General features: G+C 51.2%; 5 protein-coding genes, 1 long non-coding RNA gene and 1 pseudogene across 14 annotated transcripts; 1 reads left to right on the top strand and 6 right to left on the bottom strand.

Annotated features, from left to right (window-relative positions):
• Positions 1 to 36,771: 36,771 nt before the first annotated feature.
• On the bottom strand, positions 36,772 to 39,684 carry LOC125319225 (sushi, nidogen and EGF-like domain-containing protein 1). Its single transcript, XM_048290339.1, has 6 exons — positions 39,477 to 39,684; positions 39,039 to 39,142; positions 38,578 to 38,708; positions 37,849 to 38,136; positions 37,576 to 37,713; positions 36,772 to 37,185 (listed from the first exon to the last, which is right to left on the bottom strand). The coding sequence occupies exons 1-6, from the start codon at positions 39,566 to 39,568 to the stop codon at positions 36,904 to 36,906; spliced, it is 1,035 nt and encodes a 344-aa protein (XP_048146296.1). The 5' UTR covers positions 39,569 to 39,684; the 3' UTR covers positions 36,772 to 36,903.
• An 819-nt stretch (positions 39,685 to 40,503) lies between these two features.
• Positions 40,504 to 46,349, bottom strand: LOC125319222 (IgGFc-binding protein-like). Its single transcript, XM_048290331.1, has 6 exons — positions 45,427 to 46,349; positions 44,338 to 44,830; positions 43,624 to 43,823; positions 42,289 to 42,663; positions 41,539 to 41,820; positions 40,504 to 40,649 (listed from the first exon to the last, which is right to left on the bottom strand). The coding sequence occupies exons 1-6, from the start codon at positions 45,913 to 45,915 to the stop codon at positions 40,647 to 40,649; spliced, it is 1,842 nt and encodes a 613-aa protein (XP_048146288.1). The 5' UTR covers positions 45,916 to 46,349; the 3' UTR covers positions 40,504 to 40,646.
• Positions 46,350 to 48,070: 1,721 nt separating this feature from the next.
• LOC125319219 (IgGFc-binding protein-like) lies at positions 48,071 to 61,605 on the bottom strand. The gene is made up of 11 exons (XM_048290324.1): positions 61,563 to 61,605; positions 57,038 to 58,266; positions 56,022 to 56,592; positions 55,080 to 55,684; positions 54,142 to 54,712; positions 52,908 to 53,488; positions 51,962 to 52,529; positions 51,541 to 51,734; positions 50,689 to 50,830; positions 49,834 to 50,165; positions 48,071 to 49,151 (listed from the first exon to the last, which is right to left on the bottom strand). Exons 1-11 carry the CDS (start codon positions 61,603 to 61,605, stop codon positions 48,201 to 48,203), a joined length of 5,787 nt encoding a protein of 1,928 aa, XP_048146281.1. The 3' UTR covers positions 48,071 to 48,200.
• A 928-nt stretch (positions 61,606 to 62,533) lies between these two features.
• On the bottom strand, positions 62,534 to 67,310 carry LOC125319227. The gene is made up of 4 exons (XR_007200623.1): positions 67,020 to 67,310; positions 65,561 to 65,636; positions 63,706 to 63,828; positions 62,534 to 62,810 (listed from the first exon to the last, which is right to left on the bottom strand). It is a non-coding gene; the product is annotated as an uncharacterized LOC125319227 (long non-coding RNA).
• Positions 64,494 to 73,931, top strand: LOC125319223. Of its 6 annotated transcripts, none has more exons than XM_048290334.1 (6): positions 64,494 to 64,567; positions 64,678 to 64,764; positions 65,104 to 65,899; positions 66,398 to 66,446; positions 68,782 to 68,954; positions 72,415 to 73,931. In XM_048290334.1, exons 1-6 carry the CDS (start codon positions 64,559 to 64,561, stop codon positions 72,519 to 72,521), a joined length of 1,221 nt encoding a protein of 406 aa, XP_048146291.1. In that variant the 5' UTR covers positions 64,494 to 64,558; the 3' UTR covers positions 72,522 to 73,931. The 6 variants fall into 6 exon arrangements, with proteins under 6 accessions (XP_048146291.1, XP_048146293.1, XP_048146294.1 ...); XM_048290336.1 differs by lacking the exon at positions 72,415 to 73,931 and adding an exon at positions 72,295 to 72,357; XM_048290337.1 differs by lacking the exon at positions 72,415 to 73,931 and adding an exon at positions 69,018 to 69,144 and having other exon boundaries at positions 68,782 to 68,932.
• A 22,468-nt stretch (positions 73,932 to 96,399) lies between these two features.
• On the bottom strand, positions 96,400 to 97,062 carry LOC125319226 (annotated as a pseudogene).
• Positions 97,063 to 111,301: 14,239 nt separating this feature from the next.
• Positions 111,302 to 120,826, bottom strand: LOC125319221 (toll-like receptor 13). Of its 4 annotated transcripts, XM_048290330.1 has the most exons (3): positions 120,810 to 120,826; positions 118,769 to 118,780; positions 111,302 to 114,436 (listed from the first exon to the last, which is right to left on the bottom strand). In XM_048290330.1, exons 1-3 carry the CDS (start codon positions 120,824 to 120,826, stop codon positions 111,436 to 111,438), a joined length of 3,030 nt encoding a protein of 1,009 aa, XP_048146287.1. In that variant the 3' UTR covers positions 111,302 to 111,435. The 4 variants fall into 4 exon arrangements, with proteins under 4 accessions (XP_048146287.1, XP_048146286.1, XP_048146284.1 ...); XM_048290329.1 differs by lacking the exons at positions 118,769 to 118,780; positions 120,810 to 120,826 and adding an exon at positions 114,957 to 115,021 and having other exon boundaries at positions 111,302 to 114,472; XM_048290327.1 differs by lacking the exons at positions 118,769 to 118,780; positions 120,810 to 120,826 and adding an exon at positions 114,890 to 114,962 and having other exon boundaries at positions 111,302 to 114,472.
• Positions 120,827 to 133,801: the final 12,975 nt, after the last annotated feature.

Here is a 133,801-nt window from a genome sequence, read left to right as displayed (position 1 = left end):
AAACTTTCTTACCAAACTTTCATCCTCCCCAACACATGGCCACTTCATTCTTCTCCAACAGGCACTTATTGCCTAAACAGGACAGGGCGGGTCTATGTAGGAAAAGGCGTTTGTCAATTGACTTTCCCTCTGGCTTTAAACAATTGGCTTTGGACCCACAATTGCCCTCCTTACAATTGTTCCAAATATCAAGACAAATGCAATCAAATAGCTGTTCAGCTCACTAATGGTAGCTGCGTAAGGTGTTCTTACCACACTTACCAAAAACATTTGGAAGCCTGTAAAGCAATGGGGAGGGACAAGGGGTTTTTTTGACCACCTATTTTTAAGCTGTCCCCAGAAAAATTCCACAAGTAGAAGACATGTTGTTCGTGATTATCAGTGGGAATGGCAACACCGGATTGGAACTCAAAGCCTTTTAGTGAGTTCTGCTCCAAATCCAACCAACCAGCTTGCAGATGTAAATGTAGATGGGAACCCTGTGTGGGAGCTTGGAAATGCAAATGCTGTGACCCTTATGGTGGGGCAGCTATTGTTGGAGGACCGTTAGGCCCGGGAATCCTGCTGTATTTTGACCCACCAATTGATGACCAAGGGTAGGAAGGCCCCTTTGCTAATGGAACACGGGCTTTGAAAGGACATTATTGGATTTGTGGCCAACATGCTTAGCTCAGGTTACCTCCAAACTGGTCAGGGATATAGTGTATATCTTAGACCATTGTTCTTTTTGCTACTACAAATTCAGGGAAATCGCTCAGGAATCAAAATCTGTGAGGATTTAATCAGAGAAAAGCAGTCAGCTGAGGCAGCCTTGGCTGCAGGGAGCACCCCAAAACGGGGAAAAGATGAATGGCCACCAGAACAAGTTACGCAACACGATGGACCAGCCCCTTGGAAACCTAAGGAATTAATCCCAGATGCCTGGGAACCCATTTATCATTTCAATGAGATAATTAGGTTACAAGCTGTCTCAGAAATAATTACCAACCAGCCAGCCACAGCTCTTGACCGTCTTGCTGAGCAACCCACTTCAATGAGGAAAGCGGTATTTTCAACATTGGATGGTATTAGATTATCTGTTAGCAGAAGAAGGAGGAGTTTGTGGGAAATTCAATGACTCGAGCTGCTGTTTGCAAGCAGAGGACAGCGGAAATGTGGTCAAACAAATAACAAAGGAAATAACCTCAGCTCATGGACCTGTCCAAGTGTTGAAAGGATGGTAATGGGACATGTTTTCCTGGCTAACTGGCCAGCTATGGGCTAAATTGTTACAGCAAGGATTACTGTAACACGCCTATATCAAACCAGGAATCCCGTGGAAAAGAAGTATATATGGACAGATTGGTGGTAGATGTTTCAGAGGTCTTTATTTCTCCAGCCGCATGGCCGGGGCTCTGCTCAGGAACTCCCCCAGTCACGGGACCCGAGGGTCCTTGGCCACACCGGGGAACACAAACCAACCAATGGGGAATGAAGCTGACCAGGGGCAGGGAAACCCCGTGTCTCTCGCCCAGGGCCCATCTCCCAGGGCTCCATGGCAGGGGGGGAGACCCCAACACTAAATGAATACCGTTTCTCCTCTTATATGCTATAGCAACTCTAATCTTTTGAGCATGCGTGACACCATGCTGGGTGCAGCTCTTTCAGCAGGTGGTCAAGGGGATGCCGCTAGCAGCCATGCCTACCTGATCCAGAAAGGACTACAAAAGGACAGAAAAGGATGTCACTGCAAATAATAGCAAAAGCCAAGAAGACTCAAGAAGAAAAAATTAAATCAATGGTAATTAAGGTTTGTAAAGACAAATACAGATCAAATAAAAAGAGGAGGGATTAAAAGGAAGGAGGTGGATGAGTCTTTACAAACAGACCGTGTGAATTGGCCTGTAGACAAGGCTAGGAACTTATGGGGAGTGAAGTAACAGAAGAAACTATTAGTTCTCTAGAACTGTTACGAATCATCAGAGACTGTTGATTAATCCAGGGCGTGTTAAATTCCTGAACCTAGAGCAAGGCAACAAAGACTTAATAGAATTAGGAATGGTTTCTTTTTCTTCCTTTTCGATGCCAAAAGGGGGGGTGCATATTAGAGGAGGGCATAGAGTAGGCAGTTCCGGAAGTCTGTATCTCCCGAATACCTCAGCCAGTGGGGAAAAGGAAGAGGGCCTTGTGGCCAGGAACTTGGCATTAAAAAGGGGCTGCATCGCGCAACCGTTTGACAGACCCCAGGGGAAAAGCCCCATGGACTCTCCCTGTAGTCGAAGAATGTTGCAGGACTCCTCTGTCTCCTTTTCGGACATAAACCTCAGGCATCGTGGATTAATTTTCCCTAACGGCAGCGACCTGCTGCGTGCTCTCCGTGCTCCTCCCCAGCCCCCCGGGAGGTGTAAAATAGTTCCCGGCGGCTCCCACCGCGCGTTACAGACGGCTGCATGGCCCCGGGGCTGCTCGCAGTGCTCCCCTGCTCCGCAAGGGCTGCCCGCGGGCTGCGGAGCCACCTCGCCACCGGCGCGGCCAGGGCCGGGGCCCTTCTCGACAGCAGCCGAGGGGCTGCGGAGCGGGCGGCTGCGGGACGATCAGCCATTTTATGCCGCGCGGTGCTGCCGCCTCCATCCAGTGCTCCATCGCGCCGCCGGCCGACCCCGCCTGGCGCGTTCACGCTCGGCCGCGCTCGCCGCCCGCCCAGCCTCGCCGGAAGCTCTCCGGCCCGGGCCGTGCCCCGGCTCCGCCTGCGGTTCGGCAGGGCCCGGCCGCACGCGTGCTGCGTGGCTCGGAGCACCCGCGTTGCGCCGCAGGCCACGGGGAAGGCGGGGCGGGGCGGGCCGGCGCCATCGTGGTAGCGCGAGGAGAGGAGCGCCCGGGCGGGGCGGCGAGTGGCGCGGCGGTGAGCGCTTCTGCTTCCTGTCGCTCGGCGGCCGCCCTCGGCAGGTGCCGTGTGACCCCGCGGAGCGGCGGGGCCGGCCGGGCGGTGCGCGGCGAGGCCTTCGGCCAGCGGCGGCCGCAGCGAGAGGCTGCTGGCACTGCCCGTGCCGGTGGAGAGAGCGGGGATCCGAGGCCGGCCTTCCTAGGGTAACGAGGGGCGACCGCCTTTGCCGCGCTGCCCTCCGTGCAGCACGTGGCCGATTCCGGTGAACCCGAGGTCCCCGCAGCGGCGCGGGCGGGAGGGAGTGGAGAGCGCGCTCGGTGCTCTGCCGGCCGCTCCCGCCCAGCGCTGCGCTCCGCCGAGGCGTTTTCCCGCCCGTCCCGGGGAGGACACAAGGGACACCAAAGTTGGAGCTTAGCTGTCAGGGGGAGCAACTTGCCTCCATTGGCGACGTCCTTTTCCCTCTGATTCAGCTACCTTGTAGTAGGTGCGATGGTGCTGAAGAAGGGTGGCGGCTTGGCACAGTTGCTGTCATAGGTGGTGCAAGAGCTCCACGCAAGGAGCTTTGAGTGGCATGTGTGAGGGTAGGAGGGTACGGCACCCACAGCTGAAGGCAAAAAAGGTCAGGGCATGTCATCAGCCGCAATCGTGCTAAGTTGTTCATCTTTGCAAACAGCTTGCCGAGTTGTTCTTTAGGTCATGGGGGTTTGCATCAACCAGAACTGCATATGGTCAGTATTTGCAGAGAAGGTTATTTGGACTGTTGTTGAGGTGAGTGTAGCAGTTTCTATGGCATTTTGCAAAAAAGTGACAGGTCTCTCTGCGTTCCCCAATTCTTAACAAAAATGAAGTTAACAAAGCCCTGAAAAGAGGTTTTACAAAACTTGAGGGATTTTTTCCTACGAGTACTGTAGAGACAACCATAGTCACCTTGTCTTTCCAAAAGTGAAGGTTACATCTTTTTGTCCAAGAGCATCAAGTGCTTTTGGTCAGCGTTTGTGTGCAAGCATTAGCCTTGTTCTTGTTCTTCCCTGGAGAACTTTTACAGTACTCAGATGATCTGTGTAGGCTGCAGAGTGCAGTGGTGAACTTCAAGGCTTCCAGCAGAAGGGAGATGCTGTCCACGTTTTGGATTCTCCTTAGTCTGAACCTTCAGTGTCCAAGGCTTCACTTTTCAAGCAGTTGGAAGAGCTCCAAATTAAGATATGAACAGGTCTTAATTGACCTTGTCACCGCCTCAGTTAGTCAAGTAATGCTGTGCACTGGATTTAATTGCCTAGTGCAACATGTGCTAAAAATATGTAGAGTATCTCCTCGATTACCCTCCCAGAAGGGTTTGAATGGAGAACAAGGAGTTCCGAAGACAGGTATTTGGTGTACGAGAAGTAGAACGTAGTTGCTTGCAGGGCACTGCATGCACAAATGTCTAAGGAGGATCCTTCTTTTTTTGTCCCATCTATGCTTGTTCTCATTTGAAATCCTGAACATTCTGGAGGTTGGTTTTGTTAGGGTTGTGGCTGGGGAAGGGGTGGTGGTGGGGGAGGGGTGGGTGTTGTTTCTGATTTTTTTAATTTCCAGGATAGTGTACAAAGAACTTGTGCCCAAAACCAGCAGTATGAAGCAAGGCAGGTATAAAAGAAGGTCACCGAAATGTCGGCTAATATGAATCTGAAAGCGCTTCAGTATTTTACCCAGGAGTTTCACTCCAGCAAGGTGATTGTCCTTCACAGAAATGTAGTGGCAGGCTTATGCCATGCTAGAAGTGATGACCTTTCTCTGCCCCAAATTGACCAGCAAGATATTTTGGCTCTTGATTTAAACCCCTGAGCCAGCTGTGTTTCAGGCTGCAGAAGCTGCAGGTGTTGTGGCAGACGCGGGGTGCAGCCTTGCCTGCCGGTCCCGACCTGGCGCACGCCGGTGGCAGCCGTCAGCGCCCGGGGTCCCCTGTGCCGCCCACGCCAGGGCTCTGCCTGCCTGCTTGCACCCCCGGTAGCCTCAGGGAAACAGCGGACTACTCCATCTACTTTAAAAACAAAGAAGCAAACAAAAAGCCCACTGTAAAAATATGTAAAAGTCTTGAAACTAATTCTCAGCGCTTGCTCGGAGTTTGTTGATGGCGCAAATGGATTTTGGATAAACTGGTATTGCTAGTACTACTTTTAAATTAGGCTCCTGAACTTCAGAAAGGAGAAGATGGTGGTCACATACCCCTGAGGAATGTTTGAAAAAGTAAGAGTGCTCAGTCATTTAAAGGTGGCCAGAAAATGGGTGTGGCAGTGGAGTGGACACTCTGCGAGTAGGTAGCCTTAAGTCATGCAGCGACTGGCACTTCAGTGGGAATTTTGCATCAACACCAAGAGATCGTTCCATGATGTGTTACATAACAGCAAATTGGGCCAAAATTCTGCTGACTTTGATCAAGGTGGACGGGCCACCTTCACTTAACCCAGCATAGGGACATAAATCAATGATGTTTGATAAAACAGCCATGAAACATAGCCCCTTTAGTTTATTGGACTGTTGCAAGTCTGCAAAGCTCTGTTGCCAGGTCATTGGAAGTAGCTGTTGGAATCTAACTGCATTTGGACACTTTGTCAGTCAGCATCACCAGGAGGCTTAACGGTTTAGGTTGAGAGGTGGTGCATGTTTTTTTTCAGAGGAATGGCCCAGTGAAGAGCAGTGTTCACTGCCATGACTGCCGTTGTCGCCTTCTAGAGAAATCTTGGTTCATTCAGAGAGAACTTCCTTGGTTCTGCTGGTTTGGTTTCGCAGCTGGAGCAAAGGTACAGCACTGGAAGCAATTCCTAGGGCAGAAGCGGGAGCTATCCAAAGCTCTGGACTTTGTTGTCCTCAGCACAGTGTAAGTGGGCGTAGTCTAATTGGAGGAGTGGTGAGCATCAGTGATATCAGATTTTTTACAAGTTCTTAATTCCGTCAAAACAAGAAAGAAGGAGAGTGATGAAGATGAAATCCTTTCCTCTTAAATCTGCCTACAGAGCAACTTCAGGGGTAGTTGTAATGTGTATTCACCTATTTTGAATTGCCCAAAACCAGGCCTAGAGATGCTTCAGAGACAGAGTCAGAGAAGCGGGTATTTGCTTTATTTGGCGCTGGGTGCGTGGGGGATCGCTCCTCCTAACACACCCACGCAGAGCACTCCATACAGTCCAGCATTATGTGTAAAATTCTTGAATATTCATCACATTCCTTGGGATAGGAGTAGTTCTAGAAATTACTTCTCGGAAGTCATTGATATCATTAGCAGACTTGCCACGCATGCGCTGTGTAGCCAGGTGGTCGCACTGAGGAAGGCTGCCCTTCTTCCTCGGGGGTCTTTCTGATAAAGATCAGTAGTCTCCGTCACAATGCACTTTTTACCTTTCTTTCTGGAGCATGCACAGTTCTTCACTGGATGATTCAGCGATCTCTGTGCTGGTTTTCAAAAGATCCTCTTATCTTGACAAGATTAAGGCAAGTCCTGCTGCTTAGGTTTTGTGATTAACATTTGCTGTCTCTTAGTAGTTCACTCGTGTTTACATGAGTAAACTATGGATCAACCCCCTTCTCAATTTTAGCACTGAAAGGATATCAGAGTCATTTAAAGAGCTGTCTCCTATGGAGTACTATAAAACTGCCATCATGGTAACACGTTTTCATACAGTAGTTTTAGCACAGAAGTAATAGATGTACAATCTTGGATGTTTCAACCTGCTGACTCAAGAGCCAGTGTTGAGCTTTTCTCTTTTAAATCCAGTCTTAGAGCTCTGCAGGGATCACTACAGCATGACGTTGTGACAAGGGGATGCTGATTCATGCATAAACCTTTGATGCTTTCCTTATATCTTCAAGCAGCTTTGAAAAACAATGATGATCTGGCATGTTGCGACTTGAGAGTCATGGTAAAGGTTTCACCAAACACTTTGTAATATCATGCTGCAGCTTTCATTCCTAAGGAAATAGCATTGAGCATATGGCTGGCAAAATGCCAAAAGAATGAGCCAAAACCAATATCCTTTAATGGGAAAGATGGAAAACATTGAGATGTGTTTATTTGAACTAAAATTCCTGTGGACCAAGCCTAAATGTATTTCACACTAAATTCTTAGAACTGATTTTAAGGGAAGATGTGAGAAAGATGAATTCACAAGCGGAATTTTCAGCAGCATAATATTGAACATTTGTTAGTAGAACAAAGGCATATCACAGCGCGGGAGCACTTAGCAATATTGCTAGAGGCGTGGCTCCATTCATGTTACTGTGAACTTAAGTACTTCTTTAAACATAGTCCTTAAGCCCAGAAAGTAATTTACACTTCACTCAACTTTTCCCCCCCTCCTGTCTCTGCCCCCTTGTGCCAGCGCACGCCAGCACGCTGCCGCCTCGGTCCTCTGGATAGCTCCAGAATTGAAGGCAGGCACCCCGCTCCGGTGCCTCCTCAGTCTCCAACCTAATTTGTAGTCGACAGATTCTTTGGAAGGTGTGAGTTTTGATGAGATAACAGACTTCCTGGGATGCATGCGGTTCATCTTCTTTGTTTCTTTAAGATGTCTTGGTTTCTACCTCTGTCATTTCTCAACTTAAAGGACATTTATTATCACGTGTTTATTACCACGTTTCCCAACATGTTACCACTCTTTCGAAGTTACAATTTACTCTAGTCTTGTTTTTACTTAACTATATTTTACCTGTTTCTACATAGTACATGATCACTTCTAAATGTTAAAATCATATATGGGAAAGACAAGATTTATCGTTCACTCATTTATCACAGGAGGAATGTGTTAGCTGCTCGTGTTGCAGTTCACTTGTAATGCTGGTCTATTACCGCAGGCCTGGGCCCTAGGCTATATCACCATGTCGCGCAGCCATAGGGAGGAGGAGGAGAGAAGATCCAGCAGGCAGGAATTGTGCAGCAAGATTTATTCATTTAATTATTTTACAAACTCTTTTACAGACTTTCTTCTTCATAATCTATTTGGACAAAGGATCAGCCACCCCTTGGGGTGATTGGCTAAAATCCTAAAAGATCCATTGTCAAAATATTTTTCTACTATACCATAAACAAGACTTTTCAAGGTTGCAGGTGGCTTGGTCGTTTCCATACTCTGCTACCTCTTCTGTGAGAGAGAAAAGTCTCTCACGGACTTAGAAAATAGCAAGAAAATCCTCGCTAGCAGCATTTTTGTATCTACACTGGTCCTTCTCATTTCCTTTTCTCTAGAACACATTTCTCAGGCTCAGTGAGCAGATGTGCGTGCAAGTGGTTTGGTGTGTCCTTGGAATTCAACTAGTCAGGATCAGATGGGTTTCTGCAGTGAAAGGATACAAGGAAACGGGGATATAGCCTACAGTGGGAACTCCTGTGATTTTGCTCCTCTCCAAACATTTCTCCTCTCCAAATGGATCTCTGTAGGAAACTTGACACATTCTTCTACTCCTGGGAGTCATTAATAAAGAAACCTGGGGTGTTTATTAGGTGACAGTGCTGTTCCTGCTGTGCACCTTTGCACCTGGCTCACAGACCATTTTCACACAGCCGTGGTCCAGAATGCGGGCAGACAAAATCCCAGCAGTTTTCTCTTGCCTACTTGACTTTTCAAATTCTTATTATGTGATGATTATCGCATCGTTTTGTCCATAATATCTGAAATAATTTGCCATGCAGTTTTGAATACAGTGCAAATACGTATTTTACTCTTAGAAATTTGAAAGTGAGTTACATTTAATAGTAGTTTGTGAGTAGTATGGCAATCAGGCCTTAAATGCGCCAATCAGGCTTGTAAATAAACCCATATTATCAGTCAATCTCTTCAATCTATTCATGTGTTTATATGGGATTTTATTCCTATAGAATAAAATCGCCCGCTCCGCAGCCCCTCGGCTGCTGTCGAGAAGGGCCCCGGCCCTGGCCGCGCCGGTGGCGAGGTGGCTCCGCAGCCCGCGGGCAGCCCTTGCGGAGCAGGGGAGCACTGCGAGCAGCCCCGGGGCCGCGCAGCCGTCTGTAACGCGCGGTGGGAGCCGCCGGGAACTATTTTACACCTCCCGGGGGGCTGGGGAGGAGCACGGAGAGCACGCAGCAGGTCGCTGCCGTTAGGGAAAATTAATCCACGATGCCTGAGGTTTATGTCCGAAAAGGAGACAGAGGAGTCCTGCAACATTCTTCGACTACAGGGAGAGTCCATGGGGCTTTTCCCCTGGGGTCTGTCAAACGGTTGCGGGATGCAGCCCCTTTTTAATGCCAAGTTCCTGGCCACAAGGCCCTCTTCCTTTTCCCCACTGGCTGAGGTATTCGGCAGATACAGCCTGCCGGAACTGCCTACTCGATGCCCTCCTCTAATATGCACCCCCCCTTTTGGCATCGAAAAGGAAGAAAAAGAAACCATTCCTAATTCTATTAAGTCTTTGTTGCCTTGCTCTAGGTTCAGGAATTTAACACGCCCTGGATTAATCAACAGTCTCTGATGATTCGTAACAGTTCTAGAGAGCTAATAGTTTCTTCTGTTACTTCACTCCCCATAAGTTCCTAGCCTTGTCTACAGGCCAATTCACACGGTCTGTTTGTAAAGACTCATCCACCTCCTTCCTTTTAATCCCTCCTCTTTTTATTTGATCTGTATTTGTCTTTACAAACCTTAATTACCATTGATTTAATTTTTTCTTCTTGAGTCTTCTTGGCTTTTGCTATTATTTGCAGTGACATCCTTTTCTGTCCTTTTGTAGTCATTTCTGGATCAGGTAGGCATGGCTGCTAGCGGCATCCCCTTGACCACCTGCTGAAAGAGCTGCACCCAGCATGGTGTCACGCATGCTCAAAAGATTAGAGTTGCTATAGCATATAAGAGGAGAAATGGTATTCATTTAGCCCATAGCTGGCCAGTTAACCATGAAAACATGTCCCATTACCATCCTTTCAACACTTGGACAGGTCCAGAGCTGAGGTTATTTCCTTTGTTATTTGTTTGGCCACATTTCCACTGTCCTCTGCTTGCAAACAGCAGCTCGAGTCATTGAATTTCCCACAAACTCCTCCTTCTTCTGCTAACAGATAATCTAATACCATCCAATGTTGAAAATACCGCTTTCCTCATTGAAGTGGGTTGCTCAGCAAGACGGTCAAGAGCTGTGGCTGGCTGGTTGGTAATTATTTCTGAGATGGCTTGTAACCTAATTATGTCATTGAAATGATAAATGGGTTCCCAGGCATCTGGGATTAATTCCTTAGGTTTCCAAGGGGCTGGTCCATCGTGTTGCGTAACTTGTTCTGGTGGCCATTCATCTTTTCCCCGTTTTGGGGTGCTCCCTGCAGCCAAGGCTGCATCAGCTGACTGCTTTTCTCTGATTAAATCCTCACAGATTCCTAAGCGATTTCCCTGAATTTGTAGTAGCAAAAAGAACAATGATCTAATATACCCCAGGGATATACCATATCCCTGACCAGTTTGGAGGTAACCTGAGCTAAGCACGTTGGCCACAAATCCAATAATGTCCTTTCAAAGCCCGTGTTCCATTAGCAAAGGGGCCTTCCTACCCTTGGTCATCAATTGGTGGGTCAAAATACCGCGGGTTTCCCGGGCCTAACGGTCCTCCAACAATAGCTGCCCCACCATAAGGGTCACAGCATTTGCATTTCCAAGCCCCCACACAGGGTTCCCATCTACATTTACATCTGCAAGCTGTTTGGTTGGATTTGGAGCAGAACTCACTAAAGGCTTTGAGTTCCAATCCGGTGTTGCCATTCCCACTGATAATCACGAACAACATGTCTTCTACTTGTGGAATTTTTGTGGGGACAGCTTAAAAATAGATGGTCAAAAAAACCCCTTGTCCCTCCCCATTGCTTTACAGGCTTCCAAATATTTTTCGTAAGAACACCTTACGCAGCTACCATTAGTGAGCTGAACAGCTATTTGATTGCATTTGTCTTGATATTTGGAACAATTGTAAGGAGGGCAATTGGAGGGCCAAACCCAATTGCTCAAAGCCAGAGGGAAAGTCAATTGACAAACGCCTTTTCCTACATAGACCCGCCCTGTCCTGTTTAGGCAATAAGTGCCTGTTGGAGAAGAATGAAGTGGCCATGGACTTCCTTCTTTGGCCCCAAATCCCATGCCATTGTGGCCCTCCCATTGACCCACCATTTAGGTTCAGCTGGGCTAGCCAACCATGGCCACTCTTCAGATCCTCCCGGCCCTCCACAGAGCCAGCAATTGCTAAGGTTAAAAACTTTTGCTACTTCTTCTCCTAAGGCTGCCAATTGATTCTCCCACTCCTGGCCTAAACTTAGCTGACCATATAAAAGTAGAACTAGTAAGGAAAATGTTTTAATAGTGTGATCTAATTAGCTAGTCTAATTTTCCCGTTGTCTTCTGCAGCACCTGTGGCAATTGAAGACACAGAAACTACTTAACGTGAAACAATGGCAGCAAGTATTAGCGCCCCAGTGAGTGGAGATTCTAGAGGAGGGATGCCCATAGAGACTATTTCAGCAGATGGTCTGTGGGTAGGCACGCAGGGCTTCCTCTGATGTCGAAGCACTGGCTACTGCTCCGGCCCACTCCTGCAGAGTGTCAGTCACGGCCTCCCGGCCTTCTCCTCCAGCTGAGATGTGCAAATCTCTGAGGCTTCAGAGACCTTGACCCGAGAGTGACGGGTCCACCTGTGTTCAGCTGTCTTGATGGCTGTTTCTGTCGTCAGTGACACTTGGAATGGGCCACGCCATTTCAGAACCACTGGCGCTTCTTTCTACTCCTTAACTAGGACTCAATCTCCTGGTTGGATGTTACAAGCAGCAAAGTCCAAAGGTGGGGCTTGTGCCAGCTGAGCTTCCTGTTGAAGGGGTTTCACAAGAAGCAGTATCCTGGCCACAGATGGTTTTAAATATACATCACTTACCTCTACTCCCCCACTAGGTTGAGACTTAGCCGGGTAATTCATAACAACGACGGAAAGGGGGATAACGGAATCTCTCTTCTGGGTCGGGCTCTCATTCTCGCCAAAGCCAATGTCCAAAGCCCTAGCCATGGCATCTTGGTTTCTATTAGCAGCTTCCAAAGGTGTTTCTTTCTCTATTCATGGTTTTCTACCCGAGCCGAGCTCTGGGGGTGCCAGGGCCTATGGAGGTTCCATTGTGTTCCTAAAGAAGCCAAAACCCCTTGAAGGATCTTTCCTGTAAAATGAGTTCCCCTATCTGAGTCTATTGCTTCTACAATGCTGTATCTTGGAATGATTTGTTCCAAAGATGCCTTAATAACTGATCCTGTCGTTGCTGAAGCAGTTGGAAATGCCTCTGGCCACCTTGCTAGCTGACATACCATTAGCAGAAGATATGAAGCCTTCCCACTTGGGGCATCTCAGGAAAATCCACCCGGCATCTTTGGAAGGGACATGCAGCCCAAGGCCTCTCTCCCCTGGCAAGTTACTTTGTAACTTGGCTGTTTGCTTTAGCACAGATCAAGCAACCTTCAACAGCTCGTTTTGCCAGTCTAAAAAGACCCCCAGCAACATACAGCATGAGGAAGGCTTCTGCCAATCCTCAGGAAGTGCAAGGACTCTCTTCACGGAGTTCTTTTAATATTGGTAGGGCCAAAGCTTCTGGTATCTCTTGTTTGCCATCCCTTGTAAACCAAGTATTGTCTTTTTTCTCTGCCACACGACTTTTAACCGTATCTCGAACTCCTCTGTTAGAAAAGACAGCTTCCCGGGCAGTGATGGAGTCGCTGGGAGCAAAAGGGGCATCTTGGAGAGTTCTGGCAGAAGTGTTGCTTTCTGAATTTCTTCATCCACCAAAAAGGAGACAGAGGAGTGCTGGAACATTCTTCAACTACAGGGAGAGGCCATGGGGCTTTTGCCATGGAGTCTCTCAACTGATTGCGGGACGCAGCCCCCTTTTTATGCTAAGTTCCTGGCAACAGCACCCTCTGAGGTACTCGGGAATTACAGACTTCCGGAACCGCCTACTCTATGCTCCCCTCTAATAGGCACCCCCCTCTTGGTATGGAAAAGGAAGAAAACGAAACTATTCCTAATGCTATTAAGTCTTTGTTGCCTTGCTCTAGGTTCAGGAATTTAACACGGCCTTGGCTGAGCAACAGTCTCTGTCGATTAGTAACAGTTTCTAGAACTAACACTTTCTTCTGTTACTCCCCTACCAGTAAATTCCTAGCCTTGTCTAAGGACGGATTCACACGGTCTCTTTGTAAAGACACATCCATGTTACTCCTTTCACTCCCACACCTTCTTGGAGGTGGGACGGCTCCCCCTGGCACAGCACCTGGCACAAAACCCCCCTATGCGCACACGCACACCTGCACTTACCCTGCACTCCGCTGCGCACACACACACACACCTCCCGCACACTAACACCCCCCTCCACATCCCCACCATGCTACTTGCAGTGGCCCCGCCCCTGCCATCCCGGCCGGCTGGCAGCACCCACTCCTCACATGCTTCCCCATGCCTTGCGTTTCCTTGCTGCCCCCTCTGTAGCCTTCCCTCAACCTGCCTTTTCTCCACTGCCTTGCATTGGCTTGCTCACCCATCCCCCACCTGACTTCCTTTCACATTCGTCTACGTCTGGCCTCACCTTTCCTTTTCCTTCTAGGACCCTCATTGCCCTGCCTCGCCTCGCCAAGCAAGGCCACACAGAGCACTTGGTCCTGGCCACTTTTGTGTACCAGCAGTCCTCGAATGTACTTCTCACCTGCCTTGCCTATCCTTGCCTTGCCTTGGCAACACAACAGTTTCCTTGCCTTGCCCTGCTAGCTCTCTGGAGCCTTGCATTCCTTTGCACGTCCATGCCCCGCCCTTGACCTGCCTACTGCTTTCCTCCAGGGCCTTGGCTTGCCGAGCCCTTCTTGTTTCTGCCTGGCCTACCCATCAGTGGACTTTCCTTCCTACGGCCAGCCTTGCCTCTAACTTCTGGGCCTTCTCTTGCCTACCACTCCATTTGCCTTCCCCTCACTGCTCTGGCCTTGCTTAGCTCTCCCTTGACTTGCCCACAATTGCCTGCACTTGCTTTGCAGTGCCTTGCCTGCATGGAAGGCAAGGCCAAGAGTGGTAAGCAGGGCAAAGCAAAGCCAGCAAGTTGTAGGTAGTGCGAGGCAAGGCAGACGTAGGCAAAGGAAGCAGAGCAAGGGTAGCTTAAGAAGAACTCGACAAGGTACTGAAGGCAAGGCAAGGCCAAGAGACTCGGAGTGCCAGTGTTGCTGGAGCAGATGTTAAGGTAGCATGGGGAGGAATAGTCCAGCAAGACATTTCTCTTCTGGCCCCTGGGCGTGTAGGGGCAATTGTTGGATCTATTCAATCCTGGAGGTGGATCAGTGGCTGGATGTGTTGTATTTTGGAGGAGGGGATGCCGTTTCTTTGGAGATGGGCTTGTAGTTGCTCTCTTTGGCAAGGAAAGCAGGTTTGGATGTGCACATCAGGTGCTCTTAGGGATTTTAAGGGCTTTTCCCAAGAGGCAGAGCTCTCTCTGGGTTAGAGCTGTTGAGCTGTCCGTGGGAATGCAAAGGCCAAGCTTGTGAGCCTTTTGTCCTGATGCCTTTAGTGTGTGAGCAGTCCGTGGTGCCGTTGTCTTTGGATTCTGACTCTAGGAGAGGGAAGGCTTAGGATGGTACCTAGAGCTGAGAAGGAAAGTGCTGAGAACAGCGTGTGTGCTGCTAGTTTGAGGGGTGCAGTTGAAGTTGCAGGCAGTAAGATCTTCGTCAGCCGGCACTGTTTTGAGCTCTGTTTTTGCCAGATGGTTTCAAGATGGTAGGCAGAATCTGCGAGAGGGAAAAGATTTGTTTGGGCCAAAGGGGTTTGTCTGGCTCTTGGAGTGTGGTGTAAAGAAGAGTCTGCTCTTGGAAGGGGAAGATGAGGGAAATCTTTTTGTCCTGATGTGCTGTTGATTGGAGTGCAGGGACGTTTGCAACTTGCCTCTGCCCTTGGGGTGGTTTCGAGCAGCGCCAGGTGCTTGGCCTTCTTTTGCAAGTCGTCAGCGCCATCGTGTGGTTGTTTCGATGAGCGCTGACAGTGCCGGGGAAAAAGCCAAGCGCTTCGCTGGCGCGGCCGCAGTCGTGTGCGAGCAGTTGGTGGAAGAGCTCCGCTGTGCATCCTGCCTCTTGGAGACAAAAAAGAATGTGATCCTGCGCGTCGCGGGGAAGCAAGAGGAATCTTTTCATTGTTGGCTGTGCAGTTTCGAAGCGGCAAAAGTCAAGGCAGTTCCAGCACGGCCTCTTTCTTTCAGAACCTTTTCTGTGCCATCTTGAACATGCTCAACATGGAACTCGCACCCACTGGACTGCATCAAAGGTCCTGGAGAGACGCACTTTCCTTCAAGCTCTAGCTACCATCCTACCCTCCACCTCTCGCGGATCCCAAAGCCCTTCCAATCATCCAGCAGCTGCACGCAGAGAACAAGTGCTAGAACAAGGCGTTGGCCTTCCTAGTCCCTCTAAAGTCTGTAAACTAGGCGAAACATTGCAGTGACCAGCACTTTCCTTCGCAACTATCTATAGAGCGTCATCACATTCTCTCAGAGTGGCTAAGTCCACCCTTGCAGCGCAGCGTTTCCGGCCACAGTTGGGACTGAGAGATGGGCCAGGTGAGAAAGCATTTGTTGACTATCCCTCGTCTCTGGAAGACTTGATACTCGCAGCGCAATCACGTCCACACACCTTCAGTGTGGCCAAGTTCAAGCAGCTTGAGCTCACAGAGATGGCAGAGTCAGGAGAGAAGCCGTTCCAAAAGTACCGTGTGGTGACAGCAGCATTAAAACTGTGCACAGCAGTCTGCAGCACTGTAGACTGCGGCTTCTCTGACAGACGTGTCATCCCATTGTTGGCTCTCGCAGCTCGGTTGCTAGCTGCTCTCCTGAAGAAAAGAACTAGAAGAAAAAGCCAATGCTGGGCTGCACCTTCCCCTTGCCTCACGTAAAGCCACCTAAACACCCCGTTGCACTCTCTACTTCCCCTCTCCTTGGCATCGACCACTGTAATCTCAGCATCTCGGAGCCGAAAGGTAAGCGCCAGTGTTCCCAGGGATGGTTGGAAGAGGGATAAGTAGTAGCACAAGTAGCTGTCGTTGAACTTCCTCCTTCTCAATGCTAACGTGAATTCGGCAGGCAGGCGAGTGCCAGCCACGCTCCTTTCTCAGTTTGTACGCGGCGGACACGAGCCCGGAGCTCGGCGCCTTCGTTCGGCCTCTTTAGTAGCCATGTCGCGCTTTCATTCTGCCGGAGTCGAACCGTCGTCTACTTGTCGCACAAAGAGCACTGTGCCGGCAGCGAAATGCTCCACCCGACTGCTTCTGCCGACACACGCCTGGGCTATGCACTTTCCCTCTCAGCGACATACACCAGCACAATCGGTCTTTCTTGTCATCCAAATGTAAACAGAAAGATTCTCAGCTACGTCTGGCACAGAGAAAAGTTTTAGGTCAACAAGCTCACCCAGAGCTTACCCTCGACGCGTGGAAACCTGTGTTTGCACCACATTCCAGTGACAGCCCTCTTTCCTTTACAGCCTACACAGCGCAGTCAGATCGCGGTGCTCTCTGTACTTTGCTTCGCAGTTCCAAGTACCACCGTGAATCTTACAGCCTTGCAAGGGAGCGAGGATGTGGATAGGCGTCTCGCAAAGAAGAACGTGCCAGGACAAAAAGATGTTCTTCCTTTCTCCTCCTCGTTGCTCGAATTGTGGTGCTGTGTTGAAAGTCTTGGCCAGCAAAAAGCTACACCAGCAAGTGCTTCTCTCCTGACGCATTTCGCTGAGCGAGTGCTATACGGACAGTTTAGACTCTGTGAAACAGCAAGAAAACGCTTGTACGTTGAGCTGAGGAGAATCCGTGCACAGCACACTGTGGATGCGTGCAGTGTTCACGCTGACGAGCGGCACAGCTCAAAGGCATCGCTGGGCTTCACTTCTGTCCAGACTGCAGAAGGCGAAGAACGAAGCAGCTGGGCACCGGGTTCATGTACTCAGTGGAGCGAATTTCAAATGTCCAGCCAAGAGCTGCTTCACAAGCAGATTCAGCTGAGAATGCTCCGGCTGCTTCACAAAGTAAGGTGCAGCCGTTGCACTCCATCACACTACCTGGCCAGAAACAGTTTCTTAAACCTTCAATGCTGCAGAGTCCATGCAGCTTGAGCGCACCCAGAAGGACGCGTCCAGAAAGAAGGTGTTCTTCAAGTACCCCCCGCCTCCAAGCAGCCTTGAAACTGAGCACAACACACTGCGGCTCGGGAGCTTCCTTCTCAGATAGACGTGCCATCGCATTATGCACTCTCGCAGCTCCGTTGCCCACTTGCAGCAGCTGCTACCAAAGAAAAAGGCTCCAGAAGTAAAAGCCACTGCTGGGCTGCACTTTCCCCTTGCCTCACGTAAAGCAACAGAAACTGTCCGCTGCACTCTCTATTTCCATTCTCTGCTACATCTACCACTGTAATCTCTGCATCTCCAAGCATAGACCTCGGCACAATTCTTTCCAGGGAAAGCTGGAAGAGAAATAGGTAGCAGCACAAGTAGCTGCAAGTTGAACTTTCTGTTTTCAACCGCTAACGTGAATCTGCAAACAAGCGAGTGACAGCCACGCTTCCTCTTGCAGCCTGTGCGATGCACACACCAGCTCGGTGCTCTGCCCCTTCATTCTTCCGCTCTTCGTACCATGTCGCGCTTTCATTCTGCCGGAGTCGAACCATCGTGTACTTCTCACACGGAGAGCATGGTGTCGGCAGAGATACGCTCCAGACTGCTGCACGCTTGGGCTATGCACTTTCCCTCTCAGCGCTGGGTAGCATGACATTCTGTCTGCCTTGTGGTCTTAATCCTAAGGGAAAGATTCTCGGCTTGTCTCGCCTCGCACAGAGAACTTTGCCAGGACAATACATTTGTTTTATTACCCCTTCTCGCAATAAGACTGTGGTGCTACGTTGGAACTGTTGGCCAGTGAAAGGCTAATCCAGCAAGTGCTTCTCTCCTGACACATTTCTCTGAGTGAGAGCTTGCGCGGACAGTTGGGCTCTGCGAAGCAGAAAGGCTGTGCTTGCACGTGGCACTGTGGAAAATCCGTGCATAGAGCGCTGTGGATGCGTGCAGTACACACACTGAAGAGAGCCAAAGCTGAATGCTTCAGTTCTGTCCAGCGCCGGTAAGGGAGAAGAACGCAGCCCCAGGGATTTGGGCTGGTGTGCGCGATGGCTATGAGCTGTGCCGCTCTTCTGCGTGTATACTGCACGCATCCACAGTGTGCTGTGCACGGATTCTCCTCAGCTCGACGTACAAGCGTTTTCTTGCTGTTTCACAGAGTCTAAACTGTCCGTGTAGCTCTCACTCAGCGAAATGAGTCAGGAGAAAAACACTCGCTCTAGTAGCTTTTCGCTGGCCAAGACTTTCAACACAGCACCACAATTCGGGCAACGAGGAGGAGAAAGGAAGAACATCTTTTCGTCCTGGCACGTTCTTCTGTGGGAGACGCCTATCTAAGTCTTCGCTCCCTGCAAGGCTGTAAGGTTCACGGTGGTACTTGGAACTGAGAAGGAAGGTGCAGAGAGCACCGCGATCTGACGGCACTGTGTAGGCTGTAAAGGAAAGAGGGCTGTCACTGGAATGTGGTGCAGATACAGGTTTCCATGCGTCAAGGGTAAGCTCTGGATGAGCTTGCGGACCTAAAACTTTTCTCTGTGCCAGACGTAGCTGAGAATCTTTCCGTTAAGATTCAGGCTACAACGCAAACAGAATGTGGTGCTACCTAGCGCTGAGAGGGAAAGTGCATAGCCCAGGTGTGTTTCGGCAGAATCAGCAGCCTGGAGCGTTTCACTGCCAACACCGTGCTCTCCGTGTGAGAAGTACACGACGGTTCGACTCTGGCAGAATGAAAGCGCGACATGGTACGAAGAGCGGAAGAATGAAGGGGCAGAGCACTGAGCTGGTGTGTGCATCGCACAGGCTGCAAGAGGAAGCGTGGCTGTCACTCGCTTGTTTGCAGATTCACGTTAGCGGTTGAAAACAGAAAGTTCAACTTGCAGCTACTTGTGCTGCTACCTATTTCTCTTCCAGCTTTCCCTGGAAAGAATTGTGCCGAGGTCTATGCTTGGAGATGCAGAGATTACAGTGGTAGATGCGGCGGAGAATGGAAATAGAGAGTGCAGCGGACAGTTTCTGTTGCTTTACGTGAGGCAAGGGGAAAGTGCAGCCCAGCAGTGGCTTTTACTTCTGGAGCCTTTTTCTTTGGTAGCAGCTGCTGCAAGTGGGCAACGGAGCTGCGAGAGTGCATAATGTGATGGCACGTCTATCTGAGAAGGAAGCTGCCGAGGCGCAGTGTGTTGTGCTCAGTTTCAAGGCTGCTTGGAGGCGGGGGGTACTTGAAGAACACCTTCTTTCTGGACGCGTCCTTCTGGGTGCGCTCAAGCTGCATGGACTCTGCAGCATTGAAGGTTTAAGAAACTGTTTCTGGCCAGGTAGTGTGATGGAGTGCAACGGCTGCACCTTACTTTGTGAAGCAGCCGGAGCATTCTCAGCTGAATCTGCTTGTGAAGCAGCTCTTGGCTGGACATTTGAAATTCGCTCCACTGAGTACATGAACCCGGTGCCCAGCTGCTTCGTTCTTCGCCTTCTGCAGTCTGGACAGAAGTGAAGCCCAGCGATGCCTTTGAGCTGTGCCGCTCGTCAGCGTGAACACTGCACGCATCCACAGTGTGCTGTGCACGGATTCTCCTCAGCTCAACGTACAAGCGTTTTCTTGCTGTTTCACAGAGTCTAAACTGTCCGTATAGCACTCGCTCAGCGAAATGCGTCAGGAGAGAAGCACTTGCTGGTGTAGCTTTTTGCTGGCCAAGACTTTCAACACAGCACCACAATTCGAGCAACGAGGAGGAGAAAGGAAGAACATCTTTTTGTCCTGGCACGTTCTTCTTTGCGAGACGCCTATCCACATCCTCGCTCCCTTGCAAGGCTGTAAGATTCACGGTGGTACTTGGAACTGCGAAGCAAAGTACAGAGAGCACCGCGATCTGACTGCGCTGTGTAGGCTGTAAAGGAAAGAGGGCTGTCACTGGAATGTGGTGCAAACACAGGTTTCCACGCGTCGAGGGTAAGCTCTGGGTGAGCTTGTTGACCTAAAACTTTTCTCTGTGCCAGACGTAGCTGAGAATCTTTCTGTTTACATTTGGATGACAAGAAAGACCGATTGTGCTGGTGTATGTCGCTGAGAGGGAAAGTGCATAGCCCAGGCGTGTGTCGGCAGAAGCAGTCGGGTGGAGCATTTCGCTGCCGGCACAGTGCTCTTTGTGCGACAAGTAGACGACGGTTCGACTCCGGCAGAATGAAAGCGCGACATGGCTACTAAAGAGGCCGAACGAAGGCGCCGAGCTCCGGGCTCGTGTCCGCCGCGTACAAACTGAGAAAGGAGCGTGGCTGGCACTCGCCTGCCTGCCGAATTCACGTTAGCATTGAGAAGGAGGAAGTTCAACGACAGCTACTTGTGCTACTACTTATCCCTCTTCCAACCATCCCTGGACACACTGGCACTTACCTTTCGGCTTCGAGATGCTGAGATTACAGTGGTCGATGCCAAGGAGAGGGGAAGTAGAGAGTGCAACGGGGTGTTTAGGTGGCTTTACGTGAGGCAAGGGGAAGGTGCAGCCCAGCATTGGCTTTTTCTTCTAGTTCTTTTCTTCAGGAGAGCAGCTAGCAACCAAGCTGCGAGAGCCAACAATGGGATGACACGTCTGTCAGAGAAGCCGCAGTCTATAGTGCTGCAGACTGCTGTGCACAGTTTTAATGCTGCTGTCACCACACGGTACTTTTGGAATGTCTTCTCTCCTGACTCTCCCATCTCTGTGATGGCCACACTGAAGGTGTGTGGACGTGATTGCGCTGCGAGTATCAAGTCTTCCAGAGACGAGGGATAGTCAACAAATGCTTTCTCACCTGGCCCATCTCTCAGTCCCAACTGTGGCTGGAAACGCTGCGCTGCAAGGGTGGACTTAGCCACTCTGAGAGAATGTGATGACGCTCTATATATAGTTGCGAAGGAAAGTGCTGGTCACTGCAATGTTTCGCCTAGTTTACAGACTTTAGAGGGACTATGAAGGCCAACGCCTTGTTCTAGCACTTGTTCTCTGCGTGCAGCTGCTGGATGTTCGGAAGGGCTTTGGGATCCGCGAGAGGTGGAGGGTAGGATGGTAGCTAGAGCTTGAAGGAAAGTGCGTATCTCCAGGGCCTTTGATGCAGTTCAGTGGGTGCGAATTCCATGCTGAGCATGTTCATGATGGCACAGAAAAGGTTCTGAAAGAAAGAGGCCTTGCTGGAACTGCCTTTACTTTTGCCGCTTAGAAACTGCACAGCCAACAATGAAAAGATTCCTCTTGCTTCCCCGCGACGCGCAGGATCACATTCTTTTGTGTCTCCAAGAAGCAGGATGCACAGCCGAGCTCTTCCACCAACTGCTCGCACACGACTGGGGCCGCGCCAGCGAAGCGCTTGGCTTTTTCCCCGGCACTGTCAGCGCTCATCGAAACAACCACACGATGGCGCTGACGACTTGCAAAAGAAGGCCAAGCACCTGGCGCTGCTCGAAACCGCCCCAAGGGCAGAGGCAAGTTGCAAACGTCCCTGCACTCCAATCAACAGCACATCAGGACAAAAAGATTTCCCTCATCTTCCCCTTCCAAGAGCAGACTCTTCTTTACACCACAGTCCAAGAGCCAGACAAACCTCTTTGGCCCAAACAAATCTTTCCCTCTTGCAGATTCCGCCCACCAACTTGAAACCATCTGGCAAAAAACAGAGCTCAAAACAGTGCCAGCTGAGGAAGCTCTTGCTGCCTACAAATTCAACTGCACCCCTCAAACTAGCAGCACACACTCTGGTTCTCAGCACTTTCCTTCTCATCTCTAGGTACCATCCTAAGCCTTCCCTGTCCCAGAGTCAGGATCCAAAGACAACGGCACCAGGGACTGCTCACACACTAAAGGCACCAGGACAAAAGGCTCCCGAGCTTGGCCTTTGCATTCCCACGGACAGCTCAACAGCTCTAACCCAGAGAGAGCTCTGCCTCTTGGGAAAAGCCTTTAAAATCCCTGAGAGCACCTGATGTGCACATCCAAACCTGCTTTCCTTGCCAAAGAGAGCAACTACAAGCCCATCTCCAAAGAAACGGCATCCCCTCCTCCAAAATACAACACATCCAGCCACTGATCCACCTCCAGTATTGAATATGTCCAACAACTGCCCCTACACGCCCAGGGGCCAGAAGAGAAATGTCTTGCTGGACTATTCCTCCCCATGCTACCTTAACATCTGCTCCAGCAACACTGGCACTATGTCCTTGCCTCCCCAAGGAAAGGCACTCCGAGTCTCTTGGCCTTGCCTTGCCTTCAGTACCTTGTCGAGTTCTTCTTAAGCTACCCTTGCTCTGCTTCCTTTGCCTACGTCTGCCTTGCCTCGCACTACCTACAACTTGCTGGCTTTGCTTTGCCCTGCCTACCACTCTTGCCTTCCATGCAGGCAAGGCGCTGCAAACCAAGTGCAGGCAATTGTGGGCAAGTTAAGGGAGAGGTAGGCAAGGCCAGAGCAGTGAGGGGAAAGCAAATGCAGTGGTAGGCAAGAGAAGGCCCAGAAGTTAGAGGCAAGGCTGGCCGTAGGAAGGAAAGTCCACTGATGGGAAGGCCAGGCAGAAACAGGAAGGGCTCGGCAAGCCAAGGCCCTGGAGGAAAGCGGTAGGCAGGTCAAGGGCGGGGCATGGCCATGCAAAGGAATGCAAGGCTACAGAGAGCTACAGAGGGCTAGCAGGGCAAGGCAAGGAAACTTTTGTGTTGCCAAGGCAAGGCAAGGCAAGGCAAGGCAGGTGAGAAGTACATTCAAGGACTGCTGGTACACAAAAGTGGCCAGGACCAAGTGCTCTGCGTGGCCTTGATCCCGCGTGGGTCATCTCTCCTCTGCACCTAAAAGACTTGAGCTACCTGCTTTCCTTTGTATGCAAAAGAACTCTCATTCTGCTCCCCGAGCTCAAGGGCAAAATGTGAATTGCCCTTCCAAGATTCAAGACATGCAAGGATTGCTCCCAGACAAAGGCTGCCCATAGAGATGAGTGTGGCAACATGCGTCCTCCCCTGGTCTTCCTCTCCTGTGATCCTGAAACACCGGAGATGCTTGAGAGCTTTGAGATTCCTAGGAGGAGCAGAAAGGGCAGGGCAAGGCCATGAAATGTCATTGAAAAGGGGTCTTGAATTCCAGGTGGGGGAGGGGTGAGCAAGGTCATGCAAGGCAAGGGAGGGGTTCAAGGGCAGGGCAAGGCAAGTGGTGGCTTGGCGAGGCGAGGCGAGGCGAGGCGAGGCAAGGCAATGAGGGTCCTAGAAGGAAAAGGAAAGGTGAGGCCAGACCTAGACGACTGTGAAAGGAAGTCAGGTGGGGGATGGGTGAGCAAGTCAATGCAAGGCAGGGGAGAAAAGGCAGGTTGAGGGAAGGCTACAGAGGGGGCAGCAAGGAAATGCAAGGCATAGGGAAGCATGTGAGGAGTGGGCGCTGCCAGCCGGCCGGGATGGCAGGGGCGGGGCCACTGCAAGTAGCATGGTGGGGATGTGGAGGGGGGTGTTAGTGTGCGGGAGGGGTGTGTGTGTGTGTGTGCAGCGGAGTGCAGGGTAAGTGCAGGTGTGCGTGTGCGCATAGGGGGGTTTTGTGCCAGGTGCTGTGCCCGGGGGAGCCGTCCCACCGCCAAGATGGTGTGGGAGTGAAAGGAGTAACATGGATGTGTCTTTACAAAGAGACCGTGTGAATCCGTCCTTAGACAAGGCTAGGAATTTACAGGGAGGGAAGTAACAGAAGAAAGTATTAGTTCTAGAAACTGTTACTAATCAACAGAGACTGTTGATTAATCAAGGCTGTATGAAATTCCTGAACCTAGAGCAAGGCAACAAAGACTTAATAGCATTAGGAAGAGTTGCGTTTTCTTCCTTATCCATACCAAGAGGGGGGTGCATATTAGAGGGGGGCATAGAGTAGGCAGTTCCGGAAGTCTGTAATTCCCGAGTACCTCAGAGGGTGCTGTTGCCAGGAACTTAGCATAAAAAGGGGGCTGCGTCCCGCAATCAGTTGAGAGACTCCATGGCAAAAGCCCCATGGCCTCTCCCTGTAGTTGAAGAATGTTACAGGACTCCTCTGTCTCCTTTCTGGTGGATGAAGAAATTCAGAAAGCAACACTTCTGCCAGAACTCTCCAAGATGCCCCCTTTGCTCCCAGTGACCTCATCACTGCCCGGGAAGCTGTCTTTTCTACCAGAGGAGTTTGAGATACAGTTAAAAGTCGTGTGGCAGAGAAAAAAGACAATAATTGGTTTACAAGGGATGGCAAACAAGAGGTACCAGAAGCTTTGGCCCTACCAATATTAAAACAACTCCGTGAAGGGAGTCCTTGCACTTCCTGAGGATTGGCAGAAGCCTTCCTCAAGATGTATGTTGCTGTTTTTTAGGAATACAATGGAAACTCCATAGGCCCCGGACACCCCCAGAGCTCGGCTCAGGTAGAAAAAAATGAATAGAGAAATAAACACCTTTTGAAGCTGCTAATAGAAACCAAGATGCCATGGGTAGGGCTTTGGACATTGGCTTTGGTAAGAATGAGGGCGCGACCCAGAAGAAAGATTCAGTTATTTCCCTTTCAGTCGTTGTTATGAATTACCTGTAAGTCTCAACCTGGTGGGGGGGTAGAGGCAAGTGATGCATACTTAAAACCATCTGTGGCCAGGATACTGCTTCTTGTGAAACCCCTTCAACAGGAAGCTCAGCTGGCACAAGCCCCACCTTTGGACTTTGCTGCTTGTAACATCCAACCAGGAGATTGAGTCCTAGTTAAGGAGTAGAAAGAAGCACCAGTGGCAGTGAAATGGCGTGGCCCATTCCAAGTGTCACTGACGACAGAAACAGCCATCAAGACAGCTGAACACAGGTGGACCCGTCACACTTGGGTCAAGGTCTCTGAAGCCTCGGAGATTTGCACATCTCAGCTGGAGGAGAAGGCTGGGAGGCCGTGACTGACACTCTGCAGGAGTGGGCCGGAGCAGTAGCCAGTGCTTCGACATCAGAGGAAGCCCTGAGTGCCGACCCACAGACCATCTGCTGAAATAGTCTGTATAGGCATCCCTCCTCTAGAATCTCCACTCACTGAGGGGCTAATACTTGCTGGATTATTTTATGTTAAGTGGTTTCTGTGTCTTCAATTGCCACAGGTGGTGCAGAAGACAACGGGAAAATTAGACTAGCTAATTAGATCACACTATTAAAATATTTTCCTTACTAGTTCTACTTTTATATGGTCAGCTAAGTTTAGGCCAGGAGTGGGAGAATCAATTTGCAGCCTTAGGAGAAGAAGTAGCAAAAGTTTTTAACCTTAGCAATTGCTGGCTCTGTGGAGGGCCAGGAGGATCTGAAGAGTGGCCGTGGTTGGCTAGCCCAGCTGAACCTAAGTGGTGGGTCAATGTGAGGGCCACAATGGGATGGGATTTGGGGCCAAAGAAGGAAGTCCATGGCCACTTCATTCTTCTCCAACAGGCACTTATTGCCTAAACAGGACAGGGCGTGTCTATGTAGGAAAAGGTGTTTGTCAATTGACTTTCCCTCTGGGTTTAAACAATTGGGTTTGGACCCACAATTGCCCTCCTTACAATTGTCCCAAATATCAAGGCAAATGCAATCAAATACCTGTTCAGCTCACTAGTGGCAGCTGGGTAAGGTGTTCTTACCACACTTACCAAAATTATTTGGAAGCCTATAAAGCAATGGAGTGAGACAAGGGGGTTTTTTTTTGACCACCTATTTTTAAGCTGTCCCCACGAAAATTCCACAAGTAGAAGACATGTTGTTCGTGATTATCAGTGGGAATGGCAACACCGGATTGGAACTCAAAGCCTTTTAGTGAGTTCTGCTCCAAATCCAACCAAACAGCTTGCAGATGTAAATGTAGATGGGAACCCTGTGTGGGAGCTTGGAAATGCAAATACTGTGACCCTTATGGTGGGGCAACTATTGTTGGAGGACCGTTAGGCCTGGGAATCCTGCTGTATTTTGACCCACCAATTGATGACCAAGGGTAGGAAGGCCCCTTTGCTAATGGAACACGGGCTTTGAAAGGACATTATTGGATTTGTGGCCAATATGCTTAGCTCAGGTTACCTCCAAACTGGTCAGGGATATGGTATATTCATTAGACTATTGTTCTTTTTGCTACCACAAGTTCAGGGAAATCGCTTAGGAATCAAAATCTGGGATGATTTAATTAGAGAAAAGCAGTCAGCTGATGCAGCCCTGGCTGCAGGGAGCACCCCAAAACAGGGAAAAGATGAATGGCCACCAGAATGAGTTACGCAACACAATGGACCAGCCCCTTGGAAACCTAAGGAATTAATCCCAGATGCCTGGGAACCCATTTATCATTTGAATGGGATAATTAGGTTACAAGCTGTCTCAGAAATAATTACCAACCAGCCAGCCACAGCTCTTGACCTTCTGCTGACCAACCCACTTCTATGAGGAAAGCGGTATTTCAACATTGGATGGTATTAGATTATCTGTTAGCAGAAGAAGGAGGAGTTTGTGGGAAATTAAATGACTCGAGCTGCTGTTTGCAAGCAGATGACAGCAGAAAAGTGGTCAAACAAATAACAAAGGAAATAAAGTCAGCTCATGGACCTGTCCAAACATGGAAAGGATGGTAATGGGACATGTTTTCATGGTTAACTGGCCAGCTATGGGCTAAACAAATACGATTTCTCCTCTTCTATGCTATAGCAACTCTAATCTTTCTACCATGCGTGACACCATGCTGGGTGCAGCTCTTTCAGCAGGTGGTCAAGGGGATGCCGCTAGCAGCCATGCCTACCTGATCCAGAAATGACTACAAAAGGACAGAAAAGGATGTCACTGCAAATAATAGCAAAGCCAAGAAGACTCCAGAAGAAAAAAATTAAATCAAGTGGTATTAAAATGCCCTAAGGTATATCACCGTGTCCCGCAGCCATAGGGAGGAAGAGAGAAAATCCAGCAGGCAGGAATTGTGCAGCAAGATTGATCTATTTAATTATTTTACAAACTCTTTTATAGACTTTTTTCTTCATAGTCTAATTGGACAAAGGACCAGCCACCCCTTGGGGGTGATTGGCTAAAATCCTAAAACATCCATTGTCAAAATATTTTTCTACTATACCATAAACAAGACTTTTCAAGGTTGCAGGTGGCTTGGTTGTTTACATAACTCTGCTACTATCTCCTGTGAGAGAGAAAAGTCTCTCACGGACTTAGAAAATAGCAAGAAAATCCTTGCTAGCAGCATTTTTGTATCTACAATTCCCCCTTTTTGTTTGATAAGAGAACAACTCTACTATTAATCCTAAATAGAAATTTACATCAGTTATTAATTCTAAATATGTCCTTAAGGCTTTAACTATCTGACTCCATAACAAGAAATTTAAGGTTCAGTCTCTGCTTGTGGAAGGACCATCCCAGTCTCTGCTTGTAGAAGGACCATCTGCCTGATGGTTGACATCTTGGTCATCATCAGAAGAGTCATTAGGCTGATGATCTACATTCTGGTCGCCATTTGGATGGTTGGCATTCTGGTCATCATTTGGAGGTTGCCTGTTCTGCCTCTGGTGCCGTAGGGCAGGGCGAACACATTTTGAAGGTAGGCACCGTACCCCAGTATCTGTGGAAACGCAAGCATACCCACGACCCAGAACGATAAGCTCATGAGGGCCTTCCCACTGGTTAGTGAGTAAATTCCGTACCCAGACTTTTGCCTGGGGCAGTTGTCTCTCGCCTGCAGATTGCAATGAGAGAAAGTGATTCAGAATAACAGGATTTTTTGAATTTTGTGGTACCGTAAGGTGATTAATTGTACACAAAACTTTTCTAGTCGGCTCTGTGGAGTTTCTCCATGCATTCCCCCTTTTTGTTTTTCCAAGACACGCTTCAAGGTACCATGAGCGCGTTCGACAATGGCTTGGCCAGTAGGAGAATGTGGGATACCAAAGGTATGGTCTACACCCCATAGGTGTAAGACCTGCCACGTCTTCTCTGAGGCGTAGGCAGGACCATTATCGGTTTTCACTGAAGCTGGCATGCCCAGGACTGAGAAAGCCAATTTCCAATGGGCAATGGCATCATGGCCCTTCTTTCCAGTGTGAGCAGAAGCCCAAATAGCTGAGGAGAAAGGGTCAATAGACACGTGCACATATTTTAGCCGACCAAATTCAGGGATGTGAGTCACATCCATTTGCCAAATCTGCAAGGCTTTTAGCCCTCTGGGGTTTACCCCCGCTGGCAAAGGTGCAGCGAGTCCGTGACAGTCAGCACAAGCGCTGACAATATCGTGTGCTTCGGTTGGCGTTAAATGAAACTGCTTCTGTAGGGTATGTGCATTTTGATGGAAGAAACCATGCGATGCCTTGGCTTGTGCAATTTTGTCAGGCTGAGGCCCTACCCACACAGGGTTGGCCAGCATGTCAGCCCGGGCATTGCCTTCTGTTAGAAACCCTGGTAAATTGGTGTAGCTTTGAATGTGCAGAATGTAATACAGATGCACTCGAGCCTGAATTGAAGACCACAAGGTTTGCAACAGCGAAAACAGAGCCACATTGTTCACCTCCTTCAGAAGTGAACAATCTAAGCGTTGGGTTATATCTGCTACATAAGCAGAGTCAGTAACCAAATTCAAAGGTTCCTGTGAGAATTGTTGAAAAGCCATGGTAACAGCCCTTAATTCAACTAACTGAGCAGAGCCTGACTCGTGTTCCTTCAGCACCTGCCATTCCGATCCCTCCTTCCAGGTAACAATGGCTTTCCCAGTTTCCCTGAACCATCCGTAAAGACGGTGGGTCCTTGCACTGGCACTCGACTCTTCCTTGGCCTTCCATACAAGGAAAGTATGGTTGATTTTGCCAACTGCAGTAATTTATGGCTGGGCAGATGGTAAGTGATCTGCCCTGAAAAGTTTTGCAGCGCGCTTTGCAAAGGAGCACTATGGATAAGGCTCCACTCAAGGTATTCCTTTGAGATTGGAATGACAATTACTGCAGGATCCGCAGCCATCAGTTGCAAACACCGTTGCGGCATTTGATTATCAGAGAAGCGACCAATTCAAACACTGTGGTCACAGTCTTTTTTGGCTGGTGAGGCAAAAAGACCCATTCTAGGATATGCAAAGGATCAGGCCATTGTGCATTCCACTGGCCAATGATACTTGTAGGGTGGAGGTCTGGAATAGTAATGAAAACAGTGATAGCAATGGAGGGATCCACTCGATAAACCTGACGAGCGGAAACAGCCCGTTGGACCTCCTGCAGCGCTCATCGCGCTTCTGGAGTCAACTCACGAGGTGAATTCAGATTGGGGTCCCCTTTTAATGTATTAAAAAGCGGGGAAAGTTGCTCTGGGGTTAGACCTAGATAAGGTCGTAACCAATTGATGACACCCAACAGCTTCTGAGCATCATTCAAGGTTTTAATCGAATCCGGGAATTGCACCTCTTGGCGTTGGATAGTTTGGTCCAAAATTTTCAATCCTAAATATTTCCAAGGAGGATGCTGTTGAACTTTCTCCGGAGCTACCTCTAATCCATAGGCATGCAGAGCAGCGAGCAGCTGAGGCTGTATTCTCAGCAGCTCGTCCCAAGTGGACACTGCCACCAGGATATCAGCCATGTAATGGTAGCAGCGTGCATCAGGAAACTGCTTGTGAACTCCGGCTAAAGCTTGGGCGACATACCACTGACAGATAATTGGGCTGTTCCTCATCCCTTGAGGGAGGACCTTCCATTGGTATCTCTTAGCAGGTTCAGCATTGTTAATGGCAGGCACAGTAAAGGCAAATTTTGGTTTGTCATCAGGATGCAAAGGAATTGTGAAAAAACAATCCTTCAAATCTATGATCAGGATGTCCCACCTCGTAGGAATCATGGTGGGAGAGGGCATGCCAGGCTGCAATGCCCCCATACCTTCCATTACTGCATTAACTTTTTGGAGATACTGCAACAGTCTCTATTTCCCTGATATCTTCTTAATTACAAAAACAGGAGTGTTCCAGGGGCTAATAGAAGGTTCAAGGTGCCCCTGTTGTGACTGTTCCTGAACCAGCTGATGAAGGGCGTCTAACTTCTCTTTTGGTAGGGGCCACTGCGGCTCAAAGACTGGTGTGTCAGTCAACCACCGCAAAGGCAGCATAGGACACTGTGCACCCTTACACACAGTGACCCCTGCTAAAAATTTGTCCCAATCCGTACGCCCCAAGCTGCCAACACATCCCGCCCCCAAAGGTTAAGGGAAGTGGTAGCAACATAAGGCCTAATTGTAGCTGTGTGCCCCTCTGAGTCCTTCACCATCACAGGCCGTTCGCTTCAATAGCTCTGTGTGGTTCCTCCTAATCCTGCGATGGCCGATCCCACCGGGGCTAAAGGCCATGAGGGAGGCCATGCAGAGAAGGAGATGATAGTTACATCAGCACCCGTATCAATCAAACCTCGAAGCTGAATCCGGGGTGGACGGGCGTTCGGCAGGATGAGGGTACATGTCATCTGTGGCCTTTGGTCAGAGATGTCTGCAGTCCAGAAGGCCTGCGGAAGTCCGGTAGATCCACTGCCGTTATCTTTGTGAGTTTGTTGTTCTATCCTGGGGACACAAGACTTAAAAGGCACTCATTTAGCAAGGCAGGTCTTTTCAGGAATAGTGACGGGGTTTTTGCATGGAGACCATAGCGCAAATCTGACCTTTAAAGTCAGCATCAATAACTCCTGAGTGCACTAAGATTCCTTGATGGGCAACGTCAGGTTTTCCCACCAGCATTGCACTGGATCCCTGGGCTAAGGGTCCATATGCATCCAAGGGAACCTTATAAATACCGCTAGAGTCTAAGACGACTGCGGCTGCGGTGTGGACGTCAAACCCGTCTGATCCGTGGGTGCCGTCTGATCCTTGGGTGCCGTCTCTAGGGTGGCTGGGTAGGCCTGTGCCTGTACCTGTGCCACTCTCTGGGGGAGCGACTGCATCGGAGAGCAATTCCCCCTCTTGCACCCCGGTGGAAGCTTCCCGACAATGGCCGACCATTGGTATGAGTCAGGGATCTACAATAGTCTGAGCAATGCCCTGGTCTGCCACACCTCTTGCACTGGGGGATCAGTGTGTTCTCTTTTTGGCTCAGCTTAGGCCGTTTCTGTTTTTTCGTGTGTTTAGGTTGCTTTGGTTCACAATCAGAAGATGCGTGAACAGGCTGCAGGAATGCAGCCAAAGCAGACTTTTTTTGGTTCCCAGATCCCACCTTAGCGCAGGCCTCGACCATGTCTGTTACCTCAGGATCGCCTGGTAAGGCATCTATGATTTTTCTGCACTCTTCATTTGCGTTATCTCTCACTAACTGCCTTAACAACAACTGTCTTAACCCATCATCCTCAACCTGCTTCTCGTGAGAAGCAGCGACTTTCTCTACAAAAGCGAGGAATGACTCTGATTTCCCTTGAACTATTTCAGTATATCGCTTTCTGGGCGCAGATATCTCTATGGTTTTCAACAGGGCAGCCATGCCGACCTGTTGAGCTTGCTGCAGGACGCTAGAGGACAAGTTACCCTGTAGACTGGGATCAGAGAAGGGACCAGTCCCCATCAAAGCATCCATTCCTGCTGTCCATCTAGGACTGGCAGCAGGGAGCTGCATATTCCCTAATGCAGCCTTGTAGGCCAGCTTTCTCCAGGTATTCTCAAAAACTGTAAATTGTACAGGTTGAAATAGGATTTGACCTAGGTATCTGATATCAAATGGAGCAAGCAAATCTGTATTTATCACCCTTATTATCTGCATAACCTCAGCAGAACCTAGCCCATGTTGTGCCACCTTGGATTGTAGATCCTGTGCAACCTTCCAGGCAATTACCTCATGCTTATCACACTTGCCTGAATTTGGGAGAGCCTTATACACTGGGAAAGCTTGGACCTCCCCTTTCAGGGTGTCACTACCATCCTGAACTTCTGGCACAGCCTGTGGATGGAATGTAACAGCTTCTCGATTACTCTCAGGATCCTCAACTCTGCTTGGCATCCCCAGTGTTTCCAATAAATCCCAATCCCCCTCCTCCAGAGCCTGCATCTTAACTGACTCCCAGAAACAGTTGTAGTGTCTCGGACGCACTGTTGCTGTGCAGTCCGGGAAGGTCCAGGGGCAAGACTGGAGCAGCCTTTTCTTTTGCCTCCTGGCTACAGCCGCTTTATGACCTGGGGACAAAGCCTCCTCTGCCTCACTGCCTGACGATTAATTGTCGGGTAAAGGCAACTTTGAGGAGCCGTGAACGAACAAAGGTGGGCGGGGAAGAATGGACTGACTAGAAGAGAAACTGACAGCACAGGCTGCAGTCGGCTGCACTGTAGTTTGAACTGCAGCCTCTTTCTCAGACGCGACCTCAGCCAGTTCCAACCGAAGTGGTGCTGGAACTGCTGTGGCCATCTCCAGTGCTGCAGCCGCGCCCGGAGCTGCGGCTGTCTCCTGCACTCCAGCAGTGCCCGGCGCCACCGCTGGCTGGGGCACGGCCGCCGCGTCCGCCGCTTCTGTCACTGGTCTCGGCTCTGTTGGCAGCTGGAGTGCTGGCGCTGTGCCAGTGGATAATGCTGGGACCACCACCACCTCCACAGGTTCTGGGTTGGGAGCTGCTGGTTGCGCCACTTCCGTGTTTGCCGTATCTCTTGCAGGGGGCGTGGGCGGTGCGGAAGGCACAGGTGTGGTGCGCCCCACATGGAGGGGCACCTCTGGCTGCTGAAACTGCTGCTTTGGCAAGCTGAGCAGCTCCTCCAGCCACCATGATACGTTCAGCAGCTCTGTCAGCAAAGGCAGATGCGGTATTAGAAGGTCTCTTGCTTGGTTGTGCTTTTCCACAGCACTGTCTGTCACTGCGGAGGGTGACGATCCACATCTGGGCATTCTCAGTGCGGCAGGCACGTGCACAGCCGGGCTAGGAGCTGCCATGGGCATCCAAGATGCCAGCCCACTAGACCATGGCCCCAAAAAAGTGGTGGCCGCTGCTGCAGGGTGGGCTGTGCGCCCCCCCACTGCCCACACACCCTCGCCAGTTGCTCTGCTGGTGTGGTGCCCTCGGGTGGCGTGGGGTCCTCTGGCAGTGCAGGGTGAGCTGGTTCAGGCTCCGGGGCATGCTCCACCCGAGGAGCCGGGGGGGTTTTTCCGGATCTCTCTCCTTCACACTCCTTCACTGAGGCAGGCAAGCCAGCTTTACTGCTACAGTCAAGGTCTATCAGCAAATTAAACAATGACCACCAAGTGCATAATAATACTAGCACTGCCAGGTCCCCAGATGGGATCTCGCGTTGTATAGCACAGCCTATCTCCTGCCACAGCCCAAAATCCAGGGCGATGTCTGCATTCGGGGAGACGCCGTGTAGGGCAGCCCAGTCTAACAACTCACAAAATGAGTTCTCAGGAATAGAGGTGTTCATTGAACTGATAACAGCTTTCCAGACTGATAGCACAGCGTTGGTTTTTAAGCCACTGTTCGCCATTCTTTCATTCCCTTCAGACATCCCAGACCGGGGAGGGGGGGAAGGGAACAGCGTACCTCTAAAGAAATTCAGCTTGGCTCGCAGTGTGCAGGGCACGTCGTAGCGTGCAGATCACATCGGGGTCACCAAATATTACTGTATCCCACAGCCATAGGGAGGAGAGGAGAGAAGATCCAGCAGGCAGGAATTGTGCAGCAAGATTGATCTATTTAATTATTTTACAAACTCTTTTATAGACTTTTTTCTTCATAGTCTAATTGGACAAAGGATCAGCCACCCCCTGGGTTGATTGGCTAGAAATGCTAAACATCCATTGTCAAAATATTTTCCTACTGTACTATAAACATAGTTCTATAAAGTCGCAGGTATTCAAAGTTTATAGAACTCTACGAATATCTTTGTGAGAGAGAAAAGTATCTCACAGGCTTAGGAAGAAGCAGGAAAATTTCTTGCTAACAGCATTTTTGTATCCACATGTTAAAATGTTTAATGTTGTTAAAATACTCTGGTTGTAAAGTTGGTTTTTATAAGGGTTGTATGATTTTGTGTGCTGTAGTGTCAGTTCTGTAAGTTTGCAGTGGGACAAGCTGTTGCTAGCCGAATTTCAAAGACGCAACCATAAAAGGAGTGGGATTCCATCCCATGAGGACCCTGATGACCACAGCAACAGAGCTGCTCCTGCTCCTAAAAGAGTGACAGGGGGTGAGACTATGCAAAACTGTAAATCAATATGCATAAGGCTGATGCAATCATAGGGCTATAAAAGGCAGGACCACCGTTTTGTGATCGAGCCTCTGGCATCATGCCACGCTCCCAGTGCTGTCCCCTTTTGCTTTGATGATTTTTTATAGTTCTCAATAAATTTTTAATAACTCATTTCCATATTGGACCTGGGTTGTTTATAACAAAGAAGCAATGGGAGGAACCATAAATTCCATAGGAATTCCACTAATTGACACAGACTATTACTCACTCAAGACTCTGCTAATCCCTGGATTTAAAGAAAAAGAACAGAGACACAAGGAAAAGCATGGGGGCGGGGGGTACACATTAGAAAGGGGGTTTGTATTAAGCAATTCGGGAAGTCTGTACCTCTCAAGTACCTCAGCCAGTGGGGAAAGAGAGAGGGAAATGCAACTGGGAAATTAGGATAAAAAGGAGGCTGCAACCTCTAACAATTTGAGAGACCCCAGGGGAATGCCCCATGGCCTCTCCCTTTATTCGAATAAAGTAACAGGACTCTTCTGTCTCCTTTTTGGACATAAACCTCTGGTGTTTGTGGATTAATTTTCCTGACATCCTCGACATCGGCCCTGCAGCTCCCGGCTTCCACAGCACACCCAGGGCTGCCCTGCCTGTGCTGGGACTATGCCAGTGCTCCAGGCACCAAGAGGGGCTTAAAACCACTGTGCTCAGGCTGAAAAACCCCAAGAGCCCCTTCCGGCCCTCCTTATGTACCTTCCAAGGGATTCCAACCCCGTGGGAATTCCCCCAGATCGGGACAGAATGCTGCCCCAAGGGAGGGACTTTGAACGCCCACCTGTGGCTCCTCCCTGCCCTAAAGATCCTGGGAGCTGCCCTGGCGGCAAAGGTGGGGTTTTGAGGCAGGGAGGCTCCAAGGGTCAGAGGTCAGAGGGTGCTGATGTTTAGGCTGGGGTTTCTCACTGTTCCTGGCTCCTGCACAGTCCTGGGGTGACCAGACTCCCCCTGCCCAGTGCCACAGGGCCCCGAGCCCTCAGCCAGGCAAAGGGTCAGTGTCCATTCCCGGCCCCTTGGCAGGGGCTCCAGCCATTCCCCACCCTGGCACAACCTGCATCTCCCCCAAGGCAGGCACAGAGGGTTCCGCCATGGGGCATGGGTGCCTCTCACAGGGATGGAAAATAAAAGAGACCAATCCATGTGGATTCCTCTGCAGACATCTTGGTGAAGGTCACCCTGGCTACCTCCTGAGCCACAAGGCCATTTACAAGTTTCAGATACAGAACTCTGTCCAGAGCTGCCAGGGAAGGAGGAAGGGAGGGAGAGAGACAAGAAGGCAGGCAGGAAGGAAAGCGACAGCATAATCACAGTCCTGCAGGCACTGCTTGGGCTTGGTGTTGGTACCATTTTACACAGATAGCTGGTGACTGTCTCTGGACATTAATGCTCATTAATGTCTGAAAGAAAGTCCCTTCTTTCAGATCTTTCTGAAAGTGGATCGGAGGGTTTGGGGGTCTTGAGTGGTCTCTTCTCCCCCCTGCTACATCAATCTTTGGTCAACAGATCCTGCCCTTTCCTGTGCTGATGCTGCCTTTTGTTTGTTGTGTCTCCAGGGTCTGGAACAGGGATGTTTGTGCCAGAAAAGTGGTGCCCTACCTCACATGGCCTCTTCTACAGTCACATCGTGTTCTTGCTTCTTCACCAACAGTCCCTGGATAGCTCTTGGTGTTTGAGACATCTCCATCAGCCCCTTCTCTTCTGGGCTCCTCCCCACACCAACCATAAGTTGCTCCTAAGTGATCTTGGTGTCAGTTAATAAACAGATCATTGAAAGTGTAACTAATTTAGAAAGTAAACCCTGACCCCTTTGTCTTCACCAAAGATCTGTAAGAAAGGACAGTGCTGATGTAAAGCAAAATAAGGCTTAATATTGGATGACTTTACCAGTTCTTCTGCACAATCCTTGCACCCTTTACTGAAAAATATTTCTCACTAAAAAATCTAGCACTACATTAGTCTCTATGACATCCTGCCCCCAAAAGGATAACTACAGATACTAATAATGAAAAACTACGCTGCTCCAATATTACATAAAAGCATATAGCTATTTAATAAAAGCATCCCTAACCCTAACCTCTGATCCTAACCATAACCCCTAACCTGACTCTAACCTACCCTAACTGTAAGTCCCTACTCCTAACCAAATCATAGCCCTAACCACTAACCCCTAACTGTAACCCAAACCCTTTCCCTTACTCTGCCCTTGGTTTCATCACCTGGACACCATCTCAGCTGGGCTGGTGGTGTCCAGGTGATGCTACACCTCTGTGCAACCCAGGAGTTGTCCAGGTGTAGTGCTGTATTGCAGCAGGTGTTATCCAGGTGGATCCACATCTGTGTGGAACTCAGGTGTTGTCCAAGTGTAACACCATGTAGGAGTGTGTGAGCTCCTGTCCAGGTGTAGAGCATCTGGCAACAGATGTTACCCAGGTGTACCTATGTCACACCTATGTGTGCCCCAGGTGTGTGTCTGTCACATCCATGTACAACACAGATGTTGTGACCCCTCACTGACAATTTCCCTCCCCAGCTGATTTCGTCACCTTCATGGGAACAGGCAGGAATGGGTACACATTTCACACATGACACCTGTGTTGCTGCCCACATGCATCTGTGTAAACACACCTGCACGTGAGTGTTGCTCAGCGGGTGTTTATTGCTGTTGCCATTAAAATGTGGCCTCTGTGGGGGCATATCCTTCTGCAGGGGTGGGGTGAGGGCTGTTAGGCAACCCTCCCCCCACCCCAAATGTCCCAAGTGTCATCCACTCATGACCCACAGACATACACCTGCTCCTCTCTGGTCCTGGGGGAGTTGGGGGATACTGAGGGGGTCTTAGGGGGTGCTGAGGGACTCCAGGGGGCCTCAGGGGTCTTTGACAGGCTGCCAGGGGTCTCGGGAGGTCCCTCAGTGGCCTCGAAGTGGTCGACACGGAAAGCCCAGCGCCCTGGGACCCCCAGGTTGCTGCGGTGGCTGAGGGTCTGCACTGCGGGCGTGCGTGACCCCGGCACATTGTAGTAGTGGACATCATCCCCACTGTTGAACCCAGCCTGCAGGGGGGAAGACAGGGGAACAGGGGGGGACATGAAGGGAGGGGAACAGGGGACACGAGAAGGTGGGGGATGAATTCTGTCCAAATTCCCATTGAATTTTACCCAAAATGAGCTTCATTTCACCCCAAATCCACTTCATTCCACCTAAAATTCCCAATTTCACCACAAATCCCCTTAATTCTACCCCAAATTCCCTTAAATCCTACTTAAAATCCCCCTAATTTCACCCCAAATCCCTTTAATTCCACCCAGATTCCCTTAATTCCACCCCAAAAATCTTTATCCCTTCAAGCCCAGAATCCCTCCTATCCCCATCCCTTGGACTGTCCTCATCTGCACAGGGATGTCCCCACACCCAGTGTCCCCTGTCCCTCTCTGTGTCTCCACCTGTGCAGGGATGCCCCCCAGACCAGTGCGGGGGTCCCCCTGGTTAGCAATGCCAGTTGTCCACTGCAGGTCCCCGTAGTTGAGCAGGACAAAGCAGGTGACACCGTCAGAGGCCAGCACAGCCTGGAAGGTGTTCACCTGCAGGAGAACATTGTCACCATGTCACTGTGACCCCCAGTTGTGTCTCCAAACCTTTGGTGCCACCATAGTTAGGGACGTCACGGTTGAAGGTCAAGATATTTGAGGCCCCCCCCACCTTGTCCCATGTCCTACCTTGTCCGAGGCAGCCCCGAAATAGGCCACACGGTCCCAGGTGGCCACGAATGCCCAGGTGGGCTGTGGGGGCGGGTCCCCAGGTGGCACAGCAGGTGCCAGGTCCTGGGCCAGGCGTGCCAGCAGCTGGGGGTCCCGGCTCTGCCGGTAGAAGACGTCCCCTCCCAGACGGGTGTCCACATCGGCCCAGTATGGTGCCACAAAGGGGTGGTGGCCTGGCAGTGGGAAGGGCTGGGGGGTGAACTCTGGGACCATTGTCCCGAAGGACACCACACCATTGTTGTTCACCTACAGGCAAAGGTCACCCATGGGACACACCTGGGGGGCACCAACCATAGTGACCCTCCACAGTGGTCCCAGGTACAGTGTCTTCAGTCATGGGAATCCCAACCATGGTGACTCCTGTCATGGTGGCCCCAACTGTGATGACCCTCAACCTCCAGTCTGTCACCCTAGAACCTCCCAGTATGAGCCTGGGAGCCTCAGTGTCACCCCAGAACCTACCAGTATGCGTCTGGGACCCCAAAACCACTTGAGGGTCCCACAGGTGTCCCCAGGGATCCCCATGGGGTCCCCATTCACTGACATGGTCAAGGAGGAGGAGGAGGAAGAGGTGACACCAATTCTGGTGGCCGCATCCAACTTGCCACCCTCCCCTTGGTGTCACCCTCCACCTGTGTCACCCACCAAATGCCACCTCCCCCCTGTCCTCCCAGTCACAGGACCCACATAGAGTGAGCGGTGGGCACGCCCAAAGAAGGAGAAGTTTTCCTGCAGGAAGATCTCAGGGCTCGTCCCGTCATCCTCGTGGTGCGTGGCCTCATCCCCCACTCCTGGTCCGAAGGGGTACAGGACCCCACCTGGGGACACACACCTGTCACAGACCTTGGACACACACCCAGGGGCACGCAGGACCCCACCTGGGGGACACACTCAGTGGCACCTGGGACCTCCCAGTATGGAGTTAAGACCTTCCAGTATAGGCCTGGGACTTCCCATACGGGTCAGTGACCCCCAGTGTCACCCCAGAACCTCCCAGTGTGGGCATGGGGCCTGCTGGTAGGGGACTGGGATGTCCTAGTATGGAGCTGGGACCTCCCAGTATGGGCCTGAGACCCCCAGTATCACTCCAGAACCTCCGCGTATGGGCCTGGCATGTCCCCAGTATAAGCCTGGGACCCCAAACTCACCCGGGGGTCCCACAGGGGTCCCCAGTGTCCCCAGGGGTCCCCATTCCTCTGCGTGGCTGAGGAGGAGGAGGAGGAGGATGGGGGGGACCTTCGTCTGTCCAGGCCTGGGGAAGTGTGAGGGGGTCCCCCATCAACCATGTCCCCATGTCCCCTATGACCTCTCCATCTTCCCCATGTCCCCAATGTCCCCATATCCCCCCCATGCCCCTCCCTGTCTCCCCCAATGTCCCGCACATCCCCAATGAGCCCCCCATGTGCCCTTGTCCTCCCTATGTCCCCCCCATATCCCTCCTCCCTATCCCCATGTCCCCCACATTCCCCTATGTGCCACATGCCTTCACTGGTCCCCCATATTCCCCAGTGTCCCCCATGTCCCACATGTGCCCCCATGTCCCCAGTGTCCCCACGTCCCCCATGCCCACCAGTGTCCCCACTCACCACACTCCCATGGTCCCAGTCTGTCCCAGTGCTGTGACTGCAGCCACTTTATCCCCAGGGAGGGGACAGGCTGGCGGGGTGGGGGATGACATGGGACACCCCCAGGTGGCACCTCCCAGGGCCCCAGGCAGTTCCGTCTCTGCCCAGACCACAGCTGGGGGGGACTGGAATGGACTGGGATGGACTGGGGTGGGACACTGTGGGGGGGGCTGGGATGTGCTGGGGGACACTGGGAAGGCAGGGGGGACACTGGGGGGGCACTGAGTGTGCCTAGGATGCATTGGGAGGCACTGGGGGTTAGTGGGACATACTGGAAGACACTGGAAATGTTGGGGAGAACACTGGGGGGACACTGGGAGGGACTGGGAGGGACTGGGGGAAGCTGGGACATACTGGGGGACACTGCAAGGCTTAAACGGGCACTGGGGGGGACACTGACTGACACTGGGATGTAGTAGGAGGCACTGGGGGGGGGACTGGGACAAACTGGGAGGGATTTGGGAACACCGTGGGGAAGAGTGGGGGAGGACTGGAATGCACTGGGAGGGACTGGGGACAATGGGGGTATACTGGGGTCAGCTGAGGGAGGCTGGAAGAGACTGGGGTGCGGGGGGGGGGGGGGGGGTGTTGCACTGGGAGAGACTGGGGATACCGGGGGGCACACTGGAGGGGGCTGGGGGATGGGTACTGGCACGTACTGGGAGGAACTGGGGATACTGGTGAGGGGTCCCCTCCAGGTGTGCCGTAGCACCCACCTCCCCTGGGGGACTCGGACGTCCGGGAACCCCCTCCCCGCCCCCTCCCCCGCACCAAACATCCGGGTGCCCCCCCGCCCTTCCCCCCCCCGTGGGACTCAGGCGTTGGGAAATATTGACCGACGGGGGGGCGGGGGAAGGGGGGACACGGAACCGCCCGCGGCAAGACAGGGTGGGAACAGCGCTCCCCGGCCCCAGCTGCCCCCCAGCACATTCCCACGCTCCTGTTTTCCCAGAACTCCCAGGACTGTATCCCCAGATCACCCGCGAACGGCGTTTTCGCACAGGTTTTATTTTGGGGGGGAAAGCACAGTTTTGGGGGTTATAAAAATCCGGGTTTTCCGGATCTGAGGCGGTTTGAGGATGACGTCAGCGATGGGGTGCGGCCACTCAGGTGAAATGTCAATTTTCCACATCACTGCGTGGGAAGAAAGACAAAATCGAGGGGGACTTTGGGACAATTTTCCCCAATTTAGGGTCTTTTCTCCCTTTTTTGGACTTGTTTTCCCCATTTTTGGACTCTTTCCTCCTCTGTTTTTTGTCTCTTTCCCCACTTTGGGGGCTCTTCACCCCTTTTTCATTCACTTTTCCCCTGGTTTGGGCTCTTTTCCCCCTTTTATTTGTGCTTCTCTCCCACCCCCTGCCCCCTTCGTGGGGGGTCCTTTCCCCTATTTCTGGTATCTCTCTTTTTTTGGCCTCTTTCCCCCTATTTTTTAGGCTCTTGCTCCCATTTTAACATTCCTTTCCCCCCTTTTTGGGTCGTTCACCCATTTGTGGTGTCTTTTCCCATCTCTTTGAGCTTTTAATCTCATTTGGAGGGTTCTTTCCACCTTTTTTTCCCCCTCCTTTCTCCTTTTTTGATCTCTTTCCACTTGTTTCAGTTCTTTTGCTCTTTGGGGGGTCTTTTTTCCCTTTCTTTGTGCTCTTCTCCCCCATTTTTGGGTTCCTTTCCTAATTTATGGGTCCCTTTTCCCATCTTTTGGGGTTGCTTCCCCCTCTCTGTGCTCTTCCTCCTTTTTTTTGGTCTCTTTTCCTGTATTTGGGGTCCTTTCCCCAGTTTTGGCTCTTTCCCCTCTTTTTGATCTCCTTTCCCATCTTTTTGGGGCTCTTTTCTCCCTTTTGGGGAACTCTTTTTCCCCCTTTTTGGTCTCTTTTCCATCCTCTGGGGCTTCTTTACCCTTCTTGGGGAACTCTTTCCCTCTTTTTTGGGCCATTCCCCCCTTTTTAGACACTGTTCCCCCTAGTGCCACCCCCAAGACACTCAAGTCCCCCCAGCCCCTCCCCCGGTGTCCCCCGGTGTCACCCACCTGGGTGAAGTCGGGCGCCCGCCAGGCCTTGGCCAGTGCCTGCGCGTCGCTCGTCACCGTCCCGTCGGGCCCTCGCAGGTCGTTGCTGGTGGCACCGTCGTAGTCGCCGCAGAGGCCACAGAGCGTCGCCCGCGCTTCCCTGGGCACCTCCACCGTCACCCCCGCGGCGCCCAGTTCCACCAGAAATCCCGGGATTCGGCTGATCCGGAGGGTCGTGCGTGTCTCTGTGATGGTCAGTGGTCCCGGGAGCTCCGCGGGGAGGGGGGTGCGGACCCCGTTGAGCTGGAGAACACCAAATTACAGGGGAAAAGGGAATTTGGGGTGATACAGAGGTGAAGGGTAGCTGGAGGAATCTGGGTGGAAAAGAGGGATTTTGTGGAAAAATGATGGGATGCGTCCAGGCATGGTGGGGGCAGGATGAGGGACAACCCATGTAGGTGCTTCCCCAGCACAAAACTGGGGGGGAAAAGAGCAATTTTAGTCAAAACGATGGGGTGCATCAATTTATGGGTGTCTCTTAGTGACCATCACCCACACAGGTGCTTTACTTGTAGGAAACTGGGGAGGGAAAGGAGCAATTTGGGGCAAAATTAAGGTAAGAACATCCTGTGGTGCTGGTGGCATGAGACAACCCTCTTACCTGGTGTGAAATACGGGAAAAAAATATTGATTTTTTAATTAAAATGAAAGTCTGGAGGATGTTTAGGGTGACAACATTTATGGGTGCCACCCAGCATGGTGACAACTTACCCAGACCTTCCTGTCCCTCCGCACAGTGATGAAGCTGTGGGGGGTGAAGAGGTGAAGTGCCACCACTGCTGGCTGGTCCCCAATGTCCCTGACGTCGCCCAGCAGCCGGAACCATGCAGGGTCCTGGGGGTCGCACACGCTGGCCACAACGTAGATGCCGGTGGCCAGGGTGGCCCCGGTGACGCCGTCAAAGGTGACGAAGCGGGTGGCAGGGGACAGGGCGCAGCGCCCCGGGCGTGCGATGCAGGCGCGGGTGCCGTCACGGAGGCCGCAGGTGTGGCCAAAGGGACAAGTGAAGGGGCGGCACTGGAGGCCCCCGGGCCCCCGGCAGGTGCAGGACTGGGAGCAGTCGGGGGTCAGGACGGTCTCGGCAATCTGTTTTCCATGGATAAAATGTGGAAAGTGGGGAAAAGTGGCCTAAATGGCCAAAAAATGGGGATGATGATGCTGTGAAGTGTCATGGGAGGGGGAAGGGGGGTCCATGTCCTCCATAACCCCAATGTGTCTCCATATCCCCAATGGGTGCCCATGGGGACCACCAGCATGTCCCCGGTGTCCCCATGCCCCCCCAGATCCCCATGTCCCCCATGCTGGGGGACACTGAGAACACTGGTGGAGACACAGGGGGACACTGGAACATGCTGGGAGACACTGGGAAGGACACTAAGTCCCCACACTAAGAGACTGGGATGCATTGGGAGGCACTGGTGGGGGGAACAGGGACAAACTGGAAAGGATTGGGAACACTATGGGGGAAAGTGTGGAAGGATTAGAACTCCCTGGGAGGGACTGTGGACAATACAGGGAATACTGGGGGAGACTGGAGGGGACTGGAGAGACGCTGGGGTAAAGAGGGACACACTGGGAGATGTGTTTGGGGGAAGTGGGACACACTGGGGAGAAATGGTGACACGGGGGGATGCTGGGGTGTACTGAAAGGAACTGGGGACACTGTGGGAGGCACATTGAAGGGACCTGGGATCAACTGAGGGAGACTGGAAGTGCACTTGGAACTGTGCATTTGGAGGGACTGAGGACTGAGGAGGGACTGTGAGGCATACTGGAGGGGACTGGGGCAACTGGGAATACTTGGAAACACTGGAGAGGGCACACTGCAAGGAACTGGGATGCACTGGGAGAGACTAGAGACACTGGGGGGCACTCTGGAGGGAACTGGGGGGGACTGGAAAGGATTCGTGGAGAACTGCGGCCTCCTGGGAGGGACTGGGGAAACTGTGGGAGGCACACCGAAGGGACCTGGGATCAGCATGGGGAGCCCGGAAGGAGCTAGGGCTGGAACTGGGCTGTAGTGGGAGGCACTGGGGCCACACCCACCTGGAAGTAGCGCCCCTGGTGGAGGCAGCCGCAGGTCCCCGGGAGGACGCAGCGGGCCCCGTCGAACAGCAGCCCCTCGGCGCACTGACACCCCTCAAAGCAGCGCTCGCTGCAGGGGGGCGGGGCCGACACACCTGCGCAGGTGTGCTCACAGGTGCGGGCACACAGCTGGTAGCGGCTCTTGGGGGGACAGGTGAGGGCTGGGAGAGGGAGGGAAGAAACAAAGGGGGTCAGTGGGGTCAATGGGGGCTCATCTGGGGCCAAGGGGGGCAGTGGGGCTAAATGGGAGGTCATCTGGGGTCAGTAGGTGTCTTCTGGGATCAGTGCCATCCCATCTTTGGGATGGGTGGTCCTGTGGGGCTCCCATTTGGGGGCATCAGGGAGGCCCCACTGGTTGCACAGGGTTCCACTGGGGGACACAGGCTTCCCGTTTTTGGGGGCGGGAGGTCCCCTTTGGGGGTCTCACTGGGGCATTTCCCAGATGGGGGCTTAGCAATACGGACATGTACCCCTTTTTCCATGCAGGAATGAGCCCCTGCTCATTCCCACCCCCACCAAAATTTCCATTCCCTGCAGAATTCCTGCCCCCACAAAAATCCCGACCCCCAAATTCCCATCCTCCCAAAACTTCACCACCCCAAAGTCCCAACTCCAAACTTCCTGTCACCTCAAATTCCCGACCCCCCAAAATTCCCAACCCCTCCATGTACTCACGGCAACCCGTGGCCTCCCGCCACTCCCGGAGCGCACCTCCGGCTGCCTGGCACGCGGCTGCATAGCCCTGAAAGCCGGGGCAGGGGTCGCCCCCCACCCTGCACACCTGGTGCTCGCAGGTCACCAGGTACGTGCGGGGCGGAACCACCCCGTGACACCCCGCAAAGGGTCCTTCGGGGTCCGCCAGCACCGCGCAGCGCCGCGCCTGGGCCGGGGAGCAGCTGGGGGCGGGCACCAGGTGGGTGCAGTTCGGGGGGGGCCTGCCCAGAGCCCCCCCATCGGGGCCGTCGTCGTTGGGGTCCCCGTTGAAGTTGCCGCAGAGGCCCCGGGGGCGGCGGGACGGGGGGGGCAGCGTCAGCACCACATACGCCTTGCCGTCGTAGAGGATTTTGGGGCCCCCCTGGACCTGGAGCAGCCGGTGGGACCCCACCTGCGCCACCCCCACCGCGCCCCCCCGCAGCCACAGCGGCAGCAAGTGGCGCTCGCCATCCACCTGAGGGGAGAGAGGGGTGAGGATCCCAAAAGGGAAGTCGGACCACCAAAGGTGGGGTTAACCCCCCAAAATAGGGTTTGCACTCCCAAAAACAGGGTCTTGCACTTCCTTCTGTGCACCTCAAAGCCATGGTTTACATCCCAAAAAGGGGTGATTACACTCCGAAAAGAGCGTTTTCAACCCCAAAATCATGGTTTGCACCCCAAACCCAGGGTTATCATGCCAGAAAGGGTCTGTACACCCCAGAGTGCACACCAAAAGTGGGGTGTGTACCCCAAAAGCAGCTCTTGCACACCCAAACAACCCCTCCCCTGCTGCCATGTCTCTCAAAACCCCATTTTCACCCCCTTCTTTTTTACCCAACCCCTTTTTACCCCCCAAAGCAGGGTTTGTACCTGCCAAACCAGGCCTGCACCCCCAAAAGCATTGCCCCCAAAACATGGCTTGCACCCGCAAAACAGGGCATGCACCCCGAAGTCAGAGCTTTCTCCCTAAACCCGGCCTTTCTTCACTGCTGCACCTCCCAAACCCCATTTCCATCCCCTTTTTTGCCCCCCAAATACCTTTTTGCCCCCAAAACCAGGCCCTCCACTCACCATCACCTCCCACTGCTGTCCCCTGTGCATCACCACAGTCACCCCGTGCGCCATCACCGTCACCCGCTGCACCTCCACATCCTCCTGCTCCAAGGCCACCGTGATGGGCTCCAGCTCCTCCTCAGGCTCACCCCTCTCCAACTCCAGCAGCGGGAGGGTGCAGGATCCCCCAAAACTCCCCAGGTGCCCATCGAAGGTGCTGTAAGCCCCTGCCCCCAAAACCTGGCACTGTCTGCAGGTGTGGGGGTGGCACCCCAGCACCCCATCCCGCACTGTGCATTCCTCGTCCCTGGAGCAGCCTGGAGCGGGGTGACACTCCAGCCCCCCATTTTCAGAGCAGACGCAGCGCTGGGTGCAGGGGGGCTTGGGGTAAAACTGCACCCCCTGAGGGTAGTAGCGGCCCTCCAAAACACAGCCACATTGGGGAGGGGCACGCAGTGATCCCCACTCCGGAAAAATCCGGGATCGCAGAAACAACCTTCGGAGCATGTGGAGGCATCAGAGCAGTCCTGGGGTCCAGCTTCACCTTGGCAGGTGGGGGGGCAGGGGGAGCCACAGAGCTCATAGTGCTGGTTTGGGGGGCACACAGGGCCTGTCAGGAAGGGAGAGGAGTTGGAAACACCAAAACCCCCACGGACACAAGAAAACTCCCTGCAAACCCTCAAAACCCTCATGGACACCCCAAATTCCCATGGATGCCCCAAAACTCCCCATGCAGACCCCAAATTCCCAAACTCCCCATGGACACCCTAAAACTCCCTTGTCTGAACCCCAAGACCCGCCATCCAAGCTTCAAACCTCCTCGTGCAGACCCCAAACCCCCTATGGACACCCCAAAACTCCCTGTGTAGATCCCAAAACCCCCACTGAAACCCTAAAGCTCCCCATGGAGACCCAAAAACCCCTGGGAACACCTCAGACCTGACATGGACACCCCAAAGCCCCCCCAGACAGCCCCAACCCCCCTTCCCCCTGCCAGACACCCCAAAATCCTCCAGGAACAGCCCAAAACTCCTTGCCCAACCTCTGTGTTTCTCTCTGCCCTCCAAAACCCCCCTGTACTCTCCCAAGCCCCCCAAGTCCCCCCGTACTGCAGAAGGCGGCCGTGCGCCATGGCCGCACAGCAGCGCCCTGGCTCTGGCAAGCAGCAACATAGGCACCAATGGCCTGGCACACGGTGTCCTGGTGCCCCTCGTACAGGCAGGCGTCAAAGAGACAGTCATCCAAATAAGGGGCGGGGTCGATGACGTCATGGCAGGCGGCAAAGGGCCCCCGTTTCTTCCCCAGCAGCCCACAGTGCTTGTCCCCACGGTAGGCACGTTTTTGGGCGTCGCTGCACACCTGGCAGCCCTTGCTGCACCCAGGTGAGCACCCAGGGACATCGCCGACCTTCCAGCTATCGCCCAGGTGGGTCTCATTGTCAGCATGGTGGCCATCACGGGTGACAAAGCCGTCGTGGGGGTCCCCATTGGCGTTGCCACAGAGGCCGCAGACAGCGCCAGCATAGGTGTTGGGGATGATGACACAGGCATAGCTGTACCAGTCAAAAGTGACAGTGACACCCACGTCAGTGGTGATGAAGCCGTGGACACCACGGAGGGACACCTGGATCTGGTGGTTGTGGGTGAAGGGAAGGTCCAACAGGACACCATTGACCTGGAAAGAGAGTCGTGGGTGGCATGAGGTCATGCAATGAAGCTGAAACCCACCCAAGGGTCATAGAATGACCCTGAAGACCACCTAGATGCCACATGATGACCTTGAAACCCACCTGAAAACCATATAATGGCCTTGAAACCTTAACCCAATACCATGGAACAACCTTGAAAACCAGATGCCACACAAGGGCTTTACAGTCCAACAAGACACCATCCAATGACTTTGAAGGCCACCAAGATGACATTTTAGCCCACCCAGATGCCACCCAATTACCTTGAAACCCACCTGAACACCTTAAAAGGACTTTGAAACTCCACCGAGGTGTCATGTGATGACCTTGAAGTGCACCTGAAGACTATACCATGATCTTGAACCCTCCCCAGATACCATGCAATGACTCTGAACCACCCCTATCACCTTCTTCATCCCTACCTTGACCTTCTGGGGATGTTCCTGGCTGAGGCTGAGGGACATGTTGTACACCTCCACGGTGACCACCTTGGTGAAGGAGACCAGGTGGCTGCCACGGTGATTGTTCTCCACAGTGACAGCAAAGGGGATGAGGGTGGGGTCAGTGGAGCAGAGCCCAGCCAACAGGTAGACACAGGTACCCATGAAGTCAAAGCGGCGCCCATCGAAGGTGGTGTAGTGGGGGTCACCGGTGGCCACGCAGATAGACCGGCTGTTGGCTGTGCACTGCCGCACTCCCTTCACCACCGTGCACACCTCACCCGGCTTACACCCTGAGTCCTCGCACACCACCATTCCCAGCTCTGTGTCACACCTGCACCTGGAGCGACAGGTGTCATCACCCCAGAACTCCCCGCCAGGGCGGTAGTAGCGGCCGTCGCGGGTGCAGCCACAGCGGGACACCGGCACGCACTGCCCACCACTGAGCACGTGGCCAGTGTTACAGGCACAGGTCTCCACGCAGGGCTGGTCACAGGTGGCTGGACTGTCTCGGTTGGAGCAGGTGGCCGGACAGGCGTTGCCACAGGACTCATAGTGGCTGTTTTCAGGGCAAGGTAAGGCTGCAGGGGGAGGAAAGTGGGGTGAGGGAGGGATTAGGGGAGTAGACAGCATTCGACACAGCAGCCTGGGGCTGGGAAAGCATCTCAAACATGGGGAAGGGTCTGGAAAACAAGAAGGGTCTGGAATGCAAGGAGGAAGGTCTGGGAAATGTGGGAAGAGACTGGGACAAGTGGGATAAGGTCTGAGCCATGTGGCAAGGGTCTGGGCCGTGCGGGATGGGGTCTGGGACACAAGGATAAAGGCCTGGAACATGTGGGAAGGATCTGGAAAATGTGGCATAGAGTCTTGGAAAGATGGGATGGAGTCTGGGACACAAGAAGGGTCTGGAGCACCAGAAGAAAGTTCTGGAGAACTTCCAAGGACCATCTGAGAGATTTGAAGGCTGGATCCCACTTCGTACCCATCCTCCCCCACTCTGGTTCCTTCCCTTCCCAAAGAAAACCCCAGCCCTTACGGCATCCCAATGGTGTCCTCCAGTCATGGACCATGGCCCCATGCTTCTGACATGTTGCCGCGTACGTCTCCAGCACCTGGCAGAGGATTGACCTCGCCCCATTGCTCAGGCACAGGTCAGACAGGCAGTTACAATAAAAGTCGTGAGGCTTCACTATGTTGTGACATGCTCTGAAGGGCCCCTGGAAGGATTTTTTTAAGATCCCACAATAGTGGTTCCCACCATAAAGTTCCTTCTTCTCCTCATCACACACTGGGCACGTTCCATCGCAATAATCCCAACAAATCGGGTCGTCAGCCTCAGAGTCAGCACTTTTCCAGCTTTTGGCCCATGTCACAATGGCGGTGATGTTGTCACCAGCCTCGGGGATGTCGTCGAGGGGCTTGAGATTGAAATTCCCACAGAGGCCACGGACATGGCGGAAGTAGCTGCTGGGGAGGTCGATCAGGAGGTGCCAGTTCCAGTCATAGGAGACCCGGAGACCAAAATCTGTCTCCAGAGCAACACGAAGCCCACTGGGACGGACCCTCAGCTTCCCGTCTGCCAGGAGCACCGGGAGCAGCGTCACCTCCCCGTTCACCTGCCAGAGGCCCAACATTCCCAGTTATCTCAATGTTTTCATTCTCAACATACACCAATATTTTATTCCCAATGTATCTGAATATTTTATTCCCCACATATCCCAATTCTTTATTCCCAGCAAATTCCAACACTAAATCCCATCATATCCCAACATTTTACACCTTACATATCCCAACGTTTTATTCCTGCTATTTTATTACGGACATATCCCAACATAGAATTCCCAGTATAACCCAATATTTTATTCCCAAAATATACAAACACCCCACAGTATTTTATTCCTGCTGCATCCCAACATTTTATTCCTGAAATATCCTAATATTTTATTCCCAGTTTATCCCAACATCTTATTCCTGGCATATCCTGTTTTATTCCTGACATCGCCCAACATTTTATTCCCAATAAATCCCAACATCTTATTCCAACATTCTGTTCCTGACATTTCCAGATATTCTATTCCCCATATTTTATTCTCACCATTTCTCAACTTTTTATTCCTGACATATCCCAAGATTTTATTCTCAAAATATCCCAACATTTCAACAATCCACCTCCCAATCTGACTGATTTACCTCAAAATAACATTGGCACTGGCTGGCTGAAGAAGGAGGCAGGGAAGAGCTGGATGAAGCAAAAAGTTGGGAAAAAGCCCACATTTTCCACATTTCCACCCAACTCACCCGGACTTTTCCATCTTCATTCCGGCGGAAGGAGATGCGTTGTCCATAGACATCAACATTGACCAAGGAAACATAGGACACAGATTGGATTCCACCACGGATGTCATTCTTGGCCTCGACCCTGAAGGGCACCAGCCCAGGGTCATTCCCATGGGATTCGGCCATGGTGTAGGTGCAGGTTCCTTGGAAGTCGAAGTCAAGGCCATCGAAGGTGCGGAAGTGTGGGTCACCCCAAGCCCAGCACGTGGCGACCAGAGCCGGGATGCACTGGGATTGGGCACCGCGGGGCCGACAGCGCTCCTTGGGGCGGCAGCGCAGGGACTTGCAGGGGTCTGGGAGGGGAAGTGGAGCAGGATGAGCCATGGGCTGGGTGAAATAAGAGATAAAGATTGGGAAAAGCCACGGGTTGGAGAAAAAGATGGCAAAAAAGTGGGGGGAAGTCATGACATAGAGAAAACTATGAGATGGGAAAGACCATGGAATGGGAAAAATCATGAGATGGGAGAAACTATGGGAGAAGTCATGGAAGGAACCATGGGATGGAAAACCATGGAAGGAACCATGGGAAAAGCATGGGAAAAACAATGAGAAAAACCATGGAAAAGACCATGGAAAAAACCATGGTATGGGAGAAACCATGGGAGGAACTGTAGGAAAAATCATGGGATGGGGAAAACAACATGTGGGAAACCTTGGGAGAAACCATGGGAAGAATTGCCCTATCCTTGACCCTTAGTGCCAGAGACAGGATTCTGTTCCCTCCACCTCCCCTTCCCTTTTCTTCCCAATCAATCCCCCAGTCATCCCCAGACCCGCTTGGCCTCTAAAATCCCCCTTTCCCCCATTTTTCCTCACTTTTATTGATGCATCCCAAGATGCCTTCCCGGATTTCGCAGGATTCGTCCTCAGTGCAAGCATGGTCATGGCAGGTAAGGCCCTGACCAGGGACACAGGTGCAGTGGTGCTGGCAGCGATCCCAGAAAAGCATCTCATGGGGCTGTGGGGAGAGAGAAGGGAGAAAAAGAAATCCATGAAAACAGGGGATAAAAGGAAAAAAATGCAGAAAAATGGACATAAGTGCAGAAAAATAGGGAAAATAGTGAACAAATTGCAAGTCAAAGGGATGTACATGCATACATTCCCTATAAATAGGGAAGAAGAGAGAAATGCAGGAAAAAAATACGTAAGTGCATAAAAATAAGGGGAAAAGTGCTGGGGAAAAGCATAAATATAGTAAAAATGGGAAAAATGCAGAGAAAGAAATGCAAATACATAACATCAGGAGAAATACCAGCAAGAAAAAGAATGTAACTGCCTCAAAATAGGGGAAAAGAAAGGAAATGCAAGGAAAATACAGCATAAAAATAGGGAGGTGGAAAGGGGGAAATGCTGGGAAAATGAGACAGAAGAATAGGGGAAAATGCAAGAAATAAAGGTGTAAATGCATAAAAATAGGGAAAAAAAGGGGGGAAATTAATTTTTAAAATGTAACTACATTAAGCCAGGAAAAAAAGAAAGCACCATGAAAACAGAGGTGAATGCAGAAAAATATGAGAGAAAGGAAAAAAAATGCAGGGCAAATACAGATAAGGACATAAAAACAGGGAAAAGAAGGAAAAAAGGAAGCAAATGTATAAAAATAGGGGGGAAATGAAGGGAAAAAAGACATAAATACCTAAAAACAGGAAGAAAAGCCAGAAAAACTACCTTATAGTATTCCCCATCCCTAAAGCATCCACAGTGCTCCTCGGGAACACATCCCTGTCCATCAAAGACGGAGCCCTGGTGGCACTGGCAGCCCTCTGCACAGGTCTGGGGACAGGTGGTGGCATTTCCGGCACAGGTGTTGGCGCAGGTGTTGGTGCAAAGGGAGTAGGTGCTGTTGGCCGGGCAGGTGAGGGCTGGAATTTTCATGGAATCATGGACTGAGTTGGACTGGAAGGGACCTTAAAGCTCATCCCGTCACCATCATCCCATGTCCTGTGTGTCACCACTGTCACCCACACCCAAACAAGGAACATTCCCCACCTGTGCCCCCCAAACTCCCGGTGCTCCAGGTGGGATCTCACCTGGAGATCTTCCCAACCCCAAACAGGGGACATTTGCCCCTGTGCCCTCCCAAACTCACGGCAGAAGGATGGCGTCCTCCAACCCCCCACGGTGACTCCAGCATCTTGGCACGTGGTGACATAGCTCTGGATACTCTGGCACAGGACATGCATGTCCCCTCCAGTCATACAGAGGTCATGGATGCAGGATTGGGAATACGGGATTGGGTCAATGATGCGATGGCAAGAGCCAAAGGGACCTTCGGGGGCCGTGAGGAGGCCACAGTAGTTGGGTTTTTGGAGGATTGCCACTTTTTCCTCTGTGCAGGTGGGACACTCATCCTTGGGACAGGTGTCATTGCAAGGTGTGTCCATTGTTTTCCATGCGGATCCAAAGGCTGTCGCATCTGGAGCCAGCTGGCCACTGGAGAGCTGGAAATCATCACTGCGCTGGCCATTGTAGTTGCCACAGAGGCCACGCAAGTGCCCCATGTAGATCTGGGGCACCGTGATCATCACGTGCTGGACGAGGTCATAGTGGACAACGAGGCCAAAGTCAGTGCAGAGCAGGACACCTGTCCCATGTGGGTAGACCTGGACCTGTCCCTCACTCAGGATGGTGGGGAGGTGGTGGGAGATGGAATCCACCTGGGATAGAGAAGGAAGAGTCCTCCAGTGAGGAGGTGGGACCAAAAATTTGGGGAAAACACTTTCCCAACAATATTCTGATAGATTTACGGATCCCACTTGGAAAGAAAAGTTCGGATGAGTATGAATTAGTCCTGGAGGTGGGGGAGGGCTCCCCTCATCAAGGAAATACAGTTTTGGGGTTGATTGAGGTAGAACGAAAAATTTAGGGAAAACGACTTCCGACCAAAGTTTTAACGCATTTAGTGACCTTGCTTAGAAAGAAAAGTTGGGATGAGCATGGACTGGGCTTGAAGTTGGGCTGAGGTGTCCCTCCCATCAAGGAAACCCAATTTAGGGGAGATCCCATGAGATTTGGACCATAAAGTGCCACCTTACCATGACATCTGCCCCTTTTCCTTGTTTCAAGGTCAAGATGACCCCATAGATTTCCACAGACAACGCTTGGATCCTGGAGACCTTCCCCTTCTGCCGTGCCTCCTTCTGAATTGTGACAATAAATGATGTCAAGTTGTCACCTGTGCAGGTCTGGGTGAGGACATAGGAGCAGGTACCAGTGATGTTGAAGACCATCCCATCAAAGGTGATATAGGTGCAGTCACCTGTGGCCACGCAGGTGCTAGGCACCTGAGAGGGACACTGGAAGACACCATCAATGACCTTCCCAGGGCCACCATTAGGACAGGAAGTATTTTGGCACTGCACAGTGCCACCGGAGAGGCACTGGCACATCTCCTGCTCTGTGGGGTAGAATGTCTCCCCCTCTTTGTAGTAGGCTCCGTGGTGGCTGCAGCCACAGTGGGACATGGGGACGCACTCATCGCCACTGAGCATGAAGCCGTCCTGACACACGCAGCCCTCGCGGCACCGCCGTGGGCATGTGGTGGAGTCAGTACCGCAGGTGTGCTGGCAGGTGTGGGAGCAGAGCTCGTAGGAGCTGTTGGAAGGACAGGGAATATCTGCCGGGAGACAATGGGATTCATGAGGAATCAGGAAATTCCAAGCCGAAACCTGGAAGATTCCTGGAATTCAGGTGCAAACTTCATCAAATACAGAGTGTTTTAGCCCAGTTTCATGATAAACCCTCAATTTTCCTCCCTGTGGATGTAATGAGGGACATCATCAAATAATGATCCAATGATTATCTGATGATGATCCAATGATCATCCATAAGGAATATCCCAGGCAAATTAAAATAGGAATTCTTGCCGCTAAACCACCCAATTTCCCCCATTTTCATGGAGAAAAATGTAACATTCCCTCAAAGAGTGGGATTGCTCCACACTGGGTCCTCAACTGACCTCCAGGCTGGATCCCTTTAACCCAATTCCACTATTTTTGGTACATTTTTTGGTGGTTCTCCCTCTAAATTATCCATTTTGGAGCCAACACCAAGAAATTGGAGATTTGGGGGGGTAAATTATTCCAAATGAGACAGCATTTTCCTTGGGAAGGGTTCATTTTGGGTGGATTATGGGATCAACCAAGACTTTGGATGGAATTCCCACTGGATTCTCACCCACATCTGGGTTGTTCATACTTGGATTTGGAGCAGACTTGAGGATATTTTGGATACTGCTGAAGGAAAAACCCTCCCATTATCCCAACTTACAGCAGAAATTATCCGTCCTCCACCTTCTGATGGACACACCAGCAGCCTGGCATGCGGTGGCGTAGCGGGCAATGATTGGACACATCCCTTCTTCCTGATCAGGGAAGAGGCAGGAGTCATGCATGCAGCTCTGGAAGTACTGGTGGGCATCAACATGACCATGACATGCTCCAAAGGGTCCATCTGCTTCCAAAATAATTTCACACCCCATCCCAGATACTTCCTGCTGCAGCCGGGAAAGTGCGACAGTGCTGGAACATTCCACTGTTGACCTCTCACCACATCCTGGGACGTCTGTGACCTTCCAGCTGCTCCCGAAGGCATCTGGGTCTGATGTCACCTGGTTGTTCCTCATCATCATGTCGTCGCTGGCAGCACCGTTGTAGTTCCCGCAGAGCCCACACAGAGCATTGGCAAAGCCACTGAGCACCATGGCGGTGACGTGGCTGTACCAGTCGTAGGTGACAACGAGGCCAAAATTGGTCTCTACCACCGCATCCTGCCCATCACGATAGACAACAATCTTCCTTTCACTGTAGTGATACGGGAGGTTGACCAACTGCTCATCAATCTGGGGAGAAAACCATAAAAAGTGATCAAATTTGTGGTCTGACGGTAAACTATTTTCAACAGCCAGAGCAACCAAAAGGCATTGATTTAATTAAATTTTGAATTGAAATAAATTTGGGATTTAAGATTATGAGAAGGTCCAAGTCCCAAGAGGAGGCTGACCAACCACTCACTGATCTGGGGAGAAAACCATAAAAATTGATACAATTTCGGTCTGATGGATAATTCCAATGCTGCCTTCAACAGCTGGAATACCCAAATGATGTTGATTTAATTACATTTCAGATTTAATCACTCATTAATGGGATGAGGTTTGGGATGAAGTGGAGAATGTGGTGAAAAGATAAGGGATCATTTCCTAAACTCACCATGATTTTTCCAGGGTGTTCCCTGCTGATGCTGATGGTTTTGTTGTAGACTTTGACTGTCACCACGGCGATGGACGACATGAGGTTGTCACTCTGGTGGCCATTCTGCACCAACACCTGGAATCCTACCAAATTTTGGCTGTCCTCACACAATCCAACCAACAGGTAGACACATGTTCCCTGGAAGATGAACCTCCTGCCATCAAAGGTCTCGTAGTGGGTGGCTCCAACAGCGGTGCAGACCCCAAAAATTTTGGGATAACAATCCTGGATTCCCTTCTCCACCCGGCATTCCTCCTCGGTGCCGCAACCAGAATCCCGGCACACCGCCTGCCGCTGCTCCGTGTCACACACGCAGCGCTGGGTGCAGGTGAGGTCACCCCAAAATTCCTCACCAAGGCCATGGAAGAGACCCTGAAAGATGCAGCCACTTTCAGAGGGGGGGACGCAGGTGTTGGCTTCAAGGACAAGGCCCTCGTGGCACACACAGGTGTCCGTGCAGGTGGTGGCGGTGGCACAGCTGGACGACACAGCGGGAATGTTGCAGGTGGGGGGGCAGGCGAGGCCACAGGTGCTGTAGGTGCTGTTGGGTGGGCAAGTGAGAGCTGGACAGGGAGGGAGACAGTGGTCAGGGTGGAGCAGCACATGGTGGGACAGACTTCTTCAACTATTTACATAGATATCCTGGAGTCTTCATGGACTTCCTGGGCCTTCTACCTGGACTTTCTGGAGACTCTGCAGACTTCCTGGACTTCCTGCTCAGACTTTCTAGAAAATCCATGGACTTTATGGACTTTCTACTTGGGCTGTCTGGAATCTCTCTGGACTTCATGGATTTCCTGCTTGAACCTGCTGCCACAACCTTTCCCAACCCATGATCCCATGGATCTTCAGTCCCACATTAATTAGGCTCTGCCCACCCCAAGGAGTATTTTCACTCACGACATCCCGCTGCTGTCCTCCAGTCGGAAATGCTGATCCCCTCCTCCTGGTAGTCATCAGCATAGATCTGGAGGGCGTGGCACAGTGCATCGAGACGCTCTTCATTGGCACACAGGTCGTAGATACAGTTCTTCACATAGATATTGGGACTGACAGTGCCATGACATGACCGGAATGGCCCAGAGTGTTGGGACAGCATCCCACACCAGGTCTCTGCCTTGTATACCAGCACCTGCTGCCATCTGCACCGCCCACAGTCCCCAACGCAGGTGTCCTGGCAGTGGCCACTCTCACTGGTCACCTTCCAGCTCTGCCCCAGCTCCACAATATCCCACACCTGTTTCCCATCAGGAGTGAGAGCGTCATCTTGGGGGTCTCCACTGTTGTTCCCACACATCCCACAGACTTTTCCAGAAAGAGCAGCCGGAAGTTTGACCACCACATGATCATCCCAGTTGTAGAGGACCTTCAGGTTGAAACTTGATTGGATCAGCATGGATTTACCCTTCTGATGGATGCGGAGCTTCCCATGGGAGAGGGAGATGGGGAGGCGCGAGCGGTGGTTGTTCACCTGCAGGACAACAACAACCATCAAAACAACCAAACCCCATCAAAATAAGGCAATAAATGGAGTTTAAGAAGATCTGAAGTGTTTTTATGCAGGGGTTGCCTGCACACCAGCAAATCCTTGAATTATTTAGGAAAAGACTCTCAAGATCATTGCTAAATACGTAATTTCAGTGAAATGCCAAAAAATTATTGGAATTTGGGAATTATCATGATTTTTGCTTACCCACGTGTTCCCATGAAATCAAAGGCTTTTCCATCAAAACTCTAAGTGTGGCCCACCACTGAGCCAACAGGTAGAGAAGGTCTCCTGGATGCACTCTGGTTGTCCATCCACCATCTCACACCTCTCCTTGCACACCAAATCCTCACAGGAGAGCAGTGTGGGAGAGGAAAAGAAGGGGAAAAACTCATGAATGGTCAACCAGACAACAGCGGGGTGACACAACAATGGACTGACTGTACTCACTGGTGGCACAGAGCCCAGGGAAGCCATATCCAGTTTGACCCTGGAACCCAAACACCAGGAGCCCGATGGACACCTGCAAGTTCTCAACACTCTGTGTTGTTGCGTGCATGGTGATGATGGCCCAGGAGAAATCTGTGCCAGGAATGGCCTGCCATGCCATGGTGTTGTCGGGCCGATGGTTGAGGGTGGTGTTGGCAGCAGCAGTGGTGGGTGCAACAAGGATGGCATGGTTATACTGGCCGGGCACGCTGCTGAAGCGGAATGCAGTGCAGTGGGCGGTGACAGGTGGGACAACAAGGAGGAAGGGATCTTGCCAAGACGACCCACTGAAGAAAAACACTACCTGTACTGCCACCACCGCACTGATGTACAGGTGTGAGTTAGGGTTCACCACGAACCTCTGCACCTCCCCTGCCGCCATGACCACAGTGGCATTCCTGCTCCCGGTGTTGTAGGTGATGGTGTTGTCCTCATCTGTCACCACGTACACAAAGTCAATGTCTGTCTGCAGTGGGTTGGGTGGCACCACGTAGTTCCTCCCCCACGCTGTTATCGGGAGGAGCTGCTCCACCACAAAGTCAAAGCCAGCAGACACCTTGACACAGGTGTGGCCACTGAGGACAGCCACAGGGCTGTCGGCCACCACGGCTGTGCCAGTGAAGTCCTGGCTGCTCTGGAGCTGCAAGCTGTGGTAGGGCTGCAGGAACAGGCAGAGCACAGCGCCGGGGACGTAGGTGGCCCCAGCATAGTGGAAAGTGGCGGTGGTGGTTATGCTGACAGCGGTGGTGGCGGCGCCAGCGGCCACCACGAACTCAGTCAGGCCGTAAGTGTAGTTCCCAACAGGTGTCACCACGTAGTACCTGGTGCCCAGGCTCTCCACGGGCAGGAGGGCGGTGGCACCCACGGTGTAGCTCTTGGTGCTGACGGCCACCACGGAGATATCAGCGCTGGCCTGGACCACCAAGGTTTTATGGGAAGTGCGGCTTCCAGTGAGTTCCAGGTCAGCAGGGAGGGACAGGGGCACAGTGAGGTCCGGCCCCAGGGTGACGTTGCGGGTGACGGAGCCACCGCGGAGCATCACTGACACCTGGGTGTCGGTAGGGCCATAGGAGGTGAGCAGCAGCTGCAGGTACGCGCTGGGGGACTCGTCGTCATTCTGTGGGAACACGGCCAGGAACTCCCGGCCCCGGTAGCTGGCACTGGAGAGTGCTGGGGAAACGGGGGAAAAGGGGGCCTTGGTTAATTTTTATATTAACCAAGGGGGTTATATGAAGGTGGCCTTTGTATTTTTATATTGATACTTTTATATTCATTCTATATGTGTTTTATATAGAATTATAGGAGGAATTGTACTGAAATTACATTAAAGATATGACTGCAGTATCTAATTTATAGAGTCTATTTTTATATATAATCAAAATAGAAATTATATTTACAGTTTATTATATTAATAAACAACATTTTAATAAAACTATAAATAATTCTATATAAATAGTAAACTCTTATTTATATGTTCTATTAACAAGTTATTAATAATAATATACCAATGTGTTAACAATATGAAAGAACGTTGTATTATTAACTAATTATAATAAATACCATTCCTTAGTATAACAATGTTATTAGATGTTTATATTACTAAACACTGTGTTATTGATATATTAATAGTACTATGTAATATACTTCAGTATATTACTACTTATTAGCACACTGATAATAAATTAATAATAGAGGACTCATATATCAGTAAAAATATGTTAATTACTTTTTTAGCCTGTTATTATATTATTATATCTGTTATCCAGTATATAACTTATATAGTTTTCCATGTTATTATACAGATCTATTAATTATAACACTGTAATTTACAACTTACATTTAAATATATAGTAGTATTTTTTCTATGATTTTGTACTTATTTTTAATAGAAATATCAGCAAAGAATTAATCCAAACCAATAAATATTAAAAATAATTAAAGTAATATAATAATAACTGCTGTAGTTATTGAATTTATTTTCGTATTAATCCCAGTAGAAAATAAATTTACATGTTATTTTTATAATTATATACAACAGTAGATGCTTTATATTTTCTCTAAAAAAATTATACAGATAATGATTTAAAATAATTTTATTTCTTCTTTTCATAGAAATGGCTTGGAAAAAATGTTAAAAATCAAGGAAAAATAAGCAATAAGGAACTAAATTAGAGCGGTAGAGAATATATTAGAGACCAGAACAGAATTAATATACCATTATATTATACTATATTGCATTATAATCTACCATTATATGTAATTCATATAACAATTATAATAATGGATATTACATTATAACACAAAAGATAAATAATATATAATTACAGTACTAAATATAATACTCATAAATTACATAAAGTTATAATACATTATAATACAATAACATGAAGTCATTCATGTAATATAATGCAACTCTATGTCACATTACATCATAAAATAATCTAGAATGGTATATAATTCTATTTATAGTAATTTGTATCTATTCTATCTTTTATAATTACATCTCAATAGATGTAGCTATATATAATAGCAATATATAGTGTGCTATATTAATAAATACACTAATATAAAATATGAATATAAAATATATTACATGTTTTTATATTTCACATCTCTTGTACATCCATAAAAACTTTGAAATAATTTTATACTGAATCTTCACTAAAAAATGCAAATCAAGAATGATAATAACAACATAATTATAGCAGAATATATCATACGTTGTATTTTTATATAATTACAGTAGAGATTATATTATACATTCATATATAACTATTGTAGTGTATAAATATAATTAATATATCCACAACATATAAAAATATAGATAAGTATTAATAACCAATTAATGTCCTATTAATCAATACTATGTTATTCAATTACACTATTTAATGTTATTATTAGCCAACTAACATTTTAAGTATTTTGTACAAGTTAAAATGTATGTAGATAAATATAGATAAATATAGATAAATATAGATAATATATAAAAGGGAAAGTAAACAAATAAAAGATACTTTGAAAGGATCAAAAATAGATTTTTGAGGATTTTTTTAATGGTCCAAAACAACAAAAAAGCCGTTTTTTGCCCCAAAACAGGTTAAAAAGAGTGGGTTTCTTCTGAAGGAAGCTTTGAGATCGCTGGGGGAAAACCACATGAAAACGTGATAAAAATTTATTAAAACTCAGTATATATATGAAAAGTTCACTATAAGAATTTGTTTTAAATTTAAAAAATAGGGAAATGGGGATGTTGGGTAAAAAAAGATAATTCTGGTGATTTTTTCTGAAAAAAATGGAATTTGAGTGTTTCAAGGAAAAATAGGGAAAAATGAGCTTTGACTGTGAATAAAAAATAAGATTAAAGGGGGCTTTCTGAATAATATATAAAAAAGGGGTTTTTTTAAAAGGGGGGATTTTGAAGAAAAGTCAACAGGGAAATAAGCAATTGGGATTTTAAAAATTAAAACAGAGTGAATGAAGTTTTTTCCTTTAAAAATACCCCAAACCTAAAACAGAGTTCAAGAGGGCTTTGTTTCCCCTAATAAATAATTTTTAAAAAAAAATTTTAAAAAGGAATAAACAAGAAAATATTAAGGGAATAAAAGAGTTTTTCTTTAAAACACTACAAAAAATTGGGTTGATAAGAAGTTTTCATGAAAATTAGAAAAAGGTCAGGAAAATAAGGAATAAAAGGTTATTTTTTCCCTAAAGAACCAACTTTTTTTATTAAAATAGAGCAAATAAAAGGACTTTTTTCATTAAAAAACTTCTCAAAATAGACCTTTTTTTCCTGAAAAAACCCCACAATTCCAGCATATAGATCTTGGGGTTTTTTCCTGGAAAAACACTAAAACTGATCATGTTAGCTCCAAAACAAACAACAAACAAACAAAAAACCACAAACGAAACAACAACAAAAACAACAAAAAACCCAACAAAAAACAACAAAAAACCCAACAAAACCCAACAACAAAAAACCAACAAAAACAACAAAAAACCCAACAAAAACCAACAAAAAAAACAACAAAAAAACCCAAAAAACCACAACAAAAAACCAACAAAAACCAAAAAAAACACCCCAACAAAAAAACAACAAAAAAGCAACCACTACAAAAAAGTAACCCCAAATAACCAGGATAAGTGCACTTTTTTTTCAGTGAAAGTGAGGAAAAAGGGGATTTTTCCATGAAAATTAATGGGGGGTTCATGAGAAAAAAAACCCACAAAAAACGGTTCTAAAGGCTTTTGTATTAAAAAAAAATATTTTTAAAGGGGTTTTTTGGTTAAAATTAATAAATCTGCAGCTGAGAGTTTGCTGGAGGAAATGCAAAATGAGGGAAGAAGGGAATTTTTGGGCAAAAAAGCCCAGGGATTCAGGATTTCATTTTCTGTGCTAAAAAGCCTGGAAATAAGTACAAAATCCAGGAAATCTGGGATTTTGTGTGGAAAACCAGGATTTTGCTTACCACAGAAGGGAAAGAGGAGCCACCAGATCCCATCCTGTGCCATCACTGTGAAAAACACCCAAGATCACTAAAAATTTCTGTTTTATCAGAAAAACCCATGTGAGCCCTGAGGTATCTCCAGAACCCTCAAATAACCCCCAAATTACCCCCAAATGCCTTTCATTACCCCAAAGTGCCTTTTTTCACCCCATGGAAACCTCTTGGGGTTTATTTTGGCCCCCACTGCTCCCAAATCCACCCCAAAACCTTCCAAACTCTACAAACTTTGTCCAAAATTCCCCAAATTTGGGTCAAAATGGGGTTTTTTTTTACCAATTCCCCCATTTTGGATCAAAGTATTTTCCCCCCAATCCCCCCAGTGTGGGTCAAAATGGAATTAAACAGCTGAAGCAACCATCCCTCCCCCCATCCTCCCCCCCACCTTGAGGCCACGTCAGAGTCCCCACCTCTATCAGATTCACTCCAAAACCAGATGAATTTAAACCCAAATCACCTAGATTTGTGTCAAAATGGGGTTAAAATGCTGGCACAGCCCTCCTGACAACCCCTCCCTTTGATGCCACCTCAATACCCCATTTCCACCAAATCCACACTAAAACTTTATGGAAAGGGTGAATTTTGCCCCAGATCCCCTCAGTTTGGGTCAAAATGGGGGAGTTTTTGCCCAACATCCCCCAAATTTGGATCAAAATGGGGCTCAACATCCAGGACAACCCTTCACTCACCTTGTCCCACTCAAACCCTCCCAAATGCTCAATTTGCCCTCAAACAGGGGGAAATAAACCACCAAAAATTGGGCATGATGAGGGGAAAAAACCTGAAATTTGGGGGGAAAGTGCACAAAAAGGGAAAACCCCTGAGATTTGGGGGGGAAATGGGAAAAAAGAAAAAAGAAATTTGGACACAAAAAGTCTTTAAAATCCAACATTTGGGAAGAAAAAGGGTTAAAATCATGAAGCTTGTAGGGGAAAAGAGGGAAAAAGACACAAAACTGAGGAGGGGAAAAGAGTAAAAAATCTGAAATCTGGGCAGAAAAAATCCTCAATTTCTGCCCATCCCCAAACAATGAGGAAAAAAACAGGAATGAAGCGTCCCCAGTCGTCCCCCACTCTCCAGCCCCTCAGCTCCTGAATTCCCAGAACTCTGCAGACACAGAGTGTTTGTCCCAAAATCACTCTTTTTATACCTAAATGGGCCTCGGCTACGGCCTCCTGGCATGGCTTCCTGGGGGCGGATTTGGGCCCAAACCTGCAGATTTGGGCAGATTCAGCAGAATTTCAGGATGGGAGGAGGGGCCGGGGGCATGACCCACAGTTCCCGAGAATTTGGGAACTGGCAGCTGGATCCTGTCACTGATGGGACGTGATGGGAGTGGAACCCACAGGGATGTCACGGCAAGTGTGAGTGCCACAGGGATGTCGTGACAGGTGGGGTACCCTGGGCGATCCTGCCAAATTCCCTGAACTCCCAGAATCGCTGCCCCCACGGCGCCCTCTGGCCCCCTGATCCCGGGGGAAGGACAGACCCAAATCTGGATGTTTTTTACCCAAAATTAATGATCCGAGACCCAGCGGGGAATTCCGGGGAATGGGAAATTCTGGCCCAAGTGCCTGAAAAAGCTGAAGAAAACCAGCTGGAGCCAGGAGAGACGATGGAAAACAGGGAATTAAAGGGCTTCTGCCTTAAAATGAAGACATAAAAATGAGGAATCCCTGAACCCCACAGAGATCCACAAAAATGTCCAGAGACAGGGACCCCCCCAAACCCAGCCAGGGACCCCAAAAGCCACATGGGGATGCCCCAAAACTACCCAGGCATACTCTCAGCCCTCTGAACCCCCAAACCACAAGGTCCCTGCAGAGAGATGGGGGTCCCCGGGGCTGTTGGGGGTCCCTGGAAGGGTTTTGGGGTTCCTGATAAATGACACGGAGAAGAGAAATTTTCAGTTCCCCTGAAGGTGCTGGATGGAGCTTAAAGACTAACTGCAAAAAAGATGAAAGGATGTAAAGGTATGCACACAGGATCACAAGCATAGCTGGAACCAGTGGACAAATAGTTAATGAGGAATACAGTGGGGTTTTGGCAAGTTATGTAACAAGAAGCAACTACGCATGGCCACAGAAAAAGTTCAAGGAAAGGTCACCTGTAATATGGAAGCATTCAGTGAATATGACCACCAGAGACCCCTTCGTGGTTCCTCCAGGACCATACCCTGTTGTAGTTTCACCGCACACATCAGATTAAAGGAGAAATCCCTCAGTGTGTCCTGCGCGGATAAAGAATGCCTGCTTTCTAATGCTGCAAATTGTGTTAGAAAGTTTCTTTTCCAACCAATTTTGGTATGATTACCTTGGACGGGCTTACGGTTGTAAGGGGAGCTGAGAGAGTCCTGTCGGGGCTTGGGGGTCCCTGGGAAGGTTTGGGGTTTCTAGAGGAGATGTGGGGGGGTCTGTGGGGGAGACTGGGGGTCTCTGTCAGTGGGATCCCAACTCTGCCACTTTCAGAGAGGGGCTCCCCACCCAGGACCTCTCAAACCACATGGGAACCCCTTCGACCCTCCTGGACTGCCAAATCCCCTCTAAGACGCCCACAACCACGCCAGCCGCCGTCCCCAAACAAACCCTCTCCTGGGGATCCCCAACCAACCTCCCTGGGACCCTCAAAACCATCTCAGTGAGCCCCAAACCTCCCTGGGCATCCCTCTGTGCCTGCCCCCTGACCCGCAAACCCCTCCAAGGTTCCCCCCATTTATACTCCAGGGACTCCCTCAGTCCCTCCAGAGCCCCCAAACCCCTCCAGGGAATCCCCACATCCTCTCCAGGAACCCCAAAGCCCTCTCAGGGACCCCACCCCTCCCCCGCCGCGCTCGGCGCCGCCGCTTCCCGCCTTCCCCTTCCCCCGCCTCCCATTGGCCGCAGCGCCCGCCCGTCCCCGTCCTCAACCAATCAGCGCCCGAGCTCGCAGCGCTGGGGCGGAGCCAAGCGAGAGCGCGGGCGATGGAGCGGGTGAGGCCTGAGGGGTCCGGAGGGGACCGAGGCGGGGACGTGGGGGATCCCGGGGGAGAATTTGGGGGGTTCGAGGGGGCCCCGCGTCACTCCCCGCATCCCCCCCGCAGACGCTCAGTCTGGAGCAGCGAACGGAGCGGCTGGTGCAAAGGAGGTGGGAGAGCAGCCCGGCCTCGAGTGCCCCTCGAGATCCCCAAGTGCGCCCAGGTGACCCTGGGGACCCCAATCTGCTCCCTCGTTCTCTAAGTGTTGCCCCGGACTCCAAGGGCTACCCAGACCCCCAAATACCGCCCCAGACCCCCTAAGTGCCTCCCAGTTCCCTCCCCTGCCCCAGGTGATCCCCAAGAGTGCCCCGGGGACCCCCAACTACCCCACCCGATCCCAAGCGATGCCCCAGGCCCCCCATTCTGCCCGTAAGCGCGCCCCCGCAGGCCCTGAAATGCCGTCCGGGACCACCAGCCCCGCGGGGGGCAGTGCAGGGCCAGCATTTCAGGGGTCCTCCCTCCTCCCCAACCCTCTCCGCCCCCTCCAGCCAGGCCCTGCTCAGCACCCGCCCCCGCGGGCCACAAAGGGCGAAGCCTCCGTTTGGCTCCGCCCCCTCCAGATCCACCCTCGGCGATCCCCTCGTCCAGTGGCGCTTGAGGCGGTGCCAAAGGGAGGAGCCGGCGCTGGACGCGCCCTCGGCGGGGAGGGCCCTGCCGGGCTCTGCCGCTCCCCAGGGCGCCCTGCAGGGGGTGCCACGGGGGAGGTCACATGACCCCCCCGGGGCCGTGCAGGGGGCCGTGCCCTGGGGGCCACGTGATCCCCCCGGGGGTCACTGGCCAATCAGGAGGCACCTCTGCAAGCCCCTGCGCCAGGGGGCGCCTTCAGCGCAGGCCGGCTCCCAGGAGCCCTTGCGGCGGGAGCCCTGCTGGAGGCCGCCCGGCTCCCGCGGGGCCCTCTGGGCAACGGGGAGCGGCCCTCTGGGTGCTCGGCAGGGGGCGCTGTACTCACAGGCACGTGACTCCCGCGAGGCCCTGTCGCCAGTCAGCCGCAGCTGCTGGGCATCTCTGCACCAGGGGGCGCCACCCTGTGGGAAGCGAGAGTCCCATGAGCCTTTGCGGCAGGAGCCATGTTGGGGGTCACCTGACTGCCTCGAGGCTCTGCGGTGTGCGCCACCTTTGCGGCCACGTGACTCCCAGGATGCCCTGCGGCCCGCAAGGGAGGCGCTTCCCGAGCCCCTGCGCCGGGGGGGGCCGGGCTTGAGGTCACGTGAGCCCCGTGAGGCGCCGCAGCCAATCAGGAGCAGTGCCCGTGATGCCCTGCAGGGGGCGCCGCTGCAGCAGCCGCTGGGTGAGAGAGCAGAGGAGCCCGCGCGGGCCAGGGGGCGTTTGTGGGTGGGGGTCACCTGGGGGCCACGGGGATACTTCTTGGGACTGCAGGGCACTTGTAGGCCAGGGCAGTCACTTGTGGGGCTGCAGGGCACTTGCGGGGCTGGGGGGGGGGGGGGGCAGTTCTGGGTCAGGGGTTCACTTGAGGGGCTGGGGGGACACTCGTGGGTATGGGGGTCGCTTGAGGGACTGAGGCACCACTTGTGGGTTGGGGAGGCACTTCTGGGTCAGGAAGTCACTTGTGGGGCTGGGGGAACACTTGTGGTACTGCCACCCCCTGTGACACGGAGGCCCCCCCAGGCTGTCTGGGGGACCCCCTCCTCTGGATGCTGCGATGCCACCGCCGAGCCATAAGGGGACGGCTTCGGTAGGACGCTCCCATCCCCAAGTTTTAGGGGTCTGCCCCTGCGCCTCCGCCAGGTCCCCCTAACCCCCCATTTGTTCTCCCTTCTCCCCCCAGGGCCATCGAGACCCTCCTGGAACCCCCACCAGGGCGCCCCCAACCCATGGTGGGTTCAATAAAGCAATGACACCCCAAAATTGCACCAGGGAGGTGGGCAGACCCCCAAAATCCCCTCCCTTTCCTCCCCCACCTTTGGCGTTGCCCCCAATCCCCTCTCCCCCCATATGGCCCCAAGAGCATTTGGGGGATTCTGGGGGCTCAAAAGAGGGTGTTGGTCGGGTGCTGGACGTCTCTAGGGGGTCCAGGAGGGTGTGTGGGGTGTTTGCAGGGGCTCTGAAGCTGCCCAAAGGGGTTTGGGGGTGTATGGGGAGCGCCGGAAATCGGGAGTGGGTGGGAGGGGCACTGGGTGTCTATAGGGGGGTCCAGAAGAGCTCTATGGGGTTGGGGGATGTCTGTGGAAGTTGTTGGGGGTCCAGGAAGGAGTTTGGGGGGACCCTTGGGCTTTGGGGGGGTGGGGAGGGGGGGAGTCTTTAACTGTCCTGGGGTCTGTGGGATGTTTTGGGAGGCCCAGGAAAGAGCTGGGGGCTTTGTGGGGACGAGGGGCGGACACTGTGGCGTCTGGGGGGGTTGCTGGGCGTATCGGGCAGGGGAACCCCCAAACCCGTGTGGGGCGGCTCACCTGGCTTCTTCACCTTCACGGCCAACGTGGCGCCGGGGGGTTCTGGTGTCCCCCTGCCCCCGAGGGGGCTGCGGGGGGTCATGGGGGGCGTCAGAAACAGCCCCCAAATCCCTCGGGCCCTGCCGCCTTCCATTGGCCGTCGCGCCCGCCCGTCCTCGCTCTGAGCCAATCGGCGCCCGAGAACGCGGCGTTGGGGGCGGTGCCCCGGTTCCGCGCCAGTTTACTCACTTCCCGGACTACAAGTCCCGAAATGCCTCGGGGCGCCGTAACGCGCCTGTAGAGCCGGGACTGCGGTTCCCGTCATGCTCCGCGGTTCCCGTCATGCTCCGCGGCCCCCGAGAGCCCGGTCGGGGCCGGGAGTGCCCCCAAGTGCTTCCCTGAGCCGTAAGTGCCCCCAGATGTCCCCCTCCTGATCCTCAAGTGCCCTCCGCGATCCCTAAGCCTGCCCGCCCCCGGTCCCTTACTGGCCCCCAAAATGCCCTCTATATGTCCCCTCGGACCCCCAAGTGCACTCCAGTTGCCTCCCCGACCCCTAAGTGCCCCTCCAGACCCTTAAGTGATCCCGCAAGCACCCCCAACTGCCCTCCAAGGGCCCGTCAAGCGCCCCGGGGAATCGGTGCGATGACAGCGGTGTGAGAAAGAGCCTGACCCTATCGCAGTATCGGCAACAGTTCAGCCTTTAATTAAAATTTGAATTAAAACTGCAGTTGCCCATGTGAGGGATGGACAAGCCCCCCACCTCTTCGTGCCGCTCCCATGGTCCCTCTTGGAGCCAGGGAAATTGCAGGAAAAGCATTCCTGCGTGTTGCGTACATAAAAAATTTCATGGGAGTCGGGAACAATCTGTGTGGTGAGCTTCCTGGACAGGTGGAGATCAAATCCTGCCACGTGAAGGAGAGGTTGAGAGGACTTTGGGGACCTGCAGTATACATTCTATAGCCCCGCCCCCCAAAACCCCAGAGACCCCCACCATCCCCTACATACTCCCCCAAACTCCTCACTAGACCCCAAATACCCTTGGAGTCCCCTCAAAATACCCCATAGCTCCCCCCCCTCCGAACACCCTATAAACCGTCAGGGCCCTCCCAAACTCCCTCTAAAACCCCCTGAGGCCCCCTGAAACAACCCATAGATCTGCCCAAATGCCCAGCACTCCCCCGAGCCCCCCAAAAGGGGCTACCCCAGATGGCCACAGCTAGGCAGGGACTGCCTGAGCCAGTTTTTGGGCTGATATGTATGTAGGTAGGGGACAGGATGGAGGGTGAGGGTTTTCACCTGCCAGAGGGCAAGGTTAGATGGGATATTGGGAAGAAATTCCTCCCTGTGAGCGTGGTGACACCCTGGCACAGGGTGCCCAGAGAAGCTGTGGCTGCTCCATCCCTGGAAGTGTCCAAGGCCAGGTTGGACAGGGCTTGGAGCAACTTGGGATGGTGGAAGGTGTCCCTGCCCATGGCAGGGAGTGCATTGAGATGACCTTTGAAGTCCCTTCCAACCCAAACCAGCCTGGCATGCTAAAACTGGTGGACGTTTGGGGTGGGTGACCTTGGCTGACCCCGGGCGCCCCCCTCCAGGCTGCTCCATCACTCACGCTTCAGGAAGAGACAGGAAGAGAAAACCTGATGAAAAAGCTCCTGGGGGAAATGGGTTGGAGGGGTGTCAGTCCCTCAGGAGCTGCTCCAGGTCCCTTTCCATGGGGTGAGTCCCTCAGGTGGAGGCACTTGGGGCACAGAGGCAGCATCTGCCTCACTCTGTTCTTCTCCAGGGCTGCAGGGGAATCTCTGCTCTGGCACCTGCAGCACCTCCTCACCTGGGGATCTGCTCGGGGAGGAGAGACAACAGCAGTGAAAGGGACTTGGCACCAAAGGAGGCATCAGCAGAGCAAGAAACATTTCCCAAGCTCTAGCTGGTGTCAGGTGAACTCAGACGGGAGATCAGGTGGGTTTGGTTTTAACCAGAAAGTGAATTTAAGAGTAAATCATGGATTTCCTCCTGTGTCAGGGAATTCTCTGGAACATGGATTTGCTGCTTTAAAATGTTGGTTTACTTTCCATAATTCATCTGGGCTGTGTTATGCAAGAGGTCAGTGTTTCACCTTTTATAAATAAAGAGCTGATGGTGATGATGATGATGATGATACTTATTTAGGCTCCCTTGCAGCACATCTGCAAGGCAGGGACTTTGCTCTCAAGACTTCAATTATGCAGAATTTACCCTTCCTTTGCTCACAATTTTCCCTCTGCTGAGCTACTCCCAGTGAGTGTCACTTGGAAAGGAGAGGCTTCCTCCACCCTTAGTGTGGGGAGATTTACTCCCTTAGTCTGTGCCCAGGAAAGCTGAGACCCTTGTGCCCAATTTGTCTGTCACCATCCCATTAGGGGAACTCTGCATTGAGCCACCCTGCTGGATCAGGTGGTGTTTGACTGAGTCAGGGAGACACCAACAGCACAAGGGAGAGCCCTCAGCAGCTCTTCCCCTTTATTGGAGTGTGTTCCCTGCTGCCAGCAACTGCCAGTGCCCGGGAAGGATTCACACTGACAGTTAATGGAATAACTCTCTTTATTAATATAAAATTGTGACAGGTTCAGGTTTGAAGGTAGTTGATGATAGTGTCTGATTGCAAAAATATATTTGAAGGAATGTAACTACAAGCTTTAATCCCCAAGAAAATGTTCAGAACACACAGAGTATAATTCTTACCCAATAGGTATGCCTATGGGGGAGAAGACCAGTTTAGCCTCTTGCCTGATCCCAGCAGTTACGATGGAGTCTTCCCCAACTTTTACCCCATCCTCAACTTACTTTTATAGAATTTCCTTGTGTTTAGGTGGAGCTTGAGTAACTCAAGTCAATATCTACCTGTGTTACTGATGGGTGTAAAATTCTCTCACTTTGCTTTTAAAGATACAGTCAAAAAGAACACAGAGCTTGTGCCCAAGTGACAGGGCAGTTGAACCTTGGGGGCAGGTACCTTTGGGATGGAGGTGTGTTAATATTAGGCTTTAATGAAGCAAGTTCTTATAAGGAGAGGGATTTTGCCACAGTTGCTGGTTCTGCAGCAGGACATCTTCCCCTATCTCACCTGGCTGACAGGTGGAATGTGGTTTACCAGCTGCAAAGCACCACTGAGTTCCCGTCCCTGCAAAGATTTCCACAGAGGCTGGCCCTGGTGTCTCCGCTCTGTCCCACCCTCCATTCCATCCCCCTCAGCAGGTGTGTGTGGATGGGGAATCGTTTTGGAATAGGTTTCAAGTCCTGCCAACTACATTCCATCCAGGGAGCAGCAGCTGTGATTTTACCCTATAATTTCCATACGGTTGTAACTCCCGTTAAGATGCCAATATAACTCCTCAGTTTCCTCTGATTGTGTCTTCAGTTACCTGTCTACAGGGTCTCCAGTCATTTTCCCACATAATCCACCCCATGACTATAGTCACTCGAACTTCACAATATCCAAACAGAGTTTGAGAATATTTCATGCTTTGGTTTAGTACAGTTGTAGTGCATGGGTGGGTTAGTATTAGTGAGGGTAGTCAGTAAGTTTCATATTAATTAATTAATTATTAATTAATATTCATATTAATTGTTTCATAATCATCCAAACTTTAACATACAATGCAATTATTAGAACAAAAAGCAAAAGGGTTGCTATCAATAAAATGCCAACAGGGTGAAGCATTCATCTGAAAATTCCAGTAGCTGTAGGTGACCATCCAAAAAGAGTGTTTCACCTTCAGTGTTCTCCATCTTTCTTCACCATCACACGATGTATGTCTTCCATGTCATGATGGACGGTAGCCAAAGTCTTCTGCCCATTCTCTTGAGCTTGTCTCAGGTCTGCATGTTGTAACAGTTCCTTTACCAGTGTGAGGTTCATAACAATTGGCGTAGGCTGTAAATCTTGAATCAGAGTGTAGTTAGATTGCAAAAATTGATAGGATGTAATGGGAGCTAGATAACTAAAATCTCATCCTGTAAACAAGTACAAATATTAGTGATTACTTGTATCTACAATAGGGTTATCTACAAATAAAAAATTGCAAGAGGTTCTCATGCAAATGCATCCTTTACCAGTATACACAAGTACTGCTTCCAGGTTTTCATTGGGACGAATCTCAAAATGACAAACATTTTGCTCAGTGTTGAGACAAATGTCTTGGGCCTTGATGGTGTTTGACACTGATCGTGCCGTAATCAAACCTCTCCTGATGGGAGAGTTTTTAAAGTCCTTGCCAGGAGTTCCAGAGACAAATGGGACTCTCAGTCTTCGCTGCTTCTTGATAGTTGTTTATTAAGTCTTATCAGAGAAATAGAGCCACTAGCATGACCCAGACACAGCACAAAGCAGGGAATGCAGGAGAGAGCCCAATTATCAATATTTACACAGCCTTTTTAAAGGTAAATTAACCAATGGTTACTAAAAGCGTACATTATTTTTACTTTTCTACCAATTATTTAGTAACACAGCCAGGAATTGCGGAATTCTTTGTCCAATCATCTCAAACTATTTTTACTGCAGAATATGGAGTAGGAGAAGAAGAAGGTCTGGAGAACAACAATCCTCCATTTTGATGTTTTTTGCTTTTATCTATTTACTACATTAACAAGCCCAAAACCTCTAAATTTTTCACCCTGTGACAATCTTACATAGTAGTCTATCACCTAATTTACACTAGTGTAGTTTCTAGTTCTTTTCTAAGAGTAGGCAGTTTTTTCCAAGGGCAGAGGTCAAAACCAGTGTTGTTCAGGGGGATGAAACCCCTCAAAACAGAGAAATATTCTCTGCACTCTGGGTTCCCACAGTGTTACTTTCGCAAATGAATCCTTGTTGCTCCCGCACAATGCATGCGTTGATATTGACAGTTTGCCATTGATTTCCATCTTTTCAGGCCTATAATCTATGCTCCAGAGAATAGAGTACAGTCCCATCATGATTTAAACCTAATGAAATGATTGGGTATATCTCATACACCAAAGCATTGCATATTGTTAACATGAAAGCTGTGGCTGTGCTGCTGATGGGGTCATAGGTAAAATTTACTAGGTACTACCAGGATTGGAATTTCCTTTCAAATTTAATCACATTGTCCCAAATTAGCTTTTGAATTTCAGTGGGTAAGGTGCCTTCTTTTCCTTCCCCTATGACTGCAGCTGTCATTGATTGAATTCACAGATGAGCTTGAATACAACTAAACACCAAAGAGATATTAGTTTAACTACACTAAGTGCATCTATGATCAACTAATGGTCCTTTTCATAATTCTCTCCCTCTCCCCAGGTAATATATCTGTCAGAAGCCATTGATTAATTCCCAAAGCCAAAAGGGAAGATCATAGAGGGTGTTGCAATTTATTTAAGTCATTGTTAATTGTGACTAGTTTGTTTATTATTACTTCAGACTCTACGCTATTTAGAACTCCCAATCCCGTTCCCAGGATGCCAGTCACATCCATCCTGGTTCACATGGATGAAGTGAGAACTCATGTACACAACCATCCCACATAAGAAGTTTTCAGGAATGGTGAGCAAGCTGGTTGGATTGTGGAAACATTATCCTGCATTAACAGCTTAACTCATCTGAGAGACCATGTTGGGTTAAATAACACTTGCTGTTGACCTGTATATTTTATTAAGGACCAATGTTATAGATGTGAGGAGACAGTTTGATAGAAGGTGGAGTTGTTGGAGGCTGAGTGTTTTCTTCAACAACAATTTAGAATTGAAGGCCCAAGATCGATCGAGAGTTGGGGTCTGTCCAGAGACACATTACAAGTGTTGGATGGAGTATTCTAAATGAGTGTGCCAGCACTCATGCTTAAAAGAGCAGATATATATGCTGTTTTTCCCTTTGGCATAATTTACACCACCTTTTCCTTCAACATAGTTTATAACAATGTGTAAGACTGTTGTCATGCACTTGGTGTTATTTTGAACTTGGCGTCCTGTCAAGATGATGTCTCCTTTAATTCCGTTTAGAGATGGGATGTTGATTTTCAGTCTCGTGTATGATGGTCCACTCCTGCTTGTAGAAGGTGATGTTGTTGTGCAGTGCCACTGTAGATAAATTTAGGCCAGGTGTAGGCATGTCAAAAAGCAGATACTCCTCTATCCATGGCCACCCTGTCGTACACAAATCCCACTATTTGGGTTCTACAATTAAAAAAATCAAATTATGGTTCTACACCCGATTTTCCCTGTGAGCAAGATGTGAAGCATAGGTTGTGTAAAAGTGAAATTGTACCAACAATCTGATTCTGATTTCTGGTAATAGGATTTCTTGTTACTTGGTCTAGTAAAATCGATATGGTATATTTTAATTTCAGTGGGTTTTTCATGAGAAGACCCATGGATTGCTCTGCACCCTATTTTTATTCCTTCCCTGGGCATTGCCTGGAGTGCCAGTATTTCAGAAATGTCATGGGTGTTATGTGTGATCTTGATCCTACATCATCAATTTTCTCCCATTCCCATTCATTATTGAGATATAATTCAGCTTTATGTACAACCACAACAACAAGATTCAAATTGTCCTTACCTTTGGGTGGAATCTCAACACTTGTGGTGTACTTAACATAAGCTTGGGAGCATGGTCATTTTGCACCTTTCTTATGAGTTGGGGGGAATTGCATTGTCAGGGCATAGAATAATATTATAAATCCAACCTGTTGACTTGCCATCCTCAAAATTTATATCTCCAGATAAGGATGCATAGCAAAAATAGTATCACAGCTAAAACCAATGACAGTATTCCTTGTATACATTCAAGGTTGGTGTAGCCTAATCCATCCATCCAGGTGCAGTTCATTCAGCATTCCTTTGAAACAGAAACGTAAGGAAATACGCTTGTTTGAAAATGCAACTGGCAGTGTTAATTAATAAAAAAGTTTTGAGATTCAGGTGGAATCTCTACTACTTCACAAAGTGCTTGCCACATGACTATTGCAGCTTCCCCTGCAGTTTCAGGGGGCTCTCCTCCAGTCAGATTATTTGGAGAGAGTGAAACTGTCTGTAAAATTTTGGCAAGTGCAAAGTGCAGTCCTGGGAGAATGTTACTACTCCTGTGGGAGTCTGTTAAAGGTGTATGGCACTCCCTTTCAGGCAAGCACAAATTTTGCTTTGTTGGATTCCAGTGAAAACCTCACTTGTAAAAGATAAGCCCCTTCCATGAAAAATGTATCTTTCACATCCAGGGCTACCATCCATGATTGGGACACTTTCTGAATTTGACTTATAAGTTCTGAAAAATTTATAACAGCAGCAGTTAAAGACACAGTATTGGCATGCTGTTTGTCTGGGAGTAATCCTTGGATATACCTAATTTTAGGAGGTGGAATCCCAGTTTCAGCCATGGGTGCCTGGACAAGAAGGCAGTTTTCCATAAAAAGAACCAAGAAGGTTCTTTTCCATAAAAAGGAAAGCATGGAGCCCCAGTGTTTGGAAGCCAGGTGAAAGCTGGCCCTCAGGAAGCCAAGTTCAGTCAGACTTGACTGTAATGATAGGTTTTCTCTGGGAGCACTCCTTGGATATATGGAATTTTGGAGGTAGAATCCCAGTTTTGGCCATGGGCGCCTGGAGAAGAAGGATGATTCTTTCCCACAGGAAGGAAAGCATGCAGCCCTGGTGTATTAAGGGCAGATGAGAAGCAGCCCTAGGCATGCCAAGGTCAGCTGGACCTGTCACGCAGCCCCTGGGAGGTCAAGTCAGCCAGACCCGTTCCTCGTTTCCTTGCTTCCGTTGGGTCCTGCAGTGTCAAAATGGCCCCTTGGTTCCATGAGGCCCTGCAGATTCACCATTGTATCCTTGGTTTTGCAGTGTCACAATGGACCCTTGATTACAAAAGGCCCCTCAGTGTCACAATGGCCTTTTTTTTTCCATGAGGCCTAGCAGTGTCACAATTATGTCCTTTGTTCCACAGTGTCACAATAGACCTTTGGTCCCACGAGCCCCCACAGAGTAACAATGATCCCTGGGTTCCACAAGGCCTCGTAGTGTCAGAATAATTTCCTTGGTTCCATGGGGCCTTGCAGTGTCACAATAATACTCTTGACTCCATTATGCCCTGCAGTGTCACAATAGATCCTTGGATCCATTGGGCCTCGCAGTGTCACAAGTGCCCCTTGGTTCTGTGAGGCCCCACAGTGTAGCAATTTTCTCCTTGGTTATGCAGTGTCACAATGGCCCCTCAGTTCCATGGGGCCTGGCAGTGTCACAAAAGCCACTTGATTGCTTGGGGCCCTGCAATGTCTCATGACTTCGTGGTTCCATTGGGCCCTGCAGTGTCACAATGGCACTTTGTTTCCATGGAGCTCCACAATGTCACTATGATCCCCTTCATGCCACAAGGGCCCTTTTGATTATTTGAGGCTCCAAAGTGTCATAATGGTCTCCATGGTTTCATGAGGCTTTGCAGTGTCACAATGGTCCCTTGGTTACACAAGTCCTTGCAGTGGTACAATGCACCCTGAGTTTCAGGAGGCCCTGCAGTGCCAAAATGGCCTCTTGGTTCCATGAGGCTGTGCAGTGTCACAATGGCCTCATTGGTTCCAGAGGGCCTAATAGTGTCACAATAGATTCCATTGTTCCGTGAGGCTCTGCACTGTAACAATAGCCCTTTTCTTCCACAAGGTCCTGCAGTGTCACAGCGACCCCTTGGCTCCATGGCACCCCACAGTATCACCATGGACTCTTTGGTTCTGTAGCATCACATTGTACCCTTGGTTACACAAGGCCTCACAGAGTGACAATGGCTCCTTGATCCCATGAAGCTGCGCAGTGTCACAATGACCCCGTGGTTCTATGAGGCCCCACAGTGTCATAATGGTCTCCATGGTTCCATGAGGCTCTGTAGTGTAACAATAGTCTCCTTGTTTGATAAGGTTCCATAGTGTCACAAGGGTATCCTTGTTTCCACAGTGTCAACAGTGGACCCTTGGTTTGATGAGGCCCCACAATGTCACAATGGTCTCCTTAGTTCCATTGTCATGCAAAAGTTCCAGGTGTTAATACACGTTCAGGTGCGGGGATTAAAGAGGCATGGACTCTACTGGGTGTAGCAAGCAAAGCCAGTTTATTGTACACATCACCAGCATTTTATAGTTTACTACTTCTGGGCAGATCCATAGGCTCAAACCCCCCTGCTGCATTCCCATAGCAACACTATCAAGTCCTTGCAGATTCCCTCTTGTGACAGCAGTGTCCTGGCTAATCATCCTTTTGCACCAGAGGCTCAGGTCATGGCATCTTGTTCGTTCCATGTTTACCTCTTGTTCTTGCCTTGGGCTTTGTTTTGTCTCTGCTTCTTGTTCTTGCCTTGAGTTTTTATCTGTCCCATGGCTTTTGCAGCACCAAGGCTAGAAGGTCTGCACAACTATCAGCTTTCGTTGCTCTCTGGTTCCTGTTAATTCCCCCTCTCTGTTCAACGATCATTATTTGCTTTATTGATTTATTAGTCAATCTCTGAATATGTTGAATCAAGCAAGGCAAGCATATCACTATGATTAACAGCACCCGTAATATAAACATTCCCATCTTAAATAAATTTTTGATCCATCCAGTGATCCCCCAGTTCCAAAAAGGCTATTAAACCAATCAGCTCTATCTTCTACTTTTAATTTGGCTACACTATCTTGTAAAGCTTTAATACTCACGTGAATAGATTGGGAGTGATCAGAAAGGTTCATACAGCACATTCCATCAAAATCTTCGCATCCATGTCCATGTGCTAAGAGCAAGAAATCAATAGCAGCTCGATTCTGCAATGTAGCATATCTAATTGAATCAACATTGGTTAACAATCCTGTTAAAACAAGCGAAGTAGCATTAGTTGGTGTAGCTAGCCCGCACCCTAGCTTGTTTAACAATCCCAGTGCTTTTCTGGCTGCTACTCCTGGAGCAAAAAAGGAGGCTGCCCAATGTCGCTGTAGTGACCAAAAGTCAAGGTTATCATCACAATCGGGCAAACGCATGAATACTGTTTTTCTTTCTGCGGAAATCTATGTTGCAAAATTATGGATGTGTTGCGTGTTAACAGCAAGAGTTGCCCCAAACTACAGGGGCCTCCCTTAATATGAGATGGAATAGCAGCCCAAGCTCTGTCTCCACAAATAAAAAACACTCCTGCTGGTAGTGATAATGGAGCATTAGTAGAGTGAGAGAAAATATTAGTAGTGTAATTGCAGCAAGTGCTTGCATTTCTTAATATAGGCTGGGTCACAGAAACATCCCATGCTTTAGATTGGTTGCTCCCAGAATAGTTAACACAAAGGTCCATTTTTACGGACCATAAAAGCTCTATTTCTTGGGGTTCAAGAGTTGCGTGAGGGAGATATGGGACCCGTTGGTCCCAAGCATCGGCATGATTTTCCGAATCAAGAATGTGAGTTTGAGAGGGATGTGGCCTCATCTAAACCAACAAGGCAAGTAGAAAATGGATTCTCAGGAGAGGCTGTAGCCAAGCATAAGGTATCCTGCCCTGTTAGACTGGCTAAAGTTATCCATACATTTGTTTTTGGCTGATTAACAGGCGAAGCAAAAGTAACAGAAAAAAGCATTAATACTAAAAAAGCTTTTGTTAGCATAAATCAAGCTTTACCTTTTAACAAGAGTACTGCTAGAATATTTCACCACAGTAGTGGGCCATTGTTCAGCAAAGATTTCCAAGTGTTCAAGCAAGCCATAGATGTGCCTGCACACTAGAGTCTTTATCTGTATATCACCGATTCAAGGGCATTAATCCTTTTGTGTATTCTGATCAGCTGGTTGTTCAATGAAGGCTGGAACCCAACGAGGACCAGTATCTGTGAAAAAACAAGCATGACCCCTTCCCCATGTAATGAGGGGAAATGGAGCTATGATTTTCCCACTTTCTGGGTCTTTTACAGGGACTCGTGCTTTCTGCCCTGTGTCTAATGATGTTTCCTTAGAAGTGGAAAAGTGTTTTATTATAGGGGGAACCTTGCTATCACCATAGCAAATTAAAAAATTAAAAACACACAGTGCCTTGTGTAGCCTTTCCATTGGTGTGCATCCCAGCCTTCTGTTGTGCTAAAAGACGCTTAAGTGTTGAATGAGCACATTCAATAATTGCTTGTCCTGTGGGGGACTGAGGGATGCCTGTAATATGATTCCCCATAATGTGAAAAAGGAGGAAAGTAAGTGAGAAGTGTAAGCAGGACCATTATCAGTTTCAATCTGCTGGGGAATCCCTAAAGCTGCAAAAGCTGCCAAAAAATGGCGGCAAACATCTTTGGCAGTTTCTCCTGTGTGACATGATGCAAACAATGCACCTGAGAAAGTGTCAATAGATGAGTGAACATATTTGAGGTGGCCAAATTCAGGATAGTGAGTGACATCAGTTTGCCATACCTGGAGGCTTTGTAGGCCATGTGGGTTAATTCCCGGTGAGTCTGTCACAAAATTATGACTGACAATCAGGGCAAGCAGCAATGATGTCTTTCGCTTGCTGGCACTTTGAAGCAAATGTGCGACAAAGGGCTGCAACATTCTGGTGAAAAAAGGAATGGCTAAGTTTGGCTTGTGCAAAACAATCAGAAAGTACCTGAACAGGTAAGGTAAGCAAATCAGCTTGTCAGTTTCCTTCTGCTATAACACGTGGTAACGTTGTGTGAGAGCAAACATGCATAACAAAATAAGGATGTTGTCTGGTGTCTAAAAGGAAAATTAATTGTTGCAACCACTGAAAAAGATCAACATTAGACACTTCTCTCAAAACAGCAGCTTCAGCTCTTTCAACAATACCTGCAACATAAGCAGAATCTGTTACCAAATTTAAAGGCGTGGGCCATTTTTGAAAAGCACGAACAACTGCAGCTAATTCCACAATTTGTGGAGACCCAGAAACTACAGTCACATCAGATGCCCACATACCAGTCTCATTGACCCTCCAAAGTAAAAAACATTTGTGGGATCATCCAGAGCCATCAGTAAATACTGTAAGAGCTTGTAATGGCGTCTCACTGCGCTTGGGTTTTAAAAGATGTCTCAGTTTTTGAGACAAAACTTCAGGAGGAAACACTCTAGAGTGAGTGTCTCCTGCAAAGGGAAAAGCGCCTCCCCTTTTCCTCCGTCGATGAGACAAATGGGTCACAAGAAGTGAAGGTGGGAAAAAGAAACCAAACTGTTTAGTAACACACAAACAAAACAGGGTAGAACAAGATAAAAAAAACCCCTCAAAATACAACAAATTCTCAGAGAGGGAACAGACATCTGGGCTCGGACCAGCCGGGGCCACCCCGCGGGTCTGCTGGGGCTGCCCCCGCAGACTCCCTGGACCGGTGAGGAGGGAAGGGAGGCAGTGAGGCAAGGGGAAGGAAAGGGGAAAAGAAGAACAAGAAAAAAACACAACAGAACCTTTTCCCAACTAGCTGGAACACAAAGGAACCCCAGAAAACCAGCACAGAGCTCCCGGCGCACTCCCTCCTGACCCCTGGAGCCGTTGGGCCAAACCATTCAACTCCCCCTCGGGTCAGTGGCTCCGGCCCCACTGCCGGGTCCATCTTAAAGGCACAGCATACTTGGGCATTGAGCAGATGGTTAAGGAATAAAGCAGCTTCATAACGTCACTCCAGGACATTCCACCCCTTATTCCATACCGTCTGCTCAATGCCCAAATTAATACATTTCAACTTCAAACACACACGTTTATACATATATACATAGCTATATACAAACAGTGGCAGTAACATTCAACAAACATATATAGACATTCCAACATTACAAGCGGTTCTCACCCACCATCAAATCTCCCTGCGGTACAGGGAGACAACATGTCTCTCCATCCTTCTGCATTATCCACCATGTGCAGCCTGGCCCCTGAGCAATGACAACCCCACGGATGGGTTTGTCTTTACTCGATACAGAAGTAATCCAAACAGATTTTCCCAAGAGTCCCCTGACATGCACTGCTGGGACCTTGTCTCCATCTACTGTATGCAGGGGTTTGGATTGGGCAGGCCCTGCTCGGTTGGTGGAGCCTCGGGTGTTCACCAACCATGTGGCCTTAGCTAAATGCAACTCCCAGTTTTTAGAAGTTCCCCCACCCAGTGCCTTCAGGGTGGTTTTGAGCAGGCCATTGCACCATTCCACTTTGCCAACTGCTGGTGCATGGTAAGGGATGTGGTACACCCACTCAATGCCATGTTCTCTAGCCCAGGTGTTAATAAGGCTATTCCTAAAATGAGTCCCACTGTCAGATTCAATTCTCTCAGGTGTACCATGCCTCCAAAGGACTCTCTTTTCAAGGCCCAGGATGGTGTTACGCGCTGTGGCATGAGGCACAGGGTAGGTCTCCAACCATGCAGTGGTGGCTTCTACGTAGCACTTGCCTTGGCGGGTTTGAGGCAGTGTGATGTAATCAATCTGCCAGGCCTCCCCATACTTGTATTTGGACCATCGCCCACCGTACCACAGAGGCTTCACCCGCTTGGCCTGCTTGATCGCAGCGCATGTCTCACAGTCATGGATAACCTGGGAGATACTGTCCATAGTTAGATCCACCCCTCAATCTCGTGCCCACTTATAGGTGGCATCTCTGCCTTGATGACCTGAGGCATCATGGGCCCATCAAGCTACGAACAACTCTCCCTTGTGCTGCCAATCCAAATCTATCTTTGAACCTCTATCTTTGCAGCCTGATCTATGTGTTCGTTGTTTCGGTGTTCCTCATCAGCCCAACTCTTGGGGACATGGGCATCTACATGACGGACTTTCACGGGTAGCTTCTCTACCTGAGTGGCAATGCTTTTCCACTCCTCAGCAGCCCAGACTGGTTTTCCCCTACGCTGCCAGTTTGCCTTCTTCCACCTTTCCAGCCACCCCCACAGAGCATTGGCTACCATCCACAAATTGGTGTAAAGGTAGAGCTTTGCCCACTTCTCTCTTTCAGCAATGTCTAGAGCCAACTGGATGGCTTTGAGTTCAGCAAGTTGGCTCGATCCACCTTCTCCCTCAGTGGCTTCTGCAACCCGTTGTGTGTACAGCTGCTTTCCACTTCCAGTTCATCCCTATGATGAGACAAGAAATGTCGGTGAAAAGAGCGTAGCGTGTGTCTTCTGATGGCAGTTGGTTGTATGGTGGAGCTTCCTCAGCACATGTCACTTGTTCCTCCTCATCAGTGAGACCAAAGTTTTCACCTTCAGGCCAATTTGTGATTATTTCTAAGATCCCAGGGCAATTCAGGTTTCCAATATGGGCACGTTGTGTTATGAGGGCAATCCGCTTGCTCCATGTGGCAACGGTGGCATGGTGGGTAGAGGGAACCTTTGCTTTGAACATCCACCCCAGCACCAGTAGCTGGGGTGCCAGAAGGAGCTGTGCTTCAGTGCCGATTACCTCTGAGGCAGCCAGGATTTCGTTCTCTGTTGGGGTGTAGTTGGCTTCAGACCCTCTGTAGCTTCAGCTCCAGAATCCCAGTGGCCGACCTCGAGTCTCACCAGGCACCTTCTGCCAAAGGCTCCAGGACAGATCTTTATTCCGAGCTGCAGAGTAGAGCACGTTTCTCACCTCTGGTCTTGTCTTGACTGGACCCAGGGCTACCGCATGAGTGATTTCCTGCTTGATCTGGGTGAAGGCTTGCTGCTGTTAAGGGCAGTGGAAATCGTTCTTCTTACGGGTAACCAGATAGAGAGGGCTCACAATTTGACTATATTCAGCAATGTGCATCCTCCAAAAGCCTATGGCACCTAGGAAAGCTTGTGTTTCTTTTTTGTTGGTCGGTGGAGACATCACAGTGATTTTATTGATAACCTCAGTAGGAATCTGACGCCATCCATCTTTCCACTTCACCCCCAGGAGTTGGATCTCTCGGGCAGGTCCCTTGACTTTGCTCTTCTTGATGGCAAAACCAGCTTCCAGGAGAATCTGGATGATCTTCTTTCCCAAATACCTCTGATGCTGTGTTCTCCCACATAGTGATGTCATCAATGTACTGCAGATGTTCTGGAGCCTCACCCTTTTCCAGTGCAGTCTGGATCAGTCCATGGCAGATGGTGGGACTGTGCTTCCACCCCTGGGGCAGTCGATTCCAGGTGTACTGCACACCCCTCCAGGTGAAGGCAAACTGAGGCCTGCACTCTGCTGCCAGAGGAATGGAGAAAAATGCATTGGCAATGTCAATAGTGGCGTACCACTTCGCTGCTTTGGACTCCAGCTCGTACTGGAGCTCCAACATGTCCGGCACAGCAGCGCTCAATGGTGGAGTCACTTCATTTAAGGCACGATAGTCCACAGTCAATCTCCATTCCCCGTCAGACTTGCGCACAGGCCAGATGGGGCTGTTGAAGGGTGAGTGGGTCTTGCTGACCACCCCTTGGCTCTCCAGCTCGCGGATCATCTTGTGGATGGGAATCACAGCATCTCTATTTGTCCGATACTGCCGGCAGTGCACTGTCGAGGTGGCAATTGGCACTCGCTGCTCTTCTACCTTCAGAAGCCCAACTGCAGAAGGATTCTCGGTCCGCGCAGGCAGGGTGCTCAATTGCCTAATGCCCTCTGCCTCCACAGCAGCAATCCCAAATGCCCACCTGAGTCCCTTTGGGTCTTTGAAGTACCCGCTATGGGGGAAATCTATGCCCAGAATACACAGGGCCCCTGGGCCAGTCACAATAGGATGTTTCTTGCACTCTTGTCCAGTTAGGCTCATGTTGGCTTCAAGCAGGGTCAACTGCTGTGATTCCCGTTACTCCAGAAATAGAAATCAGTTCTGCCCCAATGTGTCTTGATGGAATCAAGGTGCACTGCGCGTCCGTGTCAACCAAGGCTTCGTATTTTTGTGGTTCTGATGTGCCAAGTCATCGAACCCACACCGTCCAAAAGACGCAATTTTCCCTGGCCTCTACCTGGCTAGAGGCAGGGCCCCTCTAGTCTTGGTTATCATTCAAAACTCAAGCTACTTCCTTTCTGGTGGAACTCCCTCTCTCAGCATTACCATCCTTCAATTCACGCACCTGTGCTGCCAGGACAGAAGTTGGTTTTCCATCCCACCTCCTCATGTCTTCCCTACTGTCACACAGGAAGAACTACAGTTCAGCTCTTGGGGTGTACGCTCTCTCCCTAGCCATGGGACGTCTGCTTCTGGTAACAGGGCCTCCGACCTGCACTGTTGCGATTTGGAGAAGGCCCTCTTTCAGCTCCTTCCTGAGTTTCTGATGAGTCTTGTCCATCCTATCTTGCATCTTCTGTATGGTCTCTGACAGACTCTTTTCCACAGCTGCAATTCTTGCTTGTGTTGAGCCATGCACAGTGTCTGCATATGCCTGGAGCCTCCTCACCATAGAACTCACTGTCTCGTCCCCGTCATTCCATGTCAGGGCTCCTAATTGCTTGGTCATCTGAGAATATGACCTCTATCACTGCCAGTTCTCTCAGGCATTGAATCCCTTGTTCCATGGTCTTCCAGGGGTTTAGCTGCAGCTGGAGATCTTCTCGGCACAGATATCTTTCCTTCACACTTCTTAAGAGCCGTGTTCAGAGACCAAGAGTTCAGGGCCCCTTGTCATTCCTTGGTCGATACTTAGATCACATGACAGGGATCCCAAATGCCATCCAGAATTGTACCATCACCTGCAGTGTCCCAGATTTGGACCATCCAACTTAATATAGTTTCATCAGGCCGTCGGGTGTAATCTTTCCTTGGGGTACGAAGGCTCTCTATGAACAGGGACTCGGTAATGATTTCAGGTTCCACTTCCTCTGCTGGCTGTGAAGGTCCTGGCTGCTCATCATCATCCACTGGGCGAATGGATTTGGCTTTGTGTTTCTTTCTCTGGACAGGGGCAATTCTTGTTGGTTTAGGCTCCCAATCTGCTTTAGATGCAGCTGGAGTGATTGGGGTGTCTGCTGGCTTATTCTCCTGCCCCTCTGGCTGTATATTCTGTCCTACAGAATCCAGCAGCGTGCGGTAAGCGTTAGCCAGGACCCAGCACATGGCAATGAGCTTTTCCTTTTCATCAGTGTTTGTACCGGTTTGGCCAAATTTAGAAATATATCCTCTGAGAGAAGGCACAACCACCCCTCCCCCCCACCAGGTTTGGGAAAAAAAAAAAAATTTTCCTCGAAGGAAAGTGAAGATAAAACTATTTATTTAACAAACACCCGGGAAAGGAAAATAAGGTTAAATGGTAAAATCTCTCGCTGTGGAGGAAAAACCTGAGAAAGCATTAGAGTCCTCCCTTTGGTCTCCTCGGAGCTGGGGCTTGGCCCAGGGCCAGGCCCTCTGTGCCCGGTGGAAAGTCCTCCCGATGTGCTCTGAGGTTGAAAGCAGTCCAGTAGAAAAGGGAGAAAATCCGGAATTCCAGAGAAGGAAAAGCAAAGTCCAACTCTCAGTCTCTCTCCGGAGAACCAGCAAACTGGAAAACAAACTGGCCAAAAGCTGACTGGAAAAACAGCAAGCCGGGTGCTTCCTCGCTCCCCTGCCGCAGCTGGGGGGAGAAAAAAACCTGCTATCTTTATATGACCTTGAACGAGCTGCAAACTGCTTTGAGAAAGTTTTGCTCAATTTTTTTCTTCCTCCTCTCAGGCTCAGTTTAGAGGCATAGAAAGGCACAAAAATGAATTTCTGGGCATAGGCAGCAATATGGGATACACATCATAACGTCACCCCAAGACAGTGTTGTTATTGTATTACTGCTGGCCTGGGCCCTAGGGTATATCACCGTGTCCCGCAGCCATAGGGAGGAGGAGGAGAGAAGATCCAGCAGGCAGGAATTGTGCAGCAAGATTTATTCATTTAATTATTTTACAAACTCTTTTATAGACTTTTTTCTTCGTAGTCTAATTGGACAAAGGACCAGCCACCCCTTGGGGGTGATTGGCTAAAATCCTAAAACATCCATTGTCAAAATATTTTTCTACTATACCATAAACAAGACTTTTCAAGGTTGCAGGTGACTTGGTTGTTTCCATACTCTGCTACCTCTTCTGTGAGAGAGAAAAGTCTCTCACGGACTTAGAAAATAGCAAGAAAATCCTTGCTAGCAGCATTTTTGTATCTACAATTCCCCCTTTTTGTTTTGTAAGATAACAACTCTACTATTAATCCTAAATAGAAATCTACATCAGTTATTAATTCCAAATATGTCCTTAAGACTTTAACTATCTGACTCCATAACAAGAAATTTAAGGTTCAGTCTCTGCTTGTGGAAGGACCATCCCAGTCTTTGCTTGTAGAAGGACCATCTGCCTGATGGTCAACATCTTGGTCATCATCAGAAGAGTCATTAGGCTGATGATCTACATTCTGGTCGCCATTTGGATGGTTGGCGTTCTGGTCATCACTTGGAGGTTGCCTGTTCTGCTTCTGGTGCCGTAGGTCAGGGCGAACGCATTTTGAAGGTAGTCACCGTACCCCAGTATCTGTGGAAACGCAAGCATACCCATGACCCCAAACGATAAGCTCATGCAGGCCTTCCCACTGGTTAGTGAGTAAATTCCGTACCCAGACTTTTGCCTGGGGCAGTTGTCTCTCGCCTGCAGACTCGAAGCTGAGTCCGGGGTGGACGGGCGTTCGGCAGGATCAGGGTACATGTCATCTGTGGCCTTTGGTCAGAGATGTCTGCAGTCCAGAAGGCCTGCGGAAGTCCCGTAGATCCACTGCCGCTATCTTCGTGAGTTGGTTGTTCTATCCTGGGGACACAAGACTTAAAAGGCACTAATTTAGCAAGGCAGGTCTTTTCAGGAATAGTGACGGGGTTTTTGCGTGGAGACCATAGTGCAAATCTGACTAAGATTCCTTGATGGGCAACGTCAGGTTTTCCCACCAGCATTGCACTGGATCCCTGGGCTAAGGGTCCATATGCATCCAAGGGAACCTTATAAATACCGCTAGAGTCTAAGACGACTGCGGCTGCAATGTGGACATCAAAACTGTCTGATCCCTGGGTGCTGTCTCTAGGGTGGCTAGGTAGGCCTGTGCCTGTACCTGTGCCGCTCTCTGGGGGAGTGACTGCATCGGAGAGCAATTCCCCCTCCTTGCACCCCGGCGGAAGTTTCCCGACAAAGGCCGACCATCGGCATGAGTCCGGGATCTACAATAGTCCGAGCAATGCCCTGGTCTGCCACACCTCTTGCACTGGGGGATCAGTGTGTTCTCTTTTTGGTTTGGCTTAGGCTGCTTCCGTTTTTTTGCCTGTTTTGGTTGCTTTGGTTCACAATCAGAAGATGTGTGAACAGGCTGCAGGAACGCAGCCAAAGCAGACCTTCTCTGGTTCCCAGATCCCACCTTAGCGCAGGCTTCAACCATGTCTGTTACCTCAGGATCTCCTGGTAAGGCATCTATGATTTTTCTGCACTCTTCATTTGCGCTCTCACTAACTGCCTTAACAACATCTGTCTTAACCCGTCATCCTCAACCTGCTTCTCGAGAGAAGCAGCGACTTTCTCTACAAAAGAGAGGAATGACTCTGATTTCCCTTGAACTATTTCAGTATATTTCTAGGCGCAGACAACTCTGGTTTTCAACAGGGCAGCCACGCCGACCTGTTGAGCTTGCTGCAGGACGCTAGAGGACAAGTTACCCTGTAGACTGGGATCAGAGAAGGGACCAGTCCCCATCAAAGCATCCATTCCTGCTGTCCATCTAGGACTGGCAGCAGGGAGCTGCATATTCCCTAATGCAGCCTTGTAGGCCAGCTTTCTCCAGGTATTCTCAAAAACTGTAAATTGTACAAGTTGAAGCAGAATTTGACCTGAGTGTCTGATATCAAATGGAGAAAGCAAATCTGTATTTATCACCCTTATTATCTGCATAACCTCAGCAGAACCTAGCCCATGTTGTGCCACCTTGGATTGCAGGTCCTGGGCAACTTTCCAAGCAATTACCTCATGCTTATCATGCTCGCCTGAATTTGGGAGAGCCTTATACACTGGGAAAGCTTGGATCTCCCCTTTTGAGGAGTCACTACCATCCTGAACTTCTGGCACAGCCTGTGGATGGAGTTTAACAGCTTCCCGGTTACCCCCAGAATCCTCAGATCTATTTGGCATTCCAAGTGTTTCCAATAACCTCCAGTCACCCTCCTCCAATGCTCGCATCTTAACTGACTCTAAGAAGCGATTGTAGTGAGTTGGACGCACTGTTACCATGCAGTCCTGAAAGGTCCAGGGGCGAGACTGGCACAGCCTTTTCCTTTGCCGCGCAGCTACAGCCACCTGACGACCTGGGGCCAGAACCTCATCTGCCTCACTGCCTGCCGATGAATCATCAGGCAAAGGCAACTTTGAGGTGCTGGGAGTGAATGGAAATGGATGGAGAGGGGCACTTCGGCTAAGTTTGCTAGAGCCAGAACAGACAGCACAGACTGCAGTTGGCTGCGCTGCAGTTTCAACAGCAGCTTCTTTACGGGAGGCCGTCTCGGCTGGTCCCGACCAAACCGGTACTGGAGCTGCTGCTGCTGTCTCTGGGGCTATGGCCGCGCCCGGCGCCGCGCTTTTCTCTTACACCGCGGCATCGTTCAGCACCATCTCTGGCCCTTGCGCTGCAGCCGCGCCTGGCGCCGCCCCTGGCCCTTGCTCTGCGGCCACGTTTGGCGCCGCTGCCCCCGGCCGCCGCTCTGCAGCCGCCGCCGCTTCCTGGTTTTCCAGCGGCAGCACTGCTTCCAATTTTGCTGCTGGCCGCACCGCTTCCTGGTTTGGAGACGCGGCTCCCGCGGGTGCCGCGGGCGGTGCTGGCGGCGCGGGCCCAGTGTGCACCGCACGGCAGGGTGGCTCTGGCATCCGCAGCAGTAGCAAGCTGAACAGGTCCTCCAGCTTTCGGGATATGTTCGGTAACTCTGTCAGCAAAGGCAGATGCTGTATTAAAAGGTCGATGGCTCGGTTCTGCAGCGGTGCAGAACAGTCCAGCGCCAAGGAGGGCAGCGGACCACACCCAGGCAGTCTCGGTGCAGTCTCGCCTGGCGCTACACCGGCTAAGAAAGGACATCCGGGTGATTTTGGCTCTGTTGGTGCGTACACAACCGAGCTAGGAGCTGCTCTGGGGGTCCAATTTGCTAAGCTGCTAATTTGCGGCCCTGGATAAGCCGTGGCTGCCGCCGAGCTGAACAGTAAGGCAGGCTGCACACCCTCCTGCTGCCCCGACCCTCCCGCCTCTGCCGGCGCGGGGTCCCTGGGGGCCGCCGAGTCCTGCAATTGTGGAGGGTGAGGCGGCGCAGGTTCTGCCTGTGGAGCCAGGGGGGTTTTTCCGGATCCACCATCATTTGCCCTGGAAGCCCAGTCAGCGGGGTCCTCCACGGACATTCCTCTGTCACTCATCACTGAAATAGGCGAGCCAGCTCTGCTGCTACAGTCAAGGTCTGTCAGCAGAAAAAATAATGAACGCCAGGTTTTGTATAATTCTAACGCTGCTGGATCCCCAGTCGGGAGCTCGTGTCGGACAGCACAGCCAAGTTCCTGCCATAAGGCAAATTCCAGGGCAGTATCTCTGTCCATGGAAATCCCTTTTAAGGTAGCCCAGTCTAATAATTCCCGAACTGAGTTTTCAGGAATGGAGGTGTACATTATACTAAACACACCTTTCCAGACCAGTACCACAGCGTCAGTTTGTGAGCCGCTGTTTGCCATTTCTCAGTCACGTTGGACCTCCCGGTCCCAGGGGAGAAGGGGAACAGCGTATCTCTAGAGAAATTCGGCTTGGCTTGCAGCAGCAGGGCACATCAGAGAGTGCAGATCACGTCAGGCAGCACCAAATATTACCGCTGGCCTGGGCCCTAGGGTATATCACCGTGTCCCGCAGCCATAGGGAGGTGGAGAGAAGATCCAGCAGGTAGGAATTGTGCAGTAAGATTTATTCATTTAATTATTTTACAAACTCTTTTATAGACCTTTTTCTTCATAGTCTAATTGGACAAAGGACCAGCCACCCCTTGGGGTGATTGGCTAAAATCCTAAAACATCCATTGTCAAAATATTTTCCTACTATACCATAAACAAGACTTTTCAAGGTTGCAGGTGGCTTGGTTGTTTACATAACTCTGCTACCTCTTCTGTGAGAGAGAAAAGTCTCTCACGGACTTAGAAAATAGCAAGAAAATCCTTGCTAGCAGCATTTTTGTATCTACATTATTACAGTTTTCCTTCGGATACTTCCCCATCTCAGCTGGATTCTGAATTTGTTCAGGGGGGAAGTTCCAGGCTACTGGGTCAGAAAACTGCTTCAGGGTCTGGCCTATGTCCTCCCATACCCCAGAGCACTTAGGATTTTCCACAACTGGGGCAAGTGTCTGGGCAACCCCTCTGGAAATCTTAGCCCTTATTTTAGACAAGCTGGAGACCACATAGAGGAACCCTGCTAGATAAATAACAAGAAGGTGGTATCTTTGACATCCAGGGGAAACTGGACACTTTCAAAAGCTGACGTGCCAGATCTGAAGGGGAAGAGGGAGATGAATGGCTGGGAATTATCATCCCCTGCTTTTCCCCTAACAAACTGGGTCAGGAGACACTCAGCATCAAGATCACTTGGAGAATGATTTTATTATGACTTCTCTAAACTTAAAAACAATAAAATATTCCCTTTCTTAAAATAAAAAAATTCAGGGCTGCACTTTGAAATCCTCCTCCATAACAACACTACAAATCAACTCCAATTAACTGTACAAGCCTTGCAGACTTGAAGACAATTGACAAAAGATAACTCCTGAGGGTTTTCTTGTATTTTAATGACCCCTACGGTGGTTTTGGGGCTGAGTCCAGGACCCTCAGGGACTGAGAGGAGGATGAAGAAGCTGCTTAAGGCATCAGAAGAAAACTCCAAGTCCCTTGGAGCATCAATGGGCCCCACTGAGAGCAGGGACTGCCAAAGCCTCCCCAGGGACTCGTGAGAGCAGATCTTTGAGATCTGCCAGGATTGCAGGGAGCCAGAGGCTCTGAGCAGGGAACTGCAATGCTGAGAAAGCCCTGGGCTGGCTGGAGGAAGCAGAAAGGCCCAGTTCGTTGTTAGTATGCCGGATTTCTGCATCATGGATCTGTTGGACTACTCCAACAACATATAGGGAATCGCTGACTACATTCACTGGTTCCTTTGACCACTGTTGTAAGGCCCATATCACGGCACGCAGTTCGAGTGTTTGCAAGCTGTCAGCCGGTTCTCCTGCTATGACATGAGTCTTCCAGTGGTTGTTCTCTTTCCATGCACAGGTGGCCCGCTTCGTCTTCCTCCCCGCTTCTGTGAACACTGTGCGCTCTAGTACTGGCCGTTCTACATTCAGTGGGGGGTCCAGCCACTCATAGCGCCCCAGCAACTGCGCCAGCCCTCCCTGTGGGTGCTTGTTATGGACCACGCCGGTGAATCTGAGCAGAGCTTCTTGCAGTGCCTCCACGTGGCATAGCATCCACTCCAGGTCCCCCGTCCGGACCGGTACACTGTTGTCCTCTGCCTCCCTGCCGTCCAACTCCATCACTCAGTCGCGACTCTTTCGTATTAGAAGTGCCACCATCTCTACCCTGGACTGCAGTCTGGAGCGTGGCTGAGTCGGTGGGAAGATCCATTTAAGAATCCGGATGTCCTCCCCCTTTTTCTTTTGCCATTGGTGGATGATGGCATGTGAACCTGCTGCGCCGATCAGGGTGATGAGGATGGCGAGTGGGACTCCTTCTTCTCTGTATGATACCCATGCGTGCCACAGCTTATCTGCGACCTTGGCGAGAGCTGCTGCTTGGTCTGGGGAGCATTCTCGAGGTTCGGCAGCGTTAGTCCCATGCAGCCATGGCAGGAAGGGGGCGAGGTCAGCATTCGTGGTTCCCGTGACTCCACAGACCCATTGCAGATCTCCTAGCAGCTGCTGCGCATCATGGAGCGTGGAGATTTCTGTGTTTAGCTCAATCTTTTGGGGCCTAATTTGCGATTCTGATATGAGCCAGCCCAGGTACATCCATGGTGTAGTCCGCTGGATCTTCTTGGGGGCGATCTCTAATCCAGTCTCATGCAGTTGCTTTCTGACCCATTGCATCTCTTTATCTGGTAACTCTGTAGCAGTAGCTATCAGGATGTCATCCATGTAATGGTAGATGAGTGCTTCTGCGTAGCGTCGTCGAATCGGATGTAGCACCCAGTCAACATATAGCTGACACAGCGTGGGGGAATTTTTCATCCCCTGGAGTAGGACAACCCACTCCTAGCGCTTAGCAGGCTCACTGCAATTCTTTGTGAGCACTGTAAAGGCAAAATGTTCTGTGTCCTTTGGATGCAATGGGATTGTGAAAAAGCAGTCTTTTAAGTCAATTACAGTGATTTTCCATCCCGCTGGGATCATTGTAGAAGCTGGTAGCCCAGGTTGCAGCGCCCCCATAGTTTGCATGCACATATTCACTTGTCGAAGGTCATGATGGAGGTGCCATTTTCCTGGCTTCTTTGGGATCACAAAGATGGGGGTGTTCCATGGGCTGACTGAAGGCTTGATATGTCCTGCTTCTAGCTGTTCTGCAACAAGCTGTTCTGCTATCTTCAGCCTTACATCTGTTACCGGCCACTGCTCAACCCAGACAGGATCATCTGTTAACCAGGTGAGAGCCCATATGGGTGGCTGACTGGCAGCGGCCGTCAGCATAAATGCTGGTCTGTGGTGAGCACAAGGCCTAGCTGCACAAGGATGTCGCGTCTGATCAGGCCTTGCAGGGTCTGAGGCAGCTTCATAACATAGGGGCAACACACAATGGTTTGATTGTCCTCAAACTCTAGGGTAATTGGGGTTGCACTTACTTGGGGGATTTGTGCTCCCCCCACCCCTGCCAGTGTGGCTGCTGGTTTTTCCAGTTCCCAACCAGGTGGCCACACCACCTGGTTAATGATGGTAACGTCGGCCCCTGTGTCGAAAAGCGGCTGTATTTTGATGGCTTCTGCCCCCCTTCACAGGATCACTTGCCACTGAGGTCTCTGGGCCAGGTTCAATGTCCAAAACACATTGAACACAGAGGACCCAAAAGCGTGGTCTCCACGGACACTGCTGTTGCTGGTTCCCCCGTTGGTCATTAGGGGAAAGGGGACGATTTGGGCAATGCGACTGCCCTGCAGGATAGTTACAGGTGGTTGCAGCACGTAGGCTATCTTAATTTTGCCGGTGTAGTCAGCATCGATGACTCCAGGGAGCACCACTACTCCCTGCCAGCTGGTTGATGACCGCCCCACAAGTAGGCCACCCAGACGAGGGCCGTCTGATGACAGGGAGCCCTTGGCTGTGGTCGGGATCAGGGTGACCTGGTGGTTCGTCAGTGTGACTTCTATTGAGGTTACCACGTCCACTCTGAGGCTCCCTCGGGTGGCTGGCTGGTTCTGTTGAAGGAAACCACCGGGATTGCACTCAACTTCCGGCTCTTTGGGGTGCTCACTTGTGTCCTGGCACATAGACAATTCAGCAAGCTTCTTCATTAATTCATGCATCATCTCTCGGTGCTTCTTCTCCTCTTGGGGCTGACCCCCGGCAGCCCTGGCTGGCTCTGCCTCTGCCTCTGTGGGCAACAAAGCCATAGAGGCTGCTTCGCAGTCGGATGATGATCCACTCTCCGGCAGAGGGGTGTTGCGTGCTGCTATTTTCAGCCAGGTGCTAGGACCACTCGTTTCTCCTCTGCTCACCTGCGCCCTGCCCCCCGGGTTGGGAGCCTGTGCTTCCGCCTTTGCGGCCATTTCTCCCTCAGACTTCTGAGGGGTAACTTCCTTCCCCGCCGAGTCCAGCAGCTCCCGCAGTGAGCGTACAGGTGCTGCTGTTCCCTTAATTGGTCTGCCTGCGGTCAGCCCAAAGAATCATGCAGCCCTGGACTCCTCCCTGGTCTCTGGCCGCCGCTCTGTGAGACCCCCATCTCTTTCCTTCCCGGGGCCACCACCCCCCAGCACCTCCATGGCTGCCACAGCCACCTTCCTCTCTGCTTTCATTTCTGCAAGGGTATTAGTCACAGCTCTCCATGTTAATCTGAGAGCTTTTGCTTCTTTACCTTCCTTTCCACCCTCAATCGTGGACAGCCACAGTCTGTTTCCAACTTCCCACCACTCTTTGGTCAAGAACAAAAGCAAAGTGCATTTCAAAAACCCTTGTTCCCGGGCCCGCGTAACTAGGGCATAAAGATCTTCATCTTTTACAGTCTCGCCTCTCTTAGAAAGGATACTGGCTAGGAGACGAGTTGCAGCCTCATATTCCATAGCTTCCTTCTTACCTGCGGGGGCTTGCTCAGCCACGCGAGCTCCAGTCTCCGGCTCCACTCAACTTTTTTGCCGGGACACTCCCGCTCCAGCTCTCCAGGCTCCTCACCGTCAGTGCAATGATTCGGAGTCTTACCACATTCAAGCGAAACACATTTAAGCGAAAAACAAACCACATCTAAGTGAAACGCATTTAAGCGAAAAATCACTCAAGTCCCTGCTCAGGCACCAGGTTTTGCGGGGGGGGGGGGTCCCGAGTGCTGAAGAGCTGGCCGGATAAATGACACAGAGACTGATACGATTTGAGCATCTTTCTCCGTTTTATAGTTTACCTACACAAGCTTGTATCTACTTTGCAAAGATTCACGTCCTAGTCCCTCTGGACGGCCCCTGATCCGCGGGGGAGCCAACCAGTGTATAACTTTGCCAAGGATTTTCAAGGCTGCCTGCTGCCAGGTGTCTTCCAGGCTTGCCTGCAGCCAGGGGCCAGTTCAGGGGTTTTTCCTCAGCAACCCTGGGTTGTCCAATCTTTCCTGGGGTATCATATGCCCCTGTTCCACAAGGAATCCCTCTACAGCCCAGCCCTGAGCCCAGGCCTGGCCCAGCAGGGCCTGTCCCTCCCGGGTGGCTCGGGGCTGTTTGTGGGGCAGTGGGATGTGAGGGGGAGGAAGAACAAATGCCATAAACCTGAAACCCCTGTCAGCCTCCTCAGGGAGGGGAGACGGAGAAGCAAAGTGCAGCCCCTCAAAGGAAAGTTCCTTCTGTGGGGCATCCAGAGGCAGTGCCAGAGCCCAGGGGACACAGCCCTGGGTGCCTCTGGCCCTGCCAGCCCTGCCCAGCCCTTGGCCATCTCTCCTGCAGGCTGTGTCCCCTGTCCGTGCTGCTCCTCTGCCCTGGCCGGCTGCACATGCCCATCTCGCTGTCCCCCTAGCATTTCTCACCCCAGCATTTCTGTGCCCTCCCTGGGGTCCCTGCCCCCAGCGCTGCCGGCTCCTGGCACACAGAGCCGTGGCTGGTCCAGTCTCACACTGGGAGACCTTGTGCACCAACATTCTACCCTTGGAGGGACTTTTCTTCTTCCTCACCTCCAGCCTGAACCTTCCAAGCTGCGCTTTGGGGAGGTTTCCTTCTCTTCCCATTCCCAAGAATCCTCTGAAACCACCCTTGAAGCAGTTTCAGGATGAGCCCTGGGCCTCCTCTTCAGAAGGTCCAGCAGTCCAAGTCCCTCAGTATCACAGCGGTTTTGGATGGTAAAGTGCTGTGACCTTCCCAAAATCATCCCCAGCAGGAAGCCGCTCGGTGCAGCCACCACACTTGCACACACATGTATACACACACACACTGGATAGCTGGCAAAGCAGTCCGACGACAAAGGAGCAGGAAGGGTCTTCGCATGGGGTTCTATGGGAGAGATTTATTGCAGCCACACTCGTGCAAGGTTCCACAGAAGTAGGTCGAGAACAATGGGAGGTCTAGGGTTTTACACGAGAGGGGGGTAGGGCATCAGGGACCAATAATGGTCTGAGGGCAGGGGGCGGCACACAGGTGGGGCCAGAGTAAGGGAACCAATAGGGAAACTCTGAGGGCGTGGCAATGGGGTATATAAGGTAACAAGGAGTGGAGCAGCCAACGGAGCCAACCAGGGAAGCAGGACTAGGGCACATTATTATAACAGATCAGGGTATTCTGAGGGAAGCTTTTTCAGTCACCCTAACCTGTAAAGAAGCATAGGACTTGTCCCACCATAGGACTCCCTTCATTCCTTGTCTAGCAGGCCCACTGGCCCCCACACTCAGCTTCTCCACACGGGCCCCAAAGCCCATCCTGTCAGTCCTGCAGAGCCTCTCCAGCTCCTCCTCCCTGCCCCACAACAGGGAGCCCCACAGCCAGACACAGCAGCCCAGATGTGCCCCCCTGGCCTCTGGTGCCTCTGGCAAGGGAACAGCTCGAGGCACTGCAGGGCCCTGCAGACAATTCCTGCAGCACTTGTAGGATGATCCTGCTCCCCAAGGGACGTTCCCGTGGTGCCAAGGCAGCAACTGCAATGGGGAGTGGGGCCAGAGAGGAAAGGGCAAACAGGGCTGGGCTGTTTGCAGGGGAGGGGACAGGGATGGGCAAGAGCAAGAAATGTGGAGCAGGAGAGAGGAAAGAAAGCAAAGGTGAAGCAAAGGAAATGCTCAGGGCTGTTTGGGGGTGGCTGCCAGGCAGCCCTGGCTCTGAGCAACAACGTCTGCAGTGGGACAGGAAACTCAGAGCTGATGGGAACAAACTTTCTGGCTGACTTGAGAGGCCCCGACAAAGCTGAGTGGTTTCCCTGCCGTCCCCCAGCCCTTGCTGGCCCCCAGGGGCTGATGGCATTTGTGCTCACTCAGGTTCATCTCCCCACAGCAACAGCGTGGGGTGCTCACGGCTGGGCTGTGCAGTGCAAACAGGGGCTCTTGAGCCAGTCGTGCCGTGTGTGTGCCTGCAAGGATCCAGCCCCTCTCGGAGCTGGGGAGAGGCCAGGGCTGCAGAGGGGGGATGTTGCTGGCAGCTGCATGAGGCCGCTCTGGGACGCTGCCCTGGGGTGTCCAGCGCAGGGGGGATGGATCAGCCCCTGCTCTGCTGCTCCTTCCCGGCTCCCCCAGGGACCCTGCAGAGCACCAGCCATGCTGGTTGCCCCCACCCTGCCCACGGCCACCCTGGGGCTGCTCACGGGGGTTTTCTGTGCTCAGCACTGGCCTGGGCTGCTCTTGAGAGAGCCTGGGCAAGGAGCCTGCAGCCCCCAGGCCCTGCCCTGAGGCGTCAGCGCTGCCCCAGCAGTGCCCATGGCCTGTCCCTGCTGCAGCCCCGGCACTGCCAGCCCAGGGCTGGGAGCGAGCCCCAGAGCACTCAGGCCCTGCAGCAACACGAGGGCCAGGAGGGCAGCGGGGCAGTGGCACGGGAGCAGCACTGGCAGCACCAAGGGCTGCTGCTCCTGGCCACAGCTGCTGTGCCCCCCTGATCTGCCCCCAGCTCTGCACACAGACATTGCTGCTGCAGCTCCACACAAGGCAACTAAAGGGGCATCTCTGCTGGAAAATTTGCTGGCAGATCCTTGAGTTCATTTAAAGGCACCGAGAGCACAGCTCCTCATTGACACAGGCTGGGGCCACAGCCAAGGTGCAGAGAAACAAAAGGAGAAACGGAAGAAATATTACCCTTGCTTTGTGGACAACAATAAATAACTGAAGACAGAAAAAATAACCCCAGAACCAAACCAACAAGAACTATCAAAGATGAGTTTTATTACAAGTGATTTGCAGAAATTGGCAACCAGTTTAATGTTTCTTAAATCGTCCAGTGATCAGTGTCCACACTGCAGCCTTGAGCTCCTGGTTCCTCAGGCTGTAGATGAGGGGGTTCAGGGCTGGAGGCAGCACCGAGTACAGAAGTGACAGGGCCAGATCCAGGGATGGGGAGGAGATGGAGGGGGGCTTCAGGTAGGCAAAAAAGCCAGTGCTGAGGAACAGGGAGAGCACGGCCAGGTGAGGGAGGCACGTGGAAAAGGCTTTGTGCCTTTGTCCCTGCTCAGAGGGGATCCTCAGCACGGCCCTGAAGATCTGCACATAGGAGAAAACCATGAACACAAAACAGCCAAAAGGCTAAACAGATACTAACTGCAAGGAGCCCAAGTTCCCTGAGGGAGCTGGAGTGTGAGCAGGAGAGCTTGAGGATGTGTGGGATTTCACAGAAGAACTGGCCCAGGGCATTGCCCTGGCCCAGGGGCAGGGAAAATGTATTGGCCGTGTGCAGCAGAGCATAGAGAAAGGCACTGGCCCAGGCAGCTGCTGCCATGTGGGCACAAGCTCTGCTGCCCAGGAGGGTCCTGTAGTGCAGGGGTTTGCAGATGGACACGTAGCGGTCGTAGCACATGACAGGGAGGAGACAATACTCTGTTCCAAGTAGGAAGGTAAGAAGAAAGACCTGTGCAGCACATCCTGAGTAGGAGATGTGCCTGGTGCCCCAGAGGGAATTGTGCATGGCTTTGGGGACAGTGGTGTGTGGTGGCCAGTGAACATACATTACAAGGGACAGAGAGTTCTCATTAAGATGGGTCCCTAGTACCATAGGAGCCACTTTATGTTGGGGTGACCAAGGGGGCTTCTCCCAGGATGCTTGTTCTGTTATGTTAATCTACCCCAGTTTGAATTCCCCGGTTGGCTGTTAGCCTCTACCCCTCGTCACTCCCCCAGAGTTCCCCACTGGTCCCCGTTCGCTAGTCCTGCCTTTTCCCTGCCCCCAGACAAAACCATGAGCTTTGGGACCATGTTCATATTTGCCCCTGCAACCTCAATGGTGTCGAAGCAATAAATGCTCCTGCCGGAATGCACGCAAATGCCCTTCTCGACTGTTTGCTACCAACCATAATACTGAACCCACCCGTCTGTCTGCGGGTACACGCGGGACCCCACGGAGCCAGGCAGGGATGGTATTAAATGGCGCATCAACGTGGACGGCCTGGGACCATCCCCAAGAGCGTCTCCAGTACTTCCTGGATTTAAGTCACATCTGAGCAGCCATAGCCCCAAAGAAACCTCCGAGTTCTATCAGGGGCTCAGCAGGGGAGACCAACAACCTTCTAGGGAAAGAGAAGACTGGTCTAAAGTCGGTGGGCCAACCTTGAGACTTTTATTTGACACTCTAAGGTAATATGGGTCACTTTTGTATCCTTTTTTGTAAATTGCCTTTTATCTCTAAGGTTGGGAAGAGAGAGAGATAAGGGCAGAGTTTTCCCATCTCCTGTGAGAAGCCTTTCTCCCAGTTCTAAGAGTCCTTGTTTGGGAAAATTTTCATTAGACCAGGGAAGGTTTAAAACATTTTGTTCAGTGGTTGTTTAAGCAGTGGTTAGTTGAGTATTTAAAACGCTCTGTGCAATGGTTGTTTATGTCTGGAAAAGGTTATTTGCTTTGCAAGGTAGCAAAAGCTGTTGATAGTCTTGTGAAACAGTTGGGAATAGTTAACCCCAGTTTAAAAAACCCTTTACCGCTTTCCTCTCCCTGCATCCCTGATCCCTCTGCCCTGCTTTAAGGGAAACCAGGAGATGGATTCTGCCAGAGTGCACAGGTCTGCTACTGTCTGCCTGCTCTCTCCCTGTCTCCTTTGTTCCCTGCCCACGGTGGTGCTGGCCAGGCCACCCCGGGTTCTACCCCAAACCCCTTCCCTGTACCCACCCGATTTTTTCCACTATAAATTTGCTCCAAGATCGGAGTGGCAGCAGAATCAGTCCTGCAATCCCAGCTGCTACCTTTATTTTTAATTCTCCCGCTTCCACTCCCCTCAGACAAAATGGCGAATGCCACGTGGAAGCCCCGGTGAGAGTGGCGGGCTCTTCGCCCGCGCGCAGTCCCCCTCCCCGACCTGCTCCCGCTTACGGTACCGCGCGCGGTCCCTCTTCCGTCCCTGGCCCTTCCCACGTGTCGATACGTGTTGCGTCGGGCCCTTCTCCCTCCACCAAGAATCCTTCCCACCTGTGCACCCTGCCTCTCATGCCTGTGTCCCTGTGCCCTCCATCGGTAGTCCTGCCCGTGAAAACCAACCCACCTCACATTCCCACGTGGCTGAGACCAAGAGTGGGGGTGGTAGCAGCCGGGGAGACTCCGGGACGCTCGGGGACAGCAGCACCTCCACGTGCGCTGCCCTGGTCTCCTTCCCTTCGCTGCCCAGCCTTAGTGAGGCTGCGGCTGTGTGCACTAGAGGGCAAGGCGCTGCGAAAGCTGCTGAACACAGCACCTGCACCCACTTCGTGAGGGGAGGTTGCGAAGCGTTCGCGCCCGCCTGCTCCAGGCCCTGTGCCGGACCGGCACTCCCGCTGGGCTCAGCCTGCCCCTCAGCATTGGCTCTGTGCCCCAGCCGAGCTGGCTTCGGGCCCCAGTAGCCCCAGCAGAAGCCGTGATGAAGCAGCAGTGACCCGCCTGCAAAGCCCACGGGGCTGCCCCGGTGCCATGACCCCGGCAGGTTCCTACTACGGCTTGAGAAGCCCCGAGCCGAAAAAGCGGCATTTGGAGACTCCCTGAGAGGCTTGAGACAGCCTGATGATACTAGAGACAGAGGGGATCTAGTGCCTTTCGAACACAGACTGAAGAAACTGTGGCAGCTTAGACGGGGTGCAAGCCCAGCCACTTTTCTCCCCCATCACCGCTGCCGCCAAGCCCGCCCACGACCCGCGCCCGGCTCATGCGTGGCTGCCTCCCCCCACCGAGGGGGGCACGCCCAAGCCAGCCATGCTGCTAGCCCAGGACCGAGCCCTGCGTGGCCGCTTGTGGCGGCTCGCCCTGGCCGCCCACGTGGCGTGGGAGTTGAAGAGACAGTTTGTTGTTGTTTCCCCCACTGTAACAGCGGGCTGGAGGCAGCTCCTGTGAGAACGCTCTGCCCCAGCTCACCCCGGCTGTTCCTTCGCTGCTTCGGCACTGCGGAGCCGCGCCTTCTCGCCTCTGCAGCTGCTCTGCGAATGCCCTGAGGCTGCCAAGTCGCCACAGCTGCCGCTCTGCTCCCCCAGCTGTGAGAATCCCGCCTGCATGGTGCCTTTCACCTCAGCCCCAGCCCTGCCAGCAAATTCCACCCCCGTGCTGCATGAGAAGCAGAACAAGAGGGGGGATAGCAGGAGCCAGGCTGCAGAATTTTCCCAAGGAGCTGTGAGAACATCGTAAAGGAAGCAGTGGACCTGACCAGCTCCCAACTGCAGCTAGAGCATGCAGAACAGCAGCCAAAGAAACAGAACAGTGACTTCTCACATTCTGATGCTGAGTGTAAAGATCAAAAGACTGGAGTGAAGAAGTCAAAGATCACAGATGATACCTGGAAACTGCCTGTTGGGGGTTTAAGAGATCTAGGTTTTTTTCTGTTAAAGGAGTTTTCCCCCATTCTAAGATGATAAATCGCCGGGTGCTTAGGAGAAGACAAAGGGGCCTGGCCACTTCTTTTGTTTCACCTGGGTGTGGGTTCAGTTCGCTCTCAGCGTCCGGAGAGAGAAGCTGCAGAGAGAGGAGCTGCTGGTTCCTTTTTCCGGCCGTTTTTCTTTCTGCTGGAAGCAACGCCGGGATCCCAAAGCCGTTTTCCCTGCCCTGCTGGAGGCCGGGCTGTGGCTGCCCTGCCCCGCTGCTGCTTCGAGCTTTCGCTATGGTGTAGCCCTGCTCGCCCTGCCTGCCTGGACCTCCGGGGGGTTCCCCTTTTGGATACATCTCGTCTGCCACCCGGGATTTGTGTTTGTGCCTGCCGCTCCAGCCTGCCGCTCCAGCCTGCCGTTCCAGCCTGCCGTTCCAGCCTGCTGTTCCCGACGCTCCAGCCGGCCACCGGGGCCAGCCATCTGGGGTTTGTGAAGCCTTTGTTCCATCCCTTCCCCGGGATCCCGGGGCACCGGTGCCGCGTGCTCCCCGAGCTCGCTCCGGAGCGCCCCCTGCAGCCGCGGGGGAACCATCGCACCTGCCCTGCTCACCGGGAGCCGCCAGCGCCCCTGCCGGCTGCGAGCGGAACTGCACCCGAGGGGAAAGGGCCTGACAGCCGAGAAGGCTGGGACTGGGTTTGTGATTGTTTGCTGTTACTGCCATAGTTGTTGTTGTTTTGTTTGACTGGTTATATATATACATATATATATATATATATATATAGTAAAGAACTGTTATTCCTATTTCCCACATCTTTGCCTAAAGGCCCTTGATTTCAAAATTATAATAACTCAGAGGGAAAGGGGTTATATCTGCCACTTCAAGGGAGGCTTCTGCCTTCCTTAGCAGACACCTGTCTTTCAAAACCAAGACACTGCCAGAGAAAAACAAGCCCTCCAGCAGATCCACACTCCCACCCAATTTGGTGTCATTTGTGAACTTACTGTGACTTACACTCGATCCCCTCATCCAGATCATCAATAAAGATGTTAAACAGGACTGATCCCAACACTGACCCCTGCAGTCACCCACAAGTGATCGGCTATTATGGATAGAGTGGGAGCTTCAGACAAGCCCTATCTTAGGCTAAGACTTTTGGATACAGCTTGAATTAGGTGGCCTGCACCTAAACCACTCTGGCTCGCAAAGTTCTAAGAGTGCCAGATCAGGTCTAGTAAAAAATGAGTTATTTGTTGAATAGGCAGGAGATAACAGACAAAAGGTCTTGAAAAGAGTTACTTACTACACAGTATAAAACAAAAGAACTACCAGTAGATTACATAAAACAGTGCACAACTGTACAGTTTTATAAGTAACTATACGGTACCTATATTAAAGCTGGGAAAGAAATGGTATAGATTAGGAGGCAATGTAACTTACCACCAAACTGGCAAGAATGTGCACAGAGTCCTTTCACTCAACCCTTGAGAGAGTAACCACAAAACCAGTGTCCCGACTTTGGGGTAAAAGCCCCACAAATTTCCAGGGAATGTGCAGAAGACTTCTGTTTTGTGAAAATTTGGTTGTGAAGTAAAGTGTCTGTCAGAAACTCCAGCTTATCTTTCTACAATCTTGCTGCCACAGCAAGATGTTTATTGTCAGCTAGAAGCGTCACTTCCATGGCACCTGAATAACCACAAGACAAGCTCTCTTTAGTGAGTTATTTCACCAATTAGCAAGCTCTTGTGGCAGGGAACATGTCCTGGTACACCAGCCCCAACTGGATTTAGTTCCATTCCCCACCACTCTCTGGGTTTGGGCATCAGCCAGTTTTTCACCCAGCAAACAGTTGCCTTGTCCAATCCATGAGCAGCCAGTTTCTCCAGTGTCAAAGACGTTACTGACCTCTAGAAACACACATCCACAGCCTTTCCCTCATCTACTGAGTGGGTCATTCTGTCACAGAAGGACGTGCCTTTCCCAAACGTGCACTGTCTGGGCCTGATCCCCTGGTTGTCCTGCACATGCTGTAGGATAGCACTCAGGATGATCTGCTCCGTGGCCTTTCCCAGTACAGAGGTCAGGCTGACAGGCTGGAGTTCTCTAGACTGTGGGAAGAGATGGAATAAAGTTGAATTACAAGCTGTATAACCTGCCTGCAGAGGCACACGGCAGCACAAAGGAGCACATGGCAGCACAGAGAAGCTTGTCTCCACCAGACCCTGGTAGGGGGAGGAGGTGTCAAACTGCAGACTCCTATGGAGAGGAGCCTGCCGGGAGCTGATGAATGGGTGAACAGCGAGTGATCATCCCATAGAAGGAAGTGTGTTGCTGATGTGGCAACACGGGATAGGTCACAGGGTAGTGAGGATTAGCATAGAAGGAAATACTGTGCCTTAGAAGAGTTCCAGCTCATTCCTTTGAATAAATGATTCCGATTCCCTGCCGGTCTGGGTCCGTGCCTCAGTCACTGACACTGGACCCTCCTTCCAATCCTTCTCATAGATGAGCATCACATTTGCTGATTTCCAGTCAACAGGAACTCCTCCAGTTCACCAGAGCTGGTGGGAAATGAGTGAAATTGGCTTGGCCAGCTCTTTCTCCAGTTCTCTCAGTACCCTCAGGTGCATCTCATTTGTGCCCAGGGACTTGTGTGTGTGTCTCATTGGCAGAGCAGTCACTGACTGTTTCCTCCTGGACTTCACTCAGCTCCCTGTCACCAACTTCCAGCCCTGGGAGCTGAGCATCCTCAGGACAACTGGGTTTGCCATTAAAGACATTTTCCTCCTCCATGACATGGCACTGCCCTCTGCACCCAGGAAAGGATGGAGACTTTCCTGAGCCCTCCTTTTGCTGCCAAAGGATTTATAGAAACTTTTCTTGTTAACTTTAATTGCAGTGGCCAAATTAAGTTCCAGCTTGGCTTTGGCCCTTCTAATTTTCTTGCTATGTCACCTCACAACATCCTTGTAATCCCCTAGGTTTTCTGCCTCTCCTTCCAGAGGTGACACATGCTCTTTTTTGCCCTGAGTTCCTGCCTAAGTTCTCTCTTTAACCAGGCCAGTCATTTTCCAGTCATTTTCCCACACTGGCTTGTTTTATGGCACATGGGCTCAGCTCCTGGAGCTTTAAAATTTCCTTCTTAAAGCATGTCCAGCTTTCTTGGATTCCTTTTCTCTTCAGGACTGACACCCAAGGGACTCTGTCAATGGATCTCCTAAACAGGATGAAGTCTGCCCTCCAGCAGTCCAAGGGGGCAGTTCTGCTGTCCCTCCTTTCTTCCCCCACAATGGAAAACTGTCATTTTGTGGTTGCTCTGCCCAAGACACTCCAACCACCACATCACACACCACTCATGGAATCACAGAATTACAGAATGGTTTGGGTTGGAAGGACCTTAAAGAGCCTGTATTTCCAACCCTCCTGCCATGGGCAGGGATACAGTCCACTAGATGACGTTGCCACAAGCCCTGTCCAAACCAGCCTTGGACACTTCTAGCAATGGGGCAACCACAGTTTCCCTGGGCAACCTGTGCCAGGGCCTCACTACCCTCACAGGGAAAATTTTTTTTCTAAAAGCTCATCTAAACCTGGTCTCTATCAGGGGGAAGCCATTCTCCCTCATCCTGTCACTCCAGGCCCATCACCAGGACCCATGGCTGACACCAGTCCTGGAGCATCTCCATGGAGACCCATTGCTACAAGTGGTTGCCATGGGCACAAGCTGAGGCCTGTAGCAGATCCTGTTGCCATGGCAACCATTTGCGGTCCCATTCCGAAAGTCAGTTACCACAGCATCATCAATGGATCCGTTCCTAAAATTTTGCCTTGGCAACCAAGTCTTAACCCAGTTGTGATCCTGGATTGTCTTGTGTCGGAGACTGAAATATTATTGTTTATGACTTAAACATCTTTACAAAGGACTTTTGCCTATTACAGCATAACTGTATGTAGTGGATTGAACCTGAGTTGATGGACAGTCTTTTAGACTAATGACGCTTCTCGCAATTTACATATTTAAACCGCACGGAAAGACAGGAATTTGCCTTTGGTCCGAGCTCGCCTGCCGGAAGGTGGGGGGGCCTCCAAGCCTCCGGGCCCTGCTGGGCTGGGACCCCTGCCCCCCCTTTTTCCCAACGCTGCGGCACAGACCCTGGTCACTGGGGGGTGGGAACTGTCCCAGAGCCACAGGCAGCTAAAACCAGCCATGGACTGCCACACAGCTAAACCCATCTAGCGCAGCTTCTTGGGACGGGGGGGGTCCCTCTCCTCTCCTCTCCTCTCCTCTCCTCTCCTCTCCTCTCCTCTCCTCTCCTCTCCTCTCCTCTCCTCTCCTCTCCCTCTCCTCTCCCTCTCCTCTCCCTCTCCTCTCCCTCTCCTCTCCCTCTCCTCTCCTCTCCTCTCCTCTCCCTCCCCTCCCCTCCCCTCCCCTCCCCTCCCCTCCCCTCCCCTCCCCTCCCCTCCCCTCCCCTCTCCATGCAGAGCCGGCAGAGCCAGCAAGAGCCGGCGGAGCCTCCTGTCTGCAGCCAGCACACTTCGTGCTGAACTGAAGAGGACACCACGCAGCCAGCAGCACAAAGGGAGCGAGGCTTTCTCCACCGTAAAGCCCGAACAAGAACACTCTTCAACACGGCGGCTTCAGGGTCAGAGAGAAAGAGAAAGTGAGTCCTGTGAGACAGAGCTGAGAGCATGGTAACAGGAGAAAAGAGAGCGGTGCCGCAATTCTTGCGCGTAGCTTAAAACCCTTCTTGCATGCCGTGGTAAGAAACTGTAATATCACAAACTGTTTGTCTCTTTATTCCATTTGAAGTACATGGGGGGATGAAAAGTTCACGTGTGGGCCATGGAAATTGTGAAGAGTGCCTATGCCAGGCTACATGGAAGTATTGAGAGGCTTTTTTTAGAGACTTGTGGCGAAAAAAAGCCTTTGTGTTCAGGCCAAAGTAACTCATCCTTAAAAAGATTAATAACCCCAAGTGATAGCCTATGTTTGGCAGTGTGAAGGAACTGTGAGATTTTCCATGGAAGAGATGTTTTACACCACAGCAGATTGTTTCTTTCCGGGCAGATCTGCTGTTGGTGGCAGTTTGGGAACCATGTGGAGCTGAAGAAAACCCTTTTTTCCTGAAGCATATGAAAGAGACTTATCAAGAACTGCAACACTGACTAACATCCCATGTTCTGTTACCCTTTGTGTGAGTTGGGTAAAACGAGGAGAGTGCTGGGAGAGGGGGGAGGTTTGCTGTAATTTCTTGTTATTCCTTTTTACTTTTAATTCTGTTAGTAATAAACCTTTCCTTTGTACAGCAACTGTTTAAGTTTGAACCTGCTTTGCCTTGCAGCTCTCCAATTTTCCTCAATATTTTCTTATTTTTCCCCTTATGAAAATAACAGATTTCATGTGCTTGACGCTTAGCTGTGTCAGACCACGACACTGTATTACAAAAGCTGCAGAGAAGACCACCACACCCTGAATGGGGCCCTGACTGAAGCCCTACACTGCTCGCTGATGAAGATAAGATAAAGTAACAACTCAGGGCTGGGAGAGAAGAATACATTCACGGAGCACAAGCTCAACACTTTTGGAGTGAAGACCATAGCCCCAGGGCTATCAGCTGCCAGACTCACACAGACCCTCGAACCAAAGGGTGAGGGGGAGACAGGGTTTGGGTGTGTGATGAAAAAGCCTCTGGTGAGAGGCAGTCAATGCCCATCCTCTGCTGTGCAGAGGAGCTCAGCTGTGGGGCCCCTTCTCCCCAGGAGAAGCTGCATCCACATGAAGGACAGAGGGGGTGACATGGCCCATCAAAGGCCTCCCCCAAAGGGGTCCCCAGACCCTGCACCAGAGAGGATGCAACAGATCCACAGTGATGCAAGGGACAGTGTCAGACTGGCCCCCTGCAAGGGAGGCACATGGGCGTTCCCACCTGCCCAAAATGTACGTTAATACACTGGATTCTATACTTTTCGGTGTGGTGTGGTGTGGCATAGCAGCACAGCGGCAGTGGGGGACCCTCACCAAGACCAGATGGAGGGGAGCAACAAGATGTCGTTGGGAACCCCAGAAGGGTGATATGTTTCTACCTAACCCATCACTCTCTCCCTGTCCCCCCACCCCCCACGCACACTTCTTTCTCTATCTCCTCTTTTCTTTCTTTTCTCTTTCTTTCTTTTTGCTTCTTTTACTGCTAAACAAAATATATCATTTTTTTGGCACCAGCATCTAACCTCGTTTGGTTTTAATCATGTTTTTTGGGTACATTTCAAGCCTTTCTGGGCTCGATCCGCTGAATTCGCATTTCCTCTGCTCTTCTGTGTTTAAACCGGATTCTAACACCATGGAAACCTGCTCTAGGATCTGTTGCTATTGGCTTGGGCCATGGAATTCCAGATTGCTTTGCAACTGTCATGGTTTAGGAACTCCCCAATTCAGTGCCCCCCACCGAGACTCTCCCAAACCAGATGGCGCTTGCTCGCTCCCCCCTTTGCCTTTCCCTTTCCCTTCCTGCTCCGGCAGGATAGAGTTAAGAATTGGAGGCACAAAAGGTAAAAATCACAGGTTGAGATAAGAAATATTTGATGCAAACAGCAGTGCGATAAGAAAACAAACAGTAACAGCAACAATATTAATAAGAAAAGGAAAAAAAGGGTACCTCACATGCAAAAATGCTCAATGTGGACCCCAAGCCAATGAACAATGGTGGAAAATTCCATAATGTTTTTCATCCAGAAGCCATGCCCTTCTTCTTAGAGGCCAGAGAGAGTCCCTTTCCTCCACCCCTGACAAAAAGGTGAGGTGGTACAGAAAACATTAAAGCCCTAACCAACCCTCTTTCTATACCATCTACTCATGCCCAGATCCTATACCTTTCCACTAAATACATACAAACATACACATACACATACATATACATACACATACACATATACATATATACCAGCACAGATATAATTTCCATTGTGAAGGGCTGGGCCTCCAAGATGTCTGCTGAGTTCATTTAGTCCATGGCTGTGGATTCTGTCCATCCTTGATGTTTCCCAGGGCAGGAGGGCTGCTGTGCTGTTGGCTGGCTGCAGCATCAGGAGCTCATGACTGGTATATCTGGAGCAGTCCATCCTCATTGGCTATGGGACTTACGGCACACAGCGGCGTGTCATTCAGCACCCAGTGTTATACAAGTCAACATCACAGACTGCTCTCACCCAAAGTCAAATCCTCCTGTATTACCCACAAAGTGCACCAAGGTCCTTGAGCAAAGACAATCCCATGGATGGGTTTGCCTCTGCTTAAGGCAGGACTGATCCAAGCAGTTTTCCCTAACTCATTTCTCATACACACCGCGGGAAATTTATCCCCTTCTCCAGTACATGGATGTTTTGTTTGGGCAGGGCCAGCTCGATTGGTAGAGCCTCAGATATTAACTGACCAGGTGGCCTTTGCTAAATGGAGATCCCAATGTTTGAAGGGCTAAAAAAAAAATTAACTCTATTTTAGCAACTCTGTCTTGGCTGAAACTAGGACAGCTGTGCTGGTGGGGAGGCTTCAAAGGGGTGTTGGAAGATGGATGCAAACAAGAGGAATGAGAAGGTCTGGAAGCAGAAACACCTCATGGGGAGAGATGTGGGAATGGGGCTATCAGCTTATTCTGGGGAAGGTTCAAGGGTGACCTCTGCATCAGAGCAGTGCTGGTGTGGGAACTCCTTTTGTCTCTGCTGCATTGAAGAGGCTGAAACAGGGAGAAAAATTGCCATGAAGGGGAGCAGGGAGGGCTCCCCGATGAGCTTTGTCGCATCCCAGCCCAGCCTGGGAGTGACCCCTGGCACAGGGGCTGCTGCAGGAAGCTCCCCTTCCCTCCTCTCCCCCTCCACTCCTCTCTCTCCTGTCCTGGGGACACAGGCGGTGTGGAGATCCCAAGGTGCCACCTGCACAGCTCCTGGCTGGCAGCAGATGTGATCCCAAGCTGTCACAGGACCTGCAGAGCTGCAGGATGCCTCAGCCTGAGTGCCTGGGGCTGCTTGGTGTCGAGGTGTCTAGGTGCCGCATCTGGGATGCTGATCTCTGTGCCCATTCTCTCCCAGCCCACATCACCAGAGCAGATCCTGGAGATGTTGGTCAAGGGCAATAAAAACCAGCGCAGCATCACACCAAGGCCAGTGCCACCTCCTCCCACTCCCATGCCATCATCCAGGTGAGTGCTGCTGGCAGTGGTACTGCTCTGATCAGTGCTGGAAATGGAGCTAGGAAGCTGCTGGGACCAACATCCCAGGGCTGTCCCCCTCAGCGCTAAGCCAGCAATGACACACTCCAGGACTCTGTCAAAGTGCTCCCTGGTTTCTTGGTGCAAATTTGCCAGTGGATTTCAATTCCAGCCATGTACTTCCCTGATTTTGCAGGGCTGTCACAACTGCCTGGGCAGATGGAGGCTCTGGTTATCACTTCAGCCTGAACCTAGTGCCTCACCCGTTGCTGCTTGCAGGGCAGTAATCCAGGTGTCTGGATGCTTTTCCAGGCCCTTGGAAAGGTGACCAGCTGTACCAGTCTCCACCACTGAACATGGGAGCTGCTGATTCTTTTCCATAACTCTGTCCCTTCCTGCCAGATCCTTTCCCTGGCTTTGCTCTTTGTGTCATCTCCAGGTGTTTGGCTCATCCTCACAGTGTGCCAGGTTCCTCTCCTACTCCTGCCCCATCCTCCAGCATGATACAAACGACTGAGCCAATTATGTAAGAACAGGGAATTTATTACAGAATTATAAAGTTAACAACTGGAGACCCAAAATGTCGATTTGCCTGTCTACAAAACAAAGGAGCAGCACCGGGTGCTTAAACCCGGGTAGGGTATGGCCAGAGGCACGCCCACAGGACTGGGGAGATACATTTTATACCCCAGAGCTGGGGATGGCCCCTCCCTGGACCCCTCCCCTTTAGTCTGTTCCAGTAGGCTCGTTGGTATCCAGGGTTCGTCTGATTGGGTCAGGATGATCCAATGGGGTTTGCCTCTTGCTCCCCTTATGCTAATGATGATTGGCACCCATGCCACTCCCCTTTTAACAAAGTCCAGAAACTTCTCTGACAAACCTCTAATAATACAATACAACACATTAACTTCCATTACAACAAACTTGTTTCCCCAATTAATGCCCTTATTAACATGTGCAGAAACCAACAAACTTATCAACCTCTCAATTACGAAGCCCAACTCCCTATATCTGTTTACAACACAGCGTGATCCACTGGCCCATCCCATGGGAAACATGGAGCCCTGGTCCGGCTAGTGCTGCTGCTCCAACCAGCCTCCCCAAGGGCGTGTGGAGCAACCGTAGCTTCAGCCATCTCTGCCCTCACAGATCCAGGTGAAGCAGTGGGACCGACCCCGCTGTTGGCTTTGCTGGGAATCTGCATGTGGCCAAGGTGAGCCTGACTGACCTGGCGGGCTTGGAGTGAGCCTGGGTCACCAAGGACTGGGAGAAAACAGGGAGAAAACAGGGAGAGGGGCTGTGGGAGGGACCAGCATCAATCGCTCACTGCTGGCCCTCGACAGCGTCATCCGCCCGCTGGCCAGAGGTAAGGGAAGGTTGTTCCCGGTCTGGCACTGCCGGGCTCTGCCTGTCCGGGGACAGGCCCGGATGGGACATCCCCGACCACCCCAGGGCCGAGAGCTGAGCGGAGCTTCAGTCTCTCGGGACAGAGCAGGCAGAGCCACGTCCTGCTCTGGGGCAGCAGCTGATGCGCTTGCGGAAGGACTCTCTGGGCCGCAGTTGCCACAGCCCTGTGATCACGGCCATGAGCCTGCTGGGCTGGTCGGCCCGGACACCTGCAGCACGCTTTGGTTCGCTAGCCAAGCCAGGCATATCCTGCTGCTGGTGAGGCTCAGGCGGGAGCGAGACAGGGACCTGCCTGGGAGCTGCTGAGTAGGGGGCCAGGACAGTACATGGCGGGATGGATTGGTGGGTGCCTCCCGTATCCCACTGGAACTTCCCCACCCTCAGGGTGCTGCTATGGGCAGAAGCAGCTGATTGAGCTCCAGCAGCATGTGCCCAGGAAGAGCCGGACGTGCAAAAGCTGCAGCTCCCACATGTCTGCAAACACCGGGAAAAGGAACTGAGTGATGAAGCATTTGCTGCATTTGAACATTGAGGTCCACCTTGCTCCCTCTTTTCCTCTGAATCTCCCCAAACTGGGCCAAGAGACACTTCAGAGACAGAGTCCAAGAAGTGGGTATTTGCTTTATTCAGCGCCAAGTGCGTGGGGGATCGCTCCTCCTAATACACACACACGGCACTTATTACAACACTGTATTATGGGTAAAATTCATGAATAGTCATCACATTCCTTGGGATAGGAGTGGTTACAGAAATTAGTTCTGGGAAGTCATTAATATCATTAGCATATGTGCCACACATGCATGGTGTGTCCTGGTGGTCGCACTGAGGAAGGCTCCTCTTCTTCCTCGGGGGTCTTTCTGATGAAGATCAGTAGTCTTCATCACAATGCACTTTTTATCTTTCTTTCTGGAGTATGCGCAGTTCTTCACTGGATGATTCAGCGATCTCTGTGCTGGTTTCAAGTAAATTCTTGTTCCTCTTATCTTGACAAGGTGAAGGTGAATCCTGCTGCTTAGGTTTTGTAATTAACATTTGCTGTCTCCCAACAGTTATGTTATGTGCTTACATGAGTTAACTCTGGATCAATCTTATCACCTCCTCCTCCTCCTTCCCCTTTTCCTCATTACTGTCATCCCAACTGCTCATTTCTCAGAGGACAACCAGGGATTTTGGGACAAACCCATTTTTTTTAATTGGGAATGTGTGGATACAAAACTGCTGCTAGCAAGGATTTTCTTGCTATTTTCTAAGCCTGTGAGAGACTTTTCTCTCTCACAGAAGAGGTAGCAGAGTTATGTAAACAACCAAGCCACCTGCAACCTTGAAAAGTCTTGTTTATGGTACAGTAGAAAAATATTTTGACAATGGATGTTTTAGGATTTTAGCCAATCACCCCAAGGGGTGGCTGATCCTTTGTCCAATTAGACTATGAAGAAAAAAGTCTATAAAAGAGTTTGTAAAATAATTAAATGAATAAATCTTGCTGCACAGTTCCTGCCTGCTGGATTTTCTCTCCACCTCCCTACGGCTGCGGGACATGGTAATATACCCTAGGGCATTTTTTAATAGGAATGTCCCCAGGGATCCCCATTACACTAGGGTGAGGCCACTCTAGAGCAGCTGCTCTCTATCCCCACAATCTTTCTCCCCCTCCTCCTCCTCCTCCCCCTTCTCCTCCTCCTCCTTCTCCTCCTCCTCCTCTTCCTCCTTCTCCTCCTCCTTCTCCCTCTTGTTACCTTCATCCCCACTGTCCAGAGCACATTCCCAAGAGAAAAGCCGGTGATTTTGGGGCAGAAAACTGCTTTTCTGAGAGGCAACCTTCACAGGGGTCCCAGTCATCTCAGGGCAACCTCTCTCCTTGCCCCCCCCTTCTTCTCCTCCTTCTCCTCTTCCTCCTTGCTGCCATCATTCCCACTCCACAGGGCACCTTCCCCAGATAAAAAATGGTGATTTTGGGCCAGAAAGTTGCTTTCCTGAGGGAGAACTTCCCCAGGGCTCCCAGATGCACCAGGGCACCCTTCCTCCCTGCCCCCCCTCTCCCTCTCCTCCTCCTCCTCGTCTCCCCCACTCAGGGCACACCTGAGCTTTGCCCAGAACAGGGGCTGTGCAGGGGGCTCCGGGGGCCAACGCAGGTGTGTGCGCCGCAGCAGCACACGACGCATGTGGTGGAAGGCTGAGAGCTCAGCCTCAGGGATGTCCTCGAGGAACACGAGGACAAGGACATCACGCAGCTCATCAAAGAGGCGATAGCTGGCCATCTGGATCTCCAGTGAGCACCACTCGCTGCGTAGGTACCCACGGCTCACCACGCACACTGTGTGCCGGCTGTTGTACACAGCGTCCACAATGTTGTCCACTATGGCGCGGCCAGGGCGAAAGTCACGGTGGTGCAGGCAGAGACGCAGGGCTCCGCGCTCCAGCTCAGGCACCAGCTCCTCCAGCACCCACCGCTCATCCCCGGAGTTGTAGGACACAAAGGTGTCGTAGGTGTAGTGCCGCTGCTCCCGCCGCCAGCGCCCGCGTGCCCACGCATGCAGCAGGAACAGCTGGTAGCGCAGCCGCCAGTACCCACGGTGGTGCAGCAGTGGCAGCACCAGCAGCAGCAGCACAGCCGGTGCTGTCCCTGCAAACAGGTACAGCCCCATACCCAGGTAGCACACACGCGTGTCAAAACAGTGCAGGTATGCGGAGGCGCCACCCGTCTCACCACAGGTGTAGTTATACAGGTAGACCACCTGCACAGGCCCACGTGCCAGCCAGCCAGGCAGCCAGGCATTGGCACAGCTGCAACTCAGCGGGCACTTGCGCAGGTCCAGGTAGCGCAGGGCGGGCAGGCACGTGGCCAGAGTCATATCCAGTGCACGCAGCTCGTTTTTGGCCAGGCGCAGCTCCTTCAGTTGCGTCAGGTTGCCAAAGACCTCAGGGCCGAGGCTGCGCAATCCTGCACTCTCCAGGTTCAAGCTGCGCAGTTGGCTCAGGTTCTTGAAGATGCCGGCGGGCAGGTGGCCCATCCCGCCATTGCTGTCAGCCAGTGTCAGGTACTGCAGCTGCGCCAGGTCATCGAAGGCATCGGCGGGGATGGCCGAGAGCGAATTCTGTGACAGGTAGAGCGAGCGCAAGGCACTGAGGCCCTGGAAGAAGCGTTGCGGCACCACGCGCATCCCATAGGGCTGCTGTGCCTGCAGCTTCAGGTCATAGAGGTTCTGCAGGTAGCGGAAAGGTGGCGGCTGACGCAGGTGTCGGCTCAGGTAGCGCAGCGCGTTGGCGCGCAGGTCCAGCACGCCCAGTGTCACCTGCACCGGCTGGAATGCTGCCGCGCTCACCTCCAGCAGCCGGTTGCGGTCCAGGTAGAGCCGGTAAAGCCGCGGGAGGCCCTGGAACGCCATGGCTGCCAAGTGCCGCAGGTTGTTCCCACCCAGGTCAAGGGTCTGCAGGTGGTCAAGCCCCTTGAAGGCACCAGGGAAGAGCACAGCCACTCGGTTGTTGCGCAGGTTGAGGTCTTCCAGCTGGTGCAGGTCAGCAAAGGAGCCGGGCAGGAGGTCGGTGAGCAGGTTGTTGTCAAGGCGCAGGTGCCGCAGGTCGTGGAGTCCACGCAGCGCTGCGCGGTCCAGCCGTGCCAGCCCATTCACGTCCAGCCGCAGCTGCCGCAGCGCTGGTGCATTATCAAAGGCACCCGCACCAGCCACTAGGATGCGGTTGAAGCGCAGGGACACATTGTGGAGCTGGTGCAGAACCGGGGTCCCATGGCATGATGGCAGCCGCTGCAGCAGGTTGTGCTCAGCCACCAGCTCGCCCAGTGCTGCGCGCTGTGCCTGGGTCAGCAGCCGCCCTACGCAGCCCAAGTGCCGCAGCCGGTTGCCAGACACGTCCAGGGCGCTCAGCACCGGACACTTGGCCAGAGCTCCATCGGGCATTGCTGTGAGCCCCACATGCTGCAGCCGCAGCCTCTGCAGCCGTGGCCCTGTCAGCTGCTGGCACAGGTACTCCAAGCCCCTTTTGCCCACCTGCAGCCCTGACACGTCCACATGGCGTGGGGAGACTCCAGCCATGTGCAGCAGCTGCTCCACGTCCAGTGGGTTCCCAGCCAGGTACAGGTGTGTCAGGTTGTGCAGGCACAGGTGAGCGAGCGGTGCAGGGTCCGAGATGTTGTTGTAGGACAGGTCGAGCACACGCAGCCCTGGGGGCATCACCCCAGGGGTTGCCCCTGAAAGAGCTCCTAGGGAGTTGTTGCAGAGGTGCAGGACCCTCAGCGTGGGCGGCAGCCCTGGGCCCAGTGTCGACAGCATGTTGCCACACAGGTCGAGCAGGTCCAGGTGTGTCAGATGCCCCACGGCCATGGCCACAGGCTCCAGCGCACTGAGCCAGCCGCCCCGAAGCCAGAGCATGCTGAGTGTGGCCAGAGGCCAGAAAGCCCTGGGGGCCACCTTCTGCAGTGGGTTGTGGTCCAGCCGCAGTGTGCTCAGATTACCCAGCCCAATGAACACACCTGTGGCCAGCACAGACATGTTGTTGTGGGCCAGGTCTAGGTGTGCCAGTGCTGACAGCCCCCAGAAAGCCCCTGGGGCCAGGAGTTCCAGCTGGTTGTGGGTCAAATCAAGGGTATAGAGCCACGGCAGGTGGGCAAAGGCACCGGGGGGCACCTGGCGCAAGGTGTTGACGGAGAGGTTGAGGGATGTGGCAGTGGAGGGGAGGTCACCCACTGCAGCCTCCACGGTGCTCAGGAAGCGCTGGATGCAGCGGAACAGCCCAGGGTCCCATGGCGCTTGGATGCAGTTGCGGAAGCCATAGGGAAAGACCCCTCCAGGCACCATCACCAATGTCACCAGCATCACCAGCAGCGGGGTGCACATCCTGACACACTCTGGGAAGATCCTGGATGCAGTGGGGGAGAGAGTAGGATGAGGCATGTCCTTGGTATCCCAGAGACCCCCTTTGAGGCCCAGGGACCACACTTTGGGCTCAGGGACTCTCCCCACGTCAGCCTAGGGATCCCCCTTGCAACCCAGGGACCCCACCACCATCCCAGAGACCCCGCTCAGGGCCCAGGGACCCCTCATCCACATCCCAGAGACCCCCACCAGAATGCCAGGATCCCCACTCAAGGCCCAGGGACCCCTCATCCACACCCCAGAGAACCTCACCAGAATGCCAGGATCCCCATTCAGGGTCCAAGGACCCTTCATCCACACCTCAGCGACCCACACATGCACTCCAGGGATGCCGTTCAGGGCCCAGAGACCCCCCACCCACTCCCATGACCCCCATCAGGGCCAAAGAACCTCCACACACCCCAAGGACCCCTTGCCCCCAGTCCCAAGGGGTTTTAGGGACCTCCACCTCCCCATCAGGTTCCCACCGTGCCACTGCCTCCGCTTTGGGCGATTTTGAGGTTAGAAAAGGGAAGTTTGGGGTATCGCTTTGTGTCACCACTGTCCCACCCGCCTCCCTGTGACGTGGGTGGGGGAGTGGTGACACAAATCCTGCCTGGACGGATTTAGGGGTCCCCGGGCGGCTGGCAAGAGTACGAGGCCGCACAGCTGGGTCACCCCCCGGTGCAGCCCCGCAAAGTCTGGGGGGTCCCTGGGACACCCAGGCCTCTGCCCCGCCCCCCCCCCCCCCCCCCCGCTGGCCCCGCTGCCACGTGCTGCTCTTTGTTCCTCTTCCCCTTCCGCAGACTGAACCACCTGGTTTTGGTTCCTTCGGGGGAAATACTGAGGTGTACTGGGTTATACTCTCTTATACTGGGCTATACTGAACTAAATTGGTCTATACTGGGTTCTGCTGGGTTGTACTGAGTTATACTGGACTGTGCTGGGTGACAGTGGGCCATACTGGGCCATACTGGGCCATACTGGTCTGTATTGGGTTGTAACAGGACAGAGGCGCTGCCCCGATGAGGTGCAGGGGGCGGGGCCTGGAATGCGGGCGTGGCCTACATGGAATGTGGCCCCGCCAGGGGCGTGGTCCGTGGGGGCGGGGCCAGCGCTCAGGGTGGGCCCTATCGGGCCTGGGGGGCTGGCGGGTAGGGGTGCATCGAGACGGGGGGGCACAATTGGGTCTGGGGGGATTATGAGCAGGCCCGGGGGATTTGGGGGGGCTGCAGGGACTGTGCTATGCAGCGGCCGCCGCTTCCGCTCCGTGCACGAGCACTGGTAGTACGTAGCCCTCAGCAAATGCGGGGGGAGTACCCCCCATGTGCCTCCCGGGAAGCCCCTGCCCCCCAGGGCGATGGGCTGGAGCTGGAGTACGAGATAGTGCTGACCAACGGGGATTCTTTCCGGATGCGGCACTTCTCGGCCGAGGAGTTCAGTGTGGCCACAGCCGGGGGGGAAAGGCAGTGGGAGGGGGGCTGCCGTGCATCGAGATCAGGGTATATTGGGGGTTATGGGGTCTCGGGGGTTTATTGGGGTCTGGGGGGTCTTCAGGGTCTGGGGGGGCTGACGGGATTAGGGTACATTGGGGTCTGGGGGTATATTGGGAGTTATGGTGGTCTGGGGGGCTGCAGGGATTGGGGTGCATTGAGATAGGACGTATATGAGGGTCTGGAGGGCTTTATTGGGTTGGGGGCCTGGAAGGATTGGGATGCATCAGTATTGGGGGATATATTGGAGGTTATTGAGGTCTGGGGAACCTGAGGGGTTTGGGGTACCTTGGGATTGATGGTGGGGCTGCAATGCAGGGGGTGTCTGTGGTGGGCAGACCCTGGTGGGTATTGGGGGCCTCATGGGATGAACCCCTTCTCACCCCACCCCCCACCTTCCCCAGGCATCCTGGAGACAGACATCACCTTCATCTTCATTGTCATCCTCACCTTATTCATCAGTGAGGGACTGGGGGGAACTCTGAGCTTCGAGGGGGGGCTGGGGGGAGCCCGTGCTTTGAGAGATTCTGTGCTGACCCCTACAACCCCCCAAGACCTATTCTAGGGATGGCAGCTACTCCACACCACCTACAAGATGCTCAAGGTGGCTGCCAGCATGGAGCATGAAGGGGAGCTTGGGGGGCTATGGGCAGGCTTGTGTATTGGGTTGAACCTGAGTTGATGGACAGTCTTTTAGACCAATGACGCTTCTCACAATTTACATATTTAAACCGCACGGAAAGGCGGGATTTCCCTTTTGTCCGAGCTCGCCTGCTGGAAGGTGGGGGGGCTCCGAGCCTCCAGGCCCCGCCGGGCTGGGCCGGGGCCACTGCCCCTTCCCCCCTTTCCCAACACTGCGGCACGGACCCTGGATCACTGCGGGGGGACTGTCCCAGAGCCGCAGGCAGCTAAAACCAGCCATGGACTGCTCACAGCTGGACCCATCCAGCGCGGCTTCTGGGGACAGGCGGGTCCTTCTCCTCTCCATGCGGAGCCGGCGGAGCCAGCGGGAGCCGGCAGAGCCTCCTGTCTGCAGCCAGCACACTTCGTGCTGAACTGAAGAGGACACCACACAGCCAGCAGCACAGAGGGAGCGAGGCTTTCTCCACCGTAAAGCCCGAACAAGAACATTCTTCAACATGGCGGCTTCAGAGTCAGAGAGGAAGACAAGTGAGTCCTGTGAGACGGAGCTGAAAATGGCGACGGGAGAAAAGAGGGCGGTGCCGCGATTCTGGCGCGCAGCTTAAAACCCTTCTTGCATGCCGTGGTAAGAAACTGTAATACCACAAACTGTTTGTCTCTTTAATCCATTTGAAGAACATGGGGGGATGGAGAATCCTCGTGTGGCCTGTGAAGATTGTGAAGAATGCCTATGCCAGGCTATATAGAAGTAGTGAGAGGCTGTTAGAGACTTGTGGCGAAGAAAAGCCTTTGTGTGCAGGCCAAAATAACTTTTCCTTAAAAAGATTAATAACCCCATGTGATGGCCCATGTTTTGCAGTGTGAAGGAACTGTGAGATTTTTTCATGGAAGAGATGCTTAATACCACAGCAGATTTGATTGTTTCCGGGCGGGTCTGCTGTTAGTAGCAGTTTGGGAACCACGTGCAACTGAAGAAACCCCTTTTTTCCTGAAGCATAAGAGAGAGACTTTTCAAGAACTGGAACACTGACTAACATCCCATGTTCTGTTATCCTTTGTGTGAGCTGGGTAAAAGGAGAGAAGTGCTGGAAAAGGGGGGGGAGGGGTTGCTTTAATTTCTTGTTATTTTCTCTTTACTTTTAATTCTCTTAGTACTAAAACTCTTTCATTGTACTGCAATTGTTTAAGGTTTGTGCCTGCTTTGCTTTCTCCTAATTCTTATCTCACAGAAGGAAAATAAGTAAGTAATGAATATTTTGAACCAAAACCACTACACTTAATTGGTGTTTCTGCCCGGTTTCGAACTCAACCCGCTACAGCTTGCTGGGGCCAGGGGCAGCTGCGGGGACTGGGGAGCATCGGGGTCTGTTACCGCTGGCCTGGGCCCTAGGGTATATCACCGTGTCCCGCAGCCATAGGGAGGAGGAGGAGAGAAGATCCAGCAGGCAGGAATTGTGCAGCAAGATTTATTCATTTAATTATTTTACAAACTCTTTTATAGACTTTTTTCTTCATAGTCTAATTGGACAAAGGACCAGCCACCCCTTGGGGGTGATTGGCTAAAATCCTAAAACATCCATTGTCAAAATATTTTCCTACTATACCATAAACAAGACTTTTCAAGGTTGCAGGTGGCTTGGTTGTTTACATAACTCTGCTACCTCTTCTGTGAGAGAGAAAAGTCTCTCACAGGCTTAGAAAATAGCAAGAAAATCCTTGCTAGCAGCATTTTTGTATCTACAGGGGTCTGGGGAAGTTATATTGGGATTTGGGGGGTTTTCAGGGATTGGGAAGTGTCGAGGTCCAAGGAGCATATTGGGATTTGGGGGGGCTGGGGGTTCTGGGTGGGCTTGGGGGAGCTTTCACAGGGAAGTATAGGGGTTATGAGGGGGCACAAGGGCACTTTGAGGTTATGGAAGGTGATGAGGGGCTTTGGGGAGTACAGGAGGTATGGGGGTGGACACAGATCCTCATGTGGGGGATGTGACACACATGGGGTGCACAGACCCTCGTGTGGGGGGTGTGATGAAGGGGGGTGCCCAGCCCTCCCCATGCCCCTCCCATCAGCTTCCTCATCTTCCTCATGCTCATCCTGCTGGGCAAGTGCTTTTCCATCACAGGTACCAAGGTGGGTATGGGTTAGGGTTAGGGTAAAGGCTGGGAGGCACAGGGGGCAGCTGTGGGTCACTGTGGGGCAGTCGGGGTCCCTATAAAGCATTTGGAGGGGTCTATGGGGTAGGTTTGGGGGTCTCTATGGGGTGCCCACAGCATTTGTGCCCTCGGGCCACATCAGACTGGGGAGCTCTGTCCAGCTCTCTGTGTACATGACCCTGTACAGCATCACCCACATCACCCTGCTCACCTACATGGCCCAGGTGAGACCCTCCATGCCCACCTGTATTTCTGCAGTTTGGGGAGGATATGTGGGTATTTGGGGGGTATTTTGGGATGCAGGGGCAGTTCTTTGACCACAAGGAAGTAATTTTTTTGGGGGGGGGTGGGAGGGGGGCAGTTCTTTGACCCCACATCAGGTGCTTTATAATTGTGAGGTTCAGATGAGACCCCCATGCCCACCTGTATTTGGGGAATATGGGGGGCATTTGCAGGGGTATGGGGTATTTGGATGGTGTTTGGGTTTGTGGGGTTTATTTCTGGGGGAGGAGAGGCAGTTTTTGACCCTGGTCAGGTGGTGTACACTTACAAGTCACCTGCTGGGTATGGGCTCATTGTGCTGCAGTTCAGGGTCTTCGGCTGGTTCGGTGATGCCATCGCCATCACTGTCACCATTGTCCCTGAATACCACTGCTTCTACCTCCCCTTCCTTGGGGCTTATGCCCTCTGGTGAGTGCTGAGGGTAGCTGGAGGGCACCTGAGGTGTCTCACACAGGGGTCTCTCTCACACAGAAGTCTCATGAGTGTCTCACAGGGGTCTCACAAGGGCCTTCCAAGCAGAAAACTCTTCAAGGAAAAATGGCACTCCAGTTTCCAGTGGGCAAGTCCTCAGGCAGAATTGAAGGGCTGATGTTACCTCTGATCCTCCTGAAGGGACCTCCAGGTCATGTTTACAAGCACTGACCAATGAGTACTGTGACCAGAACTAGAGGGGTCCTGGCTCCAGCCAGGTGTGGAAAAAGGACAGCGGGATCTCTTGGACTGTGTGGATCCATGGCCTGGCACAGCAGGGCCCCAGGAGCACAAGGCTTTACTTGACACTGGTGCCATCAAGATATGTAGGGGCAGAATCCATCTCTGTTTCTGGGATGACGGGGGATCCCAACAGGGACTGTACTGGAAGCTGAAGTGCTCCTGACTGGGAATGAAGGGCAAAAACACTCCACTGTGATTGGCCTAGACGCTCCGTGTATCCTTGGCATAGATCACCTCATAGAGGTATTTCAAGGACCCAAAAGGACATCACTGGGCTTTGGGAGAGCTGCTGTGGAATTAGACAGAAGAAATTAAGACAGCTGAATCCCTTGCTTGGTCTTTCAGAGGACCCTTCTGCTGTGGGACTTCTGAGGGTTGAAGAACAGCAGGTACCAATGGCCAGCACAAGTGTCCCATTGGCAACATGGCACCGACTGGGACTTCAGGACCCCATCCATGAGATGATCCATGAACTGGAGGGCTGGGCGTGCTCAGCAGGACTCGCTCGCCCATGCCTGAGTCCAGTGGAGGGTGGACACTGACAGTGGACTGTCATGGCCTAAACAATGGACTGTCACGGCCTGAACAAAGTCACACCGTCACGGAGTGCTGCCATGCTGGAACTTCAGTATGAGCTGGAGTCCAAGGGAGCAAAGTGGTGCCACAGCAGAGGAAGTGAGGAGTTAATAGCCACTGGGAGCTGGCAGAGGGGGGTTTTACCCTTCGCATGCTGACACAAAGAAGCCCAGGTCAATGCTGAAACCCCTCTGGAAGGCGGCACTCAGTGCCCATCACACAATGAAAAAGGGGTAGAGCTCCTCACCCAAAAGGGGCTGTATCCTTCTGTTGCTGTTTATCAGGCATGCAGGCGAAGGCAAAGAAGAAAGAAAGGGGGCTCTCCGTATGTGTTCCATGCAGGTTTATTCCCATGAAAACACAGGGATGAAGAGACAAATTGGTGGGAGGGTCCAGGGATCTTATACTGGGTACAGAATAGGTGGGGAAAGGGATCTCAGCCAATGGGATCCCACAAGCAGGCAGGATTGACAGGAAGGGAACCAATGGGAACAACACATAGGAGGGACTTAGGGAAAGATCCAATGGGGCGTCGAGGAACAAAGAACTTTCTAGAACTAATACATATTAAAGAAGGGAAATGAATATACATAACTTCATACATGAAACAGGGAGGAGAAAATATTAACCAATCAGGGGAAAACATGCAAAAGGCAGAACAAGGGAATCATGGGTTCTCACCATGACTGAAAGTTACATGCTAAACTTGGGTTGCTGACCACCACAGCTGGTTGTCTGAGTTTTCCTCCAGAGACAGAGTGGCTGGAGCCAACTGCACTGCCACAAGGAAGCTTTTGAGAAAGGGGAGAAGATAATCCAGATCCTCCTGAAGGCTGGTTTTGCCGTAAAACAAAGTAAGGGCAAGGGACCTGCCCAGGAAATTCAGTTTTTAGAAGTAAAATAGCAAGATGAACATTGTCAGATTCCAGTGGATGTGCTCAACAAAATAGCAGCCATGTGCCTGCTGACCAGCAGGAATGAAACACAGGCTTTCCTGGCACTGTGGTATTTTGGAGGATGCATACTCCAGGTTACAGTCAGATTGTAAACCCTCTCTATCATGTGACATGAAGATTGATTTCAAGTGGAGTCCTTAACAGCAACAAGCTTTTGAACAAATTTAACAGAAGATTGTTCCTCCAGTAGCCCTTGGACCAGCCAGGACAGGACAAGATGTGGAAAATGTGCTCCACACCGCAGCCAGGGAGAATGGTCCATCCTGGAGTCTCTGGCAGAAGGGATCTGGGGAAGTTCGAGGACAACTCTATAGTTCTTGAATCTGGGATACAAAGGATCTGAGGCCAGCTATGCCCCTACACCACATTGCAGATACTGGCAGCTTATGAGGAGGTTCCATCTGTTTCAGAAGTGATTGGCAACAAAGCACAGCTTCCGCTGGAACCTGACTGCCAGTGCTGGGCTGGATGTTCAAAGGGAAAGTCCAGGGATCTTGGAAGTCATTGCCCAGAGGCAAAAATTGTGGACTATCATCAGAAGAGGAGGAGGTGAAGGTGATACATGCTGAGGAGGCTCCAGCTACCAGAAAATGAAAAGTGACGCTCTCTCTTTACTGATGGTTCCTGACATATTGTAGGGATGCATCAAAAATGAAAAGCTGCTGTATGGAGTCTTACATGACAAGTTGTGGAAGCTACTGAAGGACAAGGTGGATCCAGTCAGGTTGCAGAGCTTAAAGCTTAAAGTCATCTAGCTGGCTTTGGATATGGCTGAATGAGAGTAGTGGCCAACACTCTACCTCTGCTCTGACTTGGGGATGGTGGGAAATGCTCTGTGGGGTGGCTGGAATGATGGAAAAAGGACAATTGGCAGTGCAGAGGGAAACCCACCTGGGCTGCTGGACTGGGGCAAGACATTGCTGCCCGGGCAGAGAAGTTGGCTGTGAAAGTCCCTCCTGTGGATGCTCACGTACCCAAGGGTCAGGCACTGAAGAGCAGCGCAACAACGGACAGGGGGATGGGGCTGCCAGGGTTAAAGTGTCTCAGGTGGGTCTGGGCTGGCCACACAAGGGTGAGTTATTTCTGGCTCAGTGGGCCCATGGTGCCTCAGGTAACCAGTGTTTCAGGGGCAGATGGGAGGCTGCCCAGGGGAGATAAAGACTTTTCTGTCCTGGAGCATTTTGTGTGGGAGCAATCCTTGGATGGATCCAAATTTTGAGCTTGGCACAAAATTTAGGAGGTTGGGCTCAGAAAATGAATGAAAGCACATTTTCTTGGGAGGAGAAACACCTAGTCCTGCTGTTGGTGCTGCAGATGATCGTCGTGCCAGGTAGAGGTGAAGGCCAGCAAAACATTTTTGTCCTGAAAAACTGTGACTAGGTAATTTATTTTCCAAGGAAAAGCAGTGTCATTCCCTTTCAGGAGCACATATGAGAAATTTGGAAACCACCTCTACTAATGAATATATCCAAGAATTGCTCCAACAGAATAGGTGCCTGGAGAGATAGGCCTTGCTTGCCTTTTCCTTTCCTGGGCAGATGATCATCTGCAGCACCATCAGTCTGACTAGGTGTTTCCCTTCACAAGAGTAGGTACTGTCATTCACACTGAAGAACCTAGTTCTGGCATGTCATAGGTTAGCAAGCATAGTCCCGGAAGGGATGTCCTTGCTAAGGGGTGCTTACAGCTTCCTCTGGGACCTGATAGAACCTATCAGCGGCCAGTTTGAATATGGACAATCCTCTAAGCCACTTAAAATTGTGACCGCCTCTGTGATCCACACTTAAGAATAGACAAACTCCCCCCAAGCTCTCTCTCTCGTTTCCGGTGCTGGGACAGGTGGCTGCGGGCCCCATGCGGGGTCCCGTGGGCCCGGCCAGGCCCTGCTCGGGCCAGGCTGGGCTACGGCCATCCTGGAGCCGACGGGCCTGTTCCACCCGTGGAACCCCCCCCCCCCCACTGCCTCGCTGTGGGCAGCCGGAGTGGCTCGGCTCTCCCCCCTCTCCACTTCGATAAGCCACATTCCAGCTGCAAGGCTGAGATGAGATTAACCCTTTTATTGCTGTGAAGAGCTGAAAACCTGAGGGAAGAGAAAGAGTCGAGATGCTTAAAGCTGAAATTCTGTTGTGAAGCTATGATATATCAGAGTATCCCGTTGTAATTTCATGAAGATACGGGGGGTGGAGTGTTCAACTCGTAAGCAAAAGCACCTGCGCTGAGATAGGCTGATGCTGACACAGCTGTAATTTCATGAGAAGTTTGGACAGGGAGAGATGGACCAGATGAGGACTTTGGCTCCAAACGGGAAAGGAGAAAACCTCAGTTCCTAGAGATGGACCAGATGAGGACTTTTGCTCCAAACGGGAAAGGAGAAAACCTCAGTCCCTAGAGATGCTCCCAGAGACAGTCCTAACGATGAAGATGAGGAAGACCCTTTGCTCCCAGGGAAGGAGAAGGGCCTCTGGTTTTGTTTCTGAACGGCTCAACCTTAAAATTGTACCCCAAAAAAACTTCAAGAGTGGACCCTTGAAAGCAGTTGTGGGAAAAGCTCCAAGTCGGGGGAAGGGACTCACATGCGAGCAGAGACTCCTCTTCCTAAATGGACTGAACAATATTTGGAAGTGGGCGGCTGTCTCATTGTGATAATGTTTTCATAGCACGAGCAAGAAGAGACTTCTCTTTCTAAATGGACTGAACAAGGTTATTATGGAAGTGATAAACAGACTGAACATCTTAAGGGTTGTCTTTTTCCATTGTCAGTAGGAGAAGGGAGGAAGGTGGGGGGGGAGGAGGGGATTTCTGAAGGTGGTATAATTTTTTTTCCCTCTTTTAGGTCTGTTAATAAACTTCTTTATATTCTTTCAAGTTTGGTGCCTGCTTTGCGTTTCTCCTAATTCTTATCTCACAGCAGATAAACAGTGATGAGTATTTTGGACCAAACCACTCCACGGCATTTGGAGCCGAGCTCCAGTATTGAATACGTCCAGGGATTGCTCTCACACTGAACAGACTAGGGCAGAAAAGTCTTGCTGGCATTTTCCTCCCCTCTCCACTTTATAATCTGTGGCTAGCTGCCTTCCTTCCCTTGTAAAAGCACTGTCATTCCATTTCAGGAATCAAACACATAGTTTTGTTTACAACCTCCAATACTGAGTATGTCCAAGGATTGCTCCTATACAAAGGCTCCAGGACAGAAAGGTCTTGCTGGCATGTCTCTCTACTGGGCAGATGATCATCTGTAGCACCAACATTAAGACTAGGAGTTTCACTTTCCTAGGAAAGGTACTGTCATTCACATTCAGGGGCCAAGTTCTGACATTTGGATTCAAGCTCCAATACTGAATGTCTTAAGGATTTCTCCCACACAAAAAATGTGAGAACAGAAAGCTGTTGCTGTCTTCTATGATCACTTTGCGGTTATCTGAATACCACCAGCAGGATTATGTGTGTGCCTTCCCAAGGAAAGGTACTGTCATTCATGTTCAGGAGCACAGTTGCATCACTGGAGCCACTCTCCAAGATGGAATACTTCCAATGATTATCTAACACAAAATGATCCAGGGCAGAAATGCCTTTGTGGCCTTGAATTCCCCTGGGAAGCATATCTGCACAAGAAACAGTGGGTTATGTTCTTTCCTTCCCATGAAAAAGCACTTTAATCCTCTTCAGGAGTCTACCACCTTACTTTGCATACAACATTCCAATATTAAATATATCCAAGGATTGCTCCCACACAATATGTGTCAGGTCAGAAAACTGCTGCTGGATTTTACCTCTGTGGGGCAGCATGTAATCTGCACTTCGAACTCTGGGTCTAGGTTTTTTTTCCTTCCCCTATGTACTAGTTTGAAAACAAACCAGTGGGAGGCACCAAGTCAGAATAACAATTTAATAGGGAAATTAAGAAAAAAAGAAGAAAAAGGCAGAAAGCACTTTCTTAAACTGACAGAGTCAGGATACAACCTGACACCCTGATAGTCAGGGTGGCGGTAGCAGTCCGATAAGATGGTGGCTGCCGTCCTCCTGAAGTGGTGGATGTGGTTCTGTTGAAGCAGTGATCCTGTAGAAAGGGGCTGCTCTTCCTCGAAGGTCCAGTGGTGCTTATGTAGCTCCTGTCCTCTGGGAATCCAGTAGAAAGGGTGTCTGTGGTGTTTGGAATCTCAGATTATATCCAGGATGGAATGCTTCCTTCTTCTGGGTGGAGCATCTCACAATGGGATGATGAGTCATGAGGCCAGGCATTGATGGGCTCATTAACAGAAGATAGTCTGGAGGGAGGAAAGGAAACCCTGCCCCACCTGGTTTCAACAGCTCATGAGGACAGTAATAGAACACACTGCAACCCAGGACACCCTATAAAATTACTCCAATCATCTTTAAGGAGCTCACCACTGAAATTTGGATACCACCTCCAATATTGAATACATCCAAGGATCACTCCCACACAAAATGTGGGCAGACGGGTCTTGCTGGCCTTTACCTCCAATGAACAGAGCTCCCAAAAGAAAATGAGAGTGCTTTACCATGGGAAGGAAAGCATGTAGCCCCAGTGGTTTAGGTGCAGATTACAGGCTGCCCTACCGGGGTAAAATCAGCAAAAGCTTTCTGACCTGGCAGCTTTTGTATGACAGTAATCCTTGGGCATATATAATATCAAAGGTGGTACTCACATTTGAATGATGGGCTCCTGGATGAGAATGACAGTTCTTTTCCGTAGGAAGGAAAGCATGTAGCCCCAGTGTTTCAGGTGCTGATGAGAGGCTGCCCAGGGGAGGTAAAGGCCAGCAAAGACCTCTCTGTCATGGCACCTTTTGTGTGGGAGGAATCCTTGGACATAATATTGGAAGTGTTATCTACATTTGGGTAATGGGTAAAATCCCTGGACATATTCAATTAATTGCACTCACAACTGAAAAGCATGTGTGATGTAGAATGCATATACTGTTACCATACTTAATAGCTTGAATAAAAGGAGTGACTCCACCCTGTGGGTTGAACTTGTTTATGTGTGAACCAAATTTGGTTCCTGCTGGCAATGATTAATCCTGCAAGAAGGATTGTAGAGGGATTCCTTGTGGAACAGGGGCATATGATACCCCAGGAAAGATTGGACAACCCAGGGTTGCTGAGGAAAAGCCCCTGAACTGGCCCCTGGCTGCAGGCAGCCCTGAGAGTCCTTCCAAGTTATGCACTGGTCGTCTCCCCCGCTGATTAGAGGCTGTCTAGAGGGACTGGGCGTGAATCTTTGCAAAAGTAGATACAAGCTTGCATAGTTGTACTGATGCCGTGAAGATTTTTGCCTTTTCTTTTATACCCCTGTTATACCTTTTTACAGCTTCTGTATTCCTAGTGCTTTTTGCCTACATTCTTGGACTTGTTTGTCAAGCTAAGAGACTAAACATTTTAGAAGCTTCGTAGCTAGGGATCAGTGTGCCCCAGAGCCCAAGGTCCTCTCCAGAACACATTCTGTAAACCAAGATAGAACCATCCAGGGGAAGGTTCCTTGGGGAGGGGGGGCTCACTTGAGCCTCTCATTGGGGAATCTTTGATAGATATGCTAATTAGTAAAAACTATAATGTTATACCCGATGTTGGGGACACACACACACACACACACACACACTGGGCGGGGTGCATCTCGATGCATATGACCTGGACTTGTACACCTAAGGATCCTTAAAATAAATACCAAGGTAAAATCCCTTTTCCCCTTCTAACCGTGTATGCCTCTTGATTTTAAGACCAGGAAAAGGCATCAGTACAATAAAGGGAGAACGATGCTTAATCGTATCGGTGTACGCATTGTTTATCCAGCCAGCTCTCCAGACTCAGTCCCTAACGCCTGGTGCCCAATGTGAGGCATAGAGATCTCGATCTTTTACAGTCTTGCCTCTCTTAGAGAGGATACTGGCTAGGAGACGAGTTGCAGCCTCATACTCCATAGCTGTCTTACCTGCAGGGGCCTGCTCAGCCACGCGAGCTCCGGTCTCCAGCTCCACTCAGCTTTTTGACGGCACACTCCTGCTCCAGCTCTCCAGGCTCCTCACCGTCCATGCCATGATTCAGAGTCTTGCTGCGTTTAGGCGAACCGCATTTAAGCGAAACAAGCCGTGTTTAGGCAAACCGCATTTAAGCGAAGCAAACCGCATTTAAGCAAGTAAGATCACTCGACTCCCTGCTCGGGCGCCAGGCGTTAGGGACCGAGTCCGGAGAGCTGGCTGGATAAACGACACGTACACCGATACGATTAAGCATCGTTCTCCCTTTATTGTACAACTATGCAAGCTTGTATCTACTTTTGCAAAGATTCACGCCCAGTCCCTCTAGACAGCCTCTAATCAGCGGGGGAGATGACCAGTGCATAACTTGGAAGGACTCTCAGGGCTGCCTGCAGCCAGGGGCCTGTTCAGGGGCTTTTCCTCAGCAACCCTGGGTTGTCCAATCTTTCCAGGAGTATCATATGCCCCTGTTCCATAAGGAATCCCTCTACAAAGGATAAGCTGTCCTTTGATGGTTAACTTGATCTTCAGTGGAGGTGTGCTGGTATCATTACTGATATAATTCCTGGAATGAAAAAACAATACAAATCTCGGCAGCATTAGCCTGGACAGATTACCCCTTAGTGGCTCAAGTTGTTTAATCGTTCAGACTAATGACAAAAGTCCTTTATCCCACACAGAATCTCTCGGTTCCATCTCTTTAAATGCAGTTGAGTTGAATAGTGAATATTTCTTTGGTCTTTCATGATGTTAGGCCTTGACATTCCTCAAGAGGAGTCTCAACTTCTACTTCATGAAGTGCTTGCCCACTGCTGTTGCTGCTTCCTCCCATTTTCAGGGGTGTCTCCTGCAATTTGAGTTGTCCTCTATGGGTAGGGTGCTCTCCTAATTTGAGTTATCAGTTCCGCAAAGTTTAGCACAGCAGTGATTGTAGGTGTGGAATTGGCATTCAACTGTCTGTAATAAACTGTAAGCCACAACTGTCTGTTCAGCTCTTTCATGAGCCAGATCCTGAGATTGGCTCACTTGGTCTAAGCATGGTGCTAATAACACCACAGTTTTGGGTTCAATCTCTGTATTGCCAATTCACTTAAGAGCTGGACTTGATGATCCTTGTGGGTCCCTTTCAACTCAGAATATTCTGTGATCTGTGACATAATGGCAATGCCAACAGCAAACGTTGGCTAAACACTGGCAACCTCTATGAGACTGGAATGTGTTAAAATGATCACTGGCCACTATCCCAGACAGGAGAAATAGGAGTGTGACTGAGTGATAGTACCTTTTTTCCTCTAAATCTGTCACCACCCCATCAATGCTCAAGCACATGGGTGCTTGTATTGTGGCTGTTAGGTTTGCAGTATTGGGTACCTCAACTGGTAGTGGGGCCAAATCGGCCAGAACTTAAGAAATTCCACTTCTCCCTGCAGCAAAAATCCAGCACTGGAATACACTAGCAGTCCTTGGATCAGGGAGTGCAGGTGCCATGTGAGTGAGCGCAGTCTCTGGACTCCTTTTAGGGTTCAGGTTAATGTTCAGACATCAACACTGACACACTACCGTCAGGCAGACAACAGATTTGTTCGTTCAGAACATCAAAACCCCAAATATTTTCATTGTGATGTTTGATTGCAAAGCAAGTAGCCAATATCCACTTCTCATCCAGGAGCCATAAATTACCTTAGCAGCTTGGCAGATAACATTTGCTCCGTTTACTTCAGTGATTTTAACTCTTGGCATCTGAGTCATACACCCAGCTTCTTGGCATCCTGCTTTGTTAGTACTGAGTGTTGTGCTCCTGTATCTATTAGAAACGTAATTAATTGTTGACAAGAACCAACTGGAATCTGGATGTATGGGTCATTAGTATGTATGTATTGATAGGGTTCCACTTGTTGGATTTCAGTCTCACTTGGCCTGTGCCTGGAATGCTTTTGCAAATCAGCCACCTGAATGGACTCTGTACAACACAGGGTGAATTGGTAGCTTACTTAAGCATCACCTCTGCCTTTTCATCTTTTCTCCTTTTATTCCTGTAACTGTTTCTGCAACTGTTCAATTCTCAATAACAGAGAATTCAGCTGCTTTCTTCCTATTCCCTCTCTCAGATCGTTTCTCTCTTCTATAGTTTTCCCTATTCAAATTCTCAAATAATTGTCTTTCCTTACAGTTTGCTGAAGCAAGTAGGGTCCTAAGATGATCTTTCTCAGTCACAAGTTTATCAGCTTGGATTCTGAGTTTTTCTCCTGTCTCCATCTCAGAAGCAAGTGATGACTTTGATACCTCTTTTTCTGCATCAGTCTTATTTTTGGTGAGCCTCCTTAAATGTTTGCAGCCGCCAACCCCCAGCTCACTTACTGAGGATGGCGAAAGTTGTTTCTAAGACTCCAATTAACAATGGGGCCATAGTAATGATAGGTCAGTCTCTCAGGATCTCCAGCTCCCACATCAACATCTTTATCCTGCCTGTGGAAAGGGAGTGCAACTTTCCTTTTCCCCAGGCACTGTACTACATTCTCCAGAACAGCACTGGATAATTTATCACTTTCTGAGAAATTCCTTTCTGCAAGCCTTTTGCTCACAACCGCACTCCATCAGACACTGGGACCTTGCTGCTCCCTTTTGGGCAGTCCACTTCCATGCTGCGATTCCAATCTCCTGATTGTTGTTCTGTTTACTAGTCGGTCAGTGAAACCCATCCTTCTGCCATAGCTAATTAGCCCCTAAGATCTCTCTCCCCACATTAAGGGTCTTTTCCCTTGCCTTCCTCTCTGCAGGGTTAATACTTGCCTCAAGCAATCCTGTAATTCTGCCACAGTGTTTTATCACATCCAGCAAACCTCTAACTATGGGAGCCACATACTTGGATAACCAGTGACGTAGGTGAGGTCTGTCCTGGAACATCTGTCATTCATCAGTTGCTTTCTGTTGCATCAGTTGCATCATGCTGCTTTCTGTACACTCTCTGTCCCATGATCTATGGTCGGGTCTCAATCCTAAGCAAATCACCCCTCTCTGATAGATCCAACCTCCTACCCAACAGGCAGCACTCTGAGCTAAAGACCACAGTTTTCTCTGGTCACCCACCACTAAAAATACTTCTGGCCCCCAGAAGCCTTGGGCCTCTGCCTCTGACAAATGATTCAATCAACCCCTGCCAGAGATACTCTCTAAACATATCCAGTTTCTGATTCCCATGAAAGTCTGCTATACTTTTCCTGGAACTTTGCTGTCTTGGCTGCTGTGTACCACACTGTTTTAGTAACAGTTTGCAGACCCTGACCATCATCAAAGGTTTCATCTTCAATTAGGGGTCGTAATGTGATTTCCTCATCATCAGATGTACTGCTGCTAATAGGGTTGTTAGAGTGGGCTTTAGTCAAAGCAATTTTCCATCCCGTCCACAATTTGAGTTGTTAACTTTCTTTGAAGGTTCAGTAACAAAAGTATTCCCTACCAAGCTCAGCACCAGCACATCTGGGGAAAAAAGGGCTGAGGGGACCCCAAAGCTGGGGATATCCCAAACAAGGTGTGTGTGGGGGGGGGGTTGGGCAGGGATTTTAGGGAGGATATTTGGGGTCCCTGAGGTTTGGGAGGCTCAGAGGGTACCCCAGGGATGGCAGGGATCACAGAATCACACAGAATCACAGAATCACCGGGTTGGAAGAGACCTTCAAGTTCACCGAGTCCAACCCATGCCCTAACACCACCTCAACTAAACCATGACACTGAGTGCCACATCCAGTCTTTTTTTAAACACATCGAGGGATAGTGACTCCACCACCTCCCCGGGCAGATGATTTCAGAACTTTATCACTCTTTCAGTTAAAAACTTCTTCCTAATATCCAACCTATATTTCCCTTGGCGCAGCTCCAGACTGTGTCTTCTTGTGCTATCAGTTGTTGCCTGGAAAAAGAGACCAACCCCAACCTGACTACAACCACCTTTCAGGAAGCAGTAGAGAGTGATAAGGTCACCTCTGAGCCTCCTCTCCTGCAGGATAAACAACCCCAGCTCCCTCAGCCGCTCCTCACAGCACTTGTGTTCCAGACCCCTCACCAGCCTTGTTGCCCTTCTCTGGACACGCTCCAGCCCCTCAATGTCCTTCCTAAATTGGGGACCCAGAACTGGACACAGCACTCAAGGTGCGGCCTCAGCAGTGCCCAGTCGAGGGGAAGAATCCCTGCCCTGGTCTTGCTGGCCATTCCATTCCTGATCCAGGCCAGGAGCCATTGGCCTTCTTGGCCACGTGGGCACACTGCTGCCTCATGTCCAGCCTGCTGTCCATCAGTGCCCCAGGTCCCTTTCTGCCTGGCCGCTGTCCAGCCACTCTGTCCCCAGCCTGTAGCGCTGCAGGGGTTGTTGTGGCCAAAGTGCAGGACCTGGCACTTGGTCTTGTTGAACCTCCCATGGTTGGATTTGGGCCCTGGATCCAGCCTGTGCAGGTCCCTGTGCAGAGCCCTCCTACCCTCCAGCAGATCCACACTCGCACCCAGCCTGGTGTCATCTGCAGATTTGCTGGTGGTGGACTCAATGCCCTCACCCAGATCATCAATGAAAATATTAAACAAAACTGGCCCAGCACAGACCCCTGAGGGACACCACTGGTGACTGGCCACCAACTGGATGCAGCACCGTTCACCAGCACTCTCTGGGCCTGGCCATCCAGACAGTTCTTAACCCAGCAAAGAGTGCTCCTGTCCAAACCATGGGCTGCAGCTTTTCCAGGAGTATGCTGTGGGAGACAGTGTCAAAGGCCTTGCTGAAGTCCAAACAGACAACGTCCACAGCCTTTCCTGCACCCACCAGGCAGGTCACCTGGTCATAGAAGGAGATCAGGTTGGTCGAACACGACCTACCCCTCCTAAACCCACGCTGGCTGGGTCTGATCCCCCGGCCATTCTGTAGGTGCTGTGTGATGGCACTCAAAATAAACTGTTCCATTACCTTGTCAGGTACCGAGGTCAGACTGACTGGCCTGTAATTCCCAGGATCTCCTTCCTACCTTTCTTGCAAATGGCTGTCACACTGGCCAGCTTCCAGTCAGCTGGAACCTCACCAGTGAGCCAGGACTGTTGGTAAACGATGGAGAGCGGCTTTGCAAGCTCATCTGCCAGCTCCCTCATACCCTGGCATGGATCCCATCTGGTCCCATAGATTTATGAACACCCAAGTGGCTCAGCAGTTCTATGACTGCCTCCTCCTGGATAACAGGGACCATCCTGCTCCCTGACACCATCTACCAGCCCAGGAGGACAGTTGTCCTGAGGACAAGCTGTCCTTTTGATAAAGACCAAGGCAAAGAAGGGGGTTAAACACCTCTGCCTTCTCCTCATCTGTAATCACTAAATTCCCTTCTGCATCCAGTAGTGAACTGAGCTTGTTTTTACCCTTTCTTTTGCCATTAATGTATTTGTAAAATAATTTTTTATTATCCTTCAGGATGGGCAGGTTTGAGGGGGTTTGGGGTTCCAGGGTAGGTTTTGTGAGTTTGTGGAGGGTTCTGAAGTTCGGGAGGGGTCTCCAAGGAATGAGGAAGTGGGGGGATTTGGGGTTCCAGGGCAGAGCTGGGGCTGGGAGGGTCCGTTCTGGGGTCCTTCCTGCACCCCTCAGGCGCAGCACCGGCCGGGCTGCAGCGCCCCCTGCCGGTGCAGCGCCCCCGCGGGCCCCGCCCCCGCTCAGCAGCGCCGCGAGCGGCAGCAGCGGGAACAGCAGCGGCACCGGGAACAGCAGCGGGAACAGCAGCGGGAACAGCAGCGGGAACAGCAGCGGCACCGGGAACAGCAGCGGGAACAGCAGCGGGAACAGCAGCGGCACCAGGAACAGCAGCGGCACCGGGAACAGCAGCAGGAACAGCAGCGGCAGCGGGAACAGCAGCAGGAACAGCAGCGGCAACAGCAGCGGGAACGGCAGCGGGAACAGCAGCGGCAACAGCAGCGGCAACAGCAGCGGCAACAGCAGTGGCACCGGGAACAGCAGCGGCACCGGGAACAGCAGCGGCATCAGCAGCGGCACCGGGAACAGCAGCGGGAACAGCAGCGGCAGCGGGAACAGCAGCGGGAACAGCAGCGGCAACAGCACCAGGAACAGCAGCGGGAACGGCAGCGGCAACAGCACCAGGAACAGCAGCGGGAACAGCAGCGGGAACGGCAGCGGCAACAGCAGCGGGAACAGCAGTGGCAGCGGGAACAGCAGCGGCAACAGCACCAGGAACAGCAGCGGCAACAGCAGCGGGAACAGCAGTGGCAGCGGGAACAGCAGCGGCAACAGCACCAGGAACAGCAGCGGCAACAGCAGCGGGAACGGCAGCGGCAACAGCACCAGGAACAGCAGCGGCAACAGCAGCGGGAACGGCAGCGGCAACAGCAGCGGGAACGGCAGCGGCAACAGCAGCGGGAACAGCAGCGGCACCAGCAGCGGCACCAGCAGCGGCACCGGGAACAGCAGCGGCACCAGCAGCGGCACCGGGAACAGCAGCGGCACCGGGAACGGCAGCGGCACCGGGAACAGCAGCGGGAA

This window comes from Corvus hawaiiensis, chromosome 37 (assembly GCF_020740725.1).
Source record: "Corvus hawaiiensis isolate bCorHaw1 chromosome 37, bCorHaw1.pri.cur, whole genome shotgun sequence".
Classification (NCBI taxonomy): Eukaryota; Metazoa; Chordata; class Aves; order Passeriformes; family Corvidae; genus Corvus; species Corvus hawaiiensis.
This window is presented reverse-complemented; position numbering and strand designations above follow the sequence as displayed.

Excerpts from the sequence above, each read along its gene's own strand:
- LOC125319225 (XM_048290339.1), bottom strand. The coding sequence starts at position 39,568 with ATGTCATCCCCCACCCCGCCAGCCTGTCCCCTCCCTGGGGATAAAGTG. Across the intron at positions 38,137-38,577 it reads GTGCCCACCGCTCACTCTAT|GTGAACAACAATGGTGTGGT; the intron begins GTGGGTCCTGTG and ends CTTTGCCTGTAG. Across the intron at positions 37,714-37,848 it reads TCGGGGCTGCCTCGGACAAG|GTGAACACCTTCCAGGCTGT; the intron begins GTAGGACATGGG and ends GTTCTCCTGCAG.
- LOC125319222 (XM_048290331.1), bottom strand. The coding sequence starts at position 45,915 with ATGCTCCGAAGGTTGTTTCTGCGATCCCGGATTTTTCCGGAGTGGGGA. Across the intron at positions 44,831-45,426 it reads GACAGCAGTGGGAGGTGATG|GTGGATGGCGAGCGCCACTT; the intron begins GTGAGTGGAGGG and ends CTCTCCCCTCAG. Across the intron at positions 41,821-42,288 it reads GGAGGGACAGGAAGGTCTGG|CTCAACGGGGTCCGCACCCC; the intron begins GTAAGTTGTCAC and ends GGTGTTCTCCAG.
- LOC125319219 (XM_048290324.1), bottom strand. The coding sequence starts at position 61,605 with ATGGCACAGGATGGGATCTGGTGGCTCCTCTTTCCCTTCTGTG. Across the intron at positions 52,530-52,907 it reads GAAAAGGGGCAGATGTCATG|GTGGATTCCATCTCCCACCA; the intron begins GTAAGGTGGCAC and ends TCTCTATCCCAG. Across the intron at positions 49,152-49,833 it reads ATGAAGATGGAAAAGTCCGG|GTGAACGGGGAGGTGACGCT; the intron begins GTGAGTTGGGTG and ends GGCCTCTGGCAG.
- LOC125319223 (XM_048290332.1), top strand. Across the intron at positions 64,765-65,103 it reads GTGCCCCTCGAGATCCCCAA|GCCCTGCTCAGCACCCGCCC; the intron begins GTGCGCCCAGGT and ends CCCTCCAGCCAG. Across the intron at positions 66,447-68,781 it reads CAGGGCGCCCCCAACCCATG|GGCTGCAGGGGAATCTCTGC; the intron begins GTGGGTTCAATA and ends GTTCTTCTCCAG.
- LOC125319221 (XM_048290327.1), bottom strand. The coding sequence starts at position 114,945 with ATGGGGAGGTGGAGGTCCCTAAAACCCCTTGGGACTGGGGGCAAGGGG. Across the intron at positions 114,473-114,889 it reads GGGGGCAAGGGGTCCTTGGG|GATCTTCCCAGAGTGTGTCA; the intron begins GTGTGTGGAGGT and ends CACTGCATCCAG.